Source organism: Capra hircus, chromosome 25 (assembly GCF_001704415.2).
Source record: "Capra hircus breed San Clemente chromosome 25, ASM170441v1, whole genome shotgun sequence".
NCBI lineage: Eukaryota > Metazoa > Chordata > Mammalia > Artiodactyla > Bovidae > Capra > Capra hircus.
Genome location: NC_030832.1, coordinates 32385656 through 32504150, shown reverse-complemented (window position 1 = coordinate 32504150; position 118495 = coordinate 32385656). Strand labels below are relative to the sequence as shown.

The 118495-nt window shown below is 51.3% G+C and overlaps 3 protein-coding genes and 1 long non-coding RNA gene across 5 annotated transcripts; 2 read left to right on the top strand and 2 right to left on the bottom strand.

Annotated features, from left to right (window-relative positions):
- On the top strand, positions 9861 to 36970 carry RCC1L (RCC1 like). Its single transcript, XM_018040887.1, has 11 exons — positions 9861 to 10326; positions 17130 to 17259; positions 20024 to 20152; positions 20840 to 20906; positions 21401 to 21452; positions 22206 to 22290; positions 25234 to 25415; positions 28317 to 28404; positions 29222 to 29395; positions 31742 to 31827; positions 36219 to 36970. Exons 1-11 carry the CDS (start codon positions 10003 to 10005, stop codon positions 36294 to 36296), a joined length of 1395 nt encoding a protein of 464 aa, XP_017896376.1. The 5' UTR covers positions 9861 to 10002; the 3' UTR covers positions 36297 to 36970.
- On the bottom strand, positions 23229 to 24201 carry LOC108633904 (protein CEBPZOS-like). Its single transcript, XM_018040888.1, has one exon. It carries the CDS (start codon positions 23687 to 23689, stop codon positions 23447 to 23449), a length of 243 nt encoding a protein of 80 aa, XP_017896377.1. The 5' UTR covers positions 23690 to 24201; the 3' UTR covers positions 23229 to 23446.
- On the bottom strand, positions 41564 to 94651 carry GATSL2 (GATS protein like 2). Its single transcript, XM_005698034.3, has 9 exons — positions 94383 to 94651; positions 57252 to 57322; positions 53007 to 53200; positions 51937 to 52069; positions 51308 to 51431; positions 50410 to 50520; positions 49867 to 49949; positions 47330 to 47424; positions 41564 to 47250 (listed from the first exon to the last, which is right to left on the bottom strand). The coding sequence occupies exons 1-9, from the start codon at positions 94493 to 94495 to the stop codon at positions 47185 to 47187; spliced, it is 990 nt and encodes a 329-aa protein (XP_005698091.2). The 5' UTR covers positions 94496 to 94651; the 3' UTR covers positions 41564 to 47184.
- Positions 93850 to 105379, top strand: LOC102190010. Of its 2 annotated transcripts, none has more exons than XR_001917269.1 (5): positions 93850 to 94424; positions 95982 to 96053; positions 96497 to 96587; positions 102881 to 103010; positions 105098 to 105379. It is a non-coding gene; the product is annotated as an uncharacterized LOC102190010 (long non-coding RNA). The 2 variants fall into 2 exon arrangements; XR_001297294.2 differs by lacking the exon at positions 93850 to 94424 and adding an exon at positions 94951 to 95158.

The following is a 118495-nucleotide window of genomic DNA, read 5'->3' as shown; positions in this document are numbered from 1 at the left end:
ACTTCATGGGAAATAGATGGGGAAACAGTGGAAACAGTGTCAGACTTTATTTCTTTGGGCTCCAAAATCACTGTAGATGGTGACTGCAGCCATGAAATTAAAAGATGCTTACTCCTTGGAAGAGAAGTTATGACCAACCTAGATAGCATATTCAAAAGCAGAGACATTACTTTGCCAACAAAGGTCCATCTAGTCAAGGCTATGGTTTTTCCAGTGGTCATGTATGGATGTGAGAGTTGGACTGTGAAGAAAGCTGAGTGCCAAAGAATTGATGCTTTTAACTGTGGTGTTGGAGAAGACTCTTGAGATTCCCTTGGACTGCAAGGAGATCCAACCAGTCCATCCTAAAGGAGGAGACCAGTCCTGGGTGTCCATTGGAAGGACTGATGCTGAGGCTGAAACTCCAATACTTTGGCTACCTCATGCAAAGAATTGACTCATTTGACAAGACCCTGATGCTGGGAGGGATTGGGACAGGAGGAGAAGGGGATGACAGAGGATGAGATGGCTGGATGGCATCACGGACTCAATGCACATGAGTTTGATTGGACTCTGGGAGTTGGTGATGGACAGGGAGGCCTGGCGTGCTGCGATTTATGGAGTCGCAAAGAGTCGGACACGACAGAGTGACTGAACTGAACTGAACTGAACCAGGGTATTCGAGAAGGAAATGGCAATCCACTCCAGTACTCTTGCTTAGAAAATCCCATGGACGGAGGAGCCTGGTAGGCTGCAGTACAGGCGGTCGCTAAGAGTTGGACACGACTGAGCGACTTCACTTTCACTTTTTACTTTCATGCATTGGAGAAGGAAATGGCAACCTGCTCCACTGTTCTTGCCCGCAGAATCCCAGGGACGGGGGAGCCTGGTGGGCTGCCGTCTATGGGGTCGCACAGAGTCGGACATGACTGAAGCGACTTAGCAGCAGCAGCAGCAACAAGGGTATGCTTCCTAGGAGATACTATTTTAAAAAGCTGTGCTTCCAAGGTGAAGATAAGTAGCAATTAGCTGAGATGGTACCTGCTTTATGATATTTTTAAAAGCGATGTTTGAAAATCCTCGTGGTATGTTATAGTTGATTCTTCGTTATTCAGAAGTCATGGCCTGTAAAGCCTTAGCAAACAGGGTTCTGCCAGCCTCTTCACATTTTTGTGGCACTATTAAACGTAACTTTGTTTTATGTGTGTGTCTGTTTAAAGACATGAACTTACGGCCAACAGTGTCGTGAAGGAAGGAAGCTTAGCTAACACAAAGTGTTTTCTACCTAACGCTCATTGCAGTCTTCAATGCTTACAGTTTGAGGACCATTTTAAATAGCAAAATCATCAAAACAAACAAACAAACAAAAACCAAAAAAACCTCCACAAAATGTGGAAAGTGTGGCATTAAATAGACCAGCAAAATGACATTTATGGTGTAAGAGTTGGTGCCACCCTATTCTACCTCAGCCTGCAACGTGTATGGCAGGCAAAACAATTTTTTTTTTCCATTCTTCTCTGTCTGCAAATGATTGGGGAAAGTAGGGTGAGCAATGCTTTTAAATTTACCTGTGAGTTGAGGTGAGCAGGTGAAATCTCAAATCTGAAGCTAGTGAATAATAATGATTGATTTAAAACTTAACCTGTTAACCTGTATATCAAGAGCTTCAGGCTTCCCTGGTGGCTCAGTGATAAAGAATCTGCCTGCAATGCAGGAGATGTGGTTTTAGTCCCTGGATTGGGAAGATACCCTGGAGAAGGAAACGGCAACCCGTTCCAGTACCCTTGCTTGGAGAATTCCATGGACAGAGGAGCCTGGCGGGCTATAGTCCATGGGGTGGCACAATAGTCAGGCATGACTTAGCGACTCAACAACAATATGTAGAAAAGAAATGGAAATTTAGCTAAAATAAATAAGACATTTGTTTTTAAATTATTGTTTGTTTAATCTTTATCTCATTATTTAAATAATTTCCTTGTATATTTCATAAACTTCATATTAGTATCAGTTCAGTTCAGTCACTCAGTCCTGTCCGACTCTTTGTGACCCCATAACGCAGCATACGAGGCCTCCCTGTCCATCACCAACTCCTGGAGTCCATCCAAATCCATTTCCATTGAGTCAGAGATGCCATCCAACCATTTCATCTTCTCTTGTCCCCTTCTCCTCCTGCCCTCAATCTTTCCCAGCATCAGGGTCTTTTCAAATGAGTCAGCTCTTTGCATTAGGTAGCCAAAGTATTGGAGTTTCAGCTTCATCAGTCCTTCCAATGAACACCCAGGACTGATCTCCTTTAGGATGGACTGGTTGGATCTCCTTGCAGTCTAAGGGACTCTCAAGAGTCTTCTCCAACACCACAGCTCAAAAGCATCAATTCTTCAGTGTTCAGCTTTCTTTGTAGTCCAACTCACATCCATACATGACTATTGGAAAAACCATAGCCTTGACTAGATGGACCTTTGTTGACAAAATAATGTCTCTGCTTTTTAATATGCTGTCTAGGTTGATCATAACTTTCATATGCAAATAACTTGTATATATTTTCTCATGCTTACCAATTTTTCCCATAAGGATGCATAATCAAAATAATTTGAAGACTAATGCCCTAAAAAGTTGGAAGTACCCTTTTCTTAGAAAATTGAAAGAAGAATTTATCCCCAAGTAGTGAGCTGAATTCATCAAGCAGATGGCTGAAACCAATGGTAATATTAAAGTATGCCACATTTATGTGACATGGGAAGACTCAAGATTGTAAAAATGCCGTTTCTTCTAGTTAATTTCTCTAAATTAGCTCATTAATTTAATGCAACTCCAATAAAAAAAATCCCAGTGGGATTTTTTTTAATGCAACTTGGCAAGATGATTTTAAAATTTATATGAGAGTAAATGTTATGAATAGCAAAGGCAATTTTGTAAAAGAACAAAGAAGTGGGATTTGATTGAATAAAAGAGCATGTTGTAAAGCTGTAGCAGGTAAAACGTTGTCATGTTAGTTGAGAATAAATCAGTAGAAACAAAAATTGAGTTCAGAAATTGACCAGTGTATAAGGAAATTTATCATATGTTATAAATGGCATTTCAGATCTTCAGATAAAGTCTGTTAATAGCCAATAATTTAGGCGCAGTGAGATATCTGTTTGAAAGAAGAATTATACAGTCTGGTCTCATACCACTCATACAAATCAACTCCAAATACAAGTGTTACATTAAGAGCTTTACAAATATTACAGAATATCCTTATTTTCTTGGGTAGTACTTTTCCTAAACAAGACATAGAAAGCAAAAGCTCGATAAATTTAGTAAAACTAACTATAAGAAAATAAAATTGTATAGGACAAAAGACACCATAAATTAAAAAAATAAAAATTTTCAACAGATTTCAACACATAACAATTTCTATGCAAAATATATCAGTCACTTCTATAAATTAGTAAGACAAACAACCCAATAGAAATGTGGCCAAGAATGTGAATAGACAATTCTCAGTAAAGGAAAACATGAAATGCTAGTAAGCATGTTTAAACCTTCTAGAGATTACAGAAATAAAAAGTGAATCAGTAATGAAATGTGCTTTAGGTATTAGATTGACAAAGAGTTGAAAAGTTTGTATCCAGGTATTGGGTGTATGGAAAAATGAATCTACCCATATTCTATTGAAGCACAACTTTTGGAAATTGAAGTCATTTATTAAATTTTCCACATGAGTATTTTCTGTGACCCAGCAGTTTTGTTTTTGAGTATTTACCCTGGTTGGGGCGGTTGCATGTACGTGCTCAGTCATGTCCGACTATTTGCCACCCTATGGACTGTAGCCCACCAGGTTCCTCTGTCCATGGAATTTTCCAGGCAAGGATACTATAGTAGGTTGCCATTTCCTCCTCTAGGGGATCTTCCCAACCCACGGATGGAACCCTTGTCTCCTACATTGCAGGTTTCTTTACCTCTTGAGCCACTGGGGCTTCCCATCTACCCAAGAGATACCCTCAAATAAATGCAAAAGAAACGTATACAAGAATATTCACTATAATAGAAAAAACTGGAAACAACTCGAATGTCCATCAGAAGAATGGTTAAATAAAATGTAGTTCACTTACACTGATATCCAAGAGTGGAGAAGAATGGGTAAATCCAAACACATTGTTGTGAAAGTATTTCCAGTATAGTTTTGAGTGAGAAGATGAAGTTGAAATACATATTATCTAATTTTTAAAAAACACACACATAGCAAAAATAAAATATTTTTCCATAGTACCATATATATGTGGTGCTGTGGTTAAATGAGTCTTTAGCCTTAGCCATGTGTAGTGTTTGATTTGTTTTTCTACAAAGGTAAAAGTCATAGATTAATTGTGTAATTCAAAGTTAATAATAAAAATATATACGACTAATTAAGTTCACTCTTTCCCTAACTGGAGAATTTCAGCTATCCCAAAGTAACAAAGAAATTAGAATGTCTACAGAAAGATGACATTATGAGTGGGGAGATTTAGTTTGGCTAACAATTCACAGACATTTTAACATTTGGGGGTAACTGATATTTTGCTGTAGGACCGTCTGTTCGGAATAGCAATTTGGACAAAAATGTAAGTCTTTGCCAGCATAAAGCCAGTATAGAAAACCAACCAGGCGTTGATAGCAAAATGTAAAAGCCCAGGTGTGACTAAATTCAGGTCTCCTTGAGTCACACTCAACTTTTAGGCTGTTTTAATCTGTCTTCCTTAGTGGGAGCCAGAAAATTAACGGGCAAACATTGCCACCCAGTGGCTCTGGTTCACCTTGCAGAGCATGACACGGCACCCTTTTGTTCCTAAATCTCAAACCAATGGTTCTTTCAGATATCCCTTAAAAGAAAAATGTCCTGGAAATTCAGAAGACCCATGTAGGGCTATTGATTGTTTAACTCTGGCAAGTATTGTCAGCATTGTCAGTTTTGCAAAATAACAGATATCTAAAACCAAAAAATTCACTAGATAAAAAGACAGCCCTGCTTATGAAAGAACAGTTGAAAATTATATATGCATTTTATACATATACAAGTATATCGTAACTATATTACTAGTTGTGATGGTTGATTTAATATGTCAGCTGAGCTGGGCCACAGGATGCTCAGAGGTGGTTAAACATTTCTGAGTGTGCCTGTGATGGTGTTTCTGGAAGAGATGAGCTTTTTGTATGGGTGGACTGAGTACGGAAGCTGGCCCTCCCCCACGTGCGTGGGCCTCAGCCAGCCCACTGACAGCCCCAGTTGAACAAAAAGGCAAAGAAGGGTGAATGTTCTTTTTCTTTCTCTCTGCCTGTTTGACCTGGGACATTGATCTTCCCCTGCCCTCAATCTGGAACCTCCGCCATTGCTACTCTGGTTCTCAGGCCTTTGGGCTCAGACTGGAACTACACCAGAACTACACCGGAACTGCACCAGCAGTGTAGTCTACAACTACACCCAGTCTCCTGGGTCTCCAGCTTGCAGATGGCACATAGTGGGAATCCTGTTCCTCCTCTTGGTTCTCCGGAGAAACCGCATACAATAATCTTTACATAGTTCTCCTTTATCAATATATGTCTCAGCTTTATCAATAAAAGCAGAGATAGACACAAAGTCTTGTACCCAGAGCCTTAGATTTGGAGGTTTCAGGAGTGAGGGCAGGGAGAAGTAATGAGTAGTAGGATCCTTTCCATACAGAGGCAAGCTGCCTTTGGTCCTCTTTACCACTGGGATTGAAAAGAACCTATTCACCAGATCAGTATCATCTGGAAGTTCCAGAAACCATGTTGATCTTTTCTAGTAAAATACTACCCCTGACTCAAAAGCTATGATTGGATTAAGCAACTGGCTAAGTTCATAGTAGTTTACAGTTGTCTGCCATTATCCATCTGGTGTTTGCAGGAGCCAAACATGATCTCAGATCTACAGTTCCAACTGGGGTGCAGTGTGGCTTCTCATTTAATACTGCCTAGGTTAAGACAGCCAACCAGTCCATCCTAAAGGAGATCAGTCCTGGGTGTTCATTGGAAGGACTGATGTTGAAGCTGAAACTCCAGTACTTTGGCCACCTCATGCGAAGAGTTGATTCACTGGAAAAGACCCTGATGCTGGGAGGGATTGGGGGCAGGAGGAGAAGGGGACGACAGAGGATGAGATGGCTGGATGGCATCACCAATTCGATGGACATGAGTTTGGGTAAACTCCGGGAGTTGGTGATGGACAGGGAGGCCTGGCGTGCTGTGATTCATGGGGTCGCAAAGAGTCGGACACGACTGAGCGACTGAACTGAATTGAAGTCAAGACAGGGTGAGGGAACCAGTGTGAGCTGCTAGAAATGTGTGTCCCAACTGTGTTCCCCAGGGAAGAGCAGAGAGGTGTGGCGAGAGTCAGGCAGGAAAGGCAGATGTAAGGAGCACTGTTGAGTCTGCCTCTGTGGTCCGTGGGCTCCTGAATCTGCCAGGATCCTGAGAAGTGCACAGACAGCCTCCCTGAATTGGCCTCAGTGGTAGCATTTATCCATGGGCTCCTAAGCCCATTGGTTGAAGTTTGCCTTAGGGTGTTAATTCCTTGTCTCTTCCAGGCTGTGTGTGTGTGTGGCGGGGTAGGGGGGGGGCCTGTGAGCCCCTCTCTGTGTCTGAGGCATCTCTGGAGTGTTTGGTAGAGATTTTAAAATGCCCGGCATGCACTTAGGACATGTAGCTTGGAGAGAGCCAAACCTTGCATGGAACTGCTCACCCCACCATGTCAGAGATGTCAGACTGAGGACACGGTGGATGCACCCGCTCCAGTACACATCTATAGCGTCACAAACCCAGGTAAAAGCCCCAGACTTTGCCATGTCCAAGAGGCCAGAGTGTCTGCCATCCTTCTTCCTCCATCTTTTCAACCTCATCTCTTACCTGTCACCTCCTCACTCAGCTCCGACAACCCCTCCCTCCTGGGTGTGTTGGGGTTGGGGGTTGGGGTCCCAAACACACTCCTGGTGTGTAGTCAGGTAGCATTTCATCGAAGTAGTCACACACCAGAGCCAGCTCCCAGGAGCTGCCAGGCATCTCTCTTTCCATCAACACTAGAGGGTTTGCTAATTAGTTTAATGAGTGTTAGAAATGGGTTTAATGAAATTAGGAGCTTGTTAGTTGGTGGATCAAAGTTGAATGAGGAGACTAGAAACCACCTGTGATTTGAACAGGGGGTTTAATATGAAGAATTATTAATGGTAACAAGGGTTTGGCCAGCATGAAGTAAAGATAACTCTATAAAGAATACAGGCATAGTAGACACAGGGAGGCAGTCCCCAACCCTAGGGCTGAGATAGGGTACCCTGAATATTGTGAAGGACAGGGAAACTTGGCATACTGAGTCCACGGGGTCACAGAGTCTGATACGACTGAGCAACTGCACAACAAAAGAAAGAGGCCACCCCCAGAGCTGAGACCCAGACTTCGCTGGTAAAGACTGAACCGTGGCTCACTGAATGGTAGGGGTCACTGTAGCACTGTGCTGGCAAAGGCCACAGGAGATGTGCGCTCTGGTACTTTACAGAAATCCTCTCTCTTGTTGGGGGACAATGAAAGTCTTCCATGGGGAGGTGCTTCATAGGCAGCATTTTGCTATGACATTGCCTGAGGGGGCTGCTCTGTGCTGCTGGCCACCGTCTGCTGCAGTAGCTGGGTGCTGGTTGTGGTCATCACTGGTTGGGCTGCTAAAGCAGCGGCACCCTCTGGTTCCAGAGCGGGTGTTGGTCTGCTCCTGTTTGGAGTAATTGAAGATGCTTGACGGGGTATGAGAGCTCCCCCTACCGGCCTGTTCAGTTTTAGCTGAGTTTCTTGAATCCATTCCACTTTTGGAAGGAATCCAGTTTTAAAGTGCTCCCAAGATCAGTTCGGAAAAGGCGATGGCACCCCACTCCAGTACTCTTGCCTGGAAAATCCTATGGACAGAGGAGCCTGGTAGGCTGCGGTCCATGGGGTCGGCGAAGAGTCGGACACGACTGAGAGACTTCCCTTTCACTTTTCGCTTTCATGCATTGAAGAAGGAAATGGCAACCCACTCCAGTGTTCTTGCCTGGAGAATCCCAGGGACAGGGGAGCCTGGTGGGCTGCCATCTATGGGGTCACACAGAGTCGGACACGACCGAAGTGACTTAGCAGTAGCAGCAAGATCAGTTGGTAAAGAATCTGCCTGCAATGCAGGAGACCCTGGTTCGATTCCTGGGTCGGGAAGATGCCCTGGAGAAGGGAATGGCTACCCACTCCAGTATTTTGGTCTGGAGAATTCCATGGACTGTATGGTCCCTGGGGTCCCAAAGAGTTGGACATGACTGAGTGACTTTCACTTTCCCTAGATTAGCTGGTAAAGAATCTGCCTGCAATGCACGAGACCAGGGTTCGATCCCTGGGTGGGGAAGATCTCCTGAAGGAGGGCATGGCAATCCATTCCAGTATTCTTGCCTGGAGAATCTCATGGACAGAGAAGCCTGGTTGGGCTACAGCCCTTGGGGTCCCATAGAGTCAGACACGACTGAGCAACTAACACACAGCTAAAATTGGGTGTTGGGACAGGCCTGTAGGGGAGGGCTCGTGTGCCTCACCATGTATCTTGTTACTCCAAACAGGAATAGACAAACCCTACATCTGGGACAGGAAGATGCCTCTACCCCACCAATGGGAAGTCACCATACTTTGGAGTCCTGGCTTCTTCCAAAGGACTCTGGGTATCACAGCCCCTTCCAACTATCCCCTTTTCCCTATAAAAGCAATCCCTTCCCTATAAAAGCAACCCCTTGTTCTCTGGATTTGCCTGTGGTCTACCATAGCTTGCGCTCCCTGATTTGCGATTTCTCTTCCTATTCCTAAATAACCTCACTTTTGCTGGTTAAATAACTGGCTCTTACATTATTAAAGGTGCCACAGGTCTCAAGCTTATTAAAAAAAAAATTGAGAAAAGGGAGGAAGAGGAGGGGGAAAAAAAGAAATAATTTGCCCTCAGCATTTGGGACTAATTTCGGATCATGGATCATAAAGGGCTGCAAGAGATCCCACAGGCCATGATGTTCAAACATCACATTTATTTAAAAAAAAAATGTTTCATGTATTGATTTAACCTTCTCATTTTAGAGGTGACACAGCTTCCCAACGTCACCAGACAAGTCAGTAGTGGAGCCAGGACAGGAACCCAGGCCTCTAGACTCCCACGTCGCTCACAAGAGCCTCCCTTGTTCCTGGCTGCACCTTAAACTCTAGGACAAAACTGGTGAGGACCATGTGAGTGAACTGGTTCTTGGCTTCATGGAACTTCAAAGGAGGTGCTCCCGCTGGATCTTAGATGAGCAGGAGTTTGCTAGACACAAGTAGGGAGAACAGGGTATTTGGACGAGCATTCAAGGCACCGTGTGCAAAGTAAGGCCTGAGACGTCCCTGGGATTCAGAAATTACAAGTGGGACCACTTGACTTTAGTGGAGTGGTGATGGGCTGAGGGGTTGAGAAGACGCTGGGAGGACGCTGCACTGTTAGACAGCAGGGAGCTCTCTGTAGCTGGAGCACGGACTGAGCGGAGTGCAAGGGGGAGCAGCGGCGACAGGCCAGGTAAGAAGCGACAGGGACAGTGGATGGGGGGGAGCACTGGAGTGCTCTGGAGAGCACTGGAGTCGTGCAGAGCGGGCAACCCCTAACATTTTACTTCTGATTGCCAAAAAAGCAAAGGGCCTTTGTAAGATGAAAGGGCTTGCCAGGGGCGGGAAGGTGCTCAGCAAACGTGCGCTGTGGGGGAAGGTAAGTGAGTTCAGGGTGGTTTCGGGAGACCGGAGAAAGGCTGCGGTTAAGTCGGGCCGCGACGGATCCCCCAGGATCTCTCAGGATCGGTGGATACCGGTTTCTGCCTAGCCCAGCCCAGCTCTCCCGCCGCCCTCAGCCATTGGCTGACCTCAAGGCCTTTGCTTTCAGCCAATAGTAAACGAGGCCGCAGCCTCTTCCGCCGGGGCGTAAGGTCAAGGGTCACCAATATGGCGGCGCCCAGGAGCTGGTAAGGCGTGAGACGGAGGATGGCGGTGGCGACGCTGGCGGCGGTGGCTCGGCTGGGGCGCCGGCTGAGTGGGCTGGGGCCGGGCCGCGGACATTGGACAGCGGCCGGACGCTCGCGGAGCCGGCGCGAGGCGGCGGAGGCCGAGGCCGATGCGCCAGTGTTCCAGTACGTGGGCGAGCGTGCGACTCGCGCCGACCGAATCTTCGTGTGGGGCTTCAGCTTCTCCGGGGCGCTGGGAGTGCCCACCTTCGTGCTGCCCGGCTCCGGACCTCAGCCCCGCGCCGGCTCGCGGCCGCGCCGCAGGATCCAGGCCGTGCCCTACCGCCTGGAGCTGGACCAAAAGGTGAGGACTGCGGCTTCTTCCCTCGCTCCCTCGGTGCCACTCTCTAGCCTTCGCCATTCCTCCTGAGACCTTCTTGGAGGGTTGGCGACGATAGGTGGACAAACTTCGGGGAGAACGACCCTCCCCGAAGGGGAGGGTGTTGTGTCCGGCTCGCATCATTCGCGCGACACCCCGTGAGCCGGGCTCGTTGCCACAGTTACGGGAGAGGAAGGGGAGGCTCAGAGAGGTTAAGGGACCGGCCCATTGCCCCACAGTTGGTAGGTGTTCGGTACTTAGGGATTCGCTCTCGGGCCAGACTCCAGAAGTTCTGCTGCTAGGAAAGCTGACTTTCAAAAGGTCTGAGAAAATGTGGGCCGGCTGGAGTCGGTGAATAGCTCGGAAAGGAAATGTCAACTGGAGTAGTAACAGGAATGAGAGCGAGGATGAGAGGTCTAAACACACTGGAATGGTTGCACAGGAGGCCCCTGAGTTGACACAGACTTGAAAAGATGCAGTAAAGAACCGCTCCCGGAGGGCGCCTTATTGTGGCAGCCAGTATCTAGAAAAGCAGAAATGGATGTCTAGGATAGGTTCTTGCTTGGCGTGATTGTGGACATCTTGGTAGGTGGTGGAAAAGAAGCAGATTGGACCACTTTGGCTTCTGACTTTTCTGTCAAGGATAACACACGATCTTTTGCCCTAAATAGGGAGCACCAGAGAAACGGGGATTAAGCTTCAGTGAAAGATTGTTTAACTTCCTTAATGTTGAGTTGTGAGAGTTATTTATGTGTTCTGGATGTAGGTGCTTTATCACATATCTGATATGTGCATATATTTTCTGCCAGTTCTTGATTTTATTTTAATAGTGTCCTTCAGAAAGCAAAAGTTTTTAATTTGAATGAAGTGCAGTTGATGAGGTTTTCTGGTGTGGATCAGGCATTTGGTATATCTAAGAAACCTTTGCCCATCCCAAGATTGCAAAGATAATTTTCCTATGTTTTTGTCTAGGATCTTCATAGTTTGAGTTCTTATATTTTGGTCTGTGGAGCCAGTCATTTGAGTTAATTTTTGTGTATGGTATGTGGGCCTCCCTGGTGGCTCAGTGGTAAAGAAAGCCTGCCAATGCAGGAGATGCGGTTGGGACGATCCCCTGGAGGAGGAAATGGCTGGCTAGCCACTCCACTATTCTTGCTTGGGAAATCCCAAGGACAGAGGAGCCTGGCAGGTTCACGGGGTCGCCGAAGAGTCGGACAGACTTAGCAACTAACTTTTCTGTAATCTAGGGAGTCAGTCTCCCCTGCTGTGTGTGGCTGCTGACATTGCTTGTGTTTCTGTTTTGTTCCGCCCCCCTCTCCCAACTGTCCTTTTTTTTTTTTTTTTTTTAAAGTCAGACTTCTTGGGGTTTGCCAGTGATTTGGGCAGAGGCTGTGCTCAGACACCTTGAGCTACTAAGTTTTCTGCTCTCTGCTTTCATTCTGTGTGTGGGTTGGGGATCACATTAAAAGTTCAGCCTGATCTCAGGTCGGCCTCAGCTCTTCTTATTGGGAGCTCCTTGTGCAGTTTCCCTGTCAGCCAGTGCAGGTGTGAAGAGCTTTCTGTAACTCTCATTTCTAGGACCTGCCCGTTACATTTCTCCTCCCCAGTCAGGATTGCAACCTCAGACTCTACTGAATTGCGAATCTTCCTTGTTTGTTTCCTGCTGAATTTGCTGTAGGGCATGAGTTTTCACCCTTTACCCCCAATTAAGTCTGTCTAAGCAACAAAACTGATGGTTTTCACCGTCAGCACTGCCCTTTTCTAACTCCTGTGCCGGCTGAGCTGGGTTAGCTGGAGCAACTCGGGACAAGAAGTCTACAAACCCTGGTATTTCTTGCCTGTAGGTCTAGCAGCCCTTTGTGAGTAATTTCTTGATTTGTTTGCCTTTGATTGACTTCTGGAGCCCTGAAATGGTTGTGGTTTGTTGTTTTTTTTTTACAGTTTTCTCCAGTTTTATGCTTGTTTTTTGGGGGAAATATTACCTAACCTCTTCACACCACCAGAGTTGGAAAGCCCCCTTCTGGCGCTTTATTATAACAAACATTGCTTAATGCTGACACTGTGTCAAGTAGTGTTCAAAGCCTTTTCACTTACTGGCAGATTTAATAATATAGCAGGTGCTACCCAAATATTTGTTGGCTGTTGAATAAACAGAGGAGAGTAATCGTATAGTGTGCTGAGCAGTGGCTTCGGAACTCAGTTTTCTGTGATTCCTGTTGTGTGGTCAGGGGTTGTCTCCTGCGTCCCTAGTGGGTCATTTCCTTGGAGGTGGAGCCATTCCAAGAGACCAGAGGACTGAGGTGTTTTTTTGTTTTTACTGATGTAATGGTGCATCTGTGTATGTTCCATGTGAATGTTATGAGAGAAAATGTCACAGGGCAGAAGGAGGGATCTGTAACTTTTGGATGACTCGATTAAACAGGTCATCAAATTTAAAAAGAAATATTTAGCTCGCTTTCTTCAAGATATGCTGGAGTTAAAAAATGTAAAAACAAAACAAAACTCATGTTTGTTCATTATCATGGTAAGCTAGCATTTTCATCAGGATTAGGTTAGATTTACATGAAGTCTCTGAGATCAACTATGTAGGCCTTTGGTAAACTATAAACAGCCAAGAGATAATGGAGGAACATTAGGGTGACCATGTAATTTGTTCTCATTTGCTTGAGAGTGAACTTTAGGGCATCAGGTGTAAACCAGGATTGTCTCAGGGCCCTCTGGGTATTGTGGAAAGGGAGTTGACCTTACAGCCAGGCTGCCTTTGGTTTGTTACCAGCCCCACTGAAGACTCGGTTTCCTTATCGGATCTGTGAAGGTGGGATCAGGCAGTGTGTCATATTTATGGTGGCTGTGATGACTAACTCTTCTTCATGGAAGTAGTGGTTTGAGACTATAACAATGTAGCATAAGGATTAATAGCACACACTCCGCAATCAGCTTAGGCAAGTTACCTAATTTCTCAGTGCAGTTCAGTTCAGTCACTCAGTCGTGTCCTACTCTTTGCGACCCCCATGAATCAAAGGCAAACAAATCAAGAAATTACTCACAAAGGGCTGCTAGACCTACAGGCAAGAAATACCAGGGTTTGTAGACTTCTTGTCCCGAGTTGCTCCAGCTAACCCAGCTCAGCCGGCACAGGAGCTAACCCTGTCCATCACCAACTCCTGGAGTTCACTCAGACTCACGTCCATCGAGTCCATGATGCCATCCAACCATCTCATCCTTAGTCGTCCCCTTCTCCTCCTGCCCCCAATCCCTCCCAGCATCAGAGTCTTTTCCAATGAGTCAACTCTTCGCATGAGGTGGCCAAAGTACTGGAGTTTCAGCTTTAGCATCATTCCTTCCAAAGAAATCCCAGGGCTGATCTCCTTCAGAATGGACTGGTTGGATCTCCTTGCAGTCCAAGGGACTCTCAAGAGTCTTCTCCAACACCACAGTTCAAAAGCATCAATTCTTTGGCGCTCAGCCTTCTTCACAGTCCAACTCTCACATCCATACATGACCACAGGAAAAACCATAGCCTTGACTAGACGGACATTAGTCGGCAAAGTAATGTCTCTGCTTTTGAATATACTATCTAGGTTGATCATAACTTTTCTTCTAAGGAGTAAGCGTCTTTTAATTTTATGGCTACAGTCACCATCTACAGTGATTTTGGAGCCCCAGAAAATAAAGTCTGACACTGTTTCCACTGTTTCCCCATCTATTTTCCCATGAAGTGATGAGACTGGGTGCCATGATCTTCGTTTTCTGAATGTTGAGCTTTAAGTCAACTTTTTCACTCTCCTCTTTCACTTTCATCAAGAGGCTTTTTAGCTCCTCTTCACTTTCTGCCATGAGGGTGGTGTCATCTGCATATCTGAGGTTATTGATATTTCTCCTGGCAATCTTGATTCCAGCTTGTGTTTCTTCCAGCCCAGCGTTTCTCATGATGTACTCTGCATAGAAGTTAAATAAGCTGGGTGACAATATACAGCCTTGACGTACTCCTTTTCCTATTTGGAACCAGTCTGTTGTTCCATGTCCAGTTCTAACTGTTGCTTCCTGGCCTGCATACAGATTTCTCAAGAGGCAGGTTAGGTGGTCTGGTATTCCCATCTCTTTCAGAATTTTCCATAGTTTATTGTGATCCACACAATCAAAGGCTTTGGCATAGTCAAGAAAGCAGAAATAGATGTTTTTCTGGAACTGTCTTGCTTTTTCTATGATCCAGCGGATGTTGGCAATTTGATCTCTGGTTCCTCTGCCTTTTCTAAAACCAGCTTGAACATCAGGGAGTTCATGGTTCATGTATTGCTGAAGCGTGGCTTGGAGAATTTTGAGCATGACTTTACTAGCATGTGAGATGAGTGCAATTGTGGATACTTTGAGCATTCTTTTGCATTGCCTTTCTTTGGAATTGGAATGAAAACGGACCTTTTCCAGTCCTGTGGCCACTGCTGAGTTTTCCAAATTTGCTCGCATATTGAGTGCAGCACTTTCACAGCATCATCTTTCAGGATTTGAAACAGCTCAACTGGAATTCCATCACTTCCACTAGCTTTGTTCATAGTGATGCTTTCTAAGGCCCACTTGACTTCACATTCCAGGATGTCTGGCTCTAGATTAGTGATCACACCATCATGATTATCTGGGTCGTGAAGATCTGTGTTTTACAGTTCTTCCATGTATTCTTGCCACCTCTTCTTAATATCGTCTGCTTCTGTTAGGTTCAGACCATTTCTGTCCTTTATTGAGCCCATCTTTTCATGAAATGTTCCCTTGGTATCTCTAATTTTCTTGAAGAGATCTCTAGTCTTTCCCATTCTGTTGTTTTCCTCTATTTCTTTGCGTTGATCGCTGAAGAAGGCTTTCTTATCTCTTCTTGCTATTCTTTGGAACTCTGCATTCAGATGCTGATATCTTTCCTTTTCTCCTATGCTTTTCGCCTCTCTTCTTTTCACAGCTATTTGTAAGGCCTCCCCAGACAGCCATTTTGCTTTTTTGCATTTCTTTTCCATGGGGATGGTCTTGATCCCTGTCTCCTGTACAGTGTCACGAACCTCATTCCATAGTTCATCAGGCACTCTATCTATCAGATCTAGGCCCTTAAATCTATTTCTCACTTCCACTGTATAATCATAAGGGATTTGATTTAGGTCATACCTGAATGGTCTAGCTGTTTTCCCTACTTTCTTCAATTTAAGTCTGAATTTGGCAATAAGGAGTTCATGATCTGAGCCACAGTCAGCTCCTGGTCTTGTTTTCGTTGACTGTATAGAGCTTCTCCATCTTTGGCTGCATAGAATATAATCAATCTGATTTCGGTGTTGACCATCTGGTGGTGTCCATGTGTAGAGTCTTCTCTTGTGTTGTTGGAAGAGGGTGTTTGCTATGACCAGTGCATTTTCTTGGCAGAACTCTATTAGTCTTTGCCGTGCTTCATTCCGCATTCCAAGGCCAGATTTGCCCGTTAGTCCAGGTGTTTCTTGACTTTCTACTTTTGCATTCCAGTCCCCTGTAATGAAAAGGACATCTTTTTTGGGTGTTAGTTCTAAAAGGTCTTCTAGGTCTTCATAAAACCGTTCAACTTCAGCTTCTTCAGCATTACTGGTTGGGGCATAGACTTGGATAACTGTGATATTGAATGGAGACGAAGAGAGATCATTCTGTCGTTTTTGAGATTGCATCCAAGTACTGCATTTTGGACTCTTTTGTTGACCATGATGGCGACTCCATTTCTTCTGAGGGATTCCTGCCCGCAGTGGTAGATATAATGGTCATCTGAGTTAAATTCACCCATTCCAGTCCATTTTAGTTCGCTGATTCCTAGAATGTCGATGTTCACCCTTGCCATCTCTTGTTTGACCACTTCCAGTTTGCCTTGATTCATGGATCTGACATTCCAGGTTCCTATGCAATATTGCTCTTTACAGCATCGGATCTTGCTTCTAGGAGGTTTGACTTTCTTATATACCAAATACTACTGTTACTACCGTTAATAATAAGCACATTATATAGCTCTTACATTAAGCCAGGTACTGTTTACTCTTAAGAGTTTCAACTATATTAACTCATTTAGTCTTCACAACTACTCCTAACTGTTATAGGAGAGACACTGTTGTTAACTATTTTGCATATAGGGAAAGAGACACAGAGAAGTTAAGTAGTCTGTCTCAGGTTACACAGCTGGTAAAGGTCTGCTGCTGCTGCTGCTGCTGCTGCTGCTGCTAAGTCGCTTCAGTCGTGTCCGACTCTGTGCAACCCCATAGACGGCAGCCCACCAGGCTCTGCCGTCCTTGGGATTCTCCAGGCAAGAACACTGGACTGGGTTGCCATTTCCTTCTCCAATGCATGAAAGTGAAAAGTGAAAGTGAAGTTGCTCAGTCGTGTCTGACTGCTAGCGACCCCATGGACTGCAGCCTACCAGGCTCCTCCGTCCATGGAATTTTCCAGGCAAGAGTACTGGAGTGGGGTGCCATTGCCTTCTCCGGGTGAAGGTCTGCCAGTGGTCAACCATTTGATCTTGCCAAGATTCAAACTTAAACTAAGGTAGTCCTCAAGTTTACCCTGCGAGACTGTGTCTTGGTGAATGGGGATCATTTGATACCTAGACCACTGGGTGGCTGAAGATTGAATGAGGTTGTGCATATCAAGCCTTAACACGTGGTAAACCTCCAGTAAGTGTTAGTTGCTATAGTAATAGTGTTGGTTCTTGAAATGGATAAACAACCTGTGATTTATTGCTGGGAAAACTTATGTCCCATATCAGTCAATGCTTTATGGGAATTTTTTTTTTTTCCTTTCAGATTTCATCTGCCGCCTGTGGATATGGATTCACGTTGCTCTCTTCTAAAACCAAGGATATTACGAAAGTTTGGGGTATGGGGCTCAACAAAGATTCCCAGCTTGGATTTCACAGGAGCCGGAAAGATAAAAGTAAGTATTCTCACCTTGGTTTCTCCCTACTGTGAGTGGTCTGAAAAGGCACTTTGATTTTTAAGAATATGGTTTCATAAACCAAACCGTAGCAACAAAATAGATGGAGTCTTTAAAGTGTTGTTTGAAACCATCTAGACCAGATTATTTTTCATCCTGTTTGGTAATAACATTGAACCTTTAGGCAAAGGAGCATTTGCTGATGAGTAAAGGTATTCTTTTCGGCCCCAAAGACATGACCCTTTTTTCCCTAGCTTGGAGATCACTTGAAATATTCTGCAGTGCCTACAATATGGTCTAAGGGGAAAAATTCAATGAAATCCTTAAGATGGAGGTTTGATTCCAGGTATTCGAAACTTGAATTGTAAAAACGTTAATTATTTATAATGACAGTTTTACAAGTAGACAGTAGTAAATCAATTATAAGTACAAGAAGAAGCATTTTTTTTTAAATAAAGGACTCATTACTGAGAAATATACTGGATAAACCTTCCCTTCCATTTTTTCCTATTCCTTTATTCATATGCAAATATATTTAAAAATATAGTTTTGATTACAGCATATGTTTTGTTTTCTGCCTTTCTTCACTTAATTTTATATTGGGAGTCTTTTATAAATTAGTACCGAAGTCTTTATTAGCTGCGAGATGCCACGTTACCTGCTTTATGCCCTTTACTATGTGTGGACATGGACGGAAGAGGCTAGTGCACCGGGTGTACTGCCACCAGCTCCAGCAGTCATCAGCTCACGCTTCGTGCTCTATTCAGCCTCCACCATCCCCCTCGACAAATTTGAAGCAAATCCTAACATTATTGATTTTTTTCATGAATATTTCAGTATATATCTAAAAAAATTAAGAATTCTTAAAAAAAAAGATACCATTATCACACCCAAAAATAATTAGCAGTATAGTCATTTGATATCAGCAGATATCCAGTGTTTATTTTATTTTATTTTTCTTTATGGCTGTGCTGCTTGGCTTGCAGGATCTTAGCTACTTGACCAGAGATTAAACCCCGGGTAATTAAACTTTCACAGCAGTGAAAGTGCCAAACCCTGACTGCCAGGGAACTCCCCCCACAGTGTTTAAATCGCCTGTTATCTCATAAGTATCATTAGGTTTATATTTTCAAAAATTTATTTGAATCAAGGTCCAGATAAAGACCAGACATTGATTGGTTGATGAGACTTTTGAAAGTCTTTTGAGTCTGCGTCCGTCTTTTTCTCCTTGGCATTCAGTTACTGAAGGCATCATGGCGATTGTCCTGCAGGGGTGTCCAGGTTGGGGTGTGCTGATCGCACCCCCATGGCGCTGTGTGGTCTCCTGTCCTCTTTCTTTCCTGTCAGTTGGCGGCTGGAAGTGAGCCAGATTCCCCGAGTGCTGTAACACTTCAGATTCCCTTCAAATGTTATGTCTTTGCTGCTTCCTAGGCCCTTAGGGGTCAGTGACTATAGCAATAGGAGACGTGAGGTTTTTAGTATTTTAAAATACAGAATTTTCGCAGTTAATAAGGCTGATACACTAACAGCGTTATCCAGTGCCTTTGGTTTAGCTTAGAGTTACATTATTATCTTGTGATAAATTACAGTTATTCCATGCTGATCAAAAGCTCTGTTTGAAAATTATATCAGTCACAAGTGAATACCAACAGGCATGTATGATAGTAACGCCATATATTTGGTAAATGAAATGTTTTTAAACGTGTGATTCATGGGAGAAAAGAGTAGGGTCTTGAGTGGCTGAGAACCGGGACACTGGCGGATCTTAACTCCAGCCTGTTACAAATATTCAGAAGTTCACCGTTCAAAACCTACGGTAGTGAAAGTGTCATACCTCAGTCATGTCCCTCTCTTTGTGACCCCATGGACTGTAGCCTCAGGCTCTTCTATCTATGGAATTCTTCAGGCAAGAATACTGGAGTAGAGTGCCATTTCCTCCTCCAGGGGATCTTCCCGACCTAGGAATCGCCTGCATTCCAGGCAGATTCTTTACTGTGTCACCAGGGAAGCCCAAAACGTACTGTAGGAATTCCCTATATAGGCCAATCTGGCTTCTCCAGTAGGATTGTAAAGAACAATAAGATTCTTTGGGGTGCCTTCTAAAACACTTTCCTCCCTTTCTCACTTATTTAAATATTAAAATTTTCTGTTTTGAATAGATGACATACATGCTTCAGAATCTTAAAGGCGCGGTTAAATATATAGTGACAAGTGTGCTTTCCACTTCTGTCCTCCAGGCCACACAGCTCTTCTCCCTGAAGACAGCATATGTCAGCAGTTTCCAGTTTATCCTCCTAGAGAGATTTTGTGCATGTGGAAGGAAGCACATGCATCTATGTATTCTTTTTGCTTTTACTCTGAGTGGTATCATACTATATATGCTCTTCTTCACTCTACTGATGCATTCTAATGGGGGCTGCAGGCAGACAGTGCTTTTCCTTTCCTTAAAAATCCAGAAGGTGGGACTTCCCTGGTGGTCTAGCAGCTAAGACTCCACACTGCCACTGTGGGGGTGTGGGTTTGATCCCTGGTCTGGGAGCTAATATTCTGCAGGCTGTGTGTTGTGGCCAAAAAAAGAAAAAAAAAATCCAGCAGGTTTTAAATGACATGGGAAGAGATTTCTTTAATAGGACTAAGTATGCTTTACAGTAGCTCATCGTGTGATGGACGCCGGGGGCGGGGGGCGGGGGGCGGGGCCGGCGTTCTCCTCGCAGTGCGTCTCCGGGCTGTGTAACACGTGCGCACCTGCTCGATCTCGTTTCAGCGAGGGGATACGAGTACGTGCTGGAGCCCTCGCCCGTGCCGCTGCCACTGGACAGGCCCCAGGAGACGCGGGTGCTGCAGGTCTCCTGTGGCAGAGCCCACTCGCTCGTCCTGACGGATGGCGAAGGAGGTGATGGACCTGTCCCGGGGTGTGGGAGCTGGGGGGCCGCTTTCCTGCGGCTGGGCCTGAAGGGTTCGTGGGGTTGGGCCCCATCTAGTTAGTGAAGCTGTTGGTATTTCCCTAGCAAGTCAGTGGGATGGCTCAAGAGAGCGGTGTGGGGCCGACCTTGGCAACTCTTCCATGTTCTTTGCCCTCTGTGGCTCTTGGAAAATCTCTGTCTGTATTTATAAACATGACGGCTTGCACCGTGTCATGAGCTACTTCTCCTTAGCCCCGGAGCCACCAAGCCGGACTCTGTGTGTGGGTGTAGATGGCTTTCCCTCGTACTGAAAGCAGCCTGTTTGCTGACATGGGCTTGGCTTTGAGGGCAGCGTCATTGACAGGTCCAGGGAATGGGGGTGCTGAGGCCTTCATTTCACGAGATATGCTCACCTCATCATGTGGCGTTCCTGAGAAGCACCCCCAGGACCCAGGCGGGGAGGCAGAAGGCATGGCAACAGCGGCCTGAGCTGTCTTGTTCGGCCTGGACCCCAGCACTCCCGTAGGGGCGCCTGCAGAGGCTGGGAATGTTGGAGAAGGAAGCTGAGTGGCAGCTGGGGCAAGTGGTTGGACTAGAACCACATGTGAGACTCCCCTCCCAGTCTTGAGGATTCCAGGACCCTGCAGAGCTGATTTGATTGGCGCTTTATCCTTTAGTCTTCAGCATGGGGAATAATTCTTACGGGCAGTGCGGAAGAAAGGTGGTCGAGAATGAAATTTATAGGTGAGTTCCCAAAATTGCTACCCCTTCCCCAGGTTGTGTCGAGTGTTAAACACTCTGTGAGATGTGAGAGACCCCCAGAGTTGTAAAACACAGTGGGAGGTCCCCGGAAGGCGTGGAGAGCATCATTCTGGTGCGAGTGGGAGGGAGGGCGCCTGAGCCCTGTCTGATGCTGGAATGTCTTTGATTTCATTTGTTGCTTCCACCAGCCTGATTAACTTAAAAATTCTGCTAATCTTTAAAAAAAAATTTCCCTCTAGCTGCTCATATTATGCTGGTAGGTCTAAATAACATTCAGAAGTCTGTAGCATATAAAGTCACCAAAGGATTTTGTTTTGTTTCACTTTCACGCCCAGACCTCCCTCTTCCTTGTATTTGACCCTGAGAGTTTCCCTGACGTTACTGTGTGCATGTGGGGGCCGCTGGTTGAGGTGACGAGAGGGGCTGGAATCACCCAGTGCTTACCATGCTTCTCCCCAAATTTCTCCTGGCTGTAGTGAGAGTCACAGAGTTCATAGGATGCAGGACTTCGATGGACAGGTGGTCCAGGTAAGAGATGGGGGCTGAGGACCACTGGTCTTGCCCCCCGACTCCCCACCTGGAGGTGATTTTGAAAGGGTGAAATTTGGGTGAGCTGATGACAAACTGTTATGGTGATTTTCTGAATTAATAAATGATTTTAGTAAGTATTGTTGCCAGCCTGTTCTAGGTCAGGGCTTACTCCAGCTTGTGGGGATACAAAGTTTAATAAAAATTGGGGAGGGTGAGTAACACTCTGGGGAGAGGCAGGTTATATACCAGCAGTATCAGAGTGTAATTCGAGCTCTGCGTTCCAGGCTGCTTTATCCTGCTAACCATTTTATTCTCATCCATGGTACAGTGTCTGGCACATGGTAGATACTTAACTGTGTGAATGAATGTACACAGAAAGCGCTTATGAGGGCACCAGAAGGAGATCTATTACTCCTACCCGGGCTGGACTGGAAGGAGAGAAGGGCTTCTGGAGGAGGGCGTGGTTCCTGGGGTGGAGTGGGGTGGAGGGGCGCTCGGGTTCTCTCCTTAGGACACCAGGCACCGTTTTGCTTTTAGCCAGAGCAGTTTCAGGGGAGCGGGAGACACAGGCCGGACTGTGCTGGATTGAGAAAGAGTCGGCCATGGAGCAGGGCAGGGCAGCCTGCCGCCTGGCCCCTGTGGCACTCTGGAGTGGTGGGCAGTGGTGCCTAGCTTTGGGCACTGGGGCCAGGACAGCAGGGTGCTAAGGATTCCTTTTCACCAGTCATCTCGCCTCCGTTTGTGCGGTAGGTTGCCTGCGGCCAGGACCACAGTCTGTTCCTGACGGATCAGGGAGAAGTGTATTCTTGTGGATGGGGTGCGGACGGGCAGACAGGTAGTGTCCCTTCCTCCCCCGCCCCCTCCCCAGGGGATGGCGCAGCTGCCTTCATCTGGCCCTTCCCTCTCCTGTCCCTTCCCGCGTGTCCCCTCCCTGACCCTCACCCCCAGCTCCTGGATTGGACAGAGGACTGGCGCTGCCCCACCATCCAAGTCTGAGTCTTTTCAGAGACAAATGCCCCCTAACGGGAGCTGGGCTTCAACTGATTTGAGAAGAAGATTAAGGGAGAGAGGAGTGAGAGAGGAGCTTTATCATCCTCGCGCAGCTTACCTCTCCGTGTTCCGTGTCTGTCTGAAGGGAGGACCGTAAATTTAAGATTTAAACCTTGTGTAAATCCTCTATCATCCCGCCACCTCAACACGTCATCTTTGTCCCTCGACTCATGTTTTTTCCCTGTCCTTATTCATATGTGAACATTGTTTATGGTACTCAGAGGTGTGATTTTTATATGCCTGTTTTATTGTTAAATTTACATGAAACATTTTCCCATGTTGGTATAATTTGCACAGTTTTTAATATTTGTATGATAGAGCATCCAGTTCATGTACTATAAGGTAAACTAATAATTTAGTTATTTTATCGGGTAGCTTTTGGCGGGGGTGGGGGGGTGGGGGGGATGCAGTAACCATTGCAGATACGACATTTGTCACAGATACGTGTCTAGCTTTTCCCTTTATTTTGATTGTTGCCCTGGGATAAATTTCCTAGGCGTGGGTCAGAGGATTAGAATATTTTTATTGTTTTCAGGATATACTGTTATATTATTGCTTTCCAAAAGTTTCACTATTGGAAATGACTTACGTTGACATCAGCAGTGTACAGAAGTGCTGATTTAATCATCAGCCCTCTTGCAGGGATTATTGTCAGTTTAAGTGTCCTGGTTTAATCCCAGTGCCAGTTTTTATTTTTATTTTTATTTTATTTATTTTTTTTTTAAGAACCACTTTATTTCAAGTAGTAAACAAAACTAGTTATAACACAATAAACAAACCCTCCATCACTTCTTCACAGTTACTCCAAGAACAAAATGTCTGACTTAGAATTTACAGTTAACCTTAAATATTGAAAATACATCCTTGTCAATTTCAGAATTTTAATCTTGCCTGATACTTTGAAATACTTTGAAATCAAACTTTGATTGATGGTCAAATTCCTAATTTTTATTGCTCAGCCATTTTTCTTGATCTTGCTCTCTGATTCCATACATTCCAGAGTGTTCAATGGATTTGTAATAAACTTCTAAGATGAAGGGGAATTTTTTGCTCATTGTATGCCTGAAATCTTGGCTTGTGTTCATCTTATTAAACGAAAAATATGCTCCAAAAACGCCCATAAGTTCAGCTACTAACACTCCTTTAAAGATCTTCTTTGCCAGTGGACCCATAGATCGGGACATCCTGAAGTGCGGGCTCCATGGGGCTGCGCATGCGCCCCAGTGCCAGTTTTTAAAGTGTGCATTTCTTTAGTATCTGTAAAGTTGAAGCTTCCTTTTTATTTTTTCAAATCTTGGTGTGAGTAACTTTTAAAGATCAGCTTTTTATAAAAAGAATGAAATTGGTACATTTTTGACAGCATAGACCAAGGAATGAGGTGAAAGTCCCGGTGCTGGAGAGAACCCTGGTTTAGTTTCCTGGCGCCACTCCAGAAATCTGCTGTCACGTGGCCTCACTGCCCTTGCTCGCCAGGCTCTGAGTCCAGCCCCGCGGGCCCCCTGCACCCTGATCGGGAGCCCCCTCCTCTGCTGCCACGGGACCTTTGCACATGCTGTTCCCTCAGCCTGGCGTGCTCTTCTTCACTCTCCCTTTCATTCTGAGACCTTGGCTTGAGGTTATCTCTTCAGTGAAGGTCCCCCTGACCATCGGGTCTAAAGCAGTTTCTATCTCAGTATGCAGGTTGTTTCATAACCCTTCAACATTAGAGTTAATTTTTAAAAATCTTTTTTAGTATATAGATTATATTTGGTGTATGCTGCTGCTGCTGCTAAGTCGCTTCAGTTGTGTCTGACTCTGTGCAACCCCATAGACGGCAGCCCACCAGGCTCTGCTGTCCCTGGGATTCTCCAGGCAAGAACACTGGAGTGGGTTGCCGTTTCCTTCTCCATATTTGGTGTATACAAAAGATGATATACAGGTTTCGCGTTGCCTGTTGCTGGCGGGTGTTGCCAGTCTGACACTGCTTTGGGCTCCTTGGAGGAAACCTAGTGTAAGCAGAGCTCTGTGGTTTGGGGGTCTCCCTCATCTGCTGCCCAAGGGGTTACCCTCCGTTGCCGAGCTGATAGCGACGTTTGCCCTCCTGGCAAGCCCTGTCTTTTCCTCGGCTCACTGTTTACCACACCAGTTTGCCAGTTTCTCTTTGTTGTTTTCAGGGGATGGCATGGGGGGTTGACACTGCATGGGCTCTTAGAAATTTCCTTTAGTTTCTCCCAGGTGCCTCCAGCAGTGCCTCCGGAATTGCTTGTTGTAACTTTGGTTTCCCGGTGCATATAGGAGTTGTGTTTCTACTGTAGTCTATTAAGTGTGCAAAAGCATTATGTCTAAAACAATGTATATATCTTCATTAAAACAATACTGCCTCCAAAGTGTTCACCGTCACCTGACAGTACAGGGCTGCCGCAGACCTTCAGTTAACAGCGCAGTAGCTGCAAAGTGCTGTGGGTCGAGTTGTGCCTGTATGATGTATACGAGGTCTGATAGGCCCATTGTGTGGTGGCGTTTCATCTTGAAAAGGTTTCTAACTTGAATCAGACTTAGGAAATATCAAGGGTTTTGCATGTAAATGATCACTCTGATGTTTTTAGAGAACATGGAACAGGAAGTTGTACAGCGTGCCGAGGGAACTGATTAGGATTCTGAGTTGATCTTTGCAAAGTGCTTAAAACGGTGTTTGGCACATAGTAAGTCAAGGCAAGTGTTTGAGTAACGCAGTTTTCCATCATGTCAGGCCTGGGTCACTACAATATCACCAGCACGCCCACCAAGCTGGGTGGAGACCTGGCCGGAGTGAACGTCGTCCAGGTGGCCACCTACGGGGACTGCTGCCTGGCCGTGTCAGCCGATGGTGGCCTCTTCGGCTGGGGCAACTCTGAGTACCTGCAGCTGGCCTCTGTCACCGACTCCACACAGGTACGCGGTCATTGGCAGCCTGGGCTGGGGGCTTGGAAGTGGTGTTAAGGACATGCAGAAGAGGTCCGTCACCAAGGGGAGATGTGCAGACTGCTGTGTAGGCCTCGCCTGAGCTGAGGCTGCCTCTTCAAGGGGCCGAGTGCTTGACGATCTCTTTGGAGCCTAGAAAGAAAGCTTAGGTTCAAAAGCCTTCATTATCAATACTTCTATAAGCTAGTCCTGGCTTAGAGCAGTAGTTAGGGTATATCTGTGTGTCCTGTCCTGTTCTGAAAGGGGAAGTGAGGCTGTTTACACACGTTTCTACAACATCCCAGTGGGCCTTTTGCTGCTGTCCAGAGTGTGTGCCCCTTGATGAAGATGCCATGCGGCCTCCAGGTCATGCAGGAAAGCCCCGGCACCCAGCCTGTGGTGTCTCCCCAGTGCGACCCCGCCGTCACCGCAGGGGGCCACCATCCGTACAATGCAGTAGGGTTTTAAATGTTTTATTAAGGGAAGTTCCAAATATAAGCAAAAAGTAGGCCTTACTGCATAATTAATTTTTATGTAGCCATTACCCATATTCAATAATTGCCAACCAATGGTGCGTTTAAAAAAATAGATAATTTACTGTTTTAGATTATATGACTTAGTGGGTTTTAGTACATTCACAAGGCTGTGTAACTGTCACCAGGACCTAGTTCCAGAGCATTTTCGTCAACCCTCCCCACCCTCCTCTCCAGAAAGCCCTGCACACCTGATGGCCAGTTCCATCACATCTGCAATCCCATCTGCTTCTCTGTCCTGCGTTACTTTGAAGCAAATCCTAGACTTTATAAATCAGTACATGTCTCTAAGTGATAACGACTTAATATCATCAAGCTTCTGACAACATACAGAAGAGTTTTAAACATATGTTAATAGGTAAAGAAGTACGCACAAAGGGATAAAGTTCAGCTAATCAGATACAAATAATTGGTTCTCTGTGGTCTGACACACTGGCTGGAAGTGGCTGCAGATTCGGTGCTGAACTTCCTAGTAGCCAAAACAGAAGGAAAGGTGATCAGTTATTATTTTAATGTGTTTATTTTTATTTATTCACTGGGTTGTGTCAGATCTTAGTTGTGGCATGTGGGACCTAGTTCCCTGACCAGGGATTGAACCTGGGCCTCCTGGAGTGGGAAGCTCAGAGTCTTAGCCACTGTATCACCAGGGAAGTCCCAGAAAACGTGGTCATTTAATGATTCATTGTTTTCGTAAGATAAACTGCAAATAAAGTGTTCAGGAGAAGGACTGGGCTTCCTGATACCAAGGCCTGAGATCAGTGTCTGCACGGCCTTCCCGTGGGGACAGGTCTAGGGTCATGTCGTTGTTACCTGTGCTGTGTAACAAATGACCCTACCATGTGATGGCTTAAAACAACCCATATTTATTCTCTCTCAGTTTTTGTGAGTCAGATCTAGGGCTGGCTTGGCTGGGTCTTTGGCTCTGAGTCTCTTTCTTGGGGTTCACCTTGGGAGGGCTCTGCCTCTGGGCCCATACTGGTGGTTCGCAGCGGGGTGCAGGTCCCCATGGATTGCTGGCCCCGGGGCCCCTGGGCCTCACTGGTGCTTGGCCAGCTCACAGCGGTCGGCCGAGCCTTCCTCGGCTCCTTGCCATGCAGGCGTCTCTGCATGGCGGCTCCCAGCGCAGCAGCTGGCTTCAGCCGAGCAGGCAGACAAGAGGGTGAGCGAGCGTGTCAGTGAGACATAAGCCAGTGCTCTACAAGTTCATCCCGGTAGTGGCTTCCCCTCACATTTGCTGGCATTCTGTTCTGTAGAAGCAAGTCACCAGCCCAGCCCCCCACACGGCAGGGCGCAGACGGTACAAGGTGTGACCTGCAGGAGACAGGTCCCGTGTTTGGAAGCAGCCCACCACAGCCCTGATCCTTCACATGGCCTGAGCCTCACTCTATCAGGGACAGCAGTGGTGCATTTCCATGGCTGTTTGCTGGAGCGTTTCTCAGCCTTTGCTGAGGGCTGTGTGCCAGAGCCCAGTTGGGCAGAGGAGCTGTGTGAGCCGGGTAGTGGATGCCAGGCCTGGCCAGCAGCCTTGCGCCATCTAAGATCAGTAAGCCCCTTTAGTTAGCTTAGGGGTCGTTATCCTCCAGCTGTCTCCATCTGCCCATGACTCTGAAAAGACCCATATCTGTCACTGAAGCTCTTAAAATCCATCTTTCCAAGACCAAAGCCTGCTGGAAGGCTAAGTAGGCCACTTGGCCGTCTCTAGGCACTGCAGGTTCAGAACATCCTGGAGTGAATCCGTGCTCATCCCCCCACCCTGGCCCTTCTCCATCGTTTCCCACGTCCACTTACCCTCTCGAAGTCACATCCTTCTCTCACTTGGAACCCGTACTGCCTCCCCGTTATGCTCAGGGTAGAGACCAGATCCTTTCTGTGGTCAGCCGCCGTCCCACGTGGTCTGGTTTCCCTTCTCTCCACCGGCATCTTGCAAATACTCCCCCTCGTTCCCGACTGCGGCCACCCTGACCTGCTGAAACTCCTGAGCGTGCCACGCGCGCCTCGCCCTCGCTGCACTTCCACCTGCCCGACCTGGGGTTTCCTTTTCTCCTCCCCTGGCTGCTTCCTCCTGACTGCGCTCCCGACACGCGCCCTCCCTTCACTGCACTCAGCGCAGGTTCATCCTGCATTCGTCTTGGCTGACGTCTGCCTCCTCCACTGGACTGCACTCCCAGAGCGGGACGGGGTGTCCTGCTCCCTCGTCTCCCCCCTGCCCTGTTAGACCCTCAGCACCTGTATGGTTTTCAGGATTATCTAGGGGAGGGCTGAATGAACTGGGACTTAGACCTACCCTGTACACGAAATAGTGTTTCCACGTTCTCGCTGGTTTGTCTTCCTAACGGTGTGGCCCCTTCCTCTGATGCAGGTGAACGTCCCCCGGTGCTTGCCCTTCTCAGGAGTGGGGCAGGTGAAGCAGGCTGCGTGTGGGGGCACAGGCTGTGCGGTGTTAAACGGTGAGCCCCTCTTGTGGGCTGTTCCCTGGGAAGCTGCGGGTGGGATGGGTGCGGAAGTGCTTGTGTCCACTGGGTCCGGCTCTCAGTGTGGGGAGTGGGCCTGTGGGAAGATCAGAGTTCAGTCCACAGAGGGGGAGGGTGACTGATGTTCTTGACAGAAGGCTAACAGCTGTGATTTATACATTGACAAAGAGCCAGCGTAGAACTGAGGATTGCAGACCCCTGGCTGGCTTGCTTCCTCTCCCTGAGCCTGGGCCAAAGACTCCAGCCCTGCCTTCTCCAGAGAGACTGTGCCAAGAGCCCACGGGCACACAGGAGAAGAGGCCTAGGGTCGGGATCCTGAGAGCCACGCCCCCTGGGATTACGCATCTGGAACCACTGATCAGTGTGAAACTTTTTACAACCTGAAAGTCATTGCGAGTTTTAGAATCTGGCCAGGAGTCGTGTGGGTACTTGGCTCCATCTCCTGCTCCGTGTTGGGAAAAGCTGTCCTTGTAAGGCTCCCCTGTGTTCACGTGGGGTCTGTGGGTGATTTATGGAGCAGCCCTGTCCAGCACCCTCAAGATCTGGGATGTCTGTGTTCTGAGATTGGTTAGCTGGCTAGACATCCTCCACAAGCACGAATTTGAAAGAGGAGAAAAGAAACATTAATTTAAGTATCTATCTCAACGTGTTCTTGCCAAGCAAGAGGAGGGAAAAGAAAAAAGGAAAAAAATGCATGTGGACGTAACACATCTTGGTGGTGTGGTTTGAATTTCTTGAGAGGGAGGGCTGTGCTTGGTTTGACTTCCTGACCGTTGTTTTTACTGTAATCCAGGAGAAGGACATGTTTTCGTCTGGGGCTACGGAATTCTTGGGAAGGGACCAAACCTCTTGGAAACCGCTCTTCCAGAAATGATTCCACCCACTCTCTTTGGCCTGGCGGAGTTCAACCCGGGAGTCCAGGTCTCCCGCATTCGCTGCGGGCTGAGCCACTTCGCCGCCCTGACCAGTAAGTGACCAGGCCCCTGCAGCCCCGAGGCCTGGCCGGGCCTCTCGGGTTCAGCCCCTGGCCGTGGGCCACTCTGTTTCCATCCATCCAGCTGAGTGGCGCCCTTGTGTGGATAATTAGAGAGAGCGGCTGATCCAGAAGTTGTTCGGCTTGAGGTTGTGTAATGTGTCTCCTTTTCATCCCGGAGGTTTGTTTTCGGTTCATCTGGTTTGTGGTTAGGCTAACATTACAGTGAGTTTCTCAAGAGGACACAGTCGGTGGTTGGGAGAGGGGACCCTGGAGTGGGCCCGGGGGAAACCAGTGGGGGTTTGGCGGCATCCGCGGTGGGCGAGCAGGAAGTGACCGCGCGGGGCTTCCTCCTGGCCATGCCCACCCCTCGTCCAGCCTGGAGCGCAGGAGGTGCATGCGTCAGGCCGTCCTGTGGTTTCGGGGAGGTGGACGTGCCCTGTTTCTCCAGAGTGCTGGGGGAGAGTGATCAAATGGGAGGCGGAAATGGAGGCTTTCTCAGAGGTCTGCCCAATTGCAGAGCCATGAGCTATCCAGTTACCCTGCAGACCTCCAGCGTGTCTGCGCTTCTCGATTACAGCCCTCATCCCACCACCGCGGCTGTCGGGTCAATTCGCTCCTCTTTAGTTGACTTGAAAAGACTGAACTAAACATTTCATTTTATGACTTTTAAGTATTATAAATTCGCCTTTTCCTTGCAATTATAAAGACCTTTCCATCTCCTGGCAAGTAGTTATTTTCTTCTTGAAACATCTGAGCTGGGACGGTCAGTTTGGGGTCCCCGTCGTCTGTTCTCCGGCCTCCTGCTAGCGTGAGGCCCGCTCCAGATGAGCGCCCCCTGGAGGCTCCAGAGTCCACAGCCTCTCGGTCGCGCTCTGTGTTTTGGTTTGGGGGTTTTGAAGCTGTGGCAGCTGCTGTGCTGGGGATGCGCAGTGCTGTCTGACTGTGCCCTGAGGCACCCCAGTGATAGCAGGGGGAACTGGGGTGAACCCTCCCCACCCCCCACGCAGGGTCAGCCACCTCCATCTGCAAATATATGTGTCACATGAGCGTTTTAAAGCTGTTCCGACGTGGCAAAGAAGAGTTGGTAGGGGTGGATTCTAAAGGTGACGATTATCTGTAATTTCCCAAATATTTAAGGCTTAAATTGTGTGCAAAGTCACGAACTTCAGAATCCACACACAGCCTTCACCTACGACTAAGGTAGATTCCTTTGTCTGCTGTTCTGCCATGTAGCTCTGTGGGTCACACTGAAATGAAATCCTACTTAGATTTCCCCCAGAACCCAGCAGCCACCCTCCCAGTGCCAGTGACTGTTCCTCAGGAGAGGGAGCCTCAGGCCCAGGTGTCTCCCGTCCCCGGGCCTGGCATTGACCTGCGGCCATCTGGTTTCCCCTGAGGTACCCTCTTGGGTGGAAGACCAAGGAGGGCAGGCAGAGCAGAGGCTCTGACATATGTCACCAAAGGGCCCTTTACTGAGCCAGCTGGGTTGTTTCAGTCCCAGCTCCTGCGTGTCCGTCCTTTTTCCCACCACCAGAGCCTTCTGCCTGCTGGGGCTGTGAATGGGGCCTCTGTGCTGAGGATGCCCCAAGCCGGTGTGGGAGAAAGTCTGGACTGAGGGCCTGTCCCAGTCTGGGGGTTCGTCCTGGAGGCTGGGGTTCCCAGAGCCCCAGTCAGTGTCCTGGCCTGTTCCTATAGCACTCTGCCTGTCCTCTTCCTTCAGGGCACTTGTTACAGTTGGAAATCATGCATTTGTTGGGTTATTTATTTTTCGCTGTTGGACTGGCTCCACCTGGATGAGGACAGGAACATGCCTGTCGGTCCCCATGCCATCCCAGCTCCTAGCACACAGACGTAGACCCAGCCCAGAGAGGCGCCCCGTCACCATGTGTCCCTTGACCAAGTGCTCCTGAGACCAGACAAGGAATGACAGATTATCCTACTTCTCACTCTGTCCGGGTGTGACCGGGATTTGAGGATGCTGAGATCTCAGGATTGTGGAGCGCAGGGTCACACAGCTGGGCGATGGGGGGTGTCCGCAAGGGCTGAGCAGAGGGGGCTGTGTGTGCAGGAGCCCTGGGCCCACCTCCGGGCACGTGCTCATCTCCCCTGAGAAAGACGCTGTCTGAATCTGGGCTGGGACATGTGTTTGGTTTGGGGATGGTACTGTTTACTTGTCCCTTCAAAAGCAAGCATTAATAAAGCCAGGGAGAAATTGAAGGTTAACATTGATCTTTTTGTACTGGGTCCTAGAAGGCCTATTCTTATGAACCTTCCTCCTCTTTGAGACTTGCCCTTGGCCTAAGCCCCAACCAAGCCACCGTTGTTTTTTCTTTGCAGACCGAGGAGAGCTGTTTGTGTGGGGCAAGAACATCCGAGGGTGCCTGGGAATCGGTCGCCTGGAAGACCAGTACTTCCCGTGGAGGGTAAGGCTGGGCCGGGCGGCCTGAGGGTGTGCCTGCAGAGCCGACAGTGCACGCAGCAGCCGGGCCGTTGCCGGGTCCTCAGGGCGCTTCAGGGAGGAGTGGACTGCAGGCCGGGTGTCCCCGCTCTCCACACGGGAGGGGGTGGGCTGAAGGAGCTGACGTGCCAGGAGCTGTTCACCGAGGCCCGTGGAGAGGAATGGTTTACAGCGAATTTAAAAGAAAGCAGGATGTTTAATATTTCGAGTGCCTTACCACAGCCACCAGACCGAAACATCAAGGCTCTTCTCAGGAGGAGGTGCAATTATACAGAAAGGCTAATTTCACAATTAAAGGGAGAGTCCTTCTTAAGTTGTAGTTTATCTTCATGTTGTTTACTAAGTCAGTTCTTTAAGTTCTTCTAAACAAGGCTGTTTATTCTTTTGAGTACAGAATATATGGACCTGGTACAAAATGTATTATGAAAAATAAGCCTCCCATCTCCTGTCCCAGAGGCAGCTTCTGGTTTCATCCTTCCCTTCCGGAGATGATCTCTGTAGAGAATCAGGCGCTCGTGTGCATGCGTGCTTGTGTGTGTTCGTGTGTGTGTGTGCGTGTGTGTGTGCGTGTGTGCCTAAATGTTTTGTTTTGAAGGATCATTTTTAATGTGTTTTGAGGTTGTGTAAAAGCATCTTTTAAAAAAACACATAAAAATGCAAAAGAGATGTTTTAATTTTTGAAAAGATGATTTATCTGTCAAAAACCCACGGAAGGTGTCTGGAGGCGCTTTGGTTTCACTGGCTGTTTCTCCCGCCCAGCCCTTCCCTTAGCTCTTGGCTCTCCTGGCTCCCGTGAACTTCGCTGGCCCTCCCTCCGGTGCAGTCTCCAAGAGACACTGGTCAGAGGGAGGCTTTGAACTTGTTGGGGAAAGATGAGTGCACCCCCGAGTTGTTCCCAGTCTGATGGGGTAGCCCCGCTGTCCTCTGGGGACCCCAACCTGGGAGAGGAGAGGTGTGGCGGCGGCGGGCAGTGGTCGGCTGCTCCAGGAGCAGGAGCGTGGGGCAGTCAGGATCCCACTTGTCCTTCGGGAGCCCCGACCCCACCCCAAGGGCTCCCTTCTGCGGGAGCAGCTTGGGAAATGGCTGAGCAACCGGGCTTTGAATGAATGACCGCTGTGACTCGAGGCTCTCCACTTGCTTTCATTTCCTCAAATTAGAGCGAAGATCAGCCGTGAAGTCGGGTTTGACGTCAGAGGGTGTCTTCACTGCTGAAGTGGCCAGGCCAGGCTTGGCCTCTGAGGTGGAGCAGAGGGCGCCAGGCCTGCGGGCGGACCTGTTGCTGTTCAGGCTGGACCCCGAGCGTCCCTCTGACATGCTCCCGGCCCCAACGCCATCAGGGCAAGGACGCTCCGGTCTGTTCCTGTGACGGCCGCCCTCAGGCCACGTGCTGTCTCCTATTGGGCATCTGCAGAGCTCCTTTGCCCCCTTGTCTCCTTTTGGTTGGGGTGGGAGGATGGTGCTGAGGTCCGTGCCGGCTCCAGGATGTGAGGCTGGGGCTCTGGGAGAGCGGTGGAGACGGGAGCCAGTCTCCCATTAGCTGGGTTGGACCCTTAGAGGTTAGCCTGATGGTGAGTAGTTGGACCTTCTCCAGCCTGTTCTGTTGTCTCACTTAAAAAACAATTGCAAGTGATTTTTATTCCTTAAAAAATTATGTTTTCTTACTTATCTTCAGCAGGGGATATGTTACATCATTTAAAAAGTATTCTACAAAACTGGAAAAAAAAAGTAGAACCATGTTTGTAGCTCCTGTAGTGGTACTAACTGGTTATTAGACCCACAGAACCGGGGCTTTTCTCATGGTTCACAGGCCCAGGAGGTGACGTCTGAGTCACCTGATCCAAGCCTCTCCTTCCAGGAGCATCCAGGATGTCTTCCTGCTCCACACTGGTGCTCAGAGAGGTTCGGTGATCTCTTTAAGGTCGCGCACCTAGTGAGAAGTGGAGCCCAGATTCAGACTCAGTGTCTGACTTGGAGATGTCGCCAAGGTCCGCCTCCTCTCTGAGGGCCTGAGCTGGGTCCCCTGCCGTGGAGGAGAGGGCACATGCAGAGAGAGACCCTCTGTGCAGTAGTGGCCCCGCGCCCTGGGCTCAGGCTGCACCCCTGCCCAGGGAAGGGTGGCGGCCATCCTGGGGGCGAGGCGCTCTGCCGGTGAAGGTGGGGCTGTCCCCCCAGCCTGCGCCCGTAAACACTGACTTCCCAGTCGCCCCGCTGTCCGCTGTGCTGGGCTGCGATGTGAACTTGGCCTCGCTGGTTGGTTGGAGCCCGGCCTGGGGACCCTCTGCCTTCAGGGGCCCTTTCTTACTTGGCCTCTTCGGGAGCCGCAGGCCGTGGCAGTTCTGACGCCCTGGGGGAGGATGTGCTGTGGGGCCGGGCCCCCTCGCAGGCTGGGCGGGCTCCCCTCGGCTGTAGCCCCGCCTCTGGGTGCCGGGCAGGGTGTCTTTGGGTGCAGCTGAGTAGGGACGTGGCGAGTCTGGCGGCCCAGACAGCTGGTCCAGTGCTCCTTTCGGCCTTTCTCTGTCCCTGACCTGGTGGGCGTGTGTCTTGGGAACCTGCCCTTGTGTAGAGTTGCTCCTACACTAATTCTGCTCATACTCTTCAGAGTTACTCAGGGCAGATACGGTTCGGCTTCTGGAACTGTTTGCCTTTGCAATAATGGGAGTGTAAATTGGTTTAAAATAGAAAGTCCTTTTAACCTCGAGGAGGACACAAATAGAACATGGCTGAGGGCAGCCGTCTCCTGGACTCAGTTCAGAGGCTGCGGGGCCGCCTGCTTCTCCCCAGAGAGGCTCCCGGGGCCGGTGTCAGCCAGGGCCACGTGGCCCCCTCTGCCTTGGGCTCTTGGGCCACAGCCCTAGGGGAACAAGGACAGAGGCGCTTAAGCGTGGCTGCTCGGCTGCCGGTCAGCGCGGAGAGTGGCCTCCCCCGGGGAAGGTCAACAAAGGCGCCCTCGCGGCCGGAGAGGTTGCTGGGAGCTCACCTGGCCGGGCACCCCGGGCAGCGTGTTTTCTTCTGCCTCCCTGGCCAGCCCCGAGCACTTTATGCAGCTCTGGGCCCTTGCTTGAGCCGGGGGCACCGCGGTGTGTTTGCTCAGTGATTCCTGTGACAGGTTTTGCCAAGGGCGTTTGTTTAGCGCAGGGCTGGCAGCACGACTTGGTGCTAGCGTCCATTTGCCTTGCGGCCCAGAGCCCTTAATGGACTTGTCTCTGAACCGTGGACGCTGCTGCCTCAGGGCTTTTAAAAGGCCAGGCCATCTGGCCGGGGTCGTCCCCTCGGAAGCTCAGTAAACTCCGCAGGCTGTTGCAGAGCCGTCTCCAGCTGTCACTTTGCCGCCCAGGGGAGGGCGGGCAGGACTCGGGTGCAGGCAGGAGAGCAGCACCTGCGCCCGGCAGCGGCCGGGGAGGAGCCGGGGCGGGAGCTCTAAGGAGACACCCCCAGTGGCACTCTGCACACAGCGTCTCTGGGAGAGCAGAAACCAGTGAGAAGTCGTTTCCAATTCCTAGGGAAGGTGGGGGGCAGGGCAGACAACGATGCGGTGGTATCCAGAGGCAATAACACCTTTCTCTTCAGAATGTCATTTTATATGGTAGCCATGTGACTGTCACCTATTCAAATCAATAGCAATAATAATAACAACAATATGATACTACAGTAGGAGAAAGCCAAGTGCCCTTCTCCTGGAGAGCTGGGGGGGCTGTGTGGGCCCGGGGATCCTGCTGGTGTCGTGGGCACCATGGAGTGTGTCTGTGCCCTTCTCCAGGGCCCAGCTGTGGAGCTGAGGGATGACGAGCGTCCGTGTAAAGGCCAGCAGGCCAGGCCGTGGCCTCCACCCCCGCGCGGGGTTGGCCCTGCCGGTGAGAACGTGTTGGCAGGGCCGCCAGCCAGGCCTCTGGCCCTTTTGGAGATGCAGTCAGCACCCCTTCTGCAGCCTGCCCGGGCCTGGGGCTGATGGGTGAGGCGAGTGAGGACGCTGGCCTGGCAGGACTCCTCCCTGCAGTGGCCCCGCAGGCAGGACGGGGTGGGACGGTTTCTGGAGCTGCTCAGGGAGCTGTCTGGTGACCCCTGGGGCAGGTGGCCGCCCCTGGGGAGTCGCCGTTACTGGGGAGCAGCCTCTGTGGGGTGTCCACGCCCTGGGACGGCACACGCAGGGGCCCAGAGCGGCCTCTCGGGGGTGGGAGGTGTTGCCCTTGACTGAGTGGGGAGTTGGGATGGCCCCTCCCAGCTGACCTGCCAGGTGCCTGTAGGTGGCTGAGGCTCAGACGGTTCTATCGCTGACCCAGAGGCAGAGCCAGGGTCAGCCCTCGCTGGGCCCCCGCCAGGCTACCCCCCCTCACGGTGCGCTGGGTCTCGCTTTTTCAGGTGACTATGCCTGGGGAACCCGTGGACATGGCGTGTGGCGTGGATCATATGGTGACTCTGGCCAGGTCCTTCATCTGAACCTCCTCCTCGATCTGCTGGAGCCCAGGACCGCCCGGCCTGCTCAGCCAGGGCAGCACGGGGCTCTGGGTGGGGCCCCAGACGGTCAGGGCCCTCCGTGCGCTGGGCCGCACTCCCCGCAGCCTGGAGCGGGGTGACTAGAAGTGCCGGAGGCGGTCCCGCCTCCAGCCCAGGGTGAGGCGCTTGGCACAGACTCTGCCCCTGGGCTGAGTGGCCCTGGCAGGGCGAGGACGATCTGTTTCATCTCAGCTCCTTCCCAGGGACACACGGTGGCATCTGCTGTCACGTCTGGTCTTCAGAGAGCTTGTCCGCTCAGCCACCTCTGCGCGCTGCTGGGACGCTGGCTGACAGCCCTGCGCAGGGGTCCTCCCTGGAAATGCCAGTGGGCACCAGCCTGGAACCCTGTGGGCCCACAACAATCACCTGCCTTGAAACACTTCTTCCTGCCTGGCTCAGAAGACTTGAGAGGCCCCTTGGGAAGATGAGCAAGGCCAGATTTCTGCGGGCCAAGGGCTTTGAACACAATCCACGAAAGCTTGGCTGGAGCGCTTGCCTTGGAGAAGGAAAACTCAGATGGTGAAAAACGTTAGTAACGTAACATGTCCTTTTCTTTAACATCTTTTAAAAGTCTTTTTTGGAATAAAGTCTATTTTCTGCCTTTTCATTTTTAAGAACTGGAGAGGCCTTTTTATTTTATCCTAATCATTTAGGGATTAGCTTTCCAAAACATGGCATTTGGTAAAGAGGCTACTAGAAGCCAGTGAAAGGTACTCTGGAATACAGTCCCGCTTGGAAACTGTTTTCTGACCAGAGCCTGCCCCCGCATTGCAACTGGGAGAGAACGATGCAGTATAAAAATAACCAGTTATCACGTCACAATCCGGGGTCTCACTCAAGGTGTACATACATCCCCCTCCTTTTATCTGTTCACTCAACAAATGTTTACTGTTGTGTCCTGTACGTGCCAAGTATTGTTGATCACATAAGAGTCACACGGGGACAGAAAGCCCCCGCAGCAGGTCTCCTGATGCTTACACTTCGAAGAGGCAAAACAAGCAACAAGCCAAGTGCAAAGTGTGTTAGATGGTTGCGTGGGCTGTGAAGAAAAAGCAGAAGGGGGGCGGGCGGTGCTGGGAGGGTGACATTGAAAGTGGAATGGTCACTATTGACGTCCTCGCTGTGGCCCGAGGCAGTGGGAACCAGCCAGATGGTGTCTGGGGTGGGGTGTGGTCCTGGGAGCCCTCCTCACCTAGGCACGGGCCATCTCCACTTCTCTGTGGGCTGACCAGTTCTTGTGTTTCTTAGAGCAAAGCTCTTCCATAAACTTGAAACAGAAATTGAAAACCGTCTGTCAGTTTCCTTCCCAGAGCTCCTCTTGGGCCAAGGACCACGTCACCCAGTGGTGCACAGTAACCCTTCCTCTGGGGATACACGCCTTGAAGTTCGTGCTGATTTGCAGAGCCTGATGCCCCCGAAGGGCAGGCCGGGGACCCCGCAGTGATGCTCAGGGACCGTAGGGGATGGTGGTGATGGAGGGGGTCTCCGTTGGAGGTGGGGGTGGTTTTTAGCCTCCCCACAAGTGGCAGCCACGATCAGATCTGGCCACTGCTTCCTCCTTGGACATGGTGCGTGTTAGTTGCTCGGTTGTGTCAGATGCTTTGCGATCCGTGGACTGTAGCCTGCCAGGTTCTGTCCGTGGGGTTTTCCAGGCAAGGATATTGGAGTGGGTTACTGTTTCCTTCAGGGGATCTTCCTGACCCAGGGATGGAACCTGGGTCTCTTACATCATGGGCAGAATCTTTACCATTCGGAGCCACCGGGGAAGCTGTGGGACACAGTACCCAGCGTGCATTAAGGGACATCCTTAGATTTGCCTTAAAACTCAAGGCAACGCTGGCCGGGTCTGTTCCCCCTGTCCAGGTAGCATGGCTGTTGTGTTTGTGGGTGACGGGGTCCTGGCTGGAGTGCATGTGCCAGGCCCTTCCCACTACTGTCCTCTGTGTTCCTACCTCTTTTCAGTTTTGTCCTCTCATTCCCAACCCCACTCCCCAGCCCCGCAGCATTTAACACAGAGAGGCCTTCTCTGCCCCTGGCTTGGTCGCTGCGGTTTCTCATTTCGTTCCTGCGAAGGGTCAGGCTCTGGACACACCTCCCATGAGCAAATGCATGGCTGACACCCTGAGTGAGGCGACCCCGGGCTGCCCCTGATGTGACCTCTCTTCTCACATTCGGATTGCGTCCATTCATGGACGTTGGGGTTAGTAGCTGGGGCCAGTGCAGACCCCTGAGAAGGCATAGGGACTCCACCACTGGCTCTCGCAGTGGACGGTCCCTTCTGAGATGCCTGGGTCCTTCTTTTATGTTTTGACAGCTATCAAAGGGCTGTCGGAATAACTCCCATTTTCTTGGCCATCCTTCCTGCCGTGCATCCACATCTGGCTTCTCTAGGACATTGTTTTTTTAAAAAAAATTGAAATGTGAGTCGTATACTCTTAAAACCATTTTCAAGTGTATAATTCAGTGGTTTTAGTCTGTTAGTCTTGTGCGACCATCACCACGACCTCATTCCACATGCTCCTTCTGGAGAGCTTTTCACCATCATGAGCCCCCTGCGTCCCCACCAGCAGGGTTACACATGATTAAACCAAGGGGAGGTGGGGACTTCCCTGGCGGTCCAGTGGCTAAGGCTCTGCACTAGCAACGCAGGGGCCCAGGTTTGATCCCTGGTCAGGGAACTAGAGCCCATACGCCACAACTAAACCTGGAACAGTCAAATAAATAAAAATTAATCAAAACCCCAAAACCAAAGGGAGGCAGAGTGACTGCACAGGGCGCCCTTTCCCTTCTGTGGCCCTGTATTTTTAAGAGCGGGTTCTGTTCTGGGGCTCAGGCATGTCCAACTCTTTGCAACCCTCCGGACTGTAGCCTGCCAGGCTCCTCTGTCCCTGGGAATTTCTAGGCAAGAATACTGAATGGATTGCCAGTTCCTCCTCCAGGGGAGCTTCCTGACCCAGGGATCGGACCACATCTCCTGCACTGCAGGTGGATTCTTTACCCACTGAGCCATCAAGGACGCCCCTAAGAGTGAGATGGGGGCTTTAAAAATTATACTGAAGCCACGAAGAGCTGAATCAGACTCGGGGGAGTGGGGTGGGGGGCAGGGAGGGGGGGAGTCCTGGTACAGGGAACTCCTCCCACCCTCCAGGAGAGTCTGATATGCTGTGGTGAGATCCCTGCCAAGAAGCAGCCAAATCTGCTCCCACGTGGAATTATGTGCCTAGCTGCGGGGAGGGGCCCCAGCCAGTCCCTCCACATCCGCGGTGCCCGCCATTCCTGACTGCACTGGGAAGGCTCTTGAGTCTGCCAGGGTCATCTCTCCTGAGGTACAAGGCCGGGACCTGGGCTGCCCCCTTTCCTCTTCCTATCAGCCATATTCAGTAACCCAGACTCACCATTCAGATGCCGAGTTTGGTCTCCTGCACGAAGTCCTCTGTGGGCTCCCTGGCTCCCCATGGTCTGTAGTGGAGTGAAGCCTCCAGCTGGCCTGACAACCCACCTTGTATTTCAGCCTCATTTCCTTCCAGCCCCGTCCATTTCCACCCTCCTCCAGCCTGCTTCTCTGCTAGGCTCTCTGAGCCTTTGCTGTCCTTTGTTTGGGTCCCCCGGCTTAACTAAGCTCAACCTAACGTCCTGGGTTCTTCTTCCTCCCGCCTGACCGTGGTCATGGCCCCAGAGCATGGCAGCATCCCCTTGTGGTCGAGCCTGGCACTGCACTTCCCCGAAATAGCCCATTTCCACATCTTTAAATCTGGAGCAACTCAGGTGCAAGGGGCTGTGGCAGAGTCATCTGGGTCTCCAGCCCCCCAGCCCCCAACCCTAGGTTTGGCACTGCCCTACAGACACTAAAGCTGAATGAGCAGTGGGAAAAGGAGGCGTTTGCCACTGTTGGGGGCAATGGAGTTCCCACCGATGCTGTGGTCCCTGTTGGAAGTGTGAAGGGTTGAGGAGGGTGCTGAGTCCTTGCAAACCCCAGGAAGAAAAGCCTTCGCAGCACCAGAAGGGCTGAGGGTCCAAGCACCTCCTCGAACTGAGGGTGAACGAGCGCTTCAGCTCCCATTTTCACCCCCTTCGATTGTTAGGGCTACTTTGCCTGCAAGGCAGGGGTGAGGGGAGGGTGGGGTCTAATGCAGGCAGAGCCCTGCCCTGCTCACACCTGCCCTCCATGGAGAACACCAGCGAGGAGCAGAGTGAGGGTGTGCGAGGTCCAGACCTGCTGGTCTCAGGCCGCTTCCTTTTTCAGCCATGTCGCACAACATGTGGGATCTTACTTCCCTGATCAGGGATTGAATGCCTGCTGCATTAAAAGTGCAGTCTTAACCACTGGACCCCCAGGGAAGTCCCTCAAGCCTTTCTTGCCGGGGCAGCCTGTGTCCACCTGCTGAGGGAGCAGGAGCCCAACTCCAGGGTGCTTGTGGGAGGGACGCTGAGCCTTCTGAGCTCAGGGGGTCTTGTCTTGAGGCATCAGCTCCTGGGCTTCCAGCACCGAGACCTTTCCTGGGGGTGTGGCATCCACAGCAGGGCCCCCGCCCCCAGGCGCACCTCTGCCAGAGATCTGGGCTGCGGGGAGGGAATGGTGAATGTAGCAGCCAGTTCCCAAGGTGGCCCCAAGGTTACCTTAACCTCTTGGTTTTCACACCCCTGTGTGGTCTCCAGGGTTCAGTCAGAGCTGAGCTGCAATGCTGACAGAACATGGTGGAGAGGATAGTACATGAATTCTGAGGCTAGAAGAAAAGCAATTTTTTTGTTTTTAGGTTCTGCCTTGGTCCTTGAATCCCTTACTCTGGGGAAAACCAAGCACTTAATGTCAGGACATTCAAGCAGCGGAGACTCACGTGGGGCCAGGCCAGCAGCCAGGCCCATCTCGCCAGCCATGTGGAGGGGAGCACCTTAGAAACGGACCCTCTGGTCCCAGCAGAGGCTCTCAGATGCCTGCAGCCTCCTGAGACTCTGAGCCCAAACTGCTCCCCAATTCCAAACCACAGAAACCAAGACACACAGATGGACCGTTTTAAAGCCTTACGCTTTGGGGGCAACTTGTTACACAGCATTAAGACAACCCTTCTTGCTCTCACGGCGATTTCCTCTCATATTCTTGTTCTGCCTCCTTGCAGCTCCAGCCTGGTGTTCCCCCAACCATGGTACAGAGAAGGGAGGGAGGAGACTTGGCCCTGGATCAACATGAAATCAGACAACCGTCAGCCAACATGATTTGTTTTTTCTTCCATTTTAATGAACACTTTACAAAGTACAAAATATACTGTCTTTTTTGGGGGAACATTAGGTACTTTTTTTCTCTCCGTCATACAGTACATGAATCTCGAGGGTTTTGTGTTTCAAGAAAGAAAGAAAGCATGAGGGCCCTGGGCAGGGCTGCTCCATTCTCCCCGCGCCCAGAACATGGGACAGATACGGGTAAGTGCCACTGGTACTGCTGGTGACCCGGGGCGTGCCAGACCCCCAAGGCAAGGCCCTGGGCAGGGCAGCGGCCTCCCTGAACCCCGCCGTGCAGCCAACATCCACTCACCCCCATCTTGGGATAACGGAAATGATTTTGGCAAAGAGCAAGAGGAGGGCTTGGGGTTTTGTTTGCCGTTAGCCCCTCCACTCCATCCCGTTTTGGAGCCAATGCTGCCCAGCTCTCCCCGGACCATTTTCTGAACAGATAATCTGAAGCAGTGGACAGGAAGATGCACTAGGCTTGGCCTCTGCCCTGGGACCTGCATTTGGCCTGTTTTCCACAAGCTCCTCACCCCCACTCTGGCCTTCAACTTGTTGGGACGCTTTCTGTGGATGAGTCCCAGTAGGCAAGGGGGCACTGGCCCCCAGAACCTCTCCTTGTAAATACTGTCTTCAGGGCTGACTGCTTCTGAGGAGTCTGCTGGGCAGGTCTAGCCCTTGGGGCTGGCTGCACGGACCACTGGGCCTCTGCAGGGCGGAGCAAGGCCCCATGGGGACACCTCTGACCTCTCCCCAGTGTTGTTAGTTCAGTCATATCCGACTGCCACCCCATGGACTGTAGCCTGCCAGGCTTCTCTGTCCATGGAGTTCTCCAGGCAAGAATACTGGAGTGGGTTACCATTTCCTCCTCCAGGGAACCTTCCCGACCCAGGGATCAAACCTGGGTCTCCCGTGCTGCAGGCACACTGCCGTCTGGGCCACCGGGGAAGCCCGCCCCCTCCCCAGAGCGGTTTGGACAAAGTTAAGGGGAGTTCGAGGGCTGCCATCCCCACCCCTTCAATTCTGCATGTGGCCCACAGTAAGAATATACCGAGGCCTTACTGAACGAGTCAGTCCTTTTGCTCGAATCTGGGCTCTGCAGGTGTGTGCCCCCATATGCACCAGTGTTGACACAGCACACATTCACACTCACATGCACTTTTACACACACGTGCCCAGAACTCTGCTCTGATTCCCAACACTTCCCACTCTCACAGCCTGCCTGACCGAGAAGCAAGAGCCACAAGCCCCCTCACCAACCAGGGTGCCCATGGAAGCCACAGGCCAGGCCACAGGCTTCTACCTCCATTCCAGGCACCCTGGGGCCTTCAGCTCCAAGGACTGCCTCAGCCCACAGCTCCCATCCTCCCCTCCCAAGAAAACAGGCTTTCTTGGAGGGTTTGGGTTTCAAAGCTGAAGGCCATAGCCCACCCCACAGCTTTCTCCCTTGGTCTATGGAAGAGAGTCCTTTTGCTGCCTCTAATTTGAAAAAAGACAAGAAACCGGAGTGTAAGAAAAGGTATCTAGCTATACCAGGGCTCAACTCCCCTCACAAGTCCCGGCCACTCTTCCCAAGCCTGCCCTCTGCTGGGCTGGCCACCATCCGCCATCTTGGCCGCTCCCCTCCTAGGCAGCCTCTCTGAATAGAGGGCTACTGCCCGCTCCAGGCCTCGCCCTTGCCTCAGCAGGTATCCAGGAAACCTGAAAAGCCAAAGCCCCCGTCTTTCCACTGCTGGGCGACCCCATCGTCCTCCCCGATGCTCTGTCTGCCAAGTCAACAACCGACTCCGCTTCATGGCGGCCGTGACAGTGGGAGGCTGACCGCTCCCCAGCCCTGGCTGGGCAGACACCCTGCGGGCGCTTCTGTTCTCTGCCCCCACCATCTTCACTCAGCAAAGTGGCAACACACCTTCGTCAGCCACCCCCTGGGAGGTCCCCACTCTTAGCTGGGGCTGGGACGGGCCCTAGTTGTGCCCACATCCAGATCCAGGGACTCAGACAGGTGGCCCAGGGTGGCTGGGAACTGTGGCCAGAAGGCGCTGGTGGTGGGTGGGCAGGTTCATCTTCGACCATCAGGCAGATGGTGCCCTTGGCTTGGGGTCGGGGGCTGGCCCTTCCTGTCCGAGCTCTGAGGCCTCCTCCTCTGTCACCTCCGAGGGAACATACCCCAACTGACCGTGTATCTTCTGGACACCCCACTCGTCGCCAAGGCTGCACTGCCTGAATGGGGAGGTCACAGTACCCGGGCCCTCCCTCCCCAGCGGGGGCCTGGGGACGCAGCTGACGGGAGGAGGAGAATGCTGGTGCGTGGGGGGCGCTGGGACCCCTGAATCCTGGGGAAGGGAGGGCTGTGAGACTCTCCTGCTTGGGTGGGTGCTCTGGGCAGAGGGCAGTGGGGAGGGCACCACTTCCTAGGGGGCTTTGGAGACCCTTGTGGAGACAGGGGGTGTCAAGTGGGCACTGCTGAGTCTGCTGGGCCAGGACTGGGGCTGAGGCAGAAAGGGGTTTCTTAGGAGCCAGGGGAGCCCAAGGTGAGTGTTGAACCAAAGAGGCAGATTTTTATAATGGGGGTGGGGGCAAAGCGGGGGTCTCGACTCCCCATCTTCCTCACTCTCCCTACCTTAACCTCTCACCCTATGTTCATGGATGACGCAGGCGAGGAGTGAGGGGGGTGGTGAGACGGCTTGAGCTTTTCTTACCAGAGAACAGCGCACGCTTGAGACACTCCTGGGACCCTGGTGGCAGTTCCAGGGCTCCACGCTCGGTGAGCCAGAGCCAAGAGCGTCTCAGCTCAACAGGGCCCCTTCAGGCCGCCTCCCTGTGGGTCTGGAGACCCCTGGGGCAGCCAGCCAGTGGGGTATCACTTTCTCTTCCCCCAGGTTGCTGCACATCAAGCCGCTGGCTCACGGGCACATGGACACCGAGGACGCTCCGGCCTCCCCACATGGCAAGAGGATGGGGAGGGATGGGGAACAGGGCGGGGCTGCCAGGGTGTCAGCTCCCGGCCCGTGGGTTGGACACACACCAGTGTAACCCGGAGAGCCGAGTCCTTGCACCAGCCCCTCAAGGAAACAACATCCTGGGCTTCCATCTCTTTCTCAGTTACCCAGGGCCAGTCCCTAGAAGGAGACCTGAGGACTGTGGCTTCTAACCCTGCAGGTGAAGGGAATCAGGAGGTGCTTGGCGGGGAAGCAGACCTGGGCTGAGCAGTGGCGAAGGGGCTGTTCCTTTCCGAGCGCTCTTCCCCCTTATGGCCCTGTCCCCAGAATAAAACAAGGGTGTCCAGGGGCCTTGGAAACAGAACTAAAGGAAGGGGCTGAACCCCAGCTTTCAAAGGAGACTCGGGGAGGAGGGGGCAGGGACCCTCAGCCCCCAGCCTGGGGCTCTGCTCTGGGTTGCTGGTCTAATTCTTCTGTCAAGTCAGGGCTGAGGCAGCCAGCCGGCTCCTCTGATCATCGTATTGCCGATATACTTGAATTAAAAATACACGGCGGCTCAAAATGTGCCTGTGTGCACAGCAGACACAGCGGGGCGGAGGCCCTCACGCCCACACATACAGCACACACGCGTGTGCACGCTCACACGGTATATATTAACATATATATTGCTCAAGTATATATGCTATTTACAGTATATATCTTATATCAACATAAAACACAGGTATTTATATGTGTGTACAATATACGTCCTAGGGGGTCTGGGGGGAAATCACACGTTTCTTGGGGTCACGGGGCCGACACACTTGCTTGGCGGGGAGGAGAGGTGGGGGAGAGACATGGGGAGGGGCCGACAGGAAGGGGTCTGGAGGGCACGCCACAGAAAAATCAAGGCCTTCCAGGCTCAGAGAGGGTGCTTGGGACGTGAGGGGCTGCCCTGCCCATGCAGTCACCCTGGTTTTGGAACCAGCAAATAACTGACATGTTTTGGTTGTTTCGGAGTTTTGTGCAAAATGACTTCCAAAAAAAAAAAAGGTTCCGAATCAGTGCTTGGGCTCTGAACATCTGTAAGGATTCAGAGACACACCTCCAACACCGGGTGGGTTTCCAGGGCTCAGAGGGTCCCACGTGGCCTGGAGAAGGGGCAGAGCGGGGCTTCACCCGGTCAAGAGAATGGCCCTTCTCCTGCCAGCTTCTCAGGGACGCACGGACAACTCCGCCAGCTGGGGGCAGCAGGGGGTCGCCCTGCTCTCTGGGGCAGGGGCTGGTGTGCCACCCGGCTGTCCGTCTCCCTGCAGCCCGTCGAAACCTTCTCTGAGGCTTAGAACCACTCTGCCTTGGCAGCTGTGTGTGGGGTGCCCCTGGGGACCCCTGGATCGTAACTGACCTCTGCTCCCAACTTCCTGCTCTGAAGGGAAAGCCAAGGCCCCTGGTGGCAGCTCCAGTTCTCAAGCTTGTCCCTAGAGCCACAGGATGTCACACCAAGAGATGTCACACTTTGGGTCCCGACAGCGTCAGCAGGCCCTGTCCCCTGAAACTATTGCCAACCGCAGCCTGGGTAACAAATACATTAAATAGGAGACTACAACAAGGAACGGTTTTCTCTATTAAGGCTCAGATAAGCTGCCTCCCAGGTCAAGTACTCATGAACGCCACGGTCCCTGGACAGAGGGGTGGGCGGGCGGGCAGGCAAGTTGCGGGCAGGGGCCTTCCACGTTCCCCCACAAGTGGGGCAGGGAGAGGAGGGCAGGACGATGGGGGAGCCCTCTGCTGGTCTCGTTGATTGCTGGGGGGTGGGGGTGACCTAAGAAAACCCCAGCTCAGAATGCTGGGGACGCCCCCACTTGGGGAAAACTGAGGCTCTGCCGGCCCCAGGAGGGTCTGGGGAAAGCAGAGGGGACAGGAGCTGTAGCCCCAAGCTGGTGGGTCTCCAGGGAACCACCCCCCTGCCCCCCAGGGTGAGCGCTCATGGTGGGGAGGGTCTGGACAGGGCCCCCTTGGCAGTCTTGCTGGGAGTCGGGGTACAGGCCCTGTGGTTGGCAGCCAAGGAAGGTTCTAGGTGGCCAGGGTCCCCCGCCCAGCTCAGGGCCCCACCTGTGTTCCCTCAGAGCCTCACCAGCACAGGACTAGAGGGCCGCCCACTGGCCTCCACTCTGCAGGGACCAGCCCAGAGCCAATGGGACCAGAGGCCAGTGACCACGGGGTCCAGAGCCCCCGCCCTCACGAGGGCCTTCCCCGGCTCCATGAACTCGGCCCTGCTCAGCCAGCCCCCCAAGATGACGTGACAATTGGTATCCCAGTGTCCTGGAGGAGGCACCAGCTTCCCTCAGCGTTAGCCCTCGGCCGTGGGTGAGGCTGGACGAGAAGGTGGGTCAGTGGACAAGCTCCCTCGGCCCTGGACATCATTTTCTGGGGTGAGGGTGGGGGAGGAGGAGGGGAGTTGCTCTCTGGAGGATCTGGGGGCTCCAGGAAGGCAGGAGGAGGGCATGGGGAGGCCTTGGCTTGGGTCCCAGGCCTGGCGGGGTCAGCCATCGGGGGCGTCTCCTAGAGACCCCACCTCTGGGGGCCCCGGGGCCTGTTTTCCAGCCTGTTGAGAAATACTGCAAGAAGAGTCTTCAGGGTGGGGCTGGGCCCAGGCCTGGGAGGGGTGGATGGGAGGAGCGCAAGAGGCCCTTCTAGTGCTTCTCTGCTTGGCTGACTTTCAGGGCGCTGATGACGCCGTTGATGTTTTCTTCCGGTACCTGAGAGGGGTGGGAAGTAAACATCTGGGAGCCACCGGACTGGGCCTCCCCTGCCCTGGGGTGGGTGTCCGACACTCACCAGTGCGTGGTCGAACTTGAAGGTGCTGATGTAGTAGGCGGGGATGTCTGCGGCGGCCAAGGGCTCGGAGATCTGGGCCACGATGCCGCACTCATCTGGGGACAGAGGCGGGGACCACGCTCAGCCCTCCCCCTGCCACGTCGCCCAGCGCAGCCTCGGCCGTTCCCCAACAGGCCTCTTGGGCTCCTGCTTTTCTGCCTGGCCTCCTGGGGCTCCTGGCTGGACCCACAGGCCCCTCTGGTGGTTGCGCAGGCCTCATGCCTGCACTCCTGATGACTGTCCGTCCTGCTACGTGGTGGAGACTGGTTGTGTCCTAAGATTCTCAAACTACAAACACCTTCATTTTTATTTCTATAAAATAAGGCGGGAGGGAGATGAGGGTCTAGAATGGTGCCTTTCAAACAGTAGCTGCTGACCTGTTTGGGACATGAATTTAGAAGGCTGGTGACTAGCGCTTTATAAGGTGAAACAGGGGACTTCCCTGGTGGTCTGGTGGTTAAGAATCCGCCTGCCAATGCAGGGGACCCAGGTTCGATCCCTGATCTGGGAAGATTCCACATGCTGCGGGGCAACGAAGCCCTCGCACTGTAACGAGTGAAGACCCTGAGCCTGTGCTCCGCGACGAGGGAAGCCATCGCAATGCGAAGCCTGTACGCTGCGACTAGAGAGTAGCCCCTACTCGCTGCAACTAGAGAAAGCTCTCGGGCAGCAACACAGGCCCAGTGCAGCCAAAAACAAGTAAATAACACTAACAACAACAAAAGACAACGGGAAAGGGAAGGGCAAAGGGCTCGGACAGCACTTCCGTGGGTGCAGTTGCGCGAAAGCGTAGAGTTGTTAGGGTATGTGTGTGCTGGGCTGTGATGGAAAACACATTTCCTGCAAACCACGATCAGAAACACATGACATCTGCCAATCTAGAATCTTTCTGACTCTCAAAAACTTGGTTTTCTTGCGGGGCTATTTTTAAGTAGTTTTGGCCGTGCTGGGTCCTCATGGCTGCACGGGCTCTGCTCTACGTGCAGCAAGCGGGGGCTGCTCTCCCGCTGTGGACTTCTCACTGCCATGGCTTCTGCTGCAGAGCACGGGCTCTAGGGCGCGTAGGCTTCAGGGGCTGACACTCCCGCGCTCTAGAGAGCAGGCTCAATGGTTGTGGCTCCTGGGCTTAGTTGCTCTGCGGCATGCGGGATCCTCCCGGATCAGGGATTGAACCTGTGTCTCCTACACTGGCAGGTGGATTCTATACTACTGAGCCACTAGGGAAGCCGTGCATGGCTGTTTATAGCTATTAGCCTGGCGTTAAAACCCTCCACATTCCAGGAAGGTAGGTCCCATTGCTGCTTCTTATATGCCAAATGCCAGGACCCCTGGTGCCTGCCCATGAGGCCACTCAAAGCAGAACACTGCGACAGATGCTTCGAGTTTCACTCACTATCCCACCTGAATTCTCCCTTCATCCTTTCTCTTTTTCTGTAATGTTATTATACTGGGTGTGCTCTGGTAAACTCTAAACCAAATCTGGGAATAAAGAGAGGAGCTGATACGCATGGCTAATTATTAGAGAATGTATATAAAATGACGATGAGGCCTCTCACCCCAGTCAGAATGGACATCATTTAAAAGTCTACAAATAACAAATGGCGGGGAAGGTGGGGGAAAAAGGGAACCTTCCTATAATTGATGGTGAGAATGTAAGTTGATGCAGTCACTACGGAAAACAGATATGGAGGTTCCGCAGAAAACGAAAAGTAGAATTATCATGTGATCCAGCAATCCCACTCTGGGACATATATGTGGACAAAACTCTAATTTGAAAAGAAACACGCGTCCCTGTATTCACAGCAGCCAGGACACAGAAACGACTGAAATGTCCACTGACAGCTCAACGGATAAAGAAGGTGTGGTACGTCGGGATACTACAGAATACATCGGAATATACAACGGAATTCTACTCGGTCTTAAAAGAAAATGAAATAATGCCATGTGCAGCAGCAACATGGGTGGATCTAGAGATTATCATACTGAGAAGAAAATCAGGAAAGACAAGTATTATATGATACCGCTTATAGGTTAAATCTAAAATATGATACAAATGAACTAATCCGCAGACTTCCCTGGTGGTCCAGTGGTTAAGAATCCACCCGCCAGTGCAGGGGACACAAGTTCGATCCCTGCTCTGGGAAGGTTCCACATGCCAATGGGCAAGTAAGCCTGTGCGCCACCACTACTGAGCCTCGAGCCCGTGCTCTGCAATAAGAGGAACCACCACAGTGAGAGGCCTGAGCACCACAACTGGAGAGCACCCCCTGCTCAACTCGGCTAGAGGAAGCCCATGCATAGCAACAAGGACCTAGCCCAGTCCCCCCCGCCAAGGACACTGAACTCACTTACAAAACAGAAACAGGCTCACAGACACAGCAAACAAACATGGTTACCAGAGGGGAAAGGGGGTCAGTGGGGGGATAAATTAGAATGAGTATGGGATGAACAGATGCCCACTACTACATATAAAACAGTGTCGAACCCCAGGGGCTCACCAAATCCCAGGGGCTGTCCTCCAATCCGCACCATCTTCCAGAGCTCCCCAGATGCGCTCGTAAACAACAAATTACTAGGAAACCTTAAAAGGGAGCGAGAGACGTCAACCCCCAGACGCTGAGAGTGCTCCCTCCACCAGCTCTCCCTGGAACACTCCCTGTCACTGGGGTATTGATGCTGGGCTGGAACTCAGGGGCCCCAAGGACCCTCCAAGCCCTCAATCCACAGGCTCTGCACCTTCCCTCCTCCAGGGGTGGGCGGGCGGTCGGGGGCAGGTAGGCAAAGCTGGGATTGGGCTTTGGGAACAACTGCGCCCTTTGCTCAGGCTGGTCAGGGTACCCCTCCTCAGCTCCAGATTGGGGGATGGGGTGAGGGGATGAACAGCACTGGATAGCACTGGGTGACTCGGGGCCTTCGTCTCTGAGTGGCCTGTCATCTGTAAGCTGGGGCCGCTCACCTCTAATGAAGGGCTAGGGCGGGGACTTGTTAGGACCAAGTGGGTGATGGGCCCATCATCAGCCTCCACCCAGGGCCTGGCTCACCTCTGCTGGGTCTGCACGTCCATCACCAGGGAGATGTAGCCCTCGATGAGGGAGAAGGAGAAGAAGCGGATGTGATCACAGTCATCGCCGGACGCCAGGGGGTCCTTCACTCTGGGGGCCGGGGGAGACGGTGAGGGGTGTAGCGGGGGACCCCCTTCACCCTGACCCTCACCCGGCCCACCTGCCCTGCCTGTTAGCTACGGGGTGTCCGGAAAGGCACTGACCAAATCCTGGCTCTGACCCTGCCTTGCTGGGGGACCCTGAGCCACTGCCCCCTCACTGGTCTCCACACCTGTGAGATGCAGGTGATTCCACGGCATTCACGGGGGTGAGCACCGCACTTCACAGTGTTTAAGACCCAGCTGGCCCTCTGCATGGGCTATACTTGCCCCTTCCTGGACAGGGTTTCTCTGTCCCTGTGTTGGCCAGCATCTCAGGGCACAGTCTGTGGTCACTGCCAGCTTGCTGGCCCCTGATCCCACCCCACTTGGTGTTGGCCGAAACTTAAAATCTGCCCTGAGGAAAAATGCAAAGTTGTCATCCAGCAAATGAAAAAAACCTGAGTTCCTGGCTCTTCAAATGACTGGGCTTGCCCAGGAGCTCAGGGGACGCTGGGGTGTTCATAACATCTACATGTGGGCCTGGAGTTTCAACAAGTTTTGAGGTTTGCAATGAATCAATTCTCCCCTTTAAGAAAGGGGATTTGGGGTAGAGTCATGTCTCTCTTCTCAAGCTAGCTCCCAGGGCAGGCCTGTGCCTCCCTCCTCGGACTGTTTCTTCCCCCTCGGATTAGCTCCCAGGGCAGGCCTGTGGCTCCCCTCAGACTGGGGCTTGTAGGCAGATTCGTGTCTCCTTGGCCCACCCTGCAGCCCCTCACCCCCGAGGGGGCCCTCCCTACCCGTTGGAGTAAAACATGACGTCCATGAGGAGTGTGGCAACGGTGGGCAGCGTGTCGGGGTCCAGGCTGGTGACACAGAATCTGTTGCTCGGGCTGGACAGTGGGTGGATGACGGGCCTCTGGACTGTGGGAGCACAAATACGGGGGATGCTGAGGCCAGGAGGTGGCAAGGGGCCCGGGGGGGTGACGGTCAGCCAGTAGCTGCTCTGGGGAGGCCCGGCCCCAGTCACTTCTGCAGCTCCCAGCACCTGCTGCAGCTCTCCTAATTCTCTGGGCTCACCCCCCTAGACCCCTGGGCCTTTACACATGCCATGCCATCTGCCTGGAAAGCCCTTCCCAAACTTCACCACCTACCTTATTAGCTCCTACTTGTGCTGTATAAGTTTTTCAGCCTGAGAGTCACTGCCTCTGGGAGGCCCACACTGATACCCTGGGCTGGGTCAGCAGTGGCCCCTGGCTATTTCTGGCTGTGTCCACATCCACCGCCCTTTGGAGATCCTGAGTCTGAGGACTGTTGAACCATGTGATGCCTGGCCTTCAGCCGAGGCTCTGAGAATGGGGGTGCCCTGGGGCAGGACCTGGTCATTTCCTGAAGTTTCTCTGCACATTCCTCCCCTCCCTCAACCCACCCATCTTGGGCTTCACGAAGCCGTTGGTGATGCCGAGGTTCTCAGCCGCCACTGTCTCGCCATTGACGACCCGCAGGATGGTGAACTCTGATGACAAGGTGTGGGTAACGAAGGGCAGGTCCCGCTCACGCACCTGGGGACAAGGAGTCAATGAAGTGAGTGTACCATGATCCCCGGATGGAGTGGGGCTGGGGGCACCAGGCCCTTCACTCTGAAATTCTGTGCCCAGAACCAGTGTTCCCCTCCGGGCCTCCTGCTGTCCTGGTTGGGACAGGGGCACGTGGGACCAGGGACCTGGGACTAGGGGCACGTGACTCTCCAGGGACAGAGGGAGGCCCAGAGGGGAGAAGATGCTCCACCGAGGGCAGGGACGTGTGGGTCCATGCCCCACTCCCTTTAGAATGTGGTGCCGAACCTGCCCCGCCGACCACGCCCCCACGACCACGCCCCCACAGGCGAAGAGCACAAATAACACGGTGGCCAGGAATTACTGTCAGCTCTGCGACTGGACAGCGAGATCAAACCAGTCCATCCTACAGGAAATCAACCGTGAATATTCATGGGAAGGCCTGATGCTGAAGCTGAAGCTCCAATACTTTGGGCCACCTCACCCTGATGCTGGGCAAGATTGAGGGCAGGAGGAGTAAAGGGGCAGCAGAGGATGAGATGGTTGGATGGCATCACTGACTCAATGGACATGAGTTTGAGCAAACTCTGGGAGATAATGAAGGACAAGGAAGCCTGGGGTTGCAAAGAGTCACACATGATTTAGCAACTCAACAACTTTGACCAGAAACGCCTGCCCCCCTGGAGGAAGTGCTATGGGACTGGGGAGCCAGAAGTCTAGCTGTGAGGGCGTCCCACCCACGCATCTGGCATCCAGTTCAAACCAAACAGGGTCCACTCAAAGGGCAGGGAGTGCATGGAGCTAGAGCCTAGCCTGGGCCATGCTGACCCTGGACTGATGACCCCAAGGTCCCCTTGACCTGTCTCTGAGCAGACCATGAAATGGGGGCGGGGGCACAGAGTTTGCAGATCATGTTGGTGAGGGTGCCTGCGTCATGGCTTACCAGGATGAAGTCCGTCTGGTAGGTGGACAGCATGAACACCGAGATGTTCTGATCAGCCAGCGGGGCGATGACCGACTTGGCGATCTTGGTCACGCCGATGGGCTGGGAGCTGGAGAAGCTGCCGCCGCCAGACACCACATTGAGGGCCAGCCAGGTGGCGTCAGCCACGCTCAGGTGTTCCGAAGAGGGCAGTTCTGGAGGAGGACACAGAAGGCCGGCCTGTGACTGACGGGCCCCAGCTGTGTGACCTTGGCCAGTCCGCCCTCTGGACCCCAGTGCCCTCATCTGTCAGAGGAGGACGGGAGACTGGCCTCTGTCCCTCCTGGGAGGACCGAGCAGGGAAGACCTTCAGAGGAGTCTAGACGTGTTGGGCAGCTCAGTAGGGCGGGGGCCCTGGGGACAAGAGGTTTATCTGTGCTGGGCCTCAGTCCCCAGCTGTGAAGTGATGAGGACTCGGCAGCGATTCTGTGGTTTCTGGTTCTCACGACCCTTCCAGGTGCCAGGTCCTGCTATCATCTTATCCAGGTGGAACGGGTCCTATGGTTTTCAAACTGGGTTCCCAGGAACCTTCCGGTGGGGGGGGTGCTGGGGGTGAAGGGGAGGGAGGCCAGGAGAAGACAGGATGGAGGGCCTAAGATTTCTCTCCCTGCTTCTATCAGACCCATCACCCAAGTCCCTCCTGAGAGCCTAGGGATCCTGCCGGGGGGGCCCCACACGGCGGGATATGGTCAGGGGGCCAGTGATCCCGGAGTCTCCTTGACTAGCTTGTGAAGACCATCCTGCCCAGCCCGTCCTGCAGAGAGAGCACCCGGGGAGGCTACGCATGGGACATGGCACACGTGTGTGCAGCTGCACGGACAGGCAGCCACGGAACTCTCCGTGCATCACAGCTGTCTGTTCAAACCGACCCTGGACCAAGACTGTTATTTCACCCTATTCATGTGACAAACCAGAGCTCTGAGGGACTGGTGACTTAACCGAGATCACTTAGGGAAATAACAGAACCAGAGTTCAAACCCAGGTCTGCCTTATACACAGACTCTCACGCTCTGTGTGGGCATTGCATGGGAAGAAGGGGCAGGTCCCCAGTTGGCGCAGGGGCTAAGAAGAGGGGCCTGGAGCCTGGGGAGTTAAGGGGGCTCTCAGGATCATGACGACGCCCGAGGGAGGCTGTGCAGGACGGCTCTGGAGGCCTTACCCAGGCTCCTACCTGCCCAGCTCTGGTCGTCATGGCAACCACAGCCCAGGGAGCCCATTGGCCCTGCTGCCTGAGAAGGGCCAGTCCTCTGCTAGGCTGGCTGGAGAGGCAGGCTGCCTCCCAGAGAAGGGAAGGGGCTTGGGAGGTAGAGTGGGAAGAAAGGCTTTAAAAAAAAAAGGTTCTGATTTCGGGCTTCCACCTGTTACCTGGAGTGTCGGAAGAGAGACTTCTCAGCTCCAGGACCGCCAGAGGAATCACGGCCCCGCCAGAGCCAAGAGTCCCAGCTCAATTCTGAAATCCTACGGGGCCTGGAACTGGCCAGAGGGGACTTCCCAGGGACAGCATTGTGAGACCCCACCCGGCCATCTTTTTTTTTCTTTTGGTATTTTTGGCCTTGCCACGTGACATAGTAGCATAGTCCCTTGACCAGGGCCTGAACCTGGGTCTCTGCAGTGAAAACGCTGAATCCTAACCACCAGGCCACCAGGGAATCCCCCCAACGATGCCATCTTGAGCAAAGACAGCCCTAGGAGCCGCTGAGGGCTGGGGTGCCCCGACGGTCCCGTCAGCTAAAGCCATTTTATAAACATATTAATAAACAAGATATTAATAAACAGATTTAACAGGGAAAGTTTTAAAAAGTCCCTTTTCATGACGACTGAATCCCAAAAGCCTTCTTGGGAAAACTCTGGAGGGGTCCTTCCCGTAAGGGTCAGCTCACGCATCACGACCACGTTGACTGTCATGAACCTGCCCTCTGTCTGCCTCTTCCAAGCTCCTCGGGACTCAGAGCCGCCCGGCGGCTCCCAAGTCCTCTGGAGCAACCGCTGAAGTCCTCGTGACCTGGGAACCAGTGCTGCCCCAGAGGAAGTTCTGGGTTCAGGGAGACAGTCTACACCTATGCTGTCCAAGGCCACTCACCTCACATGGCTACGGGGCACGTGAGATGTGGTTAGTGCCACAGAAAAAAAAGACAGTCGAACGCTTTAATTTTGGTTCATTTAAGTCCCCACAGTCATATGGGGTGAGCAGCTGGTTGGAGCCTACAATTGGCCAATTAGCCCGTCGGCTCCCCCAGGGTAGCGGCCTCAGTGGCCTTTGTTTTCTGCCATTCTCAGCGCAGGGGGCACACGGAGGCTCCAAGTGAAGGGCTGGGGAGGGAGAGGGCGGCTGTCCCCACCTCTCTCTACTCGGCCCAGGCCCCTCTTCCCACTCCTCTACCTTCGCTGTTCCCTGCCCCGTCCCCCCAGCTTGGTCTCTGTGGTCAGGCTCCATCTCACTACCAGACCCGGGGTGCAGAGTACCCTCTGACATCATTTCATGCGCTCCTACACTCGACTTCCCAGGACGGGGCAAAGGGCCCCAGGGGAGCCAGTGCCATCCCTTTACATCGTCTGCCTCTCTGAATCCTCAGGGCAGAATGCTGTCCATTTGCTTAGAGACCCGGCTCAGGAGTCAGCCCCTCTCCCATTTCACAGACTACGAAACTGAGGCCCAGAGAGGGAGGCTGATGGGCAGGAGATCATGGTGTAAAGACGGGGGCACCTCATTCTGGCCTCGTGGCACGGCTTCCAGTCTCGCCTTGCCACCAGCCTATGGCGGGGTGTTGAGAAAACCCCTCTCGCAGGGCTGAGCTTCAGGACTGTCAAGCAGGGCGGGGTTCAGGCAGCTGACATTCCAGGGCCCCAGTTCTGACAGCGTGGTCCCACTGGCCCTGTAAGGCCTTTGCCTGGCAGGTGGAGTTTTGGCTGCCCCAGCCTCAGGCCTGCCCTTCCCTAGAGGAAAGGTGGACCATCTCAAGACTGAAAGGGGCTATTATTTCTGTCACTACCCATCACCCAAGGCCCTAAAAACAGCCTCTCAGAGCTGAGGACGGTCCCTGGTGGATTGCTGAGGCACCTGCCACCTCCCAGACCCCAGGTGGGCAGCTCTGTCGCTGGGAACCCCCCGCTCCTGACAGCGGGGCGTGCGGGTCCCTGCACTACGCGGCCATGCCCTCCGCACAGGCAGGCCAGGCCTTTTCCACCCCGCAGCATCAGGGTCAAGAGGCCTGGGGTCAGGTGGGCAGGGTTTCATCCTGGCTGCGTGACTCTGGACAAAACCACCATGTCTCAATTTCTTAAGCTTTCAAACGTGGGCTGCTGAAATTAGGATGGGCTCCAGAAGACGCCTGGAGGATTCTGTGAGATAAACCCCATCAGATGCTTAGCTAAGGGCCTGGTGTCTGAGGGCTCACCAAGCGCCAGAGTCTTTCTGTTTCAACAGGAGTTGGGGAAAATGTATCAATATCAAGAGTTTAACATGCGATTTCACTGTAAAGGAGTTACTTGTGGGACAAAGGAACAGTCATGGGTCTGAGCGTTCAACTCAAACGGACTTAAAACAAAGACCCAGGAACCACCTAAAAGTCCATGCTGGAGCCCAGCAGATGAACCCACAGTTCATCTATGACAGAAGGCCACAATCTGTTTAAAAAGCAGGTTTTCCACGGGACTTCCCTGGTGGGCCAGTGGTTAAGACTCCACGTCCCCAGGGCAGGTGGCACATGTTCTATCCCTCATTGGGGAACTAAGATCCCACATGCTGAATGGTGAGGCAAAAAAAAAAAAAAAAAAAAAAAAAGATGAACTCCATGGTACGCAAATTATATCTCAGTTTAAAAGATGGAAGAAAGATAGGGTCGGAACTTTGGTGATACCCTGAGGCACTGTATAAAAGACGGAAGAAAAGTTGTTACTGGCTCAGTCGTGTCCGACTCTTTGCCGCTCCCATGGGCTATAGCCTGCCAGGCTCCTCTGTCCGTGGAAATGTCCAGGCAAAAATACTGGAGTGGGTAGCCATTCCCTTTTCCAGGAGATCTTCCCGGCCCAGGGATCAAATCCAGGTCTCCTGCATTGCAGGTGGATCCTTTCCCGTCCGTGTCACCAGGAAAGAAAGATAATGGAAAATCACAGAAGGATGGTGACTACGGCTTGTTCCTATGGGAACAAGGACTGAGGAGGTTTGAAAGCCACGGTCCAGCCAAGCCCCCAGGGAGAAGCTCATACCAAGGAAGCCCTCCTCATCGACAATGATGGTGTAATCCTCCGGGGTCTCGGTCAGACTGAAGAACTTGCACCTGGGTGGACGGACAGACAGACACAGGATATTGTTAACTCCCAGCAGACCCTGTGGCAGCCGCCCACCCGTGACCCGGTGTACCCAGCGCTCTGACCCAGGCTGCTGGAGCAGGGTTGGGGGGTACTGATTCTTTCTCCCGCCAGTGCCCCAGCTCTGACTCAGGGGGTCTCAGAGAGGCCTAGAGATGACGGATCATTTCCTCCGCCACACCCAGTCTGTGGGAACCCCCGAGCTGGCCAGCCTCCAGGGTCACCTCTAGGCAGCTCTGGCGGGAACCATGCACATGAACTGTCTTTCCCGGCCTACCCAAACCCCTACATTCTGACCTCTAGGCCTCTGTCGCTGGGCTGTGTCCCCTGCCCATGGTCCCGGCCCCTCTCCTCACCAAGAGCCCCCACTGTCATTCAGGGCCTAAGTCATATTACCCCACCAAAAGCCCCGCCTTTAGGGGACCCTTCTTCCTTGTACAAGAGAGGGGTGTGGCCGTGTGTGCCATTTTGGGGCATGGATCCCTGAACCGCCTCTGGTAACACTGCTTAGCCTGGGGTGTAAGTTACTCATCCCCTATCCCAAGTGGGACCATCAATTTCCCAAGGCCAGGGAGGGTCCGGCAATCACCCTGTCCTTCTGTATCTCGTCCCTGCTGGTCTCAGCCCTGAGCACACTCTGGGCACCTGGCAGACAGGCTGGGTTCCGTGTCCAGGCTGCCCTTGGGCTGGGCTTTGAGGCTGTCACTGGGTGAGGGGGAGGGTTACCTCCTCTCACAACCTCTCTCCCTGCTCCCCATCCAGCTAGTGGCCCCCAGAACACCCCAGGCGCAGCGACAGGGAGACGGCACGCTCAGGCAGTGGTGTGTGGGAAACTGCCCACGGTCCTTTATTTTTCCAGTGTCACTGATCCCAAGAGTGAGGCTCAGCTCAGCTCGGGCTCTGCGCCCAACGTGTAAAACTCATCCATCATGGGAAGTCGTGACACAAAGAGGTCCAATGAGTAACCCTGGCAAGGGTCCGAACGGCACTTCTAAGAAGATTAAAATGGGAAAGGAATCCTGAAGTGTCATGGGATGGGGTGGCCAGAAGGTTACACAAACCTCTCTCCTCCTGGTTTCCTCTCTCCTGGCAGCCGCCCTCCAACACTGAAGCCTTGTCACCAGAACCCCCGCAGCGCCCTCTTTCCCTTTATGTTTTAAAAAATTAATTTAACTGGAGGATAATTACAATACTGTGGTGGCTTTTGCCATACACCGACATGAAGCAGCCACGGGGCACATGTGTCCCCCGATCCTGAATGCCCCCTCCCACCTCCCTCCCCTTTTCTCTTTAAGTTTTTCACAAGGCATGAGATCCCCCGGAACTGGTAGGAATGCAAAGTGGTACAGCTGTTAGGGAAAACGGTTTGTCAGTTTCTTACACAGTGAAACATACATGACCACAGGCAATCCCACTCCTGGGTATGGACTCAAGAGAAATGAAAACATGGCCACACAAACACCTGTATGCAAAATGTTTACAGCCTTTATCTGTAACCACCCTGAACTGCAAGCATTCCAAACATCCTCCTTGCAGCCGGAGAGCTGGGTAAACTGTGGCACGTCCATGCCAGGGAATACGAGTCAGCAACGACGAGGAGTGAGCGAGCGACTCCTGCAGTAATGTGGACGCAGCTCAAGAGCGCTGGGCTGCGGTAAAGCCACGCTCCACAGGCGAGCGTACTCTGTGCTTCCATTTATGTGAGATTCTGACTTGCCTTTCTCTTTAAATGAAACTTTTGATCTTGTATTGGAGTACAGCCGATTAACAACGTTTCGATAGTTTCAGGTGGACAGCAGAGGGACTCAGCCATACATATACATGCAGCCATTGTCCCCCAAACTCACCTCCCACCCAGGCTGCCACATAACACCGGGCAGAGTTCCCTGCTCTACAGGAGGACCTTGTAGGCTATCCATTTTAACTATAGCAGTGTATACCGTCCCAAAGTCCCTAACTATCCCACCACTCCCCCCACTCCCAGCAACCATAAATTTGTTTTCTAAGTCTGTGAGTCTCCTCCTGTTTTGTATCATGTCCTTTAGATCCCACATATAAGGGATGTCATACAATGTTTCTGCTTCTCTGACTTACTTCTGTGTGACATTCTGGAAGAGGCAAAACTGTAAGGATGGAGACCAGAACAGATCCCTGGTTGCCTGGGGCTGGGTTGGGGTTGATGTCTGAGTCACCAGGAACTTTCTGGGGTGAAGGAGGTGTTTGGTTTCTTTTTTAAAAAATTATTTATGGCTGTGCTGGGTCTTCTTTGCTGGGCAAAGGCTTTCTCTAGTTGCAGCAAGCAGGGGCTACTCTCTAGCTGTGCTGCGCGGGCTTCTCATCACCGTGGCTCCTCTTGCTGTGGAGCGTGAGGTCTAGGCACACAGGCTTCAGTAGCTGTGGCTTGTGGACTGAGTTGCTCTGAGGCATGTGAAATCTTTCTGGACCAGGGATCGAACTCATGACCCCTGGTGGATTCTTAACCATTGGACCACAAAGGAAGTCTGGTGTTTGGATTCGCGATCGTTGTGGTGGCGACGAGATTGTACACGTTTTTCAAAACGGAAAGACCTATACCCTAAGAAGAGTGACTTTTACCGTATATCTAGATTATACGGCCATGAACCCGGAGTTGAGAAAAGTGCTGGTGCCAGAGTCATAAATGAGTGGCACCCTTCCCCCTCCTTGACATTCAGCTCACCCAGCAGCACACACTGTTCAATTTCCCTCCAGGTCTTTGGTTTTCAAATTACATCTCTTGCCCCTGCCTGTCCCACATCCAATTTGCAACTATTGCCTGGACAAGCAAAATCTGTAATTGCTGGGGGACAGCAGCACATTAGCACCTTAGTGAGTGGCAATCGCTGGTCTGGCCTAGTTCCTTCCTGGGGACCCCCTCTCCCCAGCCATCACCAGAATGCCACAAGTACGCACACCCTGGGTCCGGGGGGCGGGCAACTCGGCCATCCGAGAGCCCTGGGAAGGCAGAGGGATGTGGTGCTTGCTCCTGGTGCCCTCTTGGCGGTGAGGGATGCTCCAGAAATAGACCGTATAAATGACCCCGAGGGCGTAAACACCGGCAGAAGGCAACATCGGCCTCTGTATAAATGGGGGTATGACTATGCTGTTGACGGGACCCGCGGCTGAGGGCCAGCTGGTAGACATCCATCTCGGAATGTGCACCTTGGCATGGGCAGGCCTCTGGGAGGGCGAGTTGGCCAGAGGGACCTACAGCTACTCCTCTGGTCAAACTCAGGAGGACCTAGTCTCATATTCCCGCCACCCTCCCCACACATCCTACACGTCTCTGAGCTCACCCCATCTCTACCCCCCTCAGTCGCTCTGAGATCTGTTTTTGCCTTTCTCCATCACTCTCCTCCACATGAATGCGTGCCTAGAAGCCTCTCCAGAACTCTTGCCTGTTTCATCTCATGCATCCAAAGGCTGACAAATATTCTTTCCACTGCCCGGCACCCCCTTCCCTGTTCTTTGGCTGGACACGTGCTGCTCATACTTCAAGACTCAGTTTAAGCACCTTCTTTGGGGTGAAATCTTTTCTAACTGGCACCGGCCACCTCCTCTGTCTCACTTCCCATCATAGGAGGGGTCCTCCCTGGATGTTAAAGCCATCGTGGACAGCTAGGCTTGCTGGTGCATCACACCTTTAGGGGACAGTTCATTCATCTCAGAGTGTGTGTGAAGGATGCCTGTAAGAGTTGGGCAGTGCACAACCTGTACAACTGCACATGATGGTCCTGAGTGCCTTCCACAGTCTAGTCCAGGTAACACTTGTTTCCCCCAGTGGATGATATAAGCTCTCAAAGGGAAGGACGATGGGTTCTCTGTACATGTATCTTGTACCTGACATGGGCTGGACAGAGTGTTGATACTCAAAGTCTGATGAGCAGAAGAGTGAACTGTGGCCACATACCTGCCCCCAAAGTCAGAGAAGCCCCGATCAGAGCAACCCCTGCCTGTCCTTGTGTGCCACTGCTTTGACTCACCCCGCCTCTGGGAGACACTCGAGTCTCCAGTCCCAGCTCCATGCTCTCTAACGAGCTGTGGCTAAGCCCATTCCCCAGATGCCGGGCCTCGGTGTTTGTGGCGTCTCTGTGCTTTGTCTAAGGAGCCGGAGAGAGGAACAAGACCCAGCAATTACCCAGGCTGCTGCTGAGTGCTGTTAGGAAATCCGAGGAGGAAGGGACGCATTTGCCCTCTAGATGCCCTCATGGTGCTAAGGAACAGGATGAAATAACAGGGTTAGAGAGAGCCGCCTGGGAGAGCGGGAAAAGGACCAAGGTCCCGGAGTCAAGAGGTCCGAGTTCCAGTCCCAGTCTGGTGCCGGGGGGGTGGTGAACCCTGGGCTGCCTCATTCCTCTGTACGTGTCCAGTGAAGGACATGTTCAAGGCAGACTAGGTTTCCTGTAGCTCCAGCTTGGGCAAGAAGGGCACAGGCCCCGTGGAACCCTGCCAGCTCCACAGCAAGGTGGATCTCAAAGGGCCTGGTGACAAGGCGTGGAGAGACGATCCCAGGACCATCAAATCTGTCTGGGAAAAGCTTTTCAAGGGCAGGTAAAAATCCCATCCAGCTCTGATCAGAACCCAAGACAGATCTGTTGCCCAGGCAGCTGGGCAGGTGGCAACATCACACCTCTGGGGGGAGGGCTCACTCATCGCACAGTCCGTGTGAAGAGCACCCTCAGGGTTGGGCAGTGCACGACCTGTGCAACTGTGTGTGATGGTCGACTGGCAAGGAGGGGTCAGGTAGAGTCCTGGGCAATGTAGGAGGGAGACTGGGAACAACAGACACTTCTGGTTCACTGTGGTTCAGGACACACTCCAAGAATTGTAATGCAAGTCCCCTGTCCAGGAGATGCCAACACATCCTCGGGCTCTGTGAACAAAGCACGGGTGCTTGGTAGTACTGGAGGCCACACGAGAAAGTCTATGTCTGTTCAGAGACTCACAGGCCTGGTAGAGCGCGCCCAGGAGAAACGAGGGGACCTTAGACTGCACCCCCTTCCCGCCTGGAGGAAGAGTCCAGCTGCCATCTTTAAATCTCTGTGGCTGCTCTGGACCGGGGAAGGGAACAGTGCTGCTGTCTATGGCTGTGTGACCTCTGGCAAGTTACTTAACCTCTCTGTGCCTCAGTTTTGTCACGTGTACAGTGAGGATGATGACAGTGCCCACTTACTAGGGTTGCTGCTTAAGAATAAATGAGTGTATACCCAGCACGACCATGGTAAGCACTCAATATGTTGGCCATTTTTCCTTCTCGGAGAACAGAGGCAGCTGCGGCGGGGGACCATGGGGAGGCCAGCTTGCGATGGCAGTTAGAAGAGCTCTAGAGCCAAATGAGGGCTTCTTCAGTGGCTCAGTGGTAAAGAATGCACCTGCAGTGCAGGAGGGATGAGGGTTCGACCTCTAGGTTCGGAAGATCCCCCCTGGAGGAGGAAACGGCAACTCACTCCAGTATTCTTGCCTGGGAAATCCCCATGGATAGAGGAGCCTGGCGGACTATAGTCCGTTGGGTCACAAAGAGTCAGACATGACTGAGCAACTGAGCATGAGCAAAGCCAAATGGGCTACAGAGACCAGGAGGGAGTGAGATGCTACCTTTCTGAGGGGCTGAGCCCCAGGCTGGTGGGCTTCAGAGATGATGCTACATTGATGGGGAGGATGGATTAAACCACCTCCAAGGTTCTGGGGAGTGCCGAGTCTCTGGATTACTTGAGACACCTGGTCCTTATATGCTGACCCCAAGCAACAAGCTTTGGCTGAAGTTTCCATTCACCTTCCCAGTAGTCCGGCACCCATCAGGTAGCCAGCAAAGGGATGATGGTCTATGATGGGAGAAACCAACTCAGCCTGCAATTCCTAGTGGATCTGCTGGAGCCAAACCCACTCCCTGGTCCCAGCTACCTGACACACCATGCTGGGACCTCTAGAATCTTCAGACATTCAGCATGTCTGAGCACATGGACTGTCCAGATCAGGGGAGCCAGGGAGGTGGTCTCACACATCACCATTGGGTGGGAGCTTCTCGCCTTCACCTGAGGGCTGGGTGGTGGTCCTGCCCTCCCCTCCTTGTTTCCCAGACATCACAAAGACCCCCTGACATAGTCAGGGCTCAGCAGAAGTCGCCTTTCCATGGAATCCTGTGCAGAAGTCTTGGTCTCTGGGAGGCGGGAGCCGGCTTCGTGGGCCAGACCCTCCTGGGACCGGGGCCTGTTTTCTGCAGGGTCACCACGTGCTCTTCCCAGACAGACCTTGCTGAGGTCGCCAGGCCACAGAATAAATCTAGCCCTTTGCAATTAGAGCTTGGTCAGCTGGGCTTTTTGTCTTTTTATACAGTTCATGGGGTTCTCACGGGAAGAACACTGGAGTGGTTTGCCATTCCCTCCTCTGTGCTAAAGCTGAAGCTCCTGTACTTTGGCTGCTGCTGCTGCTGCTAAGTCACGTCAGTGTCCAGCTCTGTGCGACCCCATAGGCGGCAGCCCACTAGGCTCCCCTGTCCCTGGGATTCTCCAGGCAAGAACACTGGAGTGGATTGCCATTTCCTGCTTCAATGCATGAAAGTGAAAAGTGAAAGTGAAGTCAGTTGCATCCGACTCTTGGCGACCCCATGGAGTGGTGTGCCACTGCCTTCTCCAGTACTTTGGCTACCTGGTGTGAACAGCTGACTCACTAAAAAAGACCCTGATGCTGGGAAAGATTGAAGGCAGGAGGACAAGGGGACGACAGAGGATGAGATGGTTGGATGGCATCACCGATTTGATGGACATGAACTTGGGTGAACTCCGGGAGACAGTGAGGAACAGGGAGGCCCGGTGTGCTTCAGCCCATGGGGTCGCAAAGAGTCAGACACGACTTGGTGACTGAACAACAGCTGGGCTACGACATGAGGAACAGGGAGGCCCGGTGTGCTTCAGCCCATGGGGTCGCAAAGAGTCAGACACGACTTGGTGACTGAACAACAGCTGGGCTACGACATGAGCACCAGACAGGCCCTGCAAACCGGACTGGGAACAGGCTTTCAGCATGTCCCGGGTACCCATAATTCCTTGGCTCAAGTAGGGCCTCTGAACACTCATTTTGAATTTCAGCACCCAGACACCCATGCCTGTTTCCCACGAAGGGTAGCCTGTTCAGGATGGAATGAGGGAGGTCAAACTACATCTTTCTCTGTAGCACATCACAGTGAGCAGACGGAGGGGCCAGGCTCTGACCCACTTCTGGGGGCCATCCCACTGCCTCCACCAGCCCTGCCGATGCATTCTTGCAGTGGAACACGGGAGCCTTGAACTTGAACTACAGTGAGGTACAGACGCGCTTTTGGGGTGCTCACTGGGCTGGTCTCTCGCCTTCCCGGGCCCTTCTTCCCTAAGGACATCAGGGAGGAGAGTGTGGGTCAGACTTTCTTCTGTTACCCAGCCATGACTTTTTCTTCTGCTTCTGGGTCTTTGATAGGTCTTTTGTGTTATTTACAATTCATTTCTACTGTCATTAACAACTAGAAGCTGCTAATTGAAGTTTTAGTTAGAAAAAACTAAATTAGTCGTTTTGTTAACAACTAGAAGCTGCCGTTTCAAGCACTGTGTCAGTACTGTGGTTTGAAGGGCAGTCCTAAAGAATGTCCTTTTTCTGTTAAGACTGAAAAAAAAATCTGCTTCAGTCTTGGGTGGCCAGGAGAATCAGACAGCGTGGCTATCAGTGCTCACAAATTCTAGGGTGATGTGCAGAGACAGAACCGCAGAAAGGCGCTGGGTAGGGAGGAGGGATAAAGTAAGGTCTGGATAAAGCCCCTGAGAGCCGAATGCAGTGGCTAGATCACTCAGTCTTTCAACAAACGGTTAAGTGCCTTTAATGCATAAAGGCACTGCTTCGTGAGCTGGAGACACACCTTAAATAATTGGACAATTAGAATTTCCATGGGGGCTGGATAAATGGTGAGTCAGACAGTGGTGTGTGCCTCAGAGCCAATAAAAAAAGGAATTTGCAGTTTAAAGCAGAGTGGGGAGTGGTTGCCAGGGGCTGGGGCGGGGGTAAGGGAATGGGGAGCAATCATTAAATGGGTGCAGAATTTCACTTTTGAGACAATGCAAAGTTCTGGAGGTGGATGGTGGTAAAGGCTGTGGAACAATGGAATGTAAGGATTTAATGCCACTGAGATATACAGGATACACTGAAAAGCTTCTACAGGACTCATGGGGACCTTCTCTTGCTCTCTTTTTTAGACGGTGGACAAATGTATTTAATAAGAAATATTACAAAAAATTAAACTGATAATACTTTCTGTTAAGTACATTTGTTCACCATTTAAAAAAAAAGGGGGACTTCCCTGGTGGTCGAGTGGTTAAGAATCCACCTTCCAAGGAAGGGGACTTGGGTTTGATCCCTGGTTGGGGAACTCCAATCCCACATGCAGCTAAGCTACAGTGCCACACCTAGAGAGAAGTTCACCCACCGTGATGAAAGATCCCACATGCCGCAAACAAAGACCTGATGCAGCCAAATAAATAAATCCTTAAAGAAAAAGAGAGTGAGCAGGGAGGGTCCCCCATTAGTTCTGTAGAAACTGGAAGGGCGAGCACGTGGCTGTCCCAAAGCCCTGAGGTGGGTCCCTGCCCAGGAGTGGCTGCTGGTGGGGGAGGGCGAACGGCAGGCTAAGACGTGGGAGATAATGCGGGAAGGACGAGGATGCCTGGGGCCCCTGTAAGGACCAGGTGGGGCTGAGAGGCCAGTGAGGAGGCACCTGTGGTCTTCAAGGGACCTGGCTGGCGCTGGTGGGTGTGGCTCCGTCCAGGAGCCAGGAAGTCATATGCAACAACTGGGAGCTGGTGAGGTTGGTGAGAAAGACTGAGGCCAAGGCAGGAAACCATCGTCTTCCATGGCACGTTCTCGGCAGAAGCACCAGGGGACGGGTCAGCTGGCAGGTAGGGCTGCCCTGAACTGACAGAACGTACACACCTCTAAATCCCGCCTGGACCCACAGCTTTGGTCCTTTCCTCCATGGAGACCTGCAGCTCCCTAGCCCTGCCCCAAGGGCTCAAGCACAATCCACAGGGAGCTTCCACATGGCTCCTCCTATGGCCATCCCTGCGGCCTGGGGCACCGGGCAGTGTCAGAAGGGTCAGGCCCCAGGGCAGGAACCCTGTCTGTGGAAGGCTGGCCTCTTGCTTTGCAAGCAATTTCCAAGTGCAAGGCACACACGAGGCGCTGACTAGTGGTTCCCTTTCTGCCTTGGAAGGGACTGAGATGGAAAAAACCCAAGTGGACAAACTGGCTTTTGCCACCTCTCCAAGATGAGGCTGGGACAACTGATTGGTCCTCGAATCTTCCCAAGTTCCTTCTCTGTGAAAGAGGTTTGAGGCTATCTCTTCTGCTGGACTGTTTAGGATTTAAGGAGGTTACGAAACACACATGGAAAGTGCTCAAGACCCCACATAAGCATGCACAGTCTCGTGATGCTGTGAGCTGGCCTGGAGACTTGAGTGGACATCAAAGGCAGTGTTCCCATCTGGGTAGTGCTCAGCCTTGCAGTGGGCTCTGGGTCTCTGCCTAACTTCTGGTCTCTCCATTTCTCACAGCCAAGCAGGACAGTCAAGTCTCGAGCAACGGCTAACGAACCCAACCCAGGTCTCCCAGGCAGGCCATTGCATCCCCGCCCCGCGCCATGCCCCAGTGGACTGTCACCCCCACCTGCCCATCACCTCCCAGCGATGATCGTATCCATTGCGGTGCCGAGATGACTTCCTTCACGGGCTATCTCTGCTGGTCAGATACCTGCTCCTCGGGAGATGACTGAGTTTTTCTCATCCAAGTTCCCCATGCCTCCCACAGGACTCCACGCAGGGTCTGCGTGTCATCTGTGTGTTATCTGCTAACTGAATGTATGTGTAGTGTCATTAATGATTTCCATTTCACAGGTGGGAAAACTGATGCTCCGTTAGGTTAAGGCAGTTATGGCCTTGGGACCACTGTGCTGTGCGGTCTCTAGGACGGGGGGGGGGGGGGCTGGGGGGAGGGGGTGGGCAGCCAGGGGACAAGTGTGGCCTCTGGCATATTCCCTATGACTCAGCTCTTCCCCTGGGAGTCATCCACCCTCTTAAACATTGGTAACCAGAGACAGGGATGAGAGAACTGATAACAGCCCGTCCTTGGTAACAAACACCTGGCTGCAACCCAGATGCCCATCACCAGGAGAGGAGGAGAGGGATGACAGAATACTACCCAGCAGTCACAACGAACACTCTGCAGGGACTTGCGAAACTATGCATGCGTCTCCGCAGTATAATCGGAGATGGAAAAATAAGTGCCTAACTGTTATATACAGCACGGTATTCTCTTTACAGAGTGAAAAGCAGCTACAATGAAAAAAATGACAAAACCCAACACGTTTAAGACTCCACGGAGTTACAATATAACTCCATGTAAAGGAAGCCAGGGAATAAAGAACAGGTTCCTTGGGCTTGGGCGGATTCCCTGATAGCTCAGTTGGTAAAGAATCCGTCTGCAGTGCAGGAGACCTTGGTTCAATTCCTGGGTTGGGAAGATCCCCTGGAGAAGGAAATGGCAACCCACTCTAGTATCCTTGACTGGGAAATCACATGGACAGAGGAGCCTGGCAGGCTACAGTTTATGGGGCTGCAAAGAACTGGACACGGCTGAGCACACACACACCACTCTACGATACAGCAGTTCCTTGCTGATTATCTATTTTATATATAGCAATGTGTATATGTTAATCCCAAACTCCTAATGTATTTCTCCCTCCTCCTGATTTCCCCTTTGGGAAGCCCCTGAGCCTGTGTCCTCTCTGATAGTGACTCCCTGGCTTTCTCCTGACTTAACGGGAAGCTTGTTCAACAACCCCCACCCCTGTTCTTCATGCTGCAGCTAAGAACACACGCAGACACACACCCTTCAAGGATGTGGACAGCGTTCGGTCAGCAGACTGAAAACAGTAATCAAAAGACTCAACCCTATAGCAACTAGCGGTCCTTCTCCCCCTGCCCTGCCCCACCAAGCCGCTGACACCTTCCTGGGGAACCAGTGGTCCCTAGAGGGTTTGCCATTACAAGACTTTGGAACCACACTGAGGTACCGCCTGGATGGAGTTGCCAGCCTGTTGCCTGGCAACTCCGTGATGCCCCCACTCCCAGGTCACTCTGCGCCTCTCTCATCTCCTGTGGCCACTCCAATTCTGAACCGCCTGTTGCTGCCTCGGGGACAGGGTGTCCTGGGTGGCCCGCTTGGCTGATCCTTAGATGGCCCCTGATCAGCACCATCTTCCTCGGCAGTGACCTCCAGCTCGGAGATCCCCCGGGTCCTGGCTCTCACCCCTCCACCCCTCGGGGGAACAGCTCAACTGTCCCTCTCCTGTGCCTCCCTGTGCCCACGCTCTGCACCCCAGTGTCCCCCTCCAAGGTCCTAAGGAGGCGAAGGCCTCCTTCCCAAACCCCTCTGCCTTTCCATTCATCTCATCCCCTCTCTGACCTTGGAAAAATGGTGCCACCGGGGCAATCTTTTAAGTCCCTGTTCCCACCAGCGCCTCTCTCTCAGGAATCTTGTCTCATACTTGGCTTCCTCCTAGTCTTAGTGACAAACAAGCTCAAGTTTCCTCCATCCTAAAAAAAGGCTCCCTTGTGCCCATCAACCTTCTTCCCTCCACTACCTCCAGCCCTCGCTGCTGGCCAGCCTCAGTCCTTCAATGGATCCTGCTCACCTGTGACCTCTATCAGCCAAAGATGACGGCTTCCTCCCTCATGCCCTCGTGTCCTTGGGCCTTTTGTCAAAACCCTACACGGCTGCCCAAGGGGCCTCAGCCTAGACCCGGGTATTGACCACAGGGCCTTCCGACGTCGACCCTCCTTTCGCTTCCTGCAGCGTCCTTTCTTTCAAGCCTCCCCAATGCTCTTCTCACATTATCCCCTTCCTGCAATTCTCTCCCTCGCAGTGTCCCAGTCACTGAGACCCAGGCTTTCTCCCCAAGCGTCAGACACCCACTTATCCTCTGATGCCGGCTGGACTGGTCTCAGACTCATCTTTCACATCCAACTGCTCAGAGAGGAAGTGCTGGTGCCCATTTCACAGATGAGAAAACTGAGGACAGCAACCTGGCAGACAACTGAGACCACCTCCTGTGCCCTCATCCCAGTGGGATGAAACAGAATCTAGTACCATTCGCTTGACTCTAAAAACCCACTGCTGGGAGTTCCCTGGTGGTCCACTGGTTAGGACTCTGGGCTTTCATTGCCGAGGGACCGAGTTCAATCCTTGGTCAGGGAAGTAAGATCCTACAAGCTGCAAGGCATGGCCAAAACCAAGCAACCAAACACCCCTGCTGTTCCCCTCTGGGCGTGGCCAACAGCTGACCACCAGGACAGAGTCAAGGACGGGGGACTGCCCGAGCCTGGGGCTGAAGGCTGAGTCATCTCAGAGAACATTCTCCTTTCAATGGCTGTGGCCGCCTGTTATGGGCAGTCGGCTGACACCCGATCTGTTTACTCTCAGATTCCTAGCCCAGCAGAGTGAGGCCCTCACGGGGGCCTCTCTGGGGCATCCTGGGCAAGGAGCCCCAGCCAGTCAGAGCCTCGCGGACCTTAAGCCAGGAGGGGGAGGGCCACTTCCAGGTAAACTTGTTCAGCAGACCCACCCTGAGACTTCAGATTTATGAACCAGATAAATTAGCAGAGGGAGGAGATTTGCAAGGGTTGGTTTAGTTTGGTAGAATCGCTTACCACAGATTCCCATTAAAACCACAACAGGCGGGAGAAAGGGGGGATCTTCCTGGAATCACCCAGACACGAAGGCAGAGCACGGGGAAGCACAGACGCAGGCGGGGGGACCACCATGTGCTGCCTCCGGGTAACGGAATCCCGGAGACCCCGCCGCTGCTTGCTTACCCCTGGGGAGGGGGAGCTCACTCCTTCATGTGGCCGGGAGAGCTTATTTCTAGAAAGCTCTATCCGTGGGGCCTCTTTAATAACTGACACCCAACTAGTCTTAATTCTACCCTCCAGGGACCCAGGGAGATTTATTCCAGCTGGGAAAATGGCAGGAAAGGAGCCAGGAGGACTACCACCTCTTCCCACAGTGGGAACAGGGCTTATGGGCAAATATATTACATAAACCTCAGCTGTTTGCTTAAAGCAGGGGTCCCCAAACTCCGGGATGGATCTAAAGCTTGATGACCTGAGGTGGAGCTGATGTAACAATAAGAGAAATAAGGTACACGATAAATGTCATGGACTTGAATCATCCTGAAACCACCACCCACCCCTACCTGTTCCCGGTGGCGCTAGTGGTAGAGACCCCGCCTGCCAGTGCAGGGGATGGAAGAGACACGGGTTCGATCCCTGGGCTGAGAAGGTCCCCTGGAGAAGGGCATGGCCACCCTCTCCAGTATGCTTGCCTGGAGAACCCCCATGGCCAGAGGAGCCTGGAGGGTTACAGTCCACGGGGTTGCAAAGAGTCGGACACAACTGCAGGGACTTAGCGCACACACCCCTCCCCAGCCCTGGTCCGTGGAAAAACTCTCTTCCACAAAACTGGTCCCTGGTGCCAAACAGGTTGGGGACCACTGGCTTAAAGCATGGGTTCTCAACCTTGGCTGCACATTGAACTCACCTGGTGAGCCCTAAAAAATACTGAGGGGGCCTGCAGAGGATGTCCAGCTGAATGGAAAGCCAAAGAGGCAGGAGGCCAGCCTCCCTTGCCAGATGCTTGGACCTTCCGGGCCAGGAGAGGCTCCCGGCAAGCTGCCTAGCCAGGGGCTTGAGCACAGCACATCCGCCACCACGTTCTGGGGGGACACCCTGGGCGGATGTCCACCCGCAGGCACTGTCCACTTACCGAGCCTCTGCTCTGCAGGCCCCACCAGGCAGCTGTGGGGGTGGCACTCCTGGCCTCCCCGAGACAAGGCTGAGCACGGCTGTAAGATGCCGTGGAGGACACTGCCCCCTAAATCAGAGGTACCACTGCTCCCCGGAATGTCAGCGCCCAGGGCTGCGGGTTTAAGCTGGTCCCGACAATACCCACTCACCGCAATGCCAGCAGGGAGGTGACGGATGGGGACGGCTTCTTGGTTTGCCTGGAACGGTCCCAGCCTGGGAACCAACAATGCCTCAGAAATGGGCAGAATCACGCAGAGGTGACAGAAGTCGTGTGGGGAGTGGGCAGGAGAGGGGAGTGGGTAGTGGGAAGACTTCCGGGAGCCCGGGAACGTTCTCTAGGGGTTTCTGCCTGGGAGCTGGGTCTCCAGGTGTGGTCATTTTGTAGGAATTCACGGAACCTCATTTATAAAATCTGTGCACGCCCCACCTTGGCTGCTACTTCACTAAAGTAGAAGGGAAGTCCTGGGGCAGGGTGGGGAGTCGGGGATAAAGGCTAAGGGGTCAAGTTCGTGCCGTGCCGTTCTTCTTGTTTAACCTGAGTCTTCTTTGCATCCCAACTGAGTAGACATGCTCAGTGGTTTGCCTGGAGGTGGCTATGAGGCTCACGTGCCAGGGTAGACCTCAAGTGTTCTCTGAACAAGGGTGAAGGGGCAGAGGAGGTGACCTGAAGATGGATGAGGAGAAAGGATTCTACAATGTTCCCATGGTGACACCCCTCTTGCTGTGCCAGGGCTGAGCAGCAGCTTACTGAACAGCACTCACTGATTTAGGCAAAAAATGCTTAAAAAAAAAAATCATTTGGCTTAGCTGTGGCACCTGGGCCCTTTGCTGCATCACGGAGGGTCTTTCGTTGCAGTGCGGGAGCTCAGCAGTTGTGGCTCTTCGTCTGAGCTGCTCAGCAGCGTGTGGGATCTTAGTTCCTTGGGATTGAGCCTGGGTCTCCTGCATTGCAAGGTGGATTCTTAACCACTGGACTACCAGGGAAGTACCTGAGAAATGCTTTTAATGACATCAACTTGGGTTTTGATCATAATTTTTTATAGGTTTTATATATATATATATATATACACATATTTTTTTTACCCCAAACGTTTTTCTGAACTGTGGCATAATTTACCATAATGAAATGTGCAGACTTTAGGTGTATGGTTAGATGAATTTTCACAGATGTATACTCCCTTTTAACCAGCACCCCAATCAAGATACTGAATGCAGTGTTAAGTGTTAGTCGCTTAGTCGTGTCCAACTTTTTGTGACTTCATGAAGTATATATAGCCTGACAGGCTCCCCTGTCCATGGAATTCTCCAGGCAAGAAACTGGAGTGGGTAGCCACTTCCTTCTCCAGGGGATCTTCCTAACCCAGGGATCAAACCCGGGCCTCCTGCATTGCAGGCGGATTTTTTACCATCTGAGCCACCAGGGAAACCCTGATATATACACACTACTATGTATAAAATGGATAATAGGAGCCTGCTGTATAGCATAAGAGGCTCTAATTAATACCATGTGATGGCATATATGGGGAAAACATCTAAAAAACAGTGGATACACGTATATCTGATTCACTTTGCTATACATCTGAAACTAACAACACTGTAAATCAACTATACCCCAATTAGAAAAAAAAAAAGGATACTGAACATTCTCTTCACTGCAGAAAGCCTTCTGTCCCTTGCCTGTGGGTCCCTACGACCACCCAGAGGCCACCCGTGCTCGTTTCCACCACCATAGACCATGTAGTGGTCCATGTGCTTCACAGCCGTGAAACTGCACGGTGTATACTATTTTATGTCTGGCTTCTTTGGCTCAGTGTATTGTTTTTGAGATTCATCTGTTTTTTTATCATTTGTAGCAGCTTTGATTGCTGAGTATATATGTTTATATATATTTATATTGTATTGTATTTTCATCTATTCTTTCTCTTGTTGATGACATTCGGTTGTTTTCAGCTTTGGGTTATTATGAAGGAAGCTGCTATAAACATCCTTATTAAAAAAAAGATTTCCTGGCTGGCTTCCTCTGCCCCAAGTTCCCGTAATTCCACAAAAGCAGCCCAAGTTTGCCCGAAGAACTCCTCCGCAGACCTCAGCCCAGCCGGGGGCACCTGAGCCCTGCCCTCTCCGTGGGGTGGGTCCTGCGGCAGGGCGGTCACACCTGCTAAGATGAGGAAGGACCCCGCTGATGTGCAGCCAGGGAAAAACAAGCACAGAAAGCATTACTGTAGTTTGATTGTGGGAAAGGCGGTGAAACAAGGATTTTAAAAGGGAGCAGCTGTGTGGACTTCTTTTGGACAGGGAGCCCGGGAAGGGCTCAGGGAAGAAGAGATCCATGCAGGACAAGCAGCAGACACAGGGGACCCCAGGAGAAAGACCCCCCGATTCTCAGAAGAGAAATATCCTACAGGGTTGTGGTCCAACCATCTGTAGCCGCGGAAATGTCCAGTGTCATCCACACGACGTAATACATCGCTGAGTGGGATAAAAGCAAGCCCCAGAAGATAACACACAGCCCAATGCCCTTGCCAGCTGTCTATCCAGGGCCAAACTGCTTGTAAAAGTCAAGGGAAAGATAAGCGTGGGTGGACCGCAGTTACCATCAATGTGATGGTCGCAGTGCAGGGGATATTCTTATTCAAACAATCAACAGGTGAAACGTGGAAGCTAGTATCAATAAGTCACAGGACAAGGCGGGTGAGTTATCACACTCTGTGCACCTGAGGTCTATTAAGAAAGTAACAATAAAAAAGAAGGCTCTGAAATGTTTGAGGGTGTATGTCTTATATAGAGAGGGTTCCTGCATCTTGCTGGCAGTCTCGCTGTTCCATCTCTGCACCTGCCTCTCTGTACCTGCTCAAGTCCCATCTTCTCTTAGATGGGGGAGCTGGAGTCATGCTCCATTCACTGTGGGCCACCAAGGGGGTGGGGGGCCCCGGGGAATGCAGGGGGATGCATAGACCCTGAAGTCTATGAGCCTAGCCCTATGAGACCCCAGCCCCTGTGTCCCTCCAGCTGGGAGCCTGGGAGGATGGTCAGGAGCCCCAAGAAGACATTGCTACTGTCTTTATTAACTGAGTGGTATCAGCTGAGCCCCTGCCAAGACAGGGAATCAGACATAGACGGGTTTGTGTTTCTGCAGGGGTCCCAGGGACAAGACACCAAAAGGGGTGGAGCAAGAGGATGAGCGGAGGACCTCAGTGAAGGAAGAGCCGGGAAATGCCTTGAACAGGGGGTTACAGCTCAGAGATCCGCAAGATACTTGGGGTGAAGAGAACCAGGACTCAGACACGCTTTGCACGCTCCACACCCGAGAACACTCTTCACTTGCACCAAGAAGCACGTGGCTCCCTCATTCTTTTTCTCCCTAGCACTTTTAGGAAAGAACAGTACAAACATATTTTTCTGTACCCAAGAAACAGGCCAGTAATAGCATGACAGCAAATGGGCCTGGTACCTGGTCTCAGTGGAGGGGTGTGCGTGTGTGTGTGGGTGGGTGGGTGGGTAGGGTGGGAGGTACCAGGGTATGAAAGGGACTGGGGCTGCCAGGTGGGGAGGTGGGGGGTGCTCCCTTCCTACCAAAAGAGGGGCAGCTGACATTCAACTTCGATAAACTGCGGGCCCTGGGTTGCAAGATCTTCCAATTTTTCCAGAAAAGCTGGAAATCCAGATTTTGGTGATCTCTCGATACTTAAATGTTGGTATACTTAAAAAAAAAAAAATACACCAAGATGGGCCAAAGAAAACATGTCTGACCTACAGATACCCCATTTTCCCCCCTCCCAGCCCCCTACCTCCCCGCAAAGTTCTCTTATGGGGTTTAGGAGTTGCAATTAAGCCTCCTAAGCCACCAGCACTGGGACCGTCCCAGGCTTGGATTTCATCTCTGGCTCCATAATGTCCGGAACCTCGTGGAGGTCCTTAAGAGTGAAGGACTAGAGACTGGCATGAGGTGGGTCTTGAGTTTACTACTATCTCTTCCCAGGAAAAGCCCCCTCGGCGTTCACTTAGCTCAGGGGAGAAAATGTTTAGCATTGACACTTGGCTCTTTTTTAAAAATTTTTTTATTTTTGGCTGCGCTGAGTTTTCATTGCTTTGCATGGGGTTTCTCCCTAGTTGTGGCGAGTGGGGGCTATTCTTCATTGCGGTAGGAGTGATTCTCATTGCACTGGCTTCTCTCGTGTGGAGCACCGGCTTTAGAGTGCACAGGCTCAGCTGCCCTGTGGCATATTTAATCCTCCCGGACCAGGGATCGAACCCGTGTACCCTGCAGTTGGAAGCGCAGATTCTTAATCACTGGACCACCAGGGAAATCTGACACTTGGCTTTCTTAAGACCTACTTGCCTCTCTCTTCACCCTCCTGTTAACAAGCAGGGCTTTGTTTACTAACTGGACTGGGTGGTCCTTCCAAAGTGCTCGGGCACCTGGCCCGGGGCCCCACTTATGGCCAAGACATGCCCGCAAAGGAAGCCTGGGCTGTCACGTGGTCTTGCACTCCTGGGTGAGGACGACACCAGCTTCCCAGAGTCCGGGCTGGGGCTGAAAATCAACACAGGCAGCCACTGCCGGCTCCTCACTCCCCAACCTCTCCTGGAGGATGCAGGCTTTGTTTTGCTGGGTTTGTACCTGTCATTACCTCTCTGAGCTTCCCGGAGCAGCTTAATGACCATCCAGGGGTCCTGCCCCACAGTGAGGAGGGCAGGCCCCTAGGGGCTTCCATGGACTCTGGGCCAAACACTTCACTTTTATTAAAATTCTCACTTGGCTGGGACCAATATCCCTGGGGCCATGTCCCATTTGCCAAAGCCACGGAGACAGAGAAAAGTGAGGGAGATTGCGGTGTTAGAAGACGAGAGAGAAAGTCATTAGAGCATCCACCTGCCAATGGAGGAGACACAAGAGATGCAGGTTCCATCCCTGGGTCAGGAAGGTCCCCTGGAGGAGGAAACGGCAATCCACTCCAGTATTCTTGCCCAGAAAATTCCAAGGACAGAGGACCCTGGCGGGCTACAGTCCATGGAATTGCAGAGCTGGGCATGACTGAGCACACACACACAACTGGAGCATAACATAAAAATGCATTTCTGACAAATTGGCCAAATCAGTGCCATCACCCTATTTCGCAGATGAAGAAACTGAGGCTTGGAAAGTCAACACCCCACCAAGGGCCGTGAGCTAAGTGGGCAGAATATGTTGCCTGTGACTGGTAAGGGGGTACACCCGGGCCTCTGTGGTACCAGCATCCTCTACTCGCACAGGAGTGGGGGTACTCAGGGGAAGGCATCTTTGGTAACAGCAAGGAGGCTCCTGAGAACCCTCTGAGGGCAACAGGGGTCAGTGGCTGCCTCCCCACCGCCCTGGGGAAAGAAGGTATCTTTCTGGGGTATGCAGCATTTTACTTCTGGGACAGCTATGAAGCCCCGGGGAGGGCGCTACTCAGACTCAGCTGCTCCCAGAGCCTGGAGCCTCCCCATCAGCTAAACCTGGCAGGAAGGTGGGAAGGCCTGGCATGCTGGGACCCACGGCTTCCGACATTCAACACTGGTGGAGGTGAGAGAGCTCAGGAATCTGGGAGGGGGCAGTCCCTGGAGGTGGGGACTAGCTTTGAGGACTGGGGATGGCTGAGAGTGGGTCTGGCTACCTGGGCCTGGCAGATGGGTGCCTTCACCTGCACGTGGAGGGGCCAGAGCGGGAGCTGGCCACGCAGATGGGCAGATACACCTCTATGAGAGCAAACAAAAGCAGCGCTTTAACTCTGATGACCGGAAAACAGGCTGGGTGCTCTGGAGGTGAAAGGCTTAAGACCTGTCTCAGCCCACTGGGGGCCTGTGCACTGGCTAGGCGAGAAGATAAAACGGTGATGATGGACCCCAAACAAGAAGACAAGCAAATGCCCCAGGGCCTGTATGTACCTGCATAATCACACACCCCCCAGGATGGAAGGGGACACACAACGGTCCTTCGCCTGCCAGGCTGATGCACACTGGGTGGTGAGGTGCTGGGAAGCAGGCTGGGGACACCCAGATGGATGGATGTGGTGTTTTGGGCAAGCACCACCCAAAGACTTTTCCAACATGTGTGCTCTGACCCCAGACTCTGCTTCTACGCATCTGACTGCAAGCATATTTCCACACGTGCAAAATTAAGGCCTGTGCCCCGAGTTATGCATTACAGCATTAATTATAAATGATGACAAAAAAGATTGGGAAGAAACGTCCACCAGTGAGAGGCAGTTTAAAGATATGACGGCCACCTGGTCCTCGGGAAACTATGCGATGGTTAAAAGTGTGAAGGTCGCTCAGTCATGTCTGACTCTTTGTGACCCCATGGACTGTAGCCCACCAGGCTCCTCTGTCCATGGGATTCTCCAGGCCAGGATACTGGAGTGGGTAGCCGTTCCTTTCTCCAGGAGATCTTCCCAACCCAGGGATCGAACCCAGGTGTCCCACATTGCAGGTGGATTCCTAATCCTGTCTGAGCCCCCAGGGAAGCCCAGTAATACTGGAACGGGTGGCCTATTGCTTCTCCAGGGGATCTTCCTGACCCAGGAATTGAACGGGGTCTCCTGCACTGCAGGCAGATTCTTTACCAGATGAACTACCAGGGAAGCCCCAATGGTTAAAAGGAGGGATGCAAATTATTGCTAAGATGAATTTCAGCTGAAAAATCCACAATGCAGAACAGGAACAGTGAGCATGGTTTGATACCAACTTATGTTTAAAAAAAAAAAAAAAAAAGAGGGAAAATACTGCATACGCGTATTTGCATATATATACATACACGTATATATACACACAGACAGACATAGAAAATATCACCAAGATCCCACCAATCTCCTTCTGGGGGTGGGAACTGGGTGGCTGAAGAATAAAGGTGGGAGGGAGCTTTTACTGGGTACTTCTGTGTATCTTTGGAATTTAATAAATTGTGAGTTTATTATAATCTATCCAAAAATTAAAAATAAAGAAAAAAAAACAAAACAGAGGCAAGGAGGCAGCAGAGCTGGGCTGGACTGTCCAGGCAGGGGAGCCAGGTAAGAGTGGGGTGCCAGAGGGGGACCCTGAGAAGGTGTGGGAAGGAGGGCACAGTGGCCAAGGGCGTGGTGTCAGAAGCCAGACTGTGCTGGGGGTCAAAGCCCAGGCCTGCTGTTGACCTGTGTGGTGACCTTCCTGCCCAGGGCTGGGGCACGGCCCAGATATAGCTTGATGCCAGGGGGACCGATGAGAATCAGAGGAGTCAGCCTCTCCTGCCCACCTGCAACCCTCTACTCGGTAGGGGTGCTGACCCTGAGCCACCTAAGGGGCCAGGCAACATGTCATCTTAAAGCAGACCCTGGGGCTCTGCCTTATCTCCATGCAGGGCTCCCTGTAGAAGCTACTGGAAGCTGCTGGGTCACCACCCCCCAACAGTAAGCCTGAGCCCTTTGCGGGTGGGCAAAGGATGAGGGAGGTATCTCAAGGTCTCCAGTGTCCATATGAGGACAAACAGCAACCCAAACCTTTCTGAGATCTTCTGCTCACCTTCCAAACCCCCTCTTAAGAGACCAAAGCACTAGGCCAGTTAGAGTGGCCGAAACAACATTCTGTAGGTGCGGGGCTGGGGTAGGGGGTAGGCACAGGGTGGTACTGAGCACCTCCAGACCATCTGGGGACACGGGGAGGTGATGGAGAGTGGCACACCCCACATCTCACTTACCCATTCATCAGTCAGTGGGTACTTGGGTTGCTTCCATGTTTTTGCTATTGGGAGTAACGCCATGAATGTGAGACCCCGCTTCCAGGCCTTTCCAGTGTACATGCCGAAGTGGCCTTTCACTAGCCTGCATGCATGTGGGCTCAGTTGTGTCTGACTCTGCAACCCCATGGACTGCAACCTGCCAGGCGCCTCTGTCCATGGGATTATCCAGGCAAGAATACTGGAGTGGGTTGCCATCTCCTCCTCCAGCCTTCTTTGGCCCAGTGACCAGATCCTGATGGAGGAGTCTGGACGGAGCCTGCCTTTCCCCCATAACAGGGTCACCCTCTCCAGCCCAGGGGTTGCTCCAGCTCACCGCGGGCCACACCGGCCAGACCTCTGGGCTTCCTGCACATGCTGTTCCTCCTTCTTGAAAGTCCCTCCCCTACCTTGATGTTTCAAGCCTGGCTCAAATGCCCCCTCTCAAGGAAGCCCGCTCCGACCCCCCTGGACTCCACTGTATTTCTCCCCTGCACCTCGAGCTCCCGAGCCTGGAGGACTTCTCCTCTCACCAGACTAGCATCATTAAGAGCCTGGAGAGAGCAGTCTCCTGCACCGTGCTGTGCACAGGGAGTCCAGGGTCGGGGTTCAAGCCCTCAAAGGGCCAGCATGTGGCACAGAATGGGTATCACGGGGGATTTCCCTGGTGGTCCAGTGGCTAAGACTCTGAGCTCTCAATGCAGGGGGCCCAGGTTCCATCCCAGGTCAGGGAACTAGATCCCACAGGCCGCAACTAAGAGTTCGCATGCCGCAGCTAAAGATCCCATGTGCCGCAACTAAGTCTCAGTGCAGCCAAATAATAAATATTTTAAAAAGAAAAAAAAAAAAAAAAAGAACTAGTGGAGATGAATGAACCCCTGAGGGCCAAGAATCCAGGCCAGGCATCAGGAAACCCCAGACAGCAAGAAAGAGCCGTCTCTCCACTCTCAGCCTCTGCCTTCCCCGGCCACCCTCCCATGGGCCTGATTCCCCCTGGGGTGACAGATGACAGATAAGCCCTGGGAGACTGGAGGCACAGGCTTCCCGGGACCTCACACTCGCCTAGCTGCTCCCTCGGGGCCTGTTCCTGCCCTTGGAGGGAGAAGGGACGCGGCTGCGGAGGAAACCTGACCTCACAGGACAGAGAGAGGTGTGTGTGCCGGGTCAAGACAGGGGTGATGATGCAAGAACCTTCGTTCTTGGGGAGGATGCAGAGGTCCTGACTTTTGAGAACAAGCGCTCCTCAGGGCATTAACCCAGGGCAATCTTGCAATGGTTTGGTTTTTCATGGGGCATTTTAGCATCACAGCTGGTGTCCAAATGAGGCCGGCAGTACAGGTGGGCACTGAGGTGTCTCCTGATCGCTAATGTCTCCAGTCCCACAACCCTCCTTACACTCAGACGCAGGGCTGGGCACCCACCTAAGCACCTCACCTGCTAGATCTCATTTAATCCTTGGAGCAGCCCTTGGACAGGGTGAGATCGCTTTCTGCATTTTTTTTCAGTGGAAGTTGACAACTCAAGGCAGTTAAAACCAGGCTGATTAGGACTGAGAAGCAGAGGGAGGAAAAGGGCTGGAGGGAAGCTGAGGGGCCATCATTCTGAGTAGGCCTACTCTGAAGAGCGTTTAGAAAAGAGCGGATTAAAAAAAAGAAATGTGGGGACTTCCCTGATGGTCCAGTGGTTAGGACTTGGAGCTTCCAATGCAGGAAGGGTGCAGGTTTGATCCCTGGTCGGAGAACTAAGATCCCACATGCCACATGGCTTGGCCGATACATAAATAAAATTAAAAAGAGAAATGTGGTTTCATTGCTCCAAGCATGTACTCCATCCACCTGGGCTACCTGCTGGGGTCCTCAGAGACCTGGCTCTGGGAGACAATGTGGACCAACCATCCCACAAGGACGCTCAGGGGGCTCCAGCCCGAGGGCTGCAAATGAGTTCCACCAGGTGGTTCATCATGGGGTCATCCCCAGGCCAGCACTGCACCTCCCTGGGGTCAAGCCCGGGGAAGGGGATAAATAGATTCCATCTCTGACAGCCCTGCCCTAGTCTCACCGGGAGGCAATGAAGAGGGTGGAGTCCAAGGAGACCCTTCTGAAACCCCCGACGTCCACCTGCAGGCTCCCAATCCTAACTCTTGCCGAAGCAGGGGGACACCACGCGGTTCCTTCCCACTTCTATGGCTCATTCTGCAAAGCGGGAGTGACAGCTCTGTCCCCTGTCCTAAGGGTCCTAAGGCTACGTATAAACCCTCCTACAGAAATCGCAGTGTGGGCAAAGTAGAGGTTGTCCTGGGGGGAGAGGAGGATCCGTGCATCAGAGGGGAGCGGGGAGCAGGAACGAAGCAGCAAAGGAGGGAAGGCGGGGCGGGGCTCTGGGAGTTCAGAGGGCGGGGCTTCGGGGGGCTCTGCTCAGGGCCTGGACTTCATCCCAGCACATCTCACAGTCGCAAGATGGGATTAGATTTCTGTGCAAATCAAAGCTGCCCTCCTGTTGGGAAAGAGCCTGGAGGGGACGATGAGGGTCAAGAGGTCTGGTGAGGGAGGCAAGGGAGGCAAAACGCTTAGAGAAAGGGCCTGCAGAAGGGCTCGATAGAGACAGATGGATGTGGGGATGCAGAGGAGGGTGGGAGAGGGTCTGGACAGGAGATGAGGAGGACCACTTGGGACAGGCCAAGGATGGGCAGGGAGTCTAAGCATCAGTCAGGCAGCTCCTGGGTGCAGAGAACAGCTCCCAGGACCCGGCTGGGAGCGGACCTCAGCACTCTTGGTTCTGACAAGCTGCTCTTACAAAGGGCCCCCTGCCTAACCCCAAAGGTACTCAGGTCTGTATGCCTGCAGACTCCTCTGCTGTGAGCAAAAAGTCCCTCGTCAAAAAAAAAAAAAAAGAAAAAATCAGAATTAGACATTCCATCCTGCATCCACCAGCTCAGCCCTTCCAATCATTCCAAAGCTGAACAGACCATCAGCGTTGTGGGAACCAAGGCCACCACTGAGGCATGCAGCCCAGCGAAGGGCACTTCGGTCCTCAAAAAAATATCCCGTGAATTCATACGAATAACCAGCTCACTGTGGTTAGGATGCCTAAGCCCTTGATATAAAGTTTCTCTTTTAATCCTCAGTGCAATGCAAAGGGCCCCATATACTGATGACCATTTAAAGATGCAGAAACTGAGCCTCCTTTGAGGCTCTCAAGAATCTGCCCAAGGCCCACAGAGCTGTTAAGTGGCAGTGGTGGTTGTTGTTTCGTCTCTAAGTCGTGCCTGGCTCTTTGTGACCCCATGGGCTGGAGCCCACAAGGCTCCTCTGTCCATGGGATTTCCCAGGCAAGAATACTGGAGTGGGTTGCCATTTCCTACTCCACGGGATTTTCCCAACCCAGGGATTAAACCCACGTCTCCTACATTGGCAGGTAGATTCTTTACCACTGAGCCACCAGGGAAGCCCTGGTAAGAGGTGGACTTTGAATTAAAAACACGTTTTCTTAACTCTTCCAAGTGTGCACATGCCCCGAGAAATGGGCCTTAGCACAGGCCTGAACCCCAGTCTGCCAGGTGTCCGCCGCGTGACTGGGGGTGAGTTATGAGCTGCTGTCTCCCCTGAGGGCTGGGGAGGGAAAAGGATGGAAACCCTACCTGGCACGTAGTAGGCGCTCAAGAAAGATCTCTGAGGCTAAGCTTTGTTTGTTCTAAATCCACCGCCTCAGTGACTTTTGAACTCTGAAGGGAAGACTGAACTTGGAGAACACATTTCCACCCCCTGCCTTTCCTGCCCAAGAAAGGGAATACGTCGTGAGGTGGGGAGGGGCTGGAACCGAGGGTGGGGAGGAAAGTCCAGGGGAGGGCCCAGGAGGTCCACCTGGGAGGGAAATGAACCCTACCTTGAGAGAATGCACCTTGTTCCTGTCCAGGGTCCCCGCCAGTGCAGGAGGAGAGAAGCCTGACCGGATCGCCTCTCCCTCCCCACCTCCTGGGACTGTTCAGCTCCCGGCAGCCTCAGCTCAGGTCAAGTGGCCACAGCCTAGGCTGGGTCAGCTGGGGAGCCCGCCTTTCCCTGACCCTTCCCCAGGGCCCCTAAGTATGGCCACCCCAGCGCCCCCCGAGCCTCTTAGAGCCCACCACTTCAGCAACCACCCCTTTCAGATAGGTGAGACATGGAAGGTATCTGGCAGTGGTCTCCAGAGAGCCCGGGAGCCACGGGAACCTCCATATAATACATCCTTAGAGATGCGCCCACTTAGATGACACCAACTTCTGTGAGCTTGGTCCCAGGAGGACCACGGGCAGAGCCTGCTGTGGCCAGGTGCTTGACCCAGGTTATTCTCGCCCCATAATCCTGTTTGTGCACTGAGAACCTGGGTCCAGGCTGGGGTTACCCAACCGGAAGGGGACTCCAGGCTTCTACCCAGGCAAAACTAATATGGTAGTTTACGAACATGGACTCTGCAGCCAGAGGCCCTGGGTTCAAAGCTCTACTTCTCAGGTATTTTAAACAGTGCAGCCACCCTGAAAAACACCCTGGCGGGTCTTGAAAATGTTAAACACAAGAGTTACCGCTTGACACGGCATTCCCACTCCAAGGATCTACCCAAGAGAGATGAAGACACATATTCACACCAGGCTCCTCTGTCCATGGGATCTCCCAGGCAAGAAAACTGGAGTGGGTTGCCACTTCCTTCTCCAGGGGGGATCTTCCTGACCCAGGGATTGACCCTTCTACACTGGCAGGCAGATTCTTTACCAATGGACCATCAGGAAAGCCCACCCACAGATGTTTACCGCAGCAATCTTCATAATAACAAAAATGGGGAAACCATCCAAATGTACATCGATGGATGAATGAACATCCATATGATGGAATATTATTCTGCAGTAAAAAGGAATGGTGAGCTGACGCACAGGCTATAACGCAGCTGAACGCTGAAAATACGATTCTCAGTGAAAGAAGCCAGTTACAAAGAGCCACATACCGTGTGATGATTCCGTTGGAATGAAACGTCCAGAAAAGGCAAATCCCTAGACACAGGAAGCGGATTAGTGCTGCCAGGGGCTGGGGGTGTCTGCTTAATGGGCACGGTTTCCTTTGGGGCGACAATGAACGAGCTCTGGAATTAAGGCAGTGGCAACAGCTGCACAACTCTGAACACACAAGCGGCTTGTTGTGTTGCTGTTGCTGTTTAGCCGCTGAGTCTCCTCCACCTCTTTTGCGACCCCCTGGACTGGAGCCTGCCAGGCTCCTCTGTCCATGGGATTTCCCAGGCAAGAAAACGAGTGGGTTGCCACTTCCTTCTCCAGGGGGGAATCTTCCTGACCCAGGGATTGACCCTTCTACACTGGCAGGCAGATTCTTTACCAAGGGACCATCAGGAAAGCCCACCCAAGAAGCTACTGTGTTGTAAACTTAAAAAGGGTGAATTGTATTGTATTTCATGTGAATTTTATCTGAATAAAGCTGCTATTAAAAAAAAAAACCTGCTCTTCACTAGTTGCTTTGGTGATCTTGGGCAAGGTATGAATCTTCCATGCCTCAATTTCCCCATCTGTAAAATGGGGCCAGTAACTGTACCTACGTGCTAAGGGCTGTTGTGAGGATTAAGTGAGTTCATGCATGACGTGCTCTAAGCAGCTGTCTCACTGGGTGCCAGCACTTCCCCTCGGTCTGACTGCCGCCCACGCTGCCCTGGCGCACGGCCATCTGCTCACCCACCACACTGCCCTTTGATTCTGCACACTCACCTCGCTTCTATCTCTCCCACCCAGTGCCCAAATTTTCGTAAAACATACATCCTTTCAAATTTATCATCTTGATCATTTTAAAGTTGACTTTTCAGTAGTTAAGTGCATTCGTATTGTTGTGTAACCGATCTCCAGAACTCTTCATCCTGCAAAACTGAAACTCTATACACACTGAATAACAACTCCCCACTCACCCGCCCTCGCCGGCCTCTGGCAACCACCACTCGACTTTCTGTCTCCACGAATTTGACTTTTCTGGGTACCTCACGCAAGTAGAATCAAACGGTATTTGTCTCTCGGAGAATGCCTTATTTCACTTGGCACGATGTCCCTGAGGCTCATCCATGTTGTAGCATGTGCCACAGTTCCTTTTGAAGTCTGGGTGATACTTTATTATCTGTAAAGACCACATTTTGCTATCCGTGCATCTGTTGATGAGCACTTAGGTGGCTCCCACCTTTTGGCTATTATGAATAATGCTGCCGTGAATATGGGTGGGCAAGAAGACCCCAAGCTTTTAAGGCCAGACCTCAGAGGTGTGAGTGTGTCCATTATGAGGAAAGGACTATAAGTCCCATATAAGTGCGCTGGCTTCCCTGGTGGCTCAGTGGTGAAGAATCTGCCTGTAATGCAGGGGATGTAAGAGACACAGGTTGGATCCCTAGGTTGGGAAGATCCCCTGGAGTAGGAAATGGCAACCCACTCCAGTATTCTTGCCTGGAAAATTCCATGGAATTGTGCAGGGCAGGCTACAGTCCATGGGGTCACAAAGAGGATGTTACCTTTAAGGCAAAGAATAAGGTTTTGGGGGACTGGCAGCTGGGGGAGATGTTCATGGTGGTTAAGAAGCAGCACCGGGTCTTGGACAACCAGCGCCGGTGGGACGAGGCTGGTTCATTCAGGGCTAGTTCCTCAGATCAGAGGTCTGTTACCAGAAAATCATTTGCCAACACGTGTAAGCTCAGGGCTTTGCAACAGAAGATGAGTCAGTGCGGTGAAGCTCTGGTCCTAAGGCCTGGACTGCACCTGGGGCCAGCACAGAGGGAGATAAGCCCTCCCCCCTACGGCCTGAGGCACAGGTGATTCTAGAAAGTCACTCACCCAGCCCCCGGGCGGCTTTGAGAGCTGTCTGGCTGGATGAAAGCTAGCTAGGGTGATCACACATTCTGGTCTGCCCTGTTGTCTGGGGTAATTATTTTTAGTGCTCCTTGTTATTCTCAGAAGTGTCCCCATTTAGATGATAAATTACATAGTCACTCTATCAGTTACCCACTGTATAACAAATTGCCCGAAAACCTAGTCACTTGAAACAACAAACTGGTGTATCTTTCACAGTTTCTATGGGCTAGGAAGGTGCGCCTGGCTCAAATAGGTACTTCTGGCTAAGGGTCTCTTATGAGGTCACAGCCCACGTGCAGGCTGGGGCTGTGGTCACCAGAAGGCCTGCCTAGGGGCAGGAGGATTTAAGGTCAAAGTGACTCCCTGGCTGGCAGCTGCTGGGAGGTCTCAGCCTCACTCCACTCTGGGCCCCTCTGCTGGGATGCTTGAGCGTCCTGACAACATGGCAGCTGGATTCCCGCAGAGCAAGTGGGAGGCAGAGACAGAGCGGAGCCATGCCAGGCGGAAGCTATCATTCTGATGCCTCAGAAGCATCACAGGATCACTTCTGTCCCCTTCTGCTCATTAGAAGAAAGCCACTAGTCTAGACCCTACACGTACAGGTAAGGGAGCTTTAGCTAGCTTTTCAAGGGAACATTGTCAAAGAATCTGGGATATTTAAAAACTACCACAGTTACTCTAAAACTAGGGCATATGAGGTGGAGAGAGGGAGCAAAGCCAGAGAGGACAGAAGTCAGATCAAAGAATATTTGCAATGCCAGATAAGGAGCGTGAACCAGGATCTGGGGACAAGGTGAGAAGGGACTGTTTTGAGCAAGGCAGAGATAAAATCAGGGATTCACAGTGAATCATGACATCCACCCCAGCACCAGCCTCTGGTGGGGTCACAGGGCTCCACTCAACCCCCGCAATGGCAGCCATCACCTCCTTCTGGGTCTTTGGGCCTGTCACCCGCTATCTTTGGCAGAGAACACACCTTTCCTTTCCACTGGACCGAAGCTTCTTTTGTGCCTCGCACAGGGCCCTGCCACAGCAAGTGCACACTTCAGGTTTCTGCACGAACAAAACAGATCGATTTACACCAACCCCAAGCTGTGGTCACGATCCTGGCCTGCACCCTGCACCCGCCTTTCTCTTTCCAGCCTCCAGGCTTTGGTTCTTCCTGCCCAGAGGGCTCTGGCTGTGCCCACCATCTGCACTGCCCTGGGGGCAGATGGGACTGGTGGGAAAGTGGTTTGGATAATTTAGGAGGGAGATGAGCAGGAAGAGGTGTGGACTTCACTAAGCAGGGGAATGTGGGGCAGGCCAAGGGCTTCCCATACCTCGGGCTTCGGAGCTGCTGCTGAGCCTGGGTCTTTCTCTGGGGCAGCAACAGGCCATGGATACCCCAGCCAGGCGTGAGGATTGGCTCTGTGTCCACCCACTCCTGCTCACGGCCCGGCCGGTTTTCCTTCGTCCCCAGCACCTCCACCTCCTGACATCTCTCCATTCCACTCAGACTCAGCTCACAGGGCCGTCTCTTCTAGGAAGCTTTAACTGCTTGTAGCTTGGGATGCTACAGGCTTCCCAGGTGGCTCGGTGGTAAAGAATCCGCCTGCCAAGGCAGGAGACAAAGGAAGATTCCCCTGGGGAGAGAAATGGCACCCACTCCAGTATTCTTGCCTGGAAAACCCCATGGACAGAGGAGCCTGCCGGGCTACAGTCCATGGGGTCGCAAAGAATCAGACCCGACTTAGCAACTGAACAATTGTGATGCTACAGCATTTTGGTTGTCACTCTGAGAGACCCTGAATGCCTGGTGTCCTCAGCGAGGCTCCTGGAGGGCAGTGACAGACTCTCCACTTCCTACAGCAGAGTGTGACTGTACGTGCATTGTTTTGTAGCTAAGTCGTGTCCAACTCTTTGTGACCCCATGGACTGCAGCATACCAGGCTTCCCTGTCCCTCAGTATATCCCGGAGTTTGCCCAAGTTCATGTCCATTGAATCGGTGACGCCATCCAGCCATCTCATCCTCTGTCGCCCTCTTCTCCTCCTGCCTTGAATCTTTCCCAGCACCAGGGTCTTTTCTAACGAGTCAGTTCTTTGCATCAGGTGGCCAAAGTATTGGAGTTTCAGCTTCAGCATCAGTCCTTCCAATGAATATTCAGGACTGATTTCCTTTAGGATGGACTGGCTGGATCTCCTTGCAGTCCAAGGGACTCTCAAGAGTCTTCTCCAACACCACAGTTTGAAAGCATCAATGCTTCGGCGCTCTGCCTTCTTTCTGGTTCGACTCTCACATCTGTACGTGACTAGTGGAAAAGACCATAGCTTTGACTAGACGAACCTTTGTCAGCAAGGTCATGTCTTTGCTTTTTAATACACTGTCTAGGTTTGTCATAGCTGAAGGCTCCTTAACGCATACACATAGCTTTGTGTATGCTAGGGAACCCTGGGCTTTTCAAACTCTGCCTCCACAGACTTTCAATGGCTAGCTTAAAGAGCATTTTCTCTCTCAGTTAACACTGGAGTCTGCAGTGGACCCCCGGCTCTATCTGAAGTGCTTGTCACGGTTTGTCTAAGTTTCCACAACAACCTAGGCTGGGGGGCATGAACACTATTCTGATTTAGAAACGGAGTGCACAGAGAGGTCAAACATCGTGCCCCAGGTCACACCGCCAGGATGCAGGGGTGCTGAGATTCCACCCGAGGCGCCAGGCCCCAGGCTCTCACTCCCCTGCTCATTAGTCTTTCCCCAGTGTGATCAAACAGTGGCGTCGGCCCAGCACCCTCGGAAACAGTGGACTGTTTGCAATTTTGAGCTTTTCTCCTGTAAATGCCTCTTAAGTCTTCAGTGCTCACGATGGCTCATTGGCAAGATTTCCCAGAGGCAGCACCATGGATGAATGATCGCGGACCAAACCATACCCGAGACTTAACAGATAGCAGATCTGGCCCAGGCAGGCAGTGTGGGTTTCTGTGAGCACGGGTTTACTGGATATCACTTAGGTGCTTTTTCTTGCCAATCAAGAGATGGACTTTCTAGATACGAGCATCTCATGGGCAAAAAGAGGATGCTGAAGCTTCCTGTGCACCCACCCTCAACCTGCATTTCAGGAGAATGATCTTGCCCCTGCCCAGCTTCACTGTCGTGGCCTCTCAGTGACACCTCTGCTTAGTGGCCCCCAGGAGGGGGCATGTCCAAACCAGTGTGATTTTAGACCTGGCTGAGAAATCTCAGGACAGGTTCCACAGCCAGACTGTTGTTCAGTCGCTCAGTTGTGCCTGACTCTTTGTGACCCCATGGACTGCAGCACGCCAAGCCTCCCTGTCCTTCACCATCTCCCGGAGTTTGCTCAAACTCATATGCATCAAGTCGGTGATGCCATCCAAGATTTTCTGAGTTCAAATCCCAGTTCTACCACTTGGGTGTGTCCCTGGGCACTCAAGGTTCTCAGTCTCCTCATCTGAAAAGTGGGGATAATTCTGCTTCAACTTTAGAGGGTTGTTGTGAGAATTAAATGATCTAACAGATATATAGTGCCTGAAATGTACTAAGTGCTTTATAAGCATCAGCTATTATTGTTGTCATTGTTTTCATCATATACTTATTGATTATTGCCAGTTTTGCCTTCCGCAGTTGCAGAGAGCAAATTGGGGTCCCTGAGGAGCTCCATCTCCAGATGGCCCCAAGACTCTAGCTAGGCGTCCCCAGCTGCAGTGGTGCATCCTGATTGGCTCGTGATGGTCTCATTTCCTGTGCCTGTGATTGGTGGAGATATACTTATGTGCCTGGTTCTGACCAATGAGATGGGGAAGTCTGTGTATGCAGGGGATGTGATCCCAGAAAGGCTTTCTCATAGACTTTCTCAAGGCAACAGACTTTTCTGTCCCCAGGGTCCTCGCCACTCCTTCCCATGACTGCCCATATTGCCTGGAGGTGCCCCAGCCATTCCACAGAGCCAAAGAGAAAGACTGGGCCTTTGATGACATCAAGCCTTTAAGTTACCAGCCCTCAAACAGCCCAATTCATGACTTCATGGTGCAAAGTTCATACTTCTTATTGTTTGCGCCAGCTTATTTGCAGCCCAAAGGATCCCAACTATATTCCATGGTTGGTCACATATTTTCTTGGGATTAAGCCCACCATACCAGAGGAAGGATTTGAGCTCAGCTGTGCATCAAGGAAGACTTCCTAGAGGAGGTAAGGCTAACACAGGATCTAAAAGAACAGGCAAGTGGACAAAGTGGGTAGGGCAAAGGGGGTAGGGCAAAGGGCAATATCCCAGGCTGAGAAATAAAGGCCTGAGGCTAGAGACACATCTGCGTGGCTGGGAGCCACGTGAGATGAGACTGGAATGGTGTGGCGGGCTTTCCAGTGGGCCCTCAGCCAGGCTACAGAACCACAGGCTATCACAGGGCTGAGGGAAAGCTCTCTGGTCAGCCTGGATTTGGCTCACCTCAGGTCGCCCCTCCAGCCGCGGGCCTAGAATCAACGCACTCAGCCTGCCTTCTGCCCCCTTCCAGCCGCGTTCAGATGCTGCCCTGATAGTCAGGGCAGGGGCACCGGGCCCTGTTTCTCCAGGTGCGATTCATCTGCCGAGCCTCTTCCAGCCCCAAGGCTCTCAGAAAAGACTCCGGCTGGAATCTGGGTCACTCTGCACGAGCCGGACATCCATCAAGTAAGCAGTTACTAAGTGCCTACAAAGCAGAGTGCTAAGCACAGCGGAGACAGGACCTGGTTCAAATCCCAATTCTGTTTCTTCTGTGACCTTGAGCAGGCTGCTTTACTTCTCCAAACCCGGTGTCTTCATCTCTTTGGAACACATGGTAAAAACAATGGTGCTAAGTTGCTTTAGTTGTGTCCGACTTTCTGCAACCCCATGGACTATAGCCCACCAGGCTCCTCTGTTCCTGGGGATTCTCCAGGTAAGGATACCGGAGTGGGTTGCTGTGCCCTCCTTGAGGGGATCTTCCCAACCTGGGGAACAAACCCACGTCTCTCACGTCTCCTGCATTGGCAGGTGTAGTTCTGGTTTCTCCGGTACTGGCAGAGGGGTGGGAGAGAAGAAAAAGATAAACAGATGCACAAAAAGCTTCCTGAAAGTAAGGTTTATAAACTAGGCGGTGGGAGAGTAAGACAAGCAAATGATATGCTCCTATGGACAAAATTTGAAAGGTGATGGTTACAGGGCGGAAGCAGAATATCTAGATGGGGGGTGATGAGGGACAAGCATTCCTAGTGGAAGATTAGGCAGGGTGGAAGGGATGTTCCTAAAGCTTTAGAACAGTATGCTGCAAATACATGGGCTGGATATAACTGTTGAATATAGGTGTCACTGAACCTGTAATAGCAGATTTCTGAACTTGAGCCAGAAAGATGCTGATTCAAATTCAGGCTCTACACTGACAGTGTAACCTTGAATGAGTCACTTAACATCTGAGCCTCAGACTCCTTCCTTACAAAGCAGGTGTAAAACCTAATTCAGAGAGTCGTGTGCCCAGTCGCTCAGTTGTGTCTGACTCTGCGACGTCATGGACTGCAGCCTGCCAGGCTCCTCTCTCCCTGGGACTATCTGGGCAAAAGTACTGGAGGGGGGTTGCCATTTCCTCCTCCAGGGGATCTTTCCAAACCAAGGACTGAAACCACCCTGCATTGGCAGGCGGATTCTTTACCCCTGAGCCACCTGGGAAGCCCCAATTCGAAGAGCTGTACTGTGGTATATGCAGGATCCTGAACCAGGATCTGGCCAATTCCCACTTTAATGCCCTAAGATGCACTGCCACCTCCTTCAGGAAGTCCTGCAGGCTGTCTCAGGTCATCCCCCAGATCCAGCTGCTAGCCCCTAGACACTCTCCTCTCTTCTGTGAAGGCCTCTTCTTTCTCTCTCACCAGGCTTGGGGCTTTGAAGAGGAAGAGGCAGGGATCTCAGCATCTCTTGAACCCAGCTGCACCCCCACAGGGAGTGGGCATCTATTGATGCCACATCCCTCCCAAGCCTCCACGCAGGTAGACATGAGAGGGAGGAAGTGACTAAGTCTGCTGGGGGAGGGAAGCAGGGTTCAGGAAAGTTTTGGGTGATAACACTAGATCTTGAGGGTTCAACAGGAATTTACTGGTGGGAGGAGGGGGTTTCAGGCAGAGAACTAAAGCAGGGAGGTGTGAGTGGAAGTAAATTGTGGGTCAAACAGAAAATGTCTAACTAAAGATGAGAATTCTGGATTCAGATCCCAAAGGGTCTCAGATGCCACGCCAAGGATTTGCCCTTCAGGGAGTGACCGAAAACTTAACAGGCAACACAGTGACAAAAATGACAAGGCTCTGGGCCACCACTTGGGGGCAGATACTGATGGATAAATCAAAAAAGGACCAAAAGTTCTACCTGGATGATTGACTGTTGAAAATTGCTCCAATAATACATCCACACCCTGCTCCCCCTTATACCTGCATAAAGCCAATTTCCACAATCATTCCACACTACACCCGTAGCAGCTCTGTGAAACCTATAGGGCCGAGCGGTGCTATCTTCATTACAGATGGACAAAGTGAGAATCGGAGAAGGAAATGGATCTTGCCACGGTCACAGGGGCAATGAAGGGGCTCGTCACAACCTGAAGTCAGCAACCTGGCCCTGCCTGGGAGGCAGGCCTCTGGCCATTGGACAAATGTGCTCAGCACCTTCTAGAGCCAGATCTTGGAGACAGGGAGATGACCTTTGACCTCTGAGTCATCTTGAGACTGGACTGATCACCTGGGCTTCTTGCAGGAGAGGGAGAAGTGGTGGGGTTTCTGTGGTCCAGACAGGTCAGCAGGGGCTCACCCCCATGACAGGCCTATCTATGCGACCTCCAAACTGGACCCTGGGAGGGGGGCTGGAAGGTGGCCAATCACCCCACAAAGGGAATGGGACAGAGGGAGTGGCCCTTGGCTGCCTTTCTAAGAAGCCCCCAAATGCCCCCTCCTGCCAGCACCCAGGCCCCCGCACGGCAGCAGCCTGACTCATCATCCCGGTCTTTTGAATGGTAGCCGAGCAATCAGCCAGGGGGGCTGCCTGGGGCTGACGGCCAAGGGTTGGAAAAACAAGGCCGCTCTCTCTTACCTCCAGCCTTGGAATTTCAAGACAGGCTGGGCGTGGGGAGCAGAGGGCAGGTAGGTGCAGGAGGGGTGGGTATCAAGAGTGGGAGGAGGCTGGGGTGGGGGGCCAGAACGGGTGGGGAGAGGTTCAGAATTTGAGCTGGTGGCTTTTGTTTTCAAATGACCTGTTTAATAATTACCTTTGCAATCAAAGGAGCCAGGGCCCAGGGAAGGTGAGCATTCAACCCTCCATACCCCACCAGGCAGCCGGGCAGCCAGAGAAGAAAGTAAACAAGATGCCACTGGCTCTCTGCTCCATCTCGCAAACAATGGCGGGACTGAGCTGCCGGCTCACACACACACATCAAAGTGAGATTTCCAGGCAAGAACTTTACCAGGCAGATAAGAGGCTTGGATTGAATTTTCCCCCCACATCCCGGGAGCTCCCCCTGAGCTTGCGTCCAAGGGGGTAGCCTAGGGGCTCCCGTCATTTTAAGTTAACCTTGATCTGTAATTTATTCATTCATTTTGCAGAGAAGAACTACCTCCGTCTCAACCCCCGAAAAGCCTAGCCAGCAACAACTTCATCCCTTTAAACAGTCACAATGGTGGACAAACAAGGGATTTAAGTTACAGCGGCTAGCTAGCACTCACACTCCGGCTCCTTAAAAAAACATCATCCTAATCCAAGCCCCGGCCGGGGTTGACAAAGTCAGACCCTGACCGGCAGTGGGAAAAATCCAACTTGGGTTTTTTTTTTCAACCTCCCAAGGCCTTCAACTATTTTTCCCCCTGCAGCATCCAAGCCCAGCCTCAAGGCAGAGCCGTAAACACGCCTGCTCCTCCCCCTTCCACGGTTCGGCAAAACAGCACCCCCCCCCCGCCCCCCCACCTTCCCGGACCCCGAGAGAAAGAACCACAGCGACCCTCACCCGCAGCCCCCCTCCCCTCCCCTCCCCCAGCCTCCGGCGCCGTCCGCAATCGTCGCAGGCACCTTGAGATAAACACCCACTAATGATTTTATGATTTTTCTGCTCTGGGTAGCCGCGCTCAGCAGAATCCCTTCCCCCGCCCTGGCGACGGGGGCCGGCCCAACGGAGGGATTGGGGGATGGGGGGGCGTTAGTTTTTTTTTTTAACACGGCCGCGAGCCCACACCTGTTTTTCATTCATTCATTCGTTCGTTCATTCATTCATTAACGGATTCGTCACAGCTGCTTGCCTGGCCCTCTGGATCTCGGGGAGAGGATGGGAAGGGGGCTGAGATGGGGGGAGACAGCGGCACGGGTGCATCTCGTGTGTGTGCGCTGGAGGGGGGGGTGGCTCGGGGTGGAAGGACCCAGTTAGAGGGCAGATCGGGTGGCTTTGTCAAACACAAGACGAGCGATGCGGCGGGGGCGGGGCGGGGGCGCTCCCCGGGGTTCGAAGTTGTTTTCCGAGCCGCGGCGGCGAGGACAGCCGCCCGGGTGCGCCTCTTTGTCTCTCCCCGGCCGGCGCCGCGTCCCCGCGCGCTCACCTGGTCTTGGAGGACAGGAAAGCAAGTTTGATCAGGCCGTAGGTAAAGAGCGGGATACTCTCCTTGGCGACGCTGGCAACTTGCAGCCGGTGCTCCAGGATGTGGAGTTCCATCGTCCGCCCGCGCTCCGCGGCGGCTCATCCGCGGGGGGCGAGCCGCGGCCCCCGCCCCCCTGCGCGCACCCAGCCGGCACCGGAGCGCCGCGGGCAGGCGGCCGGGGGGGACCAGGAGCTCGACGCCGGGCGGGCCGGGACGGACAAAGTGGGAGGCCCGCCGAGCCGCGAGGGGGGCCGCGGGCGGCGGGCAGGCGGCGGGCGAGGGCGGCAGCGCTGGCGGAGCAGCGGCGCGCGGCGCCCGGCGCGGAGAGCAGCTGGTGTTCGCTGTAACAAACAACTTGCCACTCAAACGCCGGCCCGCTGGGCATGCGCGGCCGCCGCGGGGCGTATCGGGACTTGTAGTCCCGCGGCCGGGGCGCCGGCGGCTGCTGATGTCAGGGGGCCGGGCCGCCGTGCTAGGGGCCGGCCCGGTGCTGGGGAAAGCGCGGGGGCGGGGGGTGGCCGGAGGGGCGGGTGGAAAATGCTGGAGCGCGGGTCCCCGCACGCTCGCGGGGAGGCGGAGGGCAGAAACGGGGGCCTTTGGAGCCGGCCTGGGCCGGAGTGCAAACTCTGTCCCTCCGAGCTCGGGACTTGGCGCTTTTGGGTGCAAAGCGAGTGGCCCCCAGAATTCCCGCTCTTGAGGAGGCCCGAGTCTGGGAGGGGAGAGATTTGGAGAAACCGGTAATTACAGTGCAGAGAAGCAAAGCAAAATAAATAAAGCGTTGGGGGGGGGTGCTGTGTGTTGGGGACGGAGATGGGGCTTCAGTGGGGTTTCCTGGAGGAGGGGACATCCAGGCTGGGTTCTGAAGGATGAACTGGAGCTCGCTGAGGAGGGGGAGGGGCACGCGGGGATGGGGGCGGCCGGCGGCCTTCCAGGCAGAAGGAACAGCGTGTCCAGAGGCACAGAAGCGTGAAAGCCCCCACGGATCCGTGTTTGGCTTTGCTGGAGCGGAAAATGTGAGGGAGGAGAGGCCAGAGATAAGGCAGGCGCAGTCACCAGGAGCCAGGTCGAGAGGGTCATGTGTGCAGAACTAATGAGGTGGCCGTTCATCCGGCGGGACAGAGGATGAGGGGGCTGCGAATGAGGGAAGAGTCTGAAATACACCCCCAAGGCTTCCCACCCCAGGCATGTCCCCAACTAACGCCCTGCCATGGCTCCCCCTTAATGGCCTATTGAAATTTTCTAGGTTAAAGTTACTGGTGCTTTGCTCTTGGGCAAAGTATTTTGGGGACGTGATGGATTAGGTTTACCTGCTGGGGCTGTCTGGGAACTTTCTTTTTGGGGAAGATTCTGACCATGGCCTACCTCCATTCCTCAGCCCACCTCTTTGCGGTGGGGGGACATGGGCTACCTTGTTTCCACAAAGGGGCTCAAAGGCTGCAATCTGGTGGCTGTTAACGCATCTTGACCCCCTTCCCACTTTACTTTCACTCAAGAATTTATCTGCATCTAATGAAGAATATTCTTTTTGTTTTGTTTTGGTTGTCTGTCTCCCTCTTCTAGAATCTCAGCTCTGTGAAGGCAGTGGGCTTTGTCCTCTTGCTGTATTCCCAGTGCCTGAAATGTGGCTGGCAGGTGAGAGACATGTATTCAATATTCATGGGATGTATAAATGCATACATCTCTTCCTTTAGCACAGAGAGACTTAGAAGGCCCAAACAGAAATGCATTCAGGGGCTAGGCAAGTGTGAAGGTGAATAAGGCAGTTGGGTATCAGACAGTTGGGAAATGGTACAGGGGAAGGGAGGCTTGACTGAAGGCCTAAAATTCTTAAAGGAAAGCAACCCAAGAGGTGAAACCAAACAAGGCTAAAGGCAGAATTTGGTCAGTTTTCTGACTTCTGTTCTGGATGGCCTTGGTCAGCGTTTTTTAATCTGTAATTTATGATGCATGAGTGGGTAGTGAAATCAATTTAGCAGGGCATGACTAGTATTCAAAAAGAAAATTGAATAGAAAATGACACAGAACTTTGCGCATAGAACAGGTGATCTATTACTGTGATCTTTTCTATGTTTCAGGAAACTTCCATCTTGGCTACGTGTGTACATGTGTGCACACCGGCCTAAATGCGCATCTGTGAGCATACATGCACTGGATCTTGATGCAAAGGTATTGCTCTGTGTCTTGGGTCAAAAACAATTTGAAAACCCTTGCCTTTCTAGTTAATTAAGCCAGGCTGTTGTAAAGTTTGCAAATTTAGAGCACATTGGTTGGATTTACAGAATTGCTTTCACTGAGCTGTATTTGGTGCTTAAGTTTTGAGACACTGACACCTGAAATGATCATTGGGAATTTGAGGAAACTGACCTCTAGGTTGTCAGATCGAGAGGATGGTTTCAGGCTGGGCCTAGGGTGAGACATTCACTCTCAAGATCATGCCTGTCTTGGCTCTGCACGTTCTTGTGGAATTCACTTCTCTCTTGCTCCCTTAGCTTTGCGCCCTTCTGGTTCTTTCTTGGTTTTCCTGGTTTTTCCCTCTTTGGTTTCTTTTCTGTCCAATCCTAAAATATGTGGAGGTCCACCTGGTGTTCCTTCCTGTAGTGAGTTTTTACAGCAGTGCCTGCCACTGAATCTTGTCTCCTGCTAAGGTATCCCACATTGATTTTGGCCTTGTGACTTTCTTTGGCCAATAAGGTCTTAGCTCGGTAGTACATATACTTGGTAACCCTTGTGCACTGATGCTTGCCTGGTTGGTGGCTCCCCTGAGTCCATGACTCTGTGAAGAAGCCTAAGTAAAATTTCACGTGGAAAGAGAGGCCAGGTGTTCCAGCTGTTGCTGCTGAGCCCCATCCTCTGCTGACAGCTGGCATCAAACAGACACGTGAGTGAGCTGATCTGGGACCTTCTAGCTCACTATCCAGACACATGTAGCCACATGAGTGAGCCAGGTGAAGCCAGAAGAGGAACTACCCAACCAATCTATAGAGCAATAATAAATTCAGCTGACCCTTGAACAGCTGGGTTTCAACTGCTCGGGTCCATTTATACATTGTTTTTTTCAGTAGTGAATAATGCAGTGCCTGAAGATCCATGGTGGTTTGACTCTGTGGATGTGGAGCCATGGATACTGAGGAACCACATATATGGAGGGTCATTTATAAATTATAAGCAGGAAGTTCCCTAAGAATCTGCCTTGCAGGAGATGTGGGTTCAGTCCCTGGTTGGGGAACTGTTAGTAAGATCCCACATGCTGTGGAGCAACTAAGCCTGCTGACTGCAACTATTGAGCCCGGCCGCCTCAAGGAAAGATACTTTATTGTGCCATTAAGACCTGATGCAGTCAAATAAAAATAAATAGTAAAAAAAATCATAAGCAGATTTTCAACTGATGGAGGATCAGCATTCCTAATCCCCACCTTGTTCAAGGGTCCACTGTAGTTATTTTTAGCCACTAAGATTTGGAATGATTTATTATGCAGAAATAGCTAGCTGATATTTTCCCTCACCCCTTATCTTCTCTCAAGATAAGAGAGTGGACTCAACCTCTGACTTCTGATATGTTCAGTTCAGTCGCTCAGTGGTGTCTGACTTCTTGCGACCCCATGAATCGCAGCATGCCAGGCCTCCCTGTCCATCACCAACTCCCAGAATTCACTCAAACTCATGTCCATCGAGTCAGTAATGCCATCCAGCCATCTCATCCTCTGTTGTCCTCTTTTCCTCCTGCCCCCAATCCCTCCCAGCATCAGAGTCTTTTCCAATGAGTCAGCTCTTCGCATGAGGTGGCCAAAGTACTGGAGTTTCAGCCTTAGCATCATTTCTTCCAAAGAAATCCCAGGGCTGATCTCCTTCAGAATGGACTGGTTGATCTCCTTGCAGTCCAAGGGACTCTCCAGAGTCTTCTCCAATACCACAGTTCAAAAGGATCAATTCTTGGGCGCTCAACTTTCTTCACAGTCCAACTCTCATATCCATACATGACCACTGGAAAAACCATAGCCTTGACTAGATGGACCTTTGTTGGCAAAGTAATGTTGAAGGCCCCTAAATTGACAGGTCTAGGCCAGAACATGTTCCTGAAGCCCTGATTCACATATTTAACTTGCTGATGTTTGGGGATGTGTGTCTGTGCGTGCTCAGTCTTGTCTGACTCCCGTGACCCCGTGGTCTGTGGCCCGCTAGGCTCCTCTGTCCATGGGATTTCCCAGGCAAGAATACTGGAGTGGGTTGCCATTTCCTTCCCCAGGGGATCCTCCCAACCCAGAGATCGACCCTAAGTTTCTTGTGTCTCGTGCACTGGCAAGCGGGTTCTTTACCACTGTGCCACCAGGGAAGCCTGGTGGTTGGTTACGTCCACCTAAAGGTTCACAGGCTTGGGCAGCTCAGCCTGTTCACACCTTACCTCATCATCTAACCCAGGTATCTCCAACCTCTGGATCTAATGTCTTATGATCTGAGGTAGAGCTGATGTAATAAATAATAGAAATAAAGTGCAAAGTCAATGTAATGTGCTTGAATCATCCCCAAACCACCAACCCCACCACCGGCCCCCTAGTCCATGGAAAAATTGTCTTCCACGAAACCAGCCCCTGGTGCCAAAAAGGTTGGGGACCACTGATCTAACCCATCCCAGACCTTCTCCTCTTCCTCGCGTAATCTCTGTCTCGGTTGATGACATTGTTGCCGATCCCTGGAGTTACCAGCCTGATCTGGCAGGCTGTGTTTTCCAAGATGGTCACAAGGTCTTTTATTCTGCGTGCTCTCCCGGCAACGTGATATTGATGATCATCTCATTAGGCGGTGGGTCAGTGTCCCCTTGTCTTGAGTCTGTGACTACAGAGGAAATGACATCACCTGTGACTTCTAAAACTAGGTCATACCTGGTCATCCTGTGTCCACCTGGTCCCCTTGGGACCCTCTGAAACCATATGCCGTGCTGTGAAGAAGCACAGGCTCCTTGGATGGATCACAGGTGGAAATTCGTATTGGTTTGTTAGATCTGCAGAACGCAGATCGGGGGCCTTAAACAACAGAAGTGTGTTGTTTCACAATTCTGGGTGCTGGAAGCTCAAGACCCAGGGTGCGTTTCTTCTGAAGCCTTTCTCCTGGGTTTGTAGATGGCCACCTTCTCCCGGGTGTCCTCCTGTGGTCTTCCTTCTAATTTCCTGCTCGTATGAGGACACGGATGATATTGACTAGAGCCCACCCTAATGACCTCGTTTTAACTTAATTACCTCTTTAAACACCCTTTCTCCGAATACAGTCATGTTCTAAAGTAGTTGGGGTTAAGACTTGCACATATGAATTGTGAGGCATGGTGGGCACGCTTCAGCCCATAGCAGTGTTCCAGCTTCCCCAGTGGCTGAGCGAGTAAAGAATCCACCGGCAATGTAGGAGATGCAGGAGACACGGGTTTGACTCCCGTTGTCGGGAAGATGCCCTGGAGGAGGGAATGGCAACACACGTCAGTATTCTCACCTGAAAAGTGCCACGGACAGAGGAGTGTGGCGGGCTACCGTCCACGAGTTGCAAAGAGTCAGACACAACGGAGCGACTAAGCCCAGCACAGTGTTCCAGCCAACAGCCCCAGTGGATAACAGAAACCTTAGGGCAGATCTGACAGCCCCCAGACCTGGGGAGGGAGGCTTCACCCGAGACGAATGAGAGACGCTGAGGAAGAATCACTTAGCTGAGCCTGATCCCCCACTCGGACCACGGAAGGCAATAATTAGATAATTATAGTTGTTCTAAACTACTATATTTAATAGCGGTAGATTATTGGAATATTCTAGAATCAGTCCGGTTGCTGGTGGTGGTGGTGGTGGATGACGGCGGGGGAGCTGACCAGGGAATTATCCTGGATTGGTCCCTCTCACTTCCCTGCGCCGCCACCCCCCCCACCATCTAACACAGGTCTTGATTTTATTTACTGCACACCTCTGTAATCCAGCTGTCTCTTCACCTTGACCATCATGTTCCCATGTCCTAGATAATTGCAATGGCTTCCTAATGTCCATCACATCCTCCTTGTGTTGCCTAATAGATGTTCTATGATGTGGGCCTCCCACCTGTAACTCTTGTAGGGACCACGGCTCTCCTAAGAAAGCCGAGCTCTGATCCTCCATAGTTGGTCTTACGGGAAGGAAGAGGCTTTCTCGCTAGTAGACCCATCCTCTCCAGTATGGTAGACATTGGCCGTACAAGGCTATTGAATACTTGAAACTGGAACTAGTGCCGTGAGAAATGGAAGCTTTAATTCTACTTCATTTTAATTGATTTAAAATTAAAAAGTGATGATTTAGTTATTGGAAAACATTGACGTATGTTTGGAAGAGGCTGCCCAGCTGTCCTGGTTTTCCTGGCACTGGGCTTTCAGGTTGTGGAACTCTGAGTTTTAAAACCAGGACTTGTGGGCTTCCCTGGCAGTCCAGTGGTTAAGACTCCAAGCTTCCACTGCAGAGGGTACAGGTTCCATTCTTGGTCCGAGAACTAAGATCCCACATGTCATGCAGCATGGCCAAAAAAAAAAAAAAAAAAAAGGAAAACCAGGACTTGAGTAAGCGAGGATGACTTGGTGATACTGCTTTGAAACAGCTTGGTAATGGACATCTGTGAAATCCAAATACAGCTCGAGTATCACGGATGAGAATTTAGCGGCTGGATGGAGATGTGCCATAAATGTCAAATACACCCTAGCTTTCAAAGACTTGGTACAGAAAAAAAAAAAAAAAAAAAACTTCTTAATTTCTTATATTGATTACCTGTTGAAAAGATAATATTTGGGATGTTGAGTTAAATAGAATGTATACTAAAATTGCATCTGTTTCTTCTTTACTTTTTAAAATTTGAAGTCATGTATGGCTTGCATTATATTTTTATCTAGCCCTGCCCTTGAATAGTGGCTCTTAAACCGTGGTTGGTGTCAGAATCACTGGGGCACCTGGTAAAGATACCCAGGCCCAGGTCTTGCCCTGCTTGGGGAGCCTGGGCCCCTGTTCTTTATCAGCTTTCCTGGTCTCAGTCACCCTGCTGTGGTGGTGTGTGGTGTGGGAATATAGATGCCAGCAACCCCTTTCTTCTTAAGTCTGGGGTCTCTGGACCCAGGAAAACAATGCCCCAGGACAGGCATGGTTCTCAGTCTGCCTGGCTAAGGCCTAGCATGGGCTTTACCAGCATGAGCTGCTCAGATGGCATAGAAGTAGAAAAAGAAGAGAGGGAGCGGAGGGCCAGGAGAACTAAGGGGGCATCTTTTTCTGGGGCTTTGGTTCTTTCTGGATCCTTCCTTAGTCCTTAGGTGAGCTGACCTTGAATTTCCTCCTCTGGGTTTGACAAACAATACCAAGGGCCATGGGGAGTCATTGAAGGTTCTTGAGCAGGGGAGGAGCCCAATGAAATGGATATCTTTCCGAGGGAGCCCAGGCCTCCACCACTTCCTTTTTGCACCCTTCACCACAGGGCTGCAGGAAGAAGAGATTTCTCTGATTCTTTGCTGGAGAGTCCCTTCCCGCATGCTCACCTTCACCCCCATGGAAAAGGATTGTGTGCTTATTTCCTCAGTTATGTCCGACTCTTTGCGATCCCGTGGACTGTAGCCCACCAGGCTTCTTTGTCCATGGAGATTATCCAGGCAAGAATAGGAGTAGGTTGTCATGCCCTCCTCCAGGAGATCTTCCCAACCCAGGGATTAAACCCAGGTCTCCTACATTGCAGGCGGATTCTTTACCAGCTGAGCCACCGGGGAAGGGAAAGGATTACTGGTCCCCAGAGTGTGGTGGACTGAGTTCACATGTGAACTGTCGCAGCCTAGTCCCCATCAGCCATTATCCTTATCTCGGGCACAGGCTCTTCTTCCTTCTTGCTCCCAGGCCTGCCCAGCCTTGCCAGGATCCCCCAGAGACCAGGTGCCGGCCTCTCTGCTGCAAATCCACACTTAGACGCAGACGCCAGGCATCACTTGGCCCCACGGAGGGAGAGAGTATGGGGTGTGGGAAACCAGCCAGCCAAGCGTCACTGCATCCTGGAGAAGCAGGCCTGGTCTGAGTTTGGCCTCTATCACATTCTGTGCTGTGCAGATTACATCTTTCTCTGCTTTGGTTTCCTCATCTATAAAATGGGCACGATGGTGCCTTTCTCACAGAGCACGCTCCTGTGGGGATGAAAGGAAAGAACGCCTTTGGGAAAACACCCAGCGCTGCTCCTGGCGCTTGGCGGACACTCACTCATCAGATATTTGTTGAATGAATGAAGGAATGAGCATGTGTGTGGATGGGCCCGTTGGCACTCTGGCCTCAAGGGCAGCCCCCCTCGGTAGTTGGCAATCTACTCCCTCCTGGCTTGTGGCTCCCCTCAGTGAAGGAGGAAAGGAGGGAAATGGGTGTGTCTAGGGCTTCCCCTCGGTGTCCGTGTGTGCTCATCGCAGCTGATTCCCAGAACAGGTAGGGATTCATATGCTTGTTTTGCAGATGGGGAGACTGAGGCTAGGGGAAGGTCAAGAGGAGCCGACTGTGGACACAACTTTTCTTGGGTCTCCCAAGGGCCTGCACCAGGGCTGAGCACATCGTGCTGCTTAAGGAATGCCAATTGGTTGAGTTGGTGAGTGAACATCGGGCCCCGAGGTGACAGGAGAAGCCCCATCCTCTTTATTGTGACATCCTTGGGCAGGGTAAGAGGCAAGGAGTCTTTCTCTCACCCTCTGTCTTGGATTATTTCCTTCCATACCCTCTTCCTGCCTCCTCTCCTACTTCTCAGCCTGTGCTCTTTCAGCAATTTTTCCCCCCTTTTCTTTCTTCCTCCCCTCCTCCCTTCTTTCATCTGTGGTTAAGGCTGGCCTTACTGCAGCTCTTTGATATTCTGGGAACTGATTTGAAAAGCATCAGGGCCTGAGATTCTGAAGGTGTGACTTGGGGTAGATTGTGCATCAGTTTTATGATCCCTAAAATGCAAGTGTCTGGATGGCTGCTTCCCAGGAAGGTGAGCTGTTGTTCATTAAGTCATTGGGATGGGAGAGCCATAGCTGAGTCCTGTGGAACTAAGGAAGTCTGGGATGATGTGTGGCCTTCCCCGGGGTGGTGTTCCTTCAAGGCTTGTGGAGTGACTCAGGATGCACGTGTGGTGACTGACCAGTGGGAGAGGCCTGGGGGTCCTGGGTGACCTCTGATCCAGAGCAGTTCCAGAATTCCTTCTTGGCAGGTGACAGGAGAGGGAGCTGTACCTGGGGCGTCTTTTTGCACGTCGCAAAGGCGATTTGCTCTCTTGGGAGGGAATCTGATCTCTAACATCCTTTGTGAAGATGCAGAAACATCTGCAGTGGACACTGCTGGGATTGCTCATGAGATATTAGTCTCGTCTCAGTGAAGAGAGCAATTTATCAGAGGCCATTCCTTCCAGCGATGAAGAACCTTTCAGAACTTGATTGCACTTAATGCCTCAGCCTTTCCAAAGTGTTTTATTCCACCCTCAAATGAGATAATGAAGCCCTTTAATTTACTGTTCAACTCCCGCACAGAGTGAGTGGGTCAGGCCCGAGGAGACAGAGAGCTGGACCCCAGCTCAAGAGGCCAAGCACACCCAGGGTGTCGTCAGCCTGGAACTGCCCGTCCCCTGGCGGGAGCTGGCATGGAGTCCCAGGCAGCCCAGAGTAAATCCCAGTCTGGTGGCTTCCTTCCTCTGCATCCCCAAGCAAGTCACTTACTCTCTCGAAGCCTCAGTTTCGTCTTCTGTAAACTTAGGATGGTTGATGACACTGGCGTGGCAGGGTGTGGAAAGGATTAGGGATGATGGGGCTAAGGGGGCAGTGCCTGTCACTGGATAGATCCTCAATGCATAGCAATTGTCATTGGGTAGTGAGACTGAGCTCGGAGACCTCAGAGGAGGTCGTTCTTGCTCCTGGTCATGGGGGACACTCACATCCATGGCTCTGCCCTGGAGTTACCATTGGCACCAAGTAAACCAGCCTTCAAGGCCTTCACTTCCCGCTTCTCTGCCCATCTCATCCTGACCATTTCAATGGAGCTAGCCCCCTCAGACAGTAGATGATGGATGGAGCTAGCCCCCTCAGACAGTAGATGATGGCTGAATGGCTGTAAAAATCCAGCCATGGGCAGCATCGGAGCCCAAGCTGGACCTAGCCCAAGCCTCCTTCAGCCTCCCATTTGGACCTGGGAGCTTCTTGACCTCCCCTCCCCTGGCTCTTACCCCCTATTGGACAAGAGTATTCTGACATGTGTGATGGTGCAAGTTCTGGGTAAATTTAAGGGGCCTCATTAGATTTGTGTTGATTACAATACTCTCCTCTAAAAACAATAATGTTTCTTGCTCTAACAATATCAGCCTTCCTAGGTGTCTCAGTGGTAGCGGATCTGCCTGCCAATGCAGGTGATGCAGGGAAGATCCCCTGGATGAGGGCATGGCAGTGCACTCCAGTGTTCTTGCCTGAAAAATCCCATGGACAGAGGAAACTGTCAGGCTACAGGCCATGGGGTTGCAAAGAATTGGACCCAACTGAGCAAGCGTGTGTTGCACACACACACACACACACACACACACACACACACGCACGCACGCACGCACACACGCACGCAAGCACGCACACACACACAATATCAGTATATTATGATGCTTTTCCAAGGATGGAAGTAAAGCATCTTGAGAAAGGGGTGTGTTTTCTAATTTGCTCACAGGTCAGTACAGATGAGTGGCTTACCCTTCCTTCCTCCACTGCCTCAGTGACCTTCCCCGGCTCAACCCCACATCCCCTTATGGCAGGATTCTGGCGTTTGTCCTCTGTTCCTGCTCTGGCCTGGAGGGACCAGCCAGGACTTGCATTGTTGGCTTCATCTCAGGCAGATTCCTGACTGGCTCTTGTCGCCTTGGATCCTGACCCCAGAATGACTCCTATGGACGTCTTCTCCTCCCCCAACTAAGATCCAGTGCAGCTAAATAAATAAATAAATATTTTTTAAAAAAGTATTCCTTTGGCTTATTTCCGTCCTCTTCTAATGGGACTTCTCTCCCTTTCAAAGTTTCTGCTATTTATTTCCAGGAGCCCCAGGGGTGTCTCACTGGTGCTCACAAACATTTTTCTGCTACATTTTATTGCCATTTTCCTCCTTCTGTGATTGATTTTCAAGCTGGGATGGTTGCTCTCAAGGTTTCTGCTGTCTTCTCCCATCGCTGTGGCCCTCACGCCTCGGAAAGCTGAGGACCTCTCCAGGATGAAGGCTGGCTTGGACACACCCCTCTGAGCTGCTCCCATCACCCTAAAATGACTTTCCTGTCCCTTCCAGGCTTGCCGTTTCATGGTCACACAGCTACAAAATATGCCGTTATCTCTTAGTACCGTGAAGACTGTATTCCCCCCAAAATGGTACCAACAATGACTCCCCATCTTCACATGGTCTTCATACAATGGGACTCTGACACCCCTTCTTCTTGGATCGGGATGGATTTGTGACTATGGCCGAAAACACAGAGGGTCGTAAAGAGTGATGTAGCTTCAGCTAGCTTGCTTGGAATGCTTGCTCAGGGGACCCAGCCACCATGCTGTGAGGAAGCCCAAATCGTATCCACCTTCCAGCCAGGTGAGTGGATGGTCCAGCCTTAGTCAGTCATCCTGGCCCATGCCACCTGGAGCAGAGATGAGTTGTCACCACTGAGCCTTGCCCAGACTATGGATTCATGAGTAGAATGAGTGTTGTTTGAAGCCACCAAGTCTGACGTGTTTTGTTGCACTGCTGTGCAACAGACACAGGGCTTCTCCAGTTTCCAGTATTCTTCCCTGGGACTCAGACCTGGACCCACGGGGCTGAGCCCAGGGCCAACCTGAAGGACTGATCTGGCTCCACCCACTTGGGAATTATATTTCCCTTTCCTCAGGTTGAGCCTGTTCCTGGGAAGCTCTTGAGTCCTCTCAAAGACTGACCCATGGGGGCAACTGGCCCTCTGGAATTGACTGAAAGTGAAAGTCGCTCAGTCGTGTCTGACTCTTTGCGACTCCATGGACTATACAGTCCATAAAATTCTCCAGGCCAGAATACTGGAGTGGGTAGCCTTTCCCTTCTCCAGGGTTGGATCTTCCCAACCCAGGGATCGAACCTAGGTCTCCTGCATTGCAGGCGGATTCTTTACCAACTGAGCTATCAGGGAACTGGACATCCTTAAATCCTGGAGGGCCAGAGTTTAGATTAAAACCAAGACATCCCCTTTACTTCCTTCTTATCCTCCATTCATAATCACAATCTCAGTTATTTTATGAGAGGGAAACTGAGGCTCAGAGAAGTTGAATTAGTCTCCTCAGGCAGTACAGCCGGGAAATGGGAGACTGAGATTTGGACGCACGTCTGTCTGCCTCTCCACTTCCCTGGGGACTGCTTCTCTGTGTTACATGCAGAGGCTGATGCTTCACAGGGGCCCCTGTGTCTCCCTAAGGCCCTAATCCACTTTATCACCCTCTTTACAGACGGCCCTCAAGAAAGATGTATGTTCAGATGGCTAATAAACATATGAAAGGCACTCAACCTCGTTTGTAACTAGGAGATGCAAATAAAAATCCCAAGCTGGTGTCCCAGTGGTTAGGATACTGTGCTCTCACTGCCAGGGGTGTGGGTTCAATCCCTGGTCAGGGCACTAAGATCCTATAAGCCACGTAGCACGGCCAAACAATGCCCCCCCAAACAAAACAGCAACAACAAAAGCAGTCGAAGCATACCCCTACAGTGATAGAATGCAAAAGCGCGTCTCTCAGACCACCTCCCATAGACTTGCGGCCCAGCAGTCAATTTGGCCAACTCGGGTCATTCCACCTTTGGGGCACCCTCTGGGTTCAGTGGGGGCTCACTTTCTCCTTCTGCTTGCACCTGCTTCCTTCCTGACCACAAGTGTCGATCTCAAAAGCACGTCTTAATAAACATCCTGGGTGCTAAACTCCATCTCTGTTTCCAGGGGAACCTTATCAGTGACAACTACACATCCACCAGAATGGCTGAAAGGTTTTGAAAAAAAAGATTGAATCCTGTTTTTCATGTTTTTGAAACATTACAGACTGGAAGCAGACTCACGCATATACGGCCAGTTGATTTTTGACAAAGGTGCAACGGCAATTTAATGGAGAGAGGATAATCATTTCAACAAATGGTGCTGGAACAACTGGACAGCCATACGAGAAAATAAAAAGCAAGCAAAAGAAAAAAAAAGCCTTGATTACCTGTACCTCACAACTTATACAAAAATCAACTCAAAATGGATCATAGACCTAAAAGCAAAACTTAAAATACTCCCCAGAAGGAAACATAGGAGAAAAATCATTATGACTTCAGGTTAGGCAAAATTTTTCTTGGTTAGGCAAAATTTTTCTTAGTTATAGCTTCTTTATCCATGAGCTATAAAAGAAAAATATGGTAAATTAGATTTCATTGAAATTAAAAACATCTGATTTTGAAAAGACATTCTTATGAAAATGAAAAGACAAGCTACAGCCTGGGGGAAAATATTTGTAAAACACATGTGATAAAGAACTTGTATCCAGAATATAAAGCATCCTGAAAACTTCATAATAAGTGAACAAATGACCCAATTAAAAATCGTCGAAAAAATTGAGTCAGCCCTGCAGACAAGAAGATATGTGGATGGCAAGTGGGCACGTGGAAGGATATTGAGCATCATGAGCTATTAGAGAAATGCAAAATAAAAACCAAAATGAGAGGGACTTCCCTGGTGGTCCAGTGGTTGAGAATCTGCCTGGTGTTCTTTTCTCTTCTCCTCCATCCTGTGTGGGGTTGAATTTGCTCCTCACCAAGTCCTCTCACGAGACTATCAGTATCAAATGATTCCTGGCCAAGAAACAAAGGCAGAATCATCCCATTCCCCAATAGACGCGAACGAAAACCGATAATAAAATCAGGTACAGCTCCAAGAGAAGACAGACATTGGAGAAGAATCAAGCTGGGTCTATAGGGAGCCTCACATGTGAAGTGGCACATTTATGCTCCGTCAAGGTCACTTGCATGTTAGCCGAATCACAGTGCTGAGACCATCACTACTGTCTGAACAGCTCATGGGAGAAATGGAATGTTTGGCTCATGGTGTTTCCTGGCTAGTGGTTCATTTGGCTCAGAAATAAATACGTGAAACCTTTTATTGGAGCTGCTGTTGTATTATTCTGGTTTGTGATGATGTACTGAACAAATAGCTTTTCTGTCAGGTGGAAAAAGAAAAAAAAGAATCTGTCTTGCAGTGCAGATGATACAGGTTCGATCCCTGGTTAGGCAACTAAGGTCCCACGTTCCTCCTAAGCCTCTACACTGCAACTACTGAAGGCCACGCAGCACAGCTAGAGAATCTGTGTAAGACCGTGAAAGATCCTGCATGACGAAGTGAAGATCCCATGTGCCACAACTGAGACCCAGTACGGCCAAATAAATGATAGAATTTTTTTAAAAAACAGGCAAAATGATACACCACTAGAGATCTGTTACAATTATTTAACAAACAAGCTTGACAAGACCGAGTGCTCGTGAAGATGCAGGGCAACTAGAACTCATGCAAAATTGTACAGAATATTTGGAAAATGGCTTGGCAGTTTCTTATAAAAGTAAACATGCACTCATCATCGGAGAAGGCAGTGGCACCCCACTCCAGCACTCTTGCCTGGAAAATCCCATGGACGGAGGAGCCTGCTAGGCTGCAGTCCATGGTGTCACTAAGAGTCAGGCACGACTGAGCGACTTCACTTTCACTCTTCACTCTCATGCATTGGAGAAGGAAATGGCAACCCACTCCAGTGCTCTTGCCTGGAGAATCCCAGGGACGGGGGAGCCTGGTGGGCTGCCGTCTATGGGGTCACACAGAGTCAGACACGACTGAAGCGGCTTAGTAGCAGCAGCAGCAGCAGCACTCATCGTGCGATCCAGCAATCCCATTCTGAGTCGTCTACCTGGGAGAAAGGAAAACACGTGTTCCCACAAAAACCAGCTCACCCATGTTCACAGCAGATTTATTCATAATTTCCCTTCCTGGAAACAACCCAGATGCACTGTAATTGGGGGATGGATGAATAAACTGGTACATCCATACAGTGGAATACGATTCCGCAATAACAAACTGTGGAAGCACTCAATGACATCAATGAACCTCACACACATTATGCTAAGTGGATGAAGCCAAAGTCAAAAGGCTTCATACTGTATTACAAACGTTGGGAGTAGGGTAAAGGACTTGTTTTTTTAAAAATTCCACAGACTGGGAAGGTATCTGCTACCCAATAAGGGATTACAATCAGGAAGAGGTTGAGGGGGAAAAACAAAGAAATTTTTTCAAGAAGAAAAAGATGTACAACATTCACATAAGAAAAAAACCCAAATTGACCAACAAACATATAAATCAACCTGTCCAGTATCACCAAGGAGTTTTGGAAGATGACAGAACTGTTCTACATTATGACTGTGACAGTGACCACCCCACTGTATGCAGTTACCATAACTCGCAGAACTGTACACCAAGAGGAGTACAATTTACTGCATGCCGATAAACTAGCCTGAAAGTATCGAACCCCAAAGCCCTTTATGCAAGTAGGATGGCACTGCATGCATCCTTCTCCGGCTTGCTTTTTTGGCTTGCCCTTAAATGCTTTATACAAGTTGACACTACGTATGTAATAAGGATACATGTAGCTTGTTCATTCATTTTAACTGCTACATGATGTTCTCTTATGCATTATATCTTAGTTTCTCTATTTTTCTCCTTCTGATGGACATTTCTTTGTGTCTGTTTTTTCTTCCCTCTGTTTTAAGCAATGTAACAATAAAGACTCCTATAAATGTTTTCTGGAGCACAGGTGCAGAGATTTCTCTCGAATATTTACTGAAAAGACTAAATTGAGTAGGGATAAAGACTATGAGCATCTTCCCATCGCTCTCCAGGGGCTTGTACCAACTGACTCTACCAACAGCGTATGAGAATTTCATTCCTCTACATCTTCATCAGAAATTGTATTATCAGGCTTTAACTTCTGCTTAGCTGATAAATGTAAAGTGATACCTAATTGTTGTCTTATTTTGCATTTTCCCTGATTACTAGGGAGGTTGATTTATATGTTTGTTGGTCAGTTTGGGTTTTTTTTCTTATGTGAATGTTGTACATCTTTTTCTTCTTGAAAAAATTTCTTTGTTTTTCCCCCTCAACCTCTTCCTGATTGTAATCCCTTATTGTGTAGCAGACACCTTCTCAGTCTGTGGAATTTAAAAAAAAAACAATTTGATAGTATCTTTTGTTGATCAAAATCTGTGAGTTTATTAGTCTTTTTTTGTTGTTGTTCATCCTTTTTGTGTCTTTTCTAAGAAAATTTTCTTCACCTTCAGGTCATAAGAGATGTTTTCCTGTAAACTTTAAAAAGTTTTGCTTTTCACATGTATGTCTTTAGTTCACTTGGAATTGATCTTTTTGTGTGTTGTAGAACTCTAATTCAGAGAAGGCAATGGCACCCCCGCTCCAGTACTCTTGCCTGGAAAATCCCATGGACGGAGGAGCCTGGTAGGCTGCAGTCCATGGGGTTGCTAAGAGTCAGACACGACTGAGCGACTTCACTTTCCCTTTTCACTTTCATGCATTGGAGAAGGAAATGGCAACCCACTCCAGTGTTCTTGCCTGGAGAATCCCAGGGACGGGGGAGCCTGGTGGGCTGCTGTCTATGGGGTCGCACAGAGTCGGACATGACTGAAGTGACTTAGCAGCAGCAGCAGCAGCAGCACCATTTATTGAAGAATCCATCCTTTCCCCACTGATTTATATAGACATATGGGCTCCCTATTTTATTGGTATAGTTGTCTATCCTTGCGTCTATGACGCTATCTTAATTAGGTAATCAATCTTGCTATCTAATAAATCTGTCTGGGGCTATTCTTGGCCCTTTGCTCGTCTCTATAAATTTCAGAAGCATATTGTCAAGTTCCCAAAGACAGTTTTGGATATTTTTGAAATTCTGTTTAATGCATAAATTTAGGTAGAATCGGCATCTTTATGATATTGAATCTTTCTGTCCATGAATGTGGTATATATTTCTGTACTTACTCGGATATTCTTTTGAGTCTTTCAGTAATGTTTTGTAATTTGGACCATATAGTTCTCGCACAAATTTCTGCTGCATTTATTTTAGGCACCTTACAGTTTTAATTGCTTTTAGTTTTTTTGCTATGGTTGGTAAGTGACATTAAAAATAATATATTCTAGTTATTTGTGATATAGGAATGTAATTGATTTTTATATGTCAATCTCATGTATAGCAATCTTGCTGATTACAAGTTTGTGTATAGATTCTTTTGGATTTTCTCTGTAGATAATTATACTTTCTCTAGATATACTTTCCCTTTACACTTAATGTCTTTTTATATCTTTTACTTGTCTTATTTAATTGTCTGAGTACTTTAGTGTAATGCTAAAGGGAAGCAATGATAGAGGACTTCCTTTATTGCTCCGGGTACGTGCTCAGCTGCTTCAGTAACGGTCAACTCTGTGACCCAATGGACTTTAGCCCGCCAGGCTCCTCTGTCCATGGGATTCACCAGGCAAGAATGCTGGAGTGGGTTGCCATGCCCTCCTCCAGGGAATCTTCCTGACCCATGTCTCTTTTGTCTCCTGAATTGGCAGGCAGATTCTTTACCACCGGTGCCACCTGGGAAGCCCCTTTATTGTTTTGAGTCTAATTGAGTTGCCTTTAAAGTTTTACCCTTAAATATAATATATGCAGTGAGTTTTGAACAATTACTCTTTATCCCATCAGTGACATTATATTCTATTTTGAGATTGCTTTTGAAAATCTTTTTAATGGTATAAGTGAGTACAGAATTTTGTCACATGCTTTTCCTGCAGGTATTGAGATGATCATATGCTGTCTTTTCCTTTTAATCCTATAATGTGGTGTATTACATTAATAGATTTACTTATTATTCATGAGATAAATCCCACCTGGCCAGCAACCATTTTATATATATATTTAATTTCACTGAAATTAAATTAGCTGCTGAATTTAATTTGCTGATATTTTATTTAAGATTTCAAAATACATGTTCATAAGTGTATAATGGATCTATAATTGCCTTTTAAAAAATTATCCTTGTCTGGTTTTGCCATTAAGGTTATACTGGCTTCATAAAATGAAATCAGTAGCTTTCATTCTTCTCCTGGCCTTTGAAACATTTTTGTAAAAAAGTATATATTTTCTGGTCCTCAGAATTTTCAGAAAATTTGCCTCTAAGCTTGCTCAAGCTTGGGATGGTGGAGGTCGACTTCTGGATGAATTAAACGTGTTTACTAATGTAGTTACTGTTGGAATGAATATCTTCTTTTTCATTCCTTATTTTGATTATTTGTACCCTTTTCCTCCTCTTCACACCTCCTCGTCCTCCATCTTCTGGCACAGGCTAACTAGTAGTGTCTTTATTTGATCACTCTCCACCTCCCCTGCAAAGAACCAGCTTCTGATTTTGTATTTGGATAGGATATAAATTTGACTGCTACAACAGAAACCTGAAATTATTAATGGCTTAAATAAAGACACAGATGTCGAGAACAAACGTGTGGACTCGGGGAAGGAGGAGGAGTGGGTGGGATGAATTGGGAGATTGGGGTTGACACATATGCTCTACTATGTATAGAGTAGATGGCTAATGAGAACCTGTCGCTCAGGGAACCCCACTCAATGCCGTGCGGTAACCTAAATGGGTAGGAAATCCCCAAAAGAGGGGATATATGTATACATAAAGCTGATTGACTTTGCTGTACAGCAGAAACTAACACAACATTATAAAGCAAATATCCTCCAATGAAAATGAATTTAAAATAAATGAAATTTAAACAATTTTAATGACTTAAAAAATTATGCATTATTACCAGTTATGTTCTCAACTGTGTACCCCCCCGTCTTGTTGTTCAGCTCCTCAGTCGAGTTTGACCCTGCGATCCCATGAATGGCAGCACACCCATCTCCCAGAATTTGCTCAGACTCATGTCTGTTGAGTTGGTGATGCCATCCAACCATCTCATCCTCTGTCATCTCCTTTTCCTCCTGCCCTCAATCAATCCCACCCTCTAGCTCCCTGCAGATTCACAGGTTGCAGCCCTTTGAATGTGACTGTGTTTAGAGAGGTAATTAAGGTGGAGGTGGTAATTTCCCACCTTTAAAGAGGTAACTAAGTTAAAATGAGGCACCTTTATGATGGATGGACCCAAATTCAATCTAACTGGTGTCCTTATAAGAAGAGGAGGACTTCCCTGCTGGTCCAGTGGTTAAAACTAGGGATTGCAATGCAAGGGGTTTGGAACCCTGGTCAGGGAACTAAGATATCACACACTGCATGGTGCAGCCAAAAAAAAAAAAAAAAAAAAGGAAGAGGAAATCTGTACACATATGGAGACACCAGGCATAAGTGTGCCCAGAGAAAAGATTATGTGAAGATACGGAGAGAAGAGGGTCATGTATAAGCCAAGGAGAGAGGCCTCAGAAGAAACCAGCCCTACCGACACCTTGGTCTTGGACTTCTTAAATTTCTGTTGTTCAAGTCATCCAGACTGCAATATGTTAGTATGGCAGCCTGAGAAAACTGACAGAGTCCCTCACACAAAGTCCCAACTTTTATGGAGTTCATCAGTTGCCCAGGCTCTTTCCATCTTGTTGCTCTACCATCTTCAACATGACCTGCCTTCCTGCCTGCATCTCAGCCAGCTGGAAAAGAAAAGGGGGAAGAGAGAGCACACTCCTTCATTTTATAGACATGACCCGATACTTGTGCCCACTTTCATGTTTTATATTTGGCTGCAAATGTTACTGGGTGACCAGTTAGGAACACAAGAGTGGAGAGTGGGGAGCATGGGCAATTTACGCCATAAGACTTTTTTTTTTTTAATTCCTTTCTGGGAATTCTGTAGAGGTCCAGTGGTTAAGACTCCATTGCCCAGAAAATATTTCAAAAATTTAAAAGTTATGTGTATTCTCAGTTTCTTAAATTCTCAACTTGTTGGGTGGTATAATCTCTCTCTCCTATATGTGATTCAACTTCTTATTTGTGCTGTCCAGATGACATATATTGTGATTAAGAATATATTTGGAGTTGTTATACCACCCCATTATTTGTTTGTTGCTTGCTTTAGCTTTCTTTCCCTTTTTGTCTCCTGTGGGCTATATATGTATACACAACATACATATATACACACATATTTTGAAGTTTAAGAATTTACTGATTTGATAATGGAAAAGAATATGAAAAAAACTTTGCAGTTTGGATGATTGAGATTTTATTTCTTCTCTTTTTTTGTGGTTATTCTTAACTTTTAATAATTTAAAGGATTTCCTCTTTATCCTCGATTTTATGTGGTTTACTTATAGTAGAGCTATATATGGACTTAATTTATGCTGTATATTCTTGGGGTGTATTTAAATTTTTTTTTTTTTTTTTTTACTTTTTGGCCATACCAATCAGCATATGGGATCTTAGTTTCCCAACTAGGGATTGAACCTGTGCCCCCTGCGTTGGAACCACAGAGTCTTAACTACTGAACTGGAGGGAAGTCCCCTCTTGGGGTATATTTTTGATTTGCAGTTTCATATTGATCTTTAACTCTTGAAAATCTTCACTGATTGCCTTATGACATTGCTTCTCCATTGTTTCCTCTTTTTCTGGAACTTCTATTAAATATATGTTGTAGTCCCTCCATCTCTCCTCCAGCTCTCTTAACTGCTCCTTTGTATATTTTTCCCCTTTGACTCTTGGTGCTGTCCTGGGGGTCAGGACACTGCTGGTAACAGAGTGGCCATCTGGATGGGCGTCTATGGAAGGTCACCCTCTGAATGTGGTGTTTGAGTTGAGATCCAATGGGGGTGGAAGAATGTCATGTGGGATCAGAGAATAATGACGTAGGGGAGATTCCTCCGGGCAGAGGGAGCAGGATTTGTAAAGGTCCCAAGATGAGAAAGTTCATGAGACGAAGAGCAAGAGGAGGTTGGCCGTTGGAAGCCCCTGAAAGCCTTTAAGTCAGAAAAAGACTTGATCCGCCGGCCCATCTTTCTGGTGGCCTTGTGGAGCAGAGGACAGATGTAGGGCAAGAGCAGGAGTGAGGAGACCAGTCTGGAGGCTCCCGCAGCCTGGGTGAGAGACGGGAGGTAGCTGGGACCAGCAGTTGGCAGTGGGGATGGAGGGAGAGGATGAAGGACTAGATATTTAGAACACAAGCTGGATGGTGATGGGCTGCATGGGAGTAGGCTGGCGGTGGTGAGGGGAGCCCAGGGCCCAGCTGCCAAGGGAAGACATAGAGGTTTGGGTGCAAATCCTTATCTTGCTTATCCTTGTCCAGGTGGAACCCTCCTGCACAGAACTCACCTGCTCTTCATGAGCCATTTTAGATGGGCTCCCAGGGATTGGATCTTCAACGGGTCAGGTGTCCTGTGTGCCGCAGGAATCCTATCTCCTTCCAGCTCTAGCCTTTTCTCTGACCCACTGGGTGTGTTGAATTATCCTTCTGGGCTTCTGCTTCTGCTGGGATGCACACTGCGGTTAGACATTGACCCTGAGCCCTGGTCCAGCTGCTCAGACCTGGCCAGATCCCTTTCCCAGCATTAGACCTTGATGACATACTTTCAGGTCCTGCTCTAATCTGAACAGGCTACTTGGAATAGAATCCTGTGCCAGCATCCATTTGGGCAGCTTCTCTCCCTGGAGACTCTGCTGTGGGACCACACATCCCAGTGGCCAGCCTGGACATCACCTTCAGCCTTGCTATCCTGTCTCTGGACCACCTCCACCCAGGCTTTACAATGAGGTGGTCACAAGTTGTCCTCCTGGTTCTCATTTTTCTCCTCCTTATCTGCTTAGTTTGAGTTCCCTCAGAAGCAGTCTTTTAGACAGGGATTCAAGTTGTCCCAGAAACCTAGGCAGGGTTGCATCCAGATAGAAAAAGGAAGGCAGCCAACACAAGGACTCTAGCAAGCTAGTCTCGACAGAGATGAGCAGCTGAGCCGAATCTGGCGTGGAGCTCCGGGAGACAGCGCAGATGCAGGAACTCGGAGCTTTCTCACCTGCGGGGTGAGGTTGTCCCGGGGTATAGGCACAAACCCCCATCGGTCATTGGTGAAGGGCAGCCCGAGGGACATTTCATTCCCCAGCACTTGCCCCTGTCCTGGTTGGGCAGAGCAGAATTAGAGGCTGGAGAAAGCCTTAGCCAAGAGTTGCAGATGCTGGATCCTGGTCCTAGAATGGGGGGCCCGGGGTACCCTCTTATCCTAACCCCGAAGTTGGAGCTCCTGTTCCACCATCTGCAAAGCCAGGGCAATGCCACTCGCCTGTCCCCTTGCTGTCAGCACTGCGACTTAACACATGGACCGTGCCCGGCACTGCTGGGCACAGAGCAACCTGATAAGGCTGAGGAGGGCGAATAGTTCTCTGTGCTGTGCAAATGTGCCCTAGATACGTGGGCAGCAGACCCAAAGCTCTGAGACAGAAGGTAATCTCTTTTACTTTGCCCCTGCCCGCCCCCCCCCCCCCATCTCTGGCCACTGGTTCCTGCTGATGTGACATTCTTGTTCTGAAAACAGACATGTGACACCTCAAGCAGATTTGCAGTCCCTTGACAACGGTCTTGTCTGGCACATAAAGGGCCTCTGCCTTTCTGCCTGGCTTCCCAGAGTCCAGGAGAAAAGGTCAGTCCAAGGGGGCTGCTCAGAGAGCAGAATGGTGCCTGATCCTACCACCCATCCCTCCAGAAGAGGGAGGTACCAGGAGGCAGCACTCTGTCTGTCTTGGAGGGCCTGTAACGGATTGCTGATGCTGTGGAAGGCTGACGATGTGTCCTTTGCTGGTGGTTTCGTTCTTTGCCCCTGCAGACCCCTGGTTACTTTGAGTGACCATTCAGAGCATACCCCAGGCCAGGCACTTCCTGCTTAGAGCAGGGTGACCCTACGCTCAGATGGAGGCCTTCCACTGCAGAGACACTGAGGCCCATGGAATCCAGACTTGCTCCCCGCTCTGCTTCCAGGAAGCTGCCCGCCCCAGGCAGTTTACAAGCCAACCGTGAAGCATGGCAGCAGGCCAGGTATGGCCCAGGCATTGCTGCCCTGGGGTCTCAAGGGCGCCCTGTCACTCTGGCCATTCTATTATTGCCACCCATGGGGGTGGAGGCTCTGGGCACAGTCCTGGCCAGGGCAAAGCATGGATTGTGCCTCAGCTCGCACGGCGGCTGGGGCTGGCATTGTCTCATGGTCTCAAGCCTGGTGCGCAGTGGGCGGGTGAGCCCTCTGAGAGCCCTGTGGGCCCCTGGGAGAGCTGCCTTCCCTTGGCAAGTCCCCCGGGTGGCAGGCGCAGCTCCTGCCTTAGTTCCCCTCCCGTGCTCTAGCGCCCCCTGGAGCTCCCAGTGTTCCGTTGCTCCTCCCTGAAGCCTGGCTGCTTGGACGGATGCCCCTTCCCAGCTCCTGCCAGCCCCTGAACCGGGAACTATTTTTCCTGGGTCACTTACTAGAAGACTCAGTTTCCTTGTCATTAGTAGGAGTGAGGTCACCTGCCCTGCAGAGTTGTTGGAAGCGACAGTAGATATATTTCAGAGCTGGGGGTGGGATGCATTGGAAGAAGGGGATTGATGTACATATGTGCGCGTGTGCTCAGACGCTCGGTTGTGTCCGACTCTTCGTGACCCCATGGACTATAGCCCTCTGGCCATGGAACGTTTCAGGCAAGAATACTGGAGCAGGTTTCCATTTCCTGCTTCAGGGGATCTTCCTGACCCAGGAGCTGCACCTGCATCTCCTGCCTTGGCAGGTGGCTTCTTGACCACTGTGCTGCCTGGGAAGCCCGGCATACATACGCTGCCTGTATAAAGGCTAATGAGAGCCGACCGTCTAGCAGAGGGAACTCTGTTCAGTGCTCTGTGGTGACCTAAATGGGAAGGAAGTCCAAGGAAGAGGGGATATATGTTTTTGTGTGGCTAATTCACTTGGCTGTACAGCAGAAACTAACACCCCATTGTAAATCAACTGTACTTCCATAAAAAAATACTTTCTAACGCATCTAACAAAGTCCCCGGCAGAGAGCAAGTGCCCCGTGGAC

What these genes read in the sequence shown, in the direction of transcription:
- RCC1L (XM_018040887.1), top strand. Translation starts at nt 10,003, where the DNA reads ATGGCGGTGGCGACGCTGGCGGCGGTGGCTCGGCTGGGGCGCCGGCTG. An exon ending in GGGTGCGGACGGGCAGACAG is followed by an intron (nt 22,291 to 25,233) that starts GTAGTGTCCCTT and finishes CCATCATGTCAG; the next exon opens with GCCTGGGTCACTACAATATC. An exon ending in CCACTTCGCCGCCCTGACCA is followed by an intron (nt 29,396 to 31,741) that starts GTAAGTGACCAG and finishes TTTTCTTTGCAG; the next exon opens with ACCGAGGAGAGCTGTTTGTG.
- LOC108633904 (XM_018040888.1), bottom strand. Translation starts at nt 23,689, where the DNA reads ATGTCCCGATCTATGGGTCCACTGGCAAAGAAGATCTTTAAAGGAGTG.
- GATSL2 (XM_005698034.3), bottom strand. Translation starts at nt 94,495, where the DNA reads ATGGAACTCCACATCCTGGAGCACCGGCTGCAAGTTGCCAGCGTCGCC. An exon ending in CGATGAGGAGGGCTTCCTTG is followed by an intron (nt 53,201 to 57,251) that starts GTATGAGCTTCT and finishes GTCCTCCTCCAG; the next exon opens with AACTGCCCTCTTCGGAACAC. An exon ending in GACGTGCAGACCCAGCAGAG is followed by an intron (nt 49,950 to 50,409) that starts GTGAGCCAGGCC and finishes CTCCCTTTTAAG; the next exon opens with GTTTCCTAGTAATTTGTTGT.